The 101,978-nt window shown below is 35.8% G+C and overlaps 12 protein-coding genes, 1 non-coding gene and 2 pseudogenes across 23 annotated transcripts; 8 read left to right on the top strand and 7 right to left on the bottom strand.

Annotated features, from left to right (window-relative positions):
* Positions 1-1,938: 1,938 nt before the first annotated feature.
* On the bottom strand, positions 1,939-8,062 carry LOC132167384 (probable arabinosyltransferase ARAD1). The gene is made up of 9 exons (XM_059578344.1): positions 7,424-8,062; positions 7,162-7,335; positions 6,319-6,476; positions 6,081-6,228; positions 4,441-4,556; positions 4,215-4,353; positions 3,073-3,183; positions 2,638-2,706; positions 1,939-2,246 (listed from the first exon to the last, which is right to left on the bottom strand). The coding sequence occupies exons 1-9, from the start codon at positions 7,874-7,876 to the stop codon at positions 2,118-2,120; spliced, it is 1,497 nt and encodes a 498-aa protein (XP_059434327.1). The 5' UTR covers positions 7,877-8,062; the 3' UTR covers positions 1,939-2,117.
* Positions 8,063-9,459: 1,397 nt separating this feature from the next.
* LOC132191774 (TOM1-like protein 1) lies at positions 9,460-17,167 on the bottom strand. 3 transcript variants are annotated; one of them, XM_059606883.1, is made up of 4 exons: positions 17,031-17,167; positions 15,433-15,982; positions 14,615-14,860; positions 9,460-10,260 (listed from the first exon to the last, which is right to left on the bottom strand). In XM_059606883.1, exons 2-4 carry the CDS (start codon positions 15,949-15,951, stop codon positions 9,841-9,843), a joined length of 1,185 nt encoding a protein of 394 aa, XP_059462866.1. In that variant the 5' UTR covers positions 15,952-15,982; positions 17,031-17,167; the 3' UTR covers positions 9,460-9,840. The 3 variants fall into 3 exon arrangements, with proteins under 3 accessions (XP_059462866.1, XP_059462852.1, XP_059462860.1); XM_059606869.1 differs by having other exon boundaries at positions 15,433-15,971; XM_059606877.1 differs by having other exon boundaries at positions 15,433-15,961.
* A 2,280-nt stretch (positions 17,168-19,447) lies between these two features.
* On the top strand, positions 19,448-28,665 carry LOC132167835 (bark storage protein A-like). The gene is made up of 13 exons (XM_059578868.1): positions 19,448-19,606; positions 20,711-21,008; positions 21,130-21,188; positions 22,278-22,337; positions 22,413-22,482; positions 23,214-23,283; positions 24,871-24,897; positions 26,368-26,763; positions 27,291-27,358; positions 27,477-27,632; positions 27,799-27,990; positions 28,108-28,287; positions 28,400-28,665. The coding sequence occupies exons 2-13, from the start codon at positions 20,799-20,801 to the stop codon at positions 28,574-28,576; spliced, it is 1,665 nt and encodes a 554-aa protein (XP_059434851.1). The 5' UTR covers positions 19,448-19,606; positions 20,711-20,798; the 3' UTR covers positions 28,577-28,665.
* Positions 23,522-23,616, top strand: LOC132168332 (small nucleolar RNA snoR109). Its single transcript, XR_009438846.1, has one exon. It is a non-coding gene; the product is annotated as a small nucleolar RNA snoR109 (small nucleolar RNA).
* Positions 23,640-23,823, top strand: LOC132168252 (U1 spliceosomal RNA; annotated as a pseudogene).
* Positions 28,666-30,193: 1,528 nt separating the features above from the next.
* On the top strand, positions 30,194-32,422 carry LOC132181797 (inositol oxygenase 1-like). Its single transcript, XM_059595030.1, has 11 exons — positions 30,194-30,276; positions 30,423-30,522; positions 30,642-30,720; positions 30,815-31,019; positions 31,222-31,281; positions 31,372-31,424; positions 31,512-31,634; positions 31,759-31,828; positions 31,933-32,011; positions 32,150-32,231; positions 32,323-32,422. Exons 1-11 carry the CDS (start codon positions 30,246-30,248, stop codon positions 32,347-32,349), a joined length of 909 nt encoding a protein of 302 aa, XP_059451013.1. The 5' UTR covers positions 30,194-30,245; the 3' UTR covers positions 32,350-32,422.
* Positions 32,423-33,711: 1,289 nt separating this feature from the next.
* On the bottom strand, positions 33,712-34,335 carry LOC132167827 (uncharacterized mitochondrial protein AtMg00810-like). The gene has a single exon (XM_059578858.1). It carries the CDS (start codon positions 34,333-34,335, stop codon positions 33,712-33,714), a length of 624 nt encoding a protein of 207 aa, XP_059434841.1.
* Positions 34,336-35,541: 1,206 nt separating this feature from the next.
* Positions 35,542-39,195, top strand: LOC132167821 (inositol oxygenase 1-like; annotated as a pseudogene).
* A 514-nt stretch (positions 39,196-39,709) lies between these two features.
* On the bottom strand, positions 39,710-42,034 carry LOC132167812 (lysine-specific demethylase JMJ13-like). The gene is made up of 8 exons (XM_059578841.1): positions 41,737-42,034; positions 41,446-41,602; positions 41,111-41,327; positions 40,971-41,024; positions 40,804-40,883; positions 40,435-40,712; positions 39,966-40,355; positions 39,710-39,873 (listed from the first exon to the last, which is right to left on the bottom strand). The coding sequence occupies exons 1-8, from the start codon at positions 42,032-42,034 to the stop codon at positions 39,710-39,712; spliced, it is 1,638 nt and encodes a 545-aa protein (XP_059434824.1).
* A 4,613-nt stretch (positions 42,035-46,647) lies between these two features.
* Positions 46,648-50,983, top strand: LOC132163079 (probable calcium-binding protein CML18). 3 transcript variants are annotated; one of them, XM_059573280.1, is made up of 2 exons: positions 46,648-47,802; positions 50,505-50,983. In XM_059573280.1, exon 1 carries the CDS (start codon positions 47,309-47,311, stop codon positions 47,798-47,800), a length of 492 nt encoding a protein of 163 aa, XP_059429263.1. In that variant the 5' UTR covers positions 46,648-47,308; the 3' UTR covers positions 47,801-47,802; positions 50,505-50,983. The 3 variants fall into 3 exon arrangements, 2 of the variants coding, with proteins under 2 accessions (XP_059429263.1, XP_059429267.1); XM_059573284.1 differs by having other exon boundaries at positions 50,486-50,983; XR_009438273.1 differs by lacking the exon at positions 46,648-47,802 and adding an exon at positions 50,069-50,409.
* Positions 50,984-54,738: 3,755 nt separating this feature from the next.
* Positions 54,739-58,493, bottom strand: LOC132183929 (binding partner of ACD11 1). The gene is made up of 5 exons (XM_059597402.1): positions 58,216-58,493; positions 57,059-57,162; positions 56,721-56,796; positions 55,573-55,659; positions 54,739-55,491 (listed from the first exon to the last, which is right to left on the bottom strand). Exons 1-5 carry the CDS (start codon positions 58,219-58,221, stop codon positions 54,928-54,930), a joined length of 837 nt encoding a protein of 278 aa, XP_059453385.1. The 5' UTR covers positions 58,222-58,493; the 3' UTR covers positions 54,739-54,927.
* Positions 58,494-59,974: 1,481 nt separating this feature from the next.
* On the top strand, positions 59,975-65,410 carry LOC132184437 (syntaxin-22-like). 2 transcript variants are annotated; one of them, XM_059598082.1, is made up of 7 exons: positions 59,975-60,377; positions 61,613-61,706; positions 62,010-62,149; positions 62,779-62,853; positions 64,000-64,154; positions 64,281-64,381; positions 65,207-65,410. In XM_059598082.1, the coding sequence occupies exons 1-7, from the start codon at positions 60,187-60,189 to the stop codon at positions 65,231-65,233; spliced, it is 783 nt and encodes a 260-aa protein (XP_059454065.1). In that variant the 5' UTR covers positions 59,975-60,186; the 3' UTR covers positions 65,234-65,410. The 2 variants fall into 2 exon arrangements, with proteins under 2 accessions (XP_059454065.1, XP_059454057.1); XM_059598074.1 differs by having other exon boundaries at positions 65,100-65,410.
* An 802-nt stretch (positions 65,411-66,212) lies between these two features.
* On the top strand, positions 66,213-75,563 carry LOC132178590 (syntaxin-21-like). 6 transcript variants are annotated; one of them, XM_059591074.1, is made up of 7 exons: positions 67,592-67,724; positions 69,736-69,771; positions 72,270-72,358; positions 73,312-73,383; positions 74,247-74,299; positions 74,430-74,530; positions 75,254-75,563. In XM_059591074.1, the coding sequence occupies exons 1-7, from the start codon at positions 67,689-67,691 to the stop codon at positions 75,317-75,319; spliced, it is 453 nt and encodes a 150-aa protein (XP_059447057.1). In that variant the 5' UTR covers positions 67,592-67,688; the 3' UTR covers positions 75,320-75,563. The 6 variants fall into 6 exon arrangements, with proteins under 6 accessions (XP_059447027.1, XP_059447036.1, XP_059447057.1 ...); XM_059591069.1 differs by lacking the exon at positions 67,592-67,724 and adding an exon at positions 69,851-69,987 and having other exon boundaries at positions 69,747-69,771; XM_059591081.1 differs by lacking the exon at positions 69,736-69,771.
* A 553-nt stretch (positions 75,564-76,116) lies between these two features.
* On the bottom strand, positions 76,117-83,965 carry LOC132167696 (uncharacterized). The gene is made up of 2 exons (XM_059578706.1): positions 82,815-83,965; positions 76,117-77,101 (listed from the first exon to the last, which is right to left on the bottom strand). The coding sequence occupies exons 1-2, from the start codon at positions 83,904-83,906 to the stop codon at positions 76,265-76,267; spliced, it is 1,929 nt and encodes a 642-aa protein (XP_059434689.1). The 5' UTR covers positions 83,907-83,965; the 3' UTR covers positions 76,117-76,264.
* A 10,160-nt stretch (positions 83,966-94,125) lies between these two features.
* LOC132167900 (uncharacterized) lies at positions 94,126-96,709 on the bottom strand. The gene is made up of 2 exons (XM_059578941.1): positions 95,366-96,709; positions 94,126-95,181 (listed from the first exon to the last, which is right to left on the bottom strand). The coding sequence occupies exons 1-2, from the start codon at positions 96,596-96,598 to the stop codon at positions 94,291-94,293; spliced, it is 2,124 nt and encodes a 707-aa protein (XP_059434924.1). The 5' UTR covers positions 96,599-96,709; the 3' UTR covers positions 94,126-94,290.
* Between the last annotated feature and the right edge of the window lie 5,269 nt (positions 96,710-101,978).

Here is a 101,978-nt window from a genome sequence, read left to right as displayed (position 1 = left end):
GTTTTGTTCTCCATCTAAAATTCTGGTTCTGCTTCCTGCTCTCAGACCATGCAAAAATTTCATACCTTGAATAACCCGTAGCTTGGAAAATCTCTCTTACTCTCTCACTCTCTCTCGTCAAAGTTTGGGACCCTCCTCCTAGAAACTCCCTCAAATTCAATTTTGTTACTGTTATTAGACAGGGCTGTGCTTTTTTCGGTGGGGTATGCAAATATATATATATAAGCTATGTTTGCTAAAGGAAAGCCCCGCAGTGTAGCTGGAATGGAATGGCACTGTTCCAGCTACAGTGCGAACTGACATTTGGCCAGCTTTTTCAACTTAATTTTTTTTTTTATTTTTTTTAAAGCAAAATATTCAACAGAGGAGGAAGATGGGGTGGTTCAAACCCACCTGGCCAAAATGGGGTGGCGGACCACTACATTTTGGCAAGGGGTGGTGGAAACTCCCCTACAACTGACTCTGGTGTCAGAACCACCCCCGTGTGGCTTGAGGGTGATGGAAGCCACCTGGCAAAAAAAAAAAAAAAAGAGGGGTCGGTGCATTTTAGGGGGTGGCCAGGACCACTAGAAAGTGGGGTGGTTTCGGCCACCCATGCAGGCGGTTTGGGGTGGCCCACCCCAACCCACTTGGGGGTGAGAATTAAGAGCCCACCAGTCTGGATTCACTTTTTCTTTTTCTTTTTTGGCCAAGGGGGTGGTCACGGGGATGGTTCGACCACCCCCAGATCGGCCAGGGGGTGGCTGGAACCACCCCAGCGTTTTCCTGCTTCTTCTTCTTCTTTTTTTTCTTAAAAAAAAATATTTTGCTTAAAAAAAAAAAAAAAAATTAAGCTGAAAATGTCAGCCATGTGTCAGCCCCGCATTGTAGCTGAAACAGGAGGGGCTTTCCCGGGGCAAACACAGCTATAGATCTGTCCCCCCTGGGGCCTGGGCCTGGGCCCTGGCGAGATCCCATTATTGGCACTGCTCTTCTTGCAGCAAAAAATGGCGGCCTCTCCTGATTCTAGACTTGTAGTAGCTTTATCCCTTATCCTTGAGGGCAACTTCCCTTCAATCGAGAATTTCTCCGATCATTTCAGAAGCTCTCCATTATCCCCCTCCTTTCCTCTTCTCTAGTCATCCTCAAAAGTAAATCACATGGCAAGATGAAGATTTTTGTTGTTAGGTTGCTCACAGCAGCTTAAGATGTGAGATTCAGATTCATTTGTTGGGAGTAGGCGAGCGTTACGAAAAAAAGAAAAAGAAAAAAGGAAAGCCATTTTATGCTACTTAAAGGAGGTTTTTTTGGACAACAGAAAATGTTATTGGTTTGACTAAAATTTTCTGTAAAAAATTTAAATTTTATGTCGAAATAAACGGAGACTTCAACTTTTTCTAGAAATGATTATAACTCAATTCCCTATGTAATGTTTTGTACCGCGACTTTATTTATTTATTGTTTTATATTCTCAAGTCAAATACATTAACAAAATGCCCCAAAACATTTTCATAAAATAGAAATAAAAACATCTGAAACCAGTAGAAACACAATTTACAAGATTGATCCGTTCAATTTTGGTGTCAGGTTCCCAAGTCTAGGGATTATTTAGTCCTACGTCATACATTTGAAGACAAACTGTAATACCTCTGGCTCTCACACACATCTACTTCGATCCATCGTTTGGTGGCCAGGGAGCCAAAGGTCAACATGTTAAGTGGGGAAAGTGTAAAACTTTTAAAGTTTCAATCATGAAATTTCAACACGGTTAACGTGTACTTTACACTTTAAATTGAAAGATCAATGATCAAGACAACTAGTAATGTTGCAGCCTTAAATTAATTGCGAGTGTTTATCTCTTTATTACAAGCTATTCTTTATTCTATATTTGTCAATTCAAAATGACACCACTCCTATGACTCGGGGGTGATGAATTAGGTCGGGGGTTCGAAACAAATCTATTAAAAACAAATTTGCATTTCATAAAATCTTTGTCTACTGTAAGTTATAACTACAGCCAAAAAAATTAAAGAGATCAAGGGCAAGAAATTAACAGGCCATAGACCAAAAATTTGAAATATCACGGATATTACATTTGACCTAGAAGTATCACACCCATGAATGAAAGAATATTTTCATCAGAGAGAGAGACCTGGGCTAGTAAAGTTGGAAGTTCTGCAATCACAAGTGCACAGGCTTCTAGACTCTTTCACCACTCGCTGAGATCTCCGGGTGTGAAGCTTGATATTTACCAACTTACCAGCCATCTGTTACATGAAAAAATAATGGTAAATCGTCATCTCAAACTTGAAGTTTATAACAAACATTATATTATTGTTACATGGCTTCTACTGTCATCTTATATAAGAAGAGCGTCAAAGACGGGCAATAAAAGATCGTCTCCTAGAATGCCTAATCTGCACTGCATAAACCATTTCGAACACCAAGGATGTATAAAAAAAACTTTTTTCTACTATGTAAAAGATATATAGGTCTTCAGGAAAAAAAAATTAAGAAAAATAATATTTAGTGGTCACTCCTGGAGGCAGAATCATAATCAACACAATATTTCTTGAACATTATTTCCTCAAATCTATGTATAAGCAACAATTACAAACGTAGCGTAACTTTTTAATTGAGAAAGAGAAAATAACAAACCATTCTCCAAACCAAGTCTTCTGGACCCAAAGGTTGAGCAGGACTGGAATACAGAAAATGCCTCGAGTACTGCAAGAAATTAAGATATATAGTCAGTCCCCTCGAAGAAAAAGCTCAATTACTATCCTTATTTGAAAGATTCATGTTCAAGAGCGAATAATCTTCAAGCTAGTAGTAAATTATCAAATCAAATTACATGTGTGTGATTGTGTGTAACAATTTTCAATCCATTGCAACAGAATTTCACAATCACTAAGCCTTCATGTCAATCTTGGAAAGAGCAAGAGAAAAGGGAAAAAAATTCGAAAACATTATCCTTCCACGGGACAAATAGAACAGGAACAGTTAAAATGCAGACCTAGAAATACTTGTTCCTAATTCAATCATTAATGATATACAAATAGCAGTACAACAGTCAACTTTGCAGTCACAAACCTTGGCAAGATTTTGTTGCATTTCTTTGATATGAGCAGGACTAACACTTTTTAGAAATGTTAAAAGCCATCCTGGTTGAAGAGCATCACCGGATGAAACAAATAAAGCTATCTGCATATGAGGACGAAGGAATCAAAGCCTCAGTACTTGTACAGTCATATTAAAGATACAGCAATCCACACAACTTTTATTTCTCATCTGCCATGTAAAATGGACTAGGCAGAGCTACCAGATATGATTACATGTCTAGGTGTCTAGTCTATCTAATATCCAAATATTAAGACACGACATAACAACAACTTTCTCATCCCATTCTGTGGGTTGAAATGAAGCATCTCTACCGTGTCACATAATCTATACATGACAAAAAGAATTATATTATAAATTATTTCAGGAGACCAACTAAGACAGTGCTTACCTTTTGTTTGATAACCTATTGATTATCATTAGTGCCCAATAAAATATCCTATGCTTATGCTCACATTGTACCATTTCCAACATCACTTAAAGTAGAAATCTGAAATTGGCTTAGTTTTTGTTTTTTTAACAAATTCAATCAAAAAACTGAAATTAGTCTAACTATATGATTTTGTCCTTATCCCCAAATGCATAAAATTCAAACAAATTGCAAACATTCTTCCATTCATTTTATCAACTTATTAAACTTGAGCCGATGCCACCCCATCCTTTTATCAGCCGAGTCAAGGCCGAGAACATGAAATTTTATGTTATCATGATGCAGATTTTCAAAGCCATGACTGAAACAGATTTTTGCATCTCCTGTCTTACTAATAAAAACACAAACTTTAACCTTTCCACTTGAAACTACGAAAATTGAAAGAAAAATATTAAATCAGGAAGAGAATTTGTTCTAACATACGAATTTATTCCGACAGTTTTCAACTGGTCAATGATGCCTCCTTCAAAATCAACATGGACAACATATGGTGTAATCTTCGTATATGAAGACTAGTAAGCATTTTATCAATAAACAAGTCACCTATTTATTAAATTATATTGCAACTTTGTAATCATCCTTATTTTATATTCCCTCTTTTATCAACACCCGTTCCTTTTATGCTTTTAAGAGAAGCATCAAGGGAAGGAGAATAACCAAACAATCTTTAAGAGTACATGCATACCTTTCTGTAATCGAGTATTCCTTCAAAAGGAAGCTCCAATTCATCACTAACTATAACAGGAATGCAGCCACTAACAATAGCATCAAACAATCTAGCAGATGATGGAGTGTCACCAGCTGGACTTAGGCAAAAGATAGACCTGATTGCCAATGAAACAACTCAACTACTCAACAGAGTGAATAACAAAGTTATATCAAGAAACAAAATAAGCATCTAATTATATTACTTGCGCATGCCATTTTGAGCTGCTGCTTTGCCTCCCTCTCCAGCTGTTCCCTCCTCTATAACTACACCCTCAGCACCATTTAGCTCAGCTACTAGTTTAGCACGTATTTTTCCTCCCTAAAAGTATAATAAAATTAGCAGCATAGCCTTGAAACATATAAGATATGCACAAGAAAATGAATGTGGGAGACACGAGTAATAATTAGTACAGGTAAATGGAAAAGACTGTTCCCACACAATCATTTAGTGACATCGTAGGCCAGGAATTAAAAGGAAGAGATTAAACCATCTAAATTTTGTACCAATGAATATCATGTCCTCAGACATTTTAAAGCATTAATGTGCTTCCACACACGCACACAGTGTGTGTAGTTTTATCCATTGGACACTCCAAAATAGAATCAGATCAGTCATCTACAATAATATCGTATAAAGTAATTTTTTTTTTTGTCTGTCTAAAAAAAAAAAAAAAAAACATTATAGATATGAAAGTCACAACACCCACAAAATAATAAATCCACAGCCAATAATCCTTAATGAGGCGGAATAAGATAAGGCAATATCTCGTGCAAATGTATGCACAATGTATAAAATATAGTCGGAACAAAATACAAAAACCTAAACAATTACAAATTCTACAATCTCGATTTGTCAGATAAGGATAATTTTCACTCAGCGTTTTTGGAGGGATAATTTCCACTCAACATTTTAGGAGTATCCTAGTCTGAAAACTCCGATCATGTAACTTAAGAAGAATATAGTCTCATCGAAATGCAATTGGAAACAGGTAATATTATAGTCATACGCACTTCCACATGGGCCTAAGATGCCACGCATATCAAAAACCCAACTTGATAGACTAAATAGCCAAGCACAGTCAAAAGAGATGGTAAGGCATGTAAGTTATCTACACTCCCATAGTAACAAGGCTAGGCAAGACAATCTTCAAGGTAAAAACCTCAATCCAATAGACGTGATCATGCTTGAAGCCATCTAGTGACTATAACATGAATACAGAATATGCTCAATTTACATGAATTATACCATTTTTTCATTAAATAAACAACACCTACAGACACTTAAAATTACAGACGAGTTACAAAGACAGCATCAAAAGAAAGTTGACATGGAATGGTCCAATCCCTCAACCAATGACCAAAAAGAACTGAGTCAGACTTTGTGGTTTTGCTCCAGGCAACACATAAACCCGATAAAATACTACCACCCTAGCCCAGAGTCCCATCATTCCATCTCATGAAAAGCCATTCCCTTCAGTTAGTATGCAAGTAACCAGAGAGATTCCAACCATACCCACACAAGAAATATCTTCTTCTTTTTTTTTTTTTTGATAAGTACCCACACAAGAAATATCTTAAAACAATCATTTGTGCCATACTTTAGAATAATTGAATAACAGATCTCCGTTTCTTAAAAGAACAAATAAACGTAGCTTTTTTGTAAGTTCAGATCTCACATTCATTAGTCACCTCACGCCATGCACGTTCCAAAAGCCAGGTCCAAAGACTCACATAAATGACTAAAAGACTGGTGGACAAGAATTCTTATTTTCATATATTTTTATTTCCAAGAGTATTAACAAAATAATCTGAAAACTACTCATTGAAGAACCAAAATTCTTACCGCATTTCTTTTAAGGCGCCCTCGGAAAAAGAGTAGTGAGCTTCTCTTTGAATAACTTTCTGATGCGCATCTAGCATCACATAAATCAACATTGGGAACATAAGGGAGAATTAGGTCCTTCTCCAGAAAGACCTGTCCTGGCTTGTACCTAAAAGTTGAAAAAATAATAATAATAATTGCAGCTTTAATGAGTAATGGGCTTCTAAAATGCAGATTCATTTACAACTCAAATATTCACCAGTTCCCTGTGGAGTCCATATCTGGTAGCAGCCAAATTGCATTCTTCATGAATTTGCGAACAGATTTAAAAGACCAGGGATGATGAACAGGAAGTATATGATCCCTTCCTCCAGATCGCTTCCACGCAGGTTGATCCATCACCCACTTCAGAGCTTCCTATTCCACAAGTAAGTGTATGCAAGAGCTTTAAGAACATATAAGCAAATTATAAAATTTCACACACAGAATTCTCAAAAATTGAACCACTCAAGAAATACAAAATGGGGACAAAAACCTATAGAAAAAGAGTCAATAATGTGGTTTCATCTCCAAGAATTCCAACCGTGGACCTCTCTCTCTCTCTCTCTCTCTCTCTTAGCAAGAATCTGCAAGACAATCATAAGGAATATGATCGCTTGAACTCTCAAATAGTTTAAGACAATCTAATAACTACTAGCTATCACAGCATAGGGTCCCTTATTATTATGACGGGTTGGACATTAAAGCTAAAAAATGTGAATCTTGTACTCTTTCAATACAACAACTACATTTTGCTTCAACTAACAACTTGCAAACTACTTGAATGGACTCTGAAATGCCATCCAAATATCAACATTTTGGTCGGACAACAATAAAAGGTAAATGACATTTTAGGAGCTCATTATATTTCTACCTATTCGCTAGGAATCATGCCATTTTAACCCACAAGATCTATTTTGACAGAAAGGAGTAATAAGCTCCACTTACCCATATATAAGTTTATATTCTAAGTGAAATACCTTAGCATTGAAGTTTATATTGAAATACAAAGGGATACACAGCAATAACAAAGTAAAAGCAAAGCTTGGAGGACCACTCACACCCTGTAAAGCGCTTTGCATTGCTGTTTCTCCAACAAGAAGAAGCTTATGGTGGTGAAGAAGGGTATGTAGAAGAGGTCCGCCTCCTCCTGCCTCCCAACTCTCACCACACTCTTCAACAGCCTCTCTGACTCCGGCGCTATCAAGTCCGCCCACAGCCAGTAATCCATCGAGTGCTACAGCACACAATTTTACAAAACAAAAACAAATTACATTCATTTTCTCAGCAACCAAACACATAAATAAATAAAAAAATAGTAAAACCTGTTCGATCAAGCGGTGGACGGGGCTGCCATTGGAGGTGAGATTGGAGGTGTCTCGGTACGTGTTCCAGAACAGCCAGAGCAGATCGTCGGTGAACTTGCTCGGCATCTCGTACACGTAAACCCTAATCGGCGCTCCCAAGGGGTAGTACGGGTCTCCATGCACCCTCCCACTCTCTATCCTGTACATCGAGTCGTCGAGGTCTCGGACTGCGACCTCGTCTTCCGGTGCACGGACGGTATCGTCGGACTTAAATTTGGGGACCCGGTGGGCGAGGAAGTGCTCCAGCGAAGCCACGAAGGAGGTCTCGGAGCTCCGGGTCGAGTATAGGCCGTGAGGTCGGGTTCTCGAGGAGATAGAGAAGAGGAAGAAGAGGAAGCAGAGGGCGAGAAGAGAGAGGATTGTGAGGAGGAAGATTGGGGACCTGGATCTTGGGCTGTACTTTCCTGCCATTTTTTGGTTTTCGCTCGGGAATTTGATTCCTCGCACTCTTATATCATAGCGATCTGGTTCTCTTTCTCACTATCTATATAATTGGTGCTTTTGGCTACCGGCCATTTTACCGGTCAGGTATGAGCACCGACAATAAAGGAAAACTTTGTACGGGACGAGGTTCGGAGCAAGAGTAATGCTCATTTTCCCGTCCATTTATAAAATTCACTTTTTTTTTTTTTTAATGTGAATTATTTTTGAGAAAATAAGTCACTCACCATTGTTATTATTATTATTATTATTATTATTATGGGAATAGACCGAGTTGCAAGAATTCCAATGAATCCGACCTACTCGGACAGTGGCAAATACACGCAGGGGCGGGGCGCCCCTACCAAAATCCTGAAAAAAGAAGTTTACACCCCAAATTTTTGAGGTTTTTCAAGCCATCTTCCTCTTTTAGCCCCTACTATTTTTCTTTCTTCTTATTCTTCTTCTTCATTTACTTAGAAAAAATAAAAAGAAAAGAAATATATAGCAGATCTTGAATGAAAATTCTGATTTTGATTTTCTTTTATTCTCCTACTTCTTCTTTTGGTTGGCTTCTCTCTTATTCAATTGATTATTCTTATACATGCATTTGATTCACTCTCTCAATACCTTTTCTGGACATGAATTTGAGGAAGAAAGGTGAAAGGCTTTTATTTAAATATGAGAAATAGAAAGTAAGGAGAAGATGCTGATAGACGTGAGTCTCAAAGGTGCTAGTTGGCGCGTCAGTCCCAAAGCTATAAGTCTATAGCCACTAAATTTCACTCTCTCGAAGTCTTTCATCTCTCCAAGACCCGCTTTCCTTTTTCTCTTCTTTTCTTTTGTTTTTGTTTTTATTTTTTATTTTTTTATTTTTCAACCCACATAGGTGGCATTTCAACCACTTAAACTAATCTTCTTTTCTTATTAGGATGTTTTTGCTCTAGAAAAGATATTAGATGTTAGTGTGAAAGACAATATCTTTAAAAAAATTGCATATTATTTACAGATAATTAAATATTAGAAGTAATTAATTGAAATACAATATTGTGTTTTAAATAAATATTTATATATGTTGGTTTTTGGGTAAATCAGAGTAATGCTATAAGTAAAATTCATGTCGATCTCTTATTTTCAAAAGTATATAGATTTTTTTTTTTGACATGAAAAGTTCACTATTAAATTTGGAATGAATCACTATTAATTTTTGATATAATACATAATATTTGGGTATAAAATAGAGGTATAGTCTTACTGTAGTGTTACTTGATCAAATAAACAATATTAAAACATAACATTATATTATATTAATTAATTATTAATCACACTTTCTGCCCCTATAAAAAAAAATATCCCAACTCCGCCACTGTACTCAGACAAGTGCCTGAGTAACACGAAACCTACTCGGGCCTATAAATCCCATCAAAATCCCTCTCGATTAACGGCTTAAATTAAGACAAGCAGATTGTAGAAGATCCTGATCCCTTTTTTTAAGCCTTGCTAATGTACCTTTTGCCATGTCCAGTGCAAAAGATAAATTGTGGCTTATCAATTAAACAGGCAACAGACAGTCATACAAGTGAACTCTCGTGAAGTCATGGTCGCACCACCATCCAACAAAAGAGATAATTAGAGGAGGCGCCAACGAGACTATGAGCGGTATGGGGCAAACCATATCCAATATGAAAACCATACCACTCAATATGTTCATGACGTCTCCTATATATGATTACAAATCGAGCAATTAGGCATCCCAATATAAACATGAATTACTTACATAACATCCAGAAACAATTGAAGTTCTCAAAAGGAAGTCCACAACCATGTTTATGAAGCTCGTAAAGCTTTTAAACATCAAACTCAAATTGTCTTCGCCAACTAAAAAGCCCACTATCAACACCATTCAGGCATGCTCTCTCCAAATAAAACCATGGAATCAGCTATGTGAAACGGGCTCAAAGGGAGATGAGATCATCCTTTGGTGGTTGCTTCTTGGAATCATGCCCACTTTGAGACGTACCCCCACCTTTCTTACCAAATATCATCTCATCAAGATCGTCCATCATTTCATCGTTACTTCCTCCCAGGCCCCCACCTCGAGAACCGGCTGGTTTTCTAATTAGGGCATCTTCTTTTGCATGACGGGGTGACTCGTCTGGCTCAACGGCAACAGGTATCATAGCAGGTTCTGGCTCGGCTCCAACAACTGTAGGCTTATACATCTCTTCATACTTGGTGAGAGCTTTCTGAATCTCATCATTTACATTCAAGGCTTCAAAAAGCAGGGCCTCATTATCTCCAGCCGTCTCAATAATTCTCAGGACAGTAGATTGCGACTGACGACACTGCTGTACGAGTGTGATTGTCAAGTCATCCTGAAAATGGGAAGAAAAAGGTCCCATTCACGTTAGTGTGTTTCACCAGCATCAATACCTATGAACTGAATACTAAGTCAAGAAAATAAGTAGCCTGGTTAAAATTTACAAAATAACTCCTCTGATAACAGAAACTCTTCATCCAAGAAGGCGTCAAAAAAGAAAGTCTTGATCTTATCATCACTACATGTGTCAAACAACACTCTTATTACACACAAACAACATAACACAGCATCTGCATTGTATAAGGTCATCATTGTGCTAGGCTTTCTTTCTTTTTGTTACTTCAAACTCAAAGTGCACTAGGGTTTTTAGAACAACATTAAACTAAACTGTCCCCATTGCCAGATCTGCTCGGTTGATCAACTGCCAAGAATTAGATTTTCTTTTATCCTTTTTTTTAATGAAGACCAAGAATTAGAATGTCCAAGTGCACTACTTGAGAACATGGAGGCGGGTCACAATTTGTGACCTAGACAGATATGTGGCAACAGGTGACTTCTTGACCTAGAAGAAACTCACGCCAAAACAGGGACAATGGCATGCAAGACAATCTCACACCAAGTTCGTGGTCAACCCAATACTTAAACCACCAAAGGATCAAGATCAGATTTATTTTGCAGGAAAGAATTCCATTGTAGGTGTTCAACTATAATGCTAGAGAAAAGTGACATTTTCTGTTCAATAATTTTTTTTTATAAGCAATTGAGATGTCATTAAAAGCATAAGACGTCCGATGTACACAGTACAAGAGAAGCCACCTAAATAGTAGGAGCAAAAAGAGTAAGAAAATCATGATAACTAATCACTAAAGAAGAAACAAAAGCAGCTATCCAAAAATACAAGGTGTTGAAAAATAAAGATTTAATATCCTCCAAAGTCCTCTCACGGTCGTCAAAACTTATATCATTCATTTCCCTCTAAAGACACCACAAAAGACATGAAGGCACTATCTTTCACATAGCAGCAGTTAAATTGCTGCCAGCAGTGCACCAACAAGCATACAAGTTGACTACTTGTCTAAGCATAATCCAAGACAGCCCAAACCAACTAAAGAAAACATTCCACATAGCACAAGCAACCTCACAATGAAGAAGAAAATGGTCTACGAACTCTCCATTCCTTTAACACATAAAACACCTATTGACCACAATGACATGCCGCTTTTGGAGATTGTCCATGGTAAAGATCTTTCCTGGCACTATACAAGGGTCTAAGGATTACCCAACAGGGGTGGGTACACGAAGTCGCCCTGTCTTGAAGGGAGTTCCTCGTCAAAAAAAAATTTAACACCAAACAACCCTCTTTTAGAAGAGACCCACCACAGGTTATCCTCGCCTTCCCATCTCACTCTCCCTAAATACAACACCCTCAAGAATGAGGCAAAGTTATCCACCTTCCAATTATGAGCCACTCTAGCAAAACTCATGTTCCAATGAATGGATCCACGTGACCTGCAACATGCGCACACAATACCAAATAAACTAGGAAAGGCTATATCCTCGCACCATAGATCATGCCAGAATCTAACCTTGAGCCATCTCCCACTTCAAATCTAGTATGACTAGAAAACTTCCCCCAACCCCTCATAATATTCTTCCATAAACTCACCCCATACGCACCAACCGGCTCACTAGAGCACCACCCTCTCCATGAACTTCCATATTTAGCGTCCACCATCACTCTCCACCAAGCCTCTCTCCCAATCCCAGAGCGCCAAAGCCATTTACCTAAGAGAGCATGATTGGACTTCAATTCCCAACCCTCCCTACAAACCTTGGACCAACTCACCAAGTGATATTTGAACTCTAGCCTAGCTCAACCCATAAGAAATCGTGTTGGAACTTCTCAATACAGTTTGCAACACCCGTAGAAAGAGGAAAGAGGGACATGAAGTATGTAGGTAAATTAGAAAGGGTGCTCTTGAGAAGGGTAACCCTACCACCCTTAGACAAATACAACATTTTCCAACTAGCCAACCGAAGCAATATTTTTTAAAACATAGTAGCAAATTTAAACAATGTTAACAAGAAAAAAAAAAAAGTATAAACCAAAAATGACCACATTAATCCTTGTTGGGATGCTGATGGATATCACTCAAACCATGTTACTTGACCAAAATTGTAGGTGCAAGATAATTAATGTTACGTCACTATCTCGAAGAAAGTTATTGATAACCCAAACCTCAACGGTGTGACACTGTGATACAAAATAAAATTACCCAAATTTAAGGGATTTATTACTCTTGAACATTATGGGTGCATAGGGAAACTGCAATACATCATGCAATAGAGATACACCCGAATGTCACAGTAATAAGCCAGCTGAGCAAGTTTTCTTTCTTATTGATACTCATTGGACATTTCAATCAACATGCCAAAGATCCCACTGGAAATCATGTTATATCAAAATGACTTAAAGGCATTTCATTTTATATTAAATCTGATAAATTTATCATACTCGGCAAAAATAAAACTGATTCTACATTTTTTTTTTATAAGTAATTGAAATATTAATAAAAGCATAAGGCTTCCCTAGGTATACATATGAAGTATACAAGAGAAGCCTACACCTAATAGGAGCAAAAAGAACAAGGAAATCATGATAACTAATAAAATTGATTCTACATTTAAAATGTGTAACTTAAGAAGTTGCCACTGAGGTGAGTTTCATGTTAATATGTTTTTATTTCACACATTCGTTTTAATATGTTCTTGTCTGACAAATGGATCTTCAATCCAAGAGTCCTAGAAAAAGGTAAAACATTGGAAGAGTTGTAAAGGCCGCCAAAAATTTGCAGTTAGCAACCACTGGATTTGGTTTCAGTTACCATTAAATCTAACCTTGTGGTAGATAGCATTGGAAAGCCCTATGAGTCTACTCCCATCACGCATGCTTGTGCTAATTAATAACCAGTAGTAATTCTAATTTTCCTGATTGTCTTGATCTTTTATCTTCTCCTAGTTAAGTGTATCTCTTGTATACTTCCCGTGAAATTGGGTAGCGCCCTTTTGCTCTTAATAAACTTTGATTTACTTACAAAAAAGAAAAAAAGTAGTCATCAATCTCAAGACACTTCAACCTTTTTCTTTCTTTCTTTTTTGGGTGCGCAGGACTTGATCCCAGGTCTTCAATGCGATACCAAGACAAACATTGAGGCGGGAGAGGGGGTTTTTACATTGCCCAATTAAACTGAGAATTCATTTTTAGGAGGACATATAATTCTGAATTGCAGAATAATTTCCATATCCAAAATTTTAGCCAGTCTAATGCCAATGCCAATTAAAAATTCACCATAATCAATTAACAAGAATGCACTATTTCTGAGATCATGTAACAAGCAACGATATTAAAACATTATAGATAAGAAAGGTTGATATTGTACAGAAGTCATAACCATAACTTGTAGGAACTTAAAAGCATACTAAATATTATGATCTAGAATCACTACCAAAAAAAAAAAACTTAATAGCGATTAAAATGATCTTTTCTCTTTCATTCTAGTATCTAATCAGTTAGATATTACACTAGACCACAATACGCATGTTCAACAACAACAAAAAACCTCAAATCAGAATGTCAAAGTCACACAACTTCTATGTCATCATATCCAAGAGATGCCCAATCATATGTAGTATTGTCTAGAGCCTATTAAAATAAAATAAAATTCTCCATTAAGGTATACTCTGTTATGTATATCACACACACACACACACACTCATTCTACATCAATTGTCATACAAACAGCAGTTACGTTAGCCAATAATCAAATCAATTAGCAAAGCAAATATGAGCATTTTGCAAAGAAAAGTTCATAATGAGTTTATGCAACAAGAAGAGAAGTGTTTAATCATTCAAATGTAAATAAAATCAAAATATGAAAAAGCACTAGAAAGATCTACTCTAGATCTCAACAGGGCAAGAGAGTTAATGCTATTTTTGATACATCATTACCATGCAGTAGTGATGTAAACATATATTACCAAATGAATCATATAAAATTTTGCTAAAACCATTGAGGTCTAGTGTGCCAACATTGACTAGTTATAGAATTTAAAAACCTATCGGTCTATTAGTACTTATGTGCCTCACATATCACTCACAACACCATAAAATAACAAGCTTATATAATCTATGTTAAGTAAAAACTCTTGAAGTTGGACAAACATCAAGCTAGTAAAATCCAGGTGATTTTTTTTCAACAGTCAAAGACCATAGAGAATAAATAAAAATAACATATTTAATTAATATATCTCACACCTCACATAATGAAGGCACCAAAGTATCATATGTTCACTAGTAGAGAGACCCAAACTAGTAGATATAGACAACCAGCACAAGAAGAAAAAATCACCTTCAAAGCATCTTGTTGGGGTGAAGAGGATAAAACCGTTGTAAGAAGCTCAATGCTGTTTCTTGCAACATCAAATGCTTCCTTTGTTTGTTCAGCTGTAAAGCTTTGCACAGGAAAATCACGCTGAATCTGCTGGGGAAAATCAGTATTGTATTCTGAATCTGATACTGAACGAGGAGGAGTAAAGATGGGTGCCAAACTCTCATTGTCACGACCAGGGAACCGAATGCCCCTTGATTTTAAACTCTGAAATAGAAAGACACAAGCAGACAATTTTCTTTGTTTAAAAAAAAAAAAAAACCTTGCATGGAGAATTTTGTGTCGTAAACTAAAACATGGATTTTCTTGCCCACACATAAAATTTTTGTGTGATGTTATTCAAACATAAACTTCCTCTGCACCAAATCATTGGTCCACAGAAAATTCCTTAGTGGGATCACCGCTAGGGAGAAAGAGAACATTTTATCTATCCTTAAATACTTTATAAGATCCTTATTCCTTCTTCTTTATTTCAATTACTCAAATTATATAATTCTGCATTTCATAATTTATATACAAACTTATCTCCATAAGATGGACACTGGCCAAACAAAATCAGTCATCACTACTAACTTTTCATTGTACACCACCAAAGGTCGGTTAGAAACACCACTGGATTGAGCCAAATACAAATATTTAGACTGCAGTTGACACAATTTTTCATGTTTTGAAGAAAGAGGGTTGGGGCCGGGGGAGAGACTATGAAATAGAAGAGCTAATTAGCAAAATTTTGGCAACCGACAAAGATTAATACTAAAAGGCACCAGAACTTAAAATACCTTATATGTTTCTTCATAAACAGGCAAATAGCGGAGCTCGCTGGTCGATTCCCCCCATGCTTCAATTAGTATCAAAGCCTTATTACGATTATTAACTACAGTCTCAGGATCATCAATCAGCTTCACCATCTCATCAAGAACCCTCTCGGCTGCCACCTCCGAGAAAGCCTTTTCACAATTCTTAACCAATGTTTCAAGCAACACCAAAGCGAAGTACTGAACCCTCGCGCTCTTCAACATGATCCTCTTTTTAATTCCACGGATCAACTCAACACTGTTAATTTTTTCATTATTGATCATGTCACAAATATCAAGATTCAAAGCCCAATCAGGCTCATCAAGGTTCTCTGAGGTGGCATCTTCAACGATCTTATCTGCCTGGTTTGGGCCTTGGAAAAGTTCCTTCACCTTGAAGCTCATTGAGCTCATGCCTGCACTCATCTTTCGGCCCACCTCAGTGCCTCCAATCTTGAGGCGTTCACCGAGAGCACTAACTTTCTCCATCAAATTGTCACCCATATTTGCAACCCTTCAAAACCCTAAACAAGACCTTTAAAAATATTTCCAGAAAACTCACAAAACTTCAAAATGTTAGAAGAAAGAAAACTCCAATCCTAATGGTTGCTGGAAAAAAAAAGTTAAAAATTTAAAAAATAAGAAGGGATGGAAAACAAACTAATTCTGTTGGTGGCATTTTTCATGTACGGAAATTTTTTTCATTTCTTTAACAACAAAATAAAAATTACAAAATTACTCTTTCTTTCCTTTACTCCATTTTCCAGGCAAGCAAATAGAACACTTCGCAACCAAATTCCAAACAAAAACCCTCTGCCCTGAAAACCCATTCATTCCATAAAGAAAAAGAGAACCAATGTTCATTCGTTTCCATACTTTCTCCAGGAACCAAACAGCAAAAGTCAAGAGCCAGAGCTACATTTAAATTATATTCTCTTTCCTTTGCCCAATTTTTTTAAGCAACTCAACACACAAGCATGAATTTAAAATGCACGGGAACATATAAACATTAATTTTCATACATTCAACACCTTCAAAAATCAATTTTCCAAAAAAACTTAACTACCCTTAAAACCGTACAAATTTCGGTAAATCTGTCAGGAACCCTAATTTTTGTGATAATTGGCGAGTAAAGGCCACGATTAACAAAGCTGAACAACTAAATACCACTGTTAACTACACGAGTTTTGCAGTTATCAGAAAACAATAACACTTAAACCCTGAAAGTCAATATCTTATATTTATCACTTTTTCTCAACGTTCTCAACAACCAAACATATGTCATATATGCATTGCTAGGGAATAGGAATATGAAACCCTAACGGCAAACGAAAAAAGGCAACATCCAACACCTAGTCTTAGTTGAGCGATCCAAAAGAACAACATAAAAAATTAGAATTGTCATTAATCTATCGTTTTTCCTCGGCTTTCTCATAAACCAAACAGAGTCAACGCAATCGATCGGATTAGACATTAATCTAAAACCAAAAAACAAAATAACAAAATGAGAGTGTTTGTGTTTCTTACATAAAAAAATTTAAAAACAAACAAACAAAAAAAGAATAAGAAATTGGAGAGAGTACCCTTGAGAAATTGAGATTGAGAGGCAGGTTGGTTGAGACGACGACGCGCTACGACTCTGAGTTAAGTTTTGATCTTTCTAGGAGTCTCAGTCTCTCTCTCCCTCTCTTTCTATCTCTCTCCTCTCTCCCTCTCTTTCTTTCTCTCTCTTTATACGTTAGCTAGAAGCCTAGAATATTTATAATATTCCGATTTTTTGTTTTGTTTTTAATACTCGTACGAATATTTAAGAAAAAAAAATTGACAGAATATTATTTGCGTACATCTTGATTTTTTGAGTGTTTGACCGACATTGGTTAAAAGACGGTATAAAAAATATAAATTACCACGAGGTGTATATCTTATTGGACTAGGAATCTAGGAAGTACAAGGAGGCTACCATATATTGCATATGTAATAAGTATTTTCTAGGGGTGAAATTGGCATTTGGAGTTTAAGAGGAAAAAATTAAAAAACTTATGAGTACATGGAGTTTGGGGGAGCAAAATTAAAAAATTTATGAATAAAATTCTAATTTTCAAAAAATTTTAAGGAACTACACTGCGTAGTTCCGACCCTGGTATTTTTATATGAGAAATTGTTTGAGCTTCTAGTGGGTGTTCAAACAACTTGAGCCCTACTTACTCAAATTGTCCGAACAACTATCAAATTGTTTGAGCTTCTAGCGAGTATTCATGAGGTTGCAACGAACAAATTTATTGCACGTATTTATCATCATATATTATTGTTCAAAGTAATATGAAAAGTTAATTGCACCTTATATTAGTCTAATATGGCTGTCTTGCTCACATAAAATTGTTGATGGAAACTTGTAAGCCTTGTAACCTCGTATCTATAAAGTTGAATTATGTGCAATTCAAATTGCGGCTGAAAAAAAAAAAAAAAAATTGACATTGACAATAAATATTTATTTATATTGAAGTAGTGGGTAATATGTACCATATGTCATTGTAGTGGGTAATCCGTTATGTGTCAAGTTTTCTTCCTCTTTAAAGACAATGTCAAATATTGTCTACGTGGAAAACAATATCCTTAATGTCAACTATTTATAGAACATTCATTTCATATTTGGGGTTTAATTCCCTTTTTTTTCATTAAGAATTTGCATTTTTCTCGGTTTTAGATAATTTGTGGAGTTTTATTATTACAATTTGAGCTCGTCAAAGTCAGGTGATGGAATATGTTGCACACCGTAGATTTTCTCCACCTTTTTATAGAATTTGTCTTATTGTCAAAGTCAGAGTAGTTGGACGAGTGACTTCTTGCGATCGTCACCGTTCGATTTTGATTCCTTGCCCCTCCTGGCACGCATCCTTTCCCGCAGAAAAATATACGCTACTGGTCCTACCGACGTATTGAACGCACAAACAAAAAGAAAAGCCATGGACGGCAAAAACAAAGAAACAAACAAAAAAAGAGCAAAAAAATGGGGTATTATTTTATCTAATGTGACTCACGATCGACCTTTTTATAGCCTGCACCAAATCTGACCCGATCTAAAAAAAAATCATTTACCAAAAAATAATAATAATAATTAATTGATCTCATGTAGAGTTTTATGAAGACTAAACTTGGTTTCTAAAATCCAAATATTTTGTAGAGATCAGTATTATTTGAGAGTGGCGGAACCACCCATAATCTCAAATAATGGTTAGGGGTGGCTCATTAATTTCGGCAGTGGTTGATCAATTTTCTATGATGGCTCGGCCGGATTGAGATTCTCTCAAATTACTTAAAATTAGAGAATCTCATGTTACGAAATTGTAGCCATTTATTTTTAATTCAATGGTTTATAAAATCATTTAAACCTCGGTAAAATAAAAGTCAGCTTAAAATCAAAATTTAATACATTGATTATACAAAAGCAGCTGACATTTTATAAACATTGATTTTAAGATGAAAGGTCACGATTTCGTAACCTAAAATTTTTCAATTTTGAGTAATTGAAGGGGATCTCAATCCTGCTCGACCACCCCAAATGGTTTTCGTAGCCGTCTCATTAATGAAGGTGGCCGAGCTACCTTCTAACGGTGCTTAGGAGTGGCTCAACTACCCTCATTAATTTCGGAGGTGGCAAAGCCACCCTTTGCCGCCCTTAGGGGTAGTTGGAAAACCATCCCAATTTGAGTTTTAGTTTTTTTTTTTTTTAAAAAAAAAAAAAAATTTAGAGATTGATTTATTTATTTATATTATTTTTTAAATAATTCAATTTAATTTAGTTTCCTAAATATCTTTTCTAATTTTATTTTATATTCTCTAAATTATTCAAACATAATTTAAAAAAATGGCAACTTTTTGGGTATTTACAATTTTAAATACAATAAAAAATAGTAAAAAAAATTTACACACCCAAACACGCCATTAAAGAGTAAAATTGAGAAGTAAGACTGAGTCCACCAACCACACGGCTGAGATAGGTCGTCTTGTTTACAGAACCTGCCCGAGTTTCAGGTGAACGCAATCTCTCTCCTCTTTTTCTCTTCCCCCTATGGTCTCTCCAGTCCTTTAGCATCAGTGCTTTAGCATCTAGGGTTTTTGACACTTCGATCAATGCAGCTTCAGCAGCGTCACACTACAGGTATCTATTTTACCGAAATGCCCTTCTATTTTAGGAATAATTACTTCATTCAGCCATGGCTGTTGCTCTTCTCCTCTGTTTGCTTTGATGGAAAACTTAATCAATGGAGTGGAAAATTCTCTTTACTGAAGCAGAGTCTATGTTCTTGACCTAGAATTAAACTTCTGGAAGGCTTTTATTTGATCTATTTTCATTTTTGTAATTCCTCACTAGAATGTTGACATGATTGGAGCCTTATTCTTCTTAGAATACAGCGCGCGCACACACACACACACAAAGAAGAAAGAGAGAGAAATGAGAATGGGGTTACTTAGAATATCAAAAGGTGATTCTTAATATATTTTGTTATTTGTTTATTCCCATGGTTTTTGCAATGTGTTTAGGATGCTTGTTAATTTATGCAGGTCTATCGTTTGTTGGTCATGTTCAGAAACTTTGGTTTAAATCACTACTTTGGTGTCTATATTAAGGTTGTCTGTCTTGTATGCGAGAACCGTGTTCCTAGTTGGTTGAACGTTGTCCACAAATGACCATATATTGATTGTAATTAGGCGTGGCAATTGGTGTTCGCGTTTTAGGCTTGGGTCGTGTCAAGGGTATAAAATTATAAGTCAACTCTAATCCGACCTATTTAATTAAACATGTCGGCAACTCAAGCCCCGCAATCCTTACCTGCTAATTTCATGTTGGATTAGTGGGTCGTGTCAAAAATTGCTTGCCCTAATTGTAATTCACATGTGTGTGATCTGATGTTGAACTAATGGCTATGAATTTGACAGTATAAAAGTAGACAGCATTGAAAAAGACAATATTTCCATGTGTGTTTTGGTTTTCCTTTCAGAGATGATCAGAGTTCAGAGAAAGTGAAGCTCATGGTTATGGTATTGCAGTGTTTCAGAGTCTTTAATCTGAATCTAAATTACTCACCGAATTGAAAACAAAATAGGGGACCTCATACAGTTCTTTTGTATGTGTTGTGGAGTATGTACACTTTATTTATATTTTTTGTTCTATTTTTAAATATTAGATATTTATTTTATGGGTGCAAGTCTATTATTCATCCAATGACAAGGAGAGGTTCAATTATGATCTGCTTTTTTCTAGGTGGATTTTGGACTGTCTGCTCTCAAGATTTACTTTTCTCCCAGACTTGAGAAAAGATTGAGGGGCCATTGTTTGGGTGCAATATAGGATGGACCTGACGTTGCTGAGTGCCATTCTAGTTGGAGCAGGTTGCCTTGCTTTGGGATACTACATTGGTGCACGATGTCCTGCTCGCATTTTTATCTCAGCAAGATTACCTAAAGACATTGCAGTTGATGGTAATGGGAAGAAGAATGATAAGCCCAAAGAGGCCCTTGAGATTGAAAAGCTGGCTGACATTCTTGAAGATTTCAAAATGGTCTCTCTCTCTCTCTCTCTCACACACACACACACACACACACATGTACATACATGGAAAGAGAATTTAGTGGGGGGGAAAAGGAACTAAGATCTATTTGCTATTTTCTTGTTTTCTGCAGGTTTTGGTTGTGAGGAATGATCTAAAGATGGGTAAAGGGAAAATTGCTGCCCAATGCAGGTAGCCTGTAATTTTATATGTAACATAATCTGATATAATATAATTTTTTTATGAACACATATTCTCTAGCCTTAAAAAGTAGTTCTTCTCAGCTTGGCTTTCAGATATCTTCTTATATGTGCAAGTGGAATGCTTATAAGACATATCAGGCTGTTTGTGTAACGTTTAGTGCTAATGATGCTATAATATGTCATTAAGATCATTAATTGTTTAGTTTTGGAATGCTTATAAGGCATTTCAGTCTGTTTGTGTAACGTTTAGAGCTAGTGATGCTATAATATGTCATTAAGATCATTAATTTTTTAGTTTACTAACATAAAGCATATAAAGAATGGTGTTGAGTCTTGCATTACTGCATATGGAGGCTTAAAAGAGTCATTAGTGAGAATTTGGGGGTGATAAGCTGTTCATATTTGTAAGCGCAAAGGACGCCTAAGCTCCCTCACCCCCTCCCCTCTTCTCCCGAATGTGTTTGATGTTCCTTTTAGTTTCATTCTTGTGCTTGTGGTGGGACTTAAATATGCCAGGAGCTTCTTGAACTTTGATTCTTTATTTAAGAATGATAGGATGTTTCATCAAGCAAAGTTTATAGGGGTACATGGTGCTTATGAATTTAAGTTTGTGGACTGAAGGTCTGTGGCTGCATTAACAAGACATTGCTTGATACTAGTCTAGGGCATTACAAAAGACAGTGCAGTGTCAAAATAAGTGGGTGCTCTCGTGGACTTTAGCTGTTTTAACAACCATTGGCAAACTTTAGTCATCATAAAAACAATTTATCTACTTTTATTTTTAAGTCAACCATGTCTTTCTTCATATTATCTCTATGGAATGCTGATAACAATTGCGGGTTACTTATCGATTTAGTATCTTTAATGGTAAAGTGCTTGAGAGTTGCATTGACATGGTTGATGTTATAACCTCTTTACCCTCTGTTCTGTACAATTGTTGGTACACCTATTCAACAACACATTGACGTTGATGATCCATTGATCCTTGGTTAGTTTTTGAATGTTTGCTATTCTTTTTTCATTATTGAAATACATTTTGATCTAATTCATGAGCCAAATCTTTCCCTTATTTTGTTAGTCATGCAACTTTGGGTCTCTATAAAAAGCTTCTTCGTCGGGCACCAAAAGCTTTAAACAGGTAAGGCCACACACTAATATGCTAGTTTATTCCTTATTCACTCTGTTGCTTGCGACTAAGTTTGTCAGCATACAGGTGGGAGATGTGTGCGCAGCCTAAGGTGGTTGTAAAAATTGAAAGTGAGGAAGATATGCTAGTTTTGCAAGTAAGTTTTCTGTTTTTTTTTTTTGGGTGCCAAAATCTATATAGTGTAAACATAGGCTTATTCTTTTCTTGCTTACTTATTTTGTCATTAATGTAATAATATCTATATTGCCAGTCTGCTAAATTCATATTTATGATTGATTAGTTATGGATATAGCTATAGTAGAAGGGAAACTCTTAGTTTCTTTTTAAGGAAACAAGTCATTGGCTTAAAACGAAGTTGGTTAAAAGGGACCCTCCCTTGCCTTACCTGGTCTTCAAACTCGCTATTTCTATTAATTTAATAGTGGATAGTTGAGGGTAAATTTAATTGATTGACACTCTAATGAAGGTGGGATACCAATATCTAGATTCTTTATGTATTTTTTTTTTCTTTCAAATGTGACTTAGCAAACTGTAAAATTAGGACCCCAGTGGAGGTGCATGATGTTCCCTTTTTTATGACAGAATTGGGCTGCCAACTATCAACGGATGCAAATTATTTTATCATCTGCACATAATTCTATATTTTTCTTTCAAGTTATTATTAGAAGAACTATCAGATTCCATTCCCTAATCTGATGTTTTAATTTTCCTGCATCTGCCCTTCCCTCCAAAAGAAAAATGTGAAATGTGATGTTTTTACTTTATCCTCTTTCCCCACTATATTTTCCTGTTCCTCTTTGTTATATGGTGCATGTTTTGTTTCATGGATTTGTTAATTTTTCACTAAATCCTTATATACCTTAGCAGGAGCGGGCAAAATCGCTAAATATACCAACCCACATTACAATTGATGCAGGGAGAACGCAGATTGCACCAAGTGAGTTGCAAAATGAATTCCTTTTTGAAAATTGATCATGGTTACTGCCGTATTATGAATGAGAGTTCTTGGTATAAATATTTTGGTCAGCAGGCTGTACTCCCCTTGATGTTTTGAGGATGTTAATTGTGTTTGGTTAGTAATATAGATAATGTATCTTATCGAAGAGGGCACTTCTGCGTAATTTGGGATTTAAGTTTGTAGGGAAGAGCAGTAGTACTCCCCATGACTCAGATCCAGAGTGTAATCCTATACACTGAAGTTTACTGGCTGGTTGTCGTGAGATCTTTCCGATCTCCGTCGACTAATCTGCTTACCGAACTTCTTATATTCTTTGTATTAATTTTGTTGTTTTTTTACTTACCTGGACGGGGTCAATGGGTAATCAAGAAGGCCCATGGCCTAGGCTAGTGACCTCCATTGCACTCTGGAGGGGTGCTCGCTTAAGATCTGCCCAATTTTAATCTCCATTGCGAGATCGCAAGTGTTCTTTGGCATACTATTTTTGATCGGTTTGGGCTGCTTTGGGTCATGCCTTGCAAGGTGAGGGGCTTGTTCGATTGTTGGTGGTCGGGAGGAAGTTCTCGAAGCGCGGTAGTGTGGAAGATGATCCCGTTGTGTCTTATGTGGTGTATTTGGAATGAAAGGAATGCTAGATGTTTTGAGAACTCCATTAGGACTATAGAGTAATTGACTCATTTTTTCTTCTTTACTTTGTATTCCTGGACGGCCGCTTGGCTAGCTCCTATAGGGATTAGCTTCTCTGATTTTCTTTTTCATTTTTCTCCCTCTTAGGCGCTTTCTTTTATACTTCCCGTGTATGTGGGTTGCGCCCCTCTGTGCTCTTTTATATCATATTTACTTATAAAAAAAAAAAAAATTCCTATACACTGATTAAATATACTTTGTCTTTCATATGCAATATGTGTTCTTTTCATCAAATTGAAGCTATCCTCTGATAATCCACTGAATGAGGAAGGATGGGGATGTAGATGATCATAATGATAGGTCTGGCGGATACTGAGACGGAAAGAGGCAAATTGTGTGTGTGTAGGGGGGGTTTGATTGGGCCTAACTACTTGAAGCTGCCTTTTAGATCACTAATGTGTGCTTTTTATTACCAAGTGTGGACTCCTAAGTCAAGAAAAAAATTATGCAGCCAAAAAATTACTTAATATTTTTTTTTGAAGCCATGATGATACGCACTGAAATTGAGCCTCTGACGAGTCATGTAAACAATGCAATCCTAATGCACTGGAAGCATGTAAATTGTCTTAAGAACCATATTTGAGACGCGGAGGCGAGAACTTCTAGAGATAATAAGAAAGATTGAATGAAGTAGATAGTAATTTTATTTTATTTTTATCAAAATGCTATCCAATTTTGTGCTTGCCACCACATGGATATTTTAGTGATCTGAGTACTGCTTGAATTATTTTTCCTATTTTTGTAAACACCTTTCCATATGTTTCAGTTGGTTCTCCAAGTCTTATCTAGTTCACATTTGTGCAATAATTTCTCATGCTTCAGAAGCTGTTTAACCAGTTTATCCTAATCTCATAACTTATTCATTCTCCGATCTTCCAGATTCGAGGACAGTGATGGCTATTCTTGGTGAGTTTCTCCTCCCAATACCTGCATATCTTGCAAATCTTTTGTTTTGGAGGACCCCATAAGACACGTAGCAGTTTTGACATGGGGATTCAATATTATTATTCAATGAAAGAAATAAGATTAGTTTTAACCAATAGCAAGTTGGTATGATGGTAACCCTTTGGACTTCCCAACTTGACTTCTGTCTTTGGCTGAGAGTTCAAGTTCCTTTGTGCTATCTTTATCGGATATTAGGTGGAATTAATTGTGTTGCATTTTAGTAAATTCTTTCGAATGCGGAAGGATAGAATACAAACACAGACACACAAATACATATATACACTTCTCTCTTTCACAAAGCGTTTGACTCTTGCTTCTGACATCACACACACATGTATAATGTATGTATATACATCTAAAGTTTGTAAGTTGTCTTTCAATTGATTAATTCTGACACTCGAGCAGGGCCTGTTGAAGTAGTTGATGAAGTAACTGGTGGACTGAAACTCTTATAGTTGTTTCTTCATTCAAGTAGAAGATCATCATATGCCACAAAGCAGTAGAGTATTTACAGTCAGATCAAAAGTCTTGGTCAGAAAGTGGGTCCATTTACATATAATGAAGATCCATGTTATGCAGGGCCTCAACTAGAGTATTATCACATTGAACCTTCCTTATTTACCATTTATGATGACGACGAAAAATGAAGACGAAAATCTTTGTGATGGATTCATGACATTGAAGCTGTGGAGTAATTACTGAACGCATGTGAGCTGTTCAATTTTCATGAGATGTGGAAACAAGCAAGAGTTTTCAACTAGTTCTTAGACATTTGCCAATATTTTGACATTCTACTTTTATTCCTTGATCTATAAGAGAATAATTGAGTAACTTATAACAATTAAATTGATTATGATTATGAAATTTGTTTGATAGTTGACACGCCAACAATAGCTACCTCTAAACCGTATCCTATAAAGCGTTTACACTACGTTTATGAGTTGAAATGAATGCAAAAGAAAGAATAAATCAAGAAGGAACGTAAATTAAAAATATGTGATTTTAGATCATATCTCTTATTTTTCTTTTATATTCTTATTGAATGGGCAGAAAGAAAAAGTAATATATATATATATATATATATATATATATAATGCGGAAAAACACTTATTTATAAATTATTTATATCCGTGAACTGCTTCTTAAGTTTATAAGAAATTTATAATATAAAAGGTAATATACCCAACATTTTCCACGTAGATTCTAAACATTGGAACGACGGACAATGCCTTTTTCTCAGCTGTACCAAGAAGTAATCGTGTGCTCTTTGTGAACCACGCACGTGATGAGACGCTATCACAATAATTGGAGGGTCGATCCACGTGCGTTATAAGTCTTGGGTAGTTGTTGTACTCGTATTTCTTAATAGTGCTTGGTAGCTAGATGAGATATTCCAGTCACATGCTCACACCTAAATTATATCTTATGTTATATGCTCCCATGCTTCTGTCTGTCTCCTTGGTCTTCATTATTCCTGCAGCTCTCCAACTTTCCAGGGGAACCCACAACCACAGCCGTCCGATCATCTTTCATTCTCGACGGAAATGTGTAGCGGAGAGTGTTGGATGTCGGTGGTAGGAAGACGGCGAAGAATGTGGGACGTTGAGCTAGAAGTGATGTTGTTGTTGGGGTTATTGGTTATGGCACAAATACAAGAGTCTGTGCAGCTGAGGTGTAGTCATCCAATGCATGGGGTTGTGGACAGGATCAATGAGAATGCAGGGCCTTATATTGGGCTTGTCATGACTTTCCCTACCGAAGAACTCGTGCTTCAAACCTCTGGTTTCTTTGTTCCCAGCTCCTATATCCCCTGGGTTGACCTCGCTGGTACTCTCTCTCTCTCTCTCTCTCTCTCTCTCTCTCTCTCTCAATGCCATGGGTCTTGGATTGACTAGAAGTCTAGAATAGCTTTGGTTGAAAAGTTCTTTAGATGGGCTAGTTTCAAAATTCAAAGGTTCTGATTTTGGTGGGAGTGGCACAAGCTAGGCACATTTAGACTAAAAGTTAGGTGGGTTGACTGCATTGTTGGGCTAGCTCGGGTTAAGTGGGAAAATGGGGGAGGCAAAAAAAAAAATTGTTACTGAGAAGACCCTGTAATTACAGAAGGGCAAATACTTTCTCCATTTCACTTTCATTTCATCGTCAATATTTTACTTTATTGCATTTAACATTAAATGACATGACACCATATTGAAAATGTGACAAGATATATAGATGTAGAAATTTAATCTTGACCATAAAATGAGATCCTATTCCTTTGAAGGAAAGTAAAAGAACTTGTTATTATAGATTCTATTATGCGTGCACATAATGAACAGCTTGTTTTGAATATGTTTGACCTGTTGATTGCCTAGGAAGGAGGTTCAACATTGGGAAGATTAATGGTACAGATGTAATTTATGTGATGACTGGAGAGCAAACGGTAAGATTTCATCTTTCTTTCATTATTTCCCCAACACTACTGTATTACATACTACCTATAATTGCTATGAGAGATTTTTTTATGAGTTGCAGACTTGACGTTTTGGTGACACTCTTAGCTAAATGCAGGTATAGCTGTGCAAACCCTTCTTGATACATTTGATATTCAAGGAATTGTTCACTATGGAATAGCTGGAAGTACTAATGATTCATTGAACATTGGTGATGTTAGTGTCCCAAATTATGTTGCCTTCACAGGATCTTGGAAATGGAAGGTACAAGTTTAAACTTGTGTTGATTACTCTTTTCTTTGTTGGATTTTACTGCTACAAATTATTTAGTAGAAAGAATCCCCTCAACTTATGTGTTTAAGCAGCTAGATTTTGTAGTTTAGTGGGACTATGCTTAATTCATCTTTCATCCTCTATTTGCATTTTAAAGGAGTTCAAGTCAGCAGAAGGGGGACTCACAGAATTGAAGTTTGGGGCTTTCAATTTCCCGGAAAAGGGAGAGAATTTGTTGGCAAAGATAGACTTCACACCGCAGCAATTGTTCTCTGCAGCAAAACCAATGGAAGAGGTCTTTTGGCTTCCAATAGAACCAAAATTTTTCAACATTGCTACAACACTTCAGGTTCGTAGCATGGTTTTTCCCCACTCTGTTTTCATAGCTTATGCATGTTGATAATGCGTGTATCATTCATGGTTTGTTTTTCAGCTCATTATCTTGTAATTGTGTAATTGATTACAGGATTTAAAGCTACAACAGTGTCTCAATGAGACATATTGCCTTCCTGAAACACCAAAAGTTGTGTATGGATTGAGAGGTTCTACTGCTGATATATACCTTGACAATGCAGCTTATAGAAAATTTCTTTTCAAAGAATTTAATGTCTCCACTGCTGATGAAGAGAGTGCTGCTATTGTGATGGTTAGTTAAAAAAAAAAACGAAAGATTCATTTGATTATGATTCCAATATTTTTGGAAATACTGTTTATTTACAAATTAAAAATTGTGTTTGGCATTGTTGGTCTCTATGCAGACATCTCTATCAAATGGAGTGCCTTGTATTGTGTTTCGAGGTGTATCGGACTTGGCGGGTGGAGAGGAAAAATTGTCTGTAACAAGCCTGACTTCTTTGGCTGCTATGAATGCTCTCACTGTTGCGGTTGAGTTTATTGGATTATCTGGTAAGGAAGCTGTAATTCATGACCACTGAAAGTGGACAACCTTAGATGGTAGATGAAGGTTGCCATAATGTAAAAATTGAATTTTGTTAGAGAAAATTTCCTAAATAAGGATTCAACTTATGTTGAGCAGTTTGAACTGATTAATTCCTGCAAGAGCTTCTCAAGGCCTTATCCTGTCATGGAATGTGGACTGCAATTTGAGAGTTGGTGCAGTTTGTTTGTGTTCATTGTTAAATCATTTAAGCGGATAGAAAAGTAAATTTAATTATTTAATTAATATTTTAACACAGTGACACGTTGCATTTGTATTTTTCCAATGACAAATAATTGAAACCAGGTTGAGGAAAGAGTACAAGTGAGAAATTGAAGAATAAGATCATTATGATGTTCAAGTATGTCACAGGGTTTTCAGTAACAATAGTGTCAAATTCAAGCCAATGTTGGTTTGCTACAAAGAATTAGAAAGCAGTAACACAATCCACAAACTGTTGGGGATGTGGCTAGGAGAATTCATGATGCTTGCCGATATCATTTTGGTTCTTCTACGTATTGATCTTAATCAAAGAAGTAATACAAGCAACTTGTTTTTTAATAAAACGAAGGAAAAGAGGGCAAATATCAAGAAATCCATCGTGACAGAGAATGAAGATTGAGATCTGGTGGGATGGTAGCTCTTATCTGGACCGTTTAGTTTAAATGAACAGCCCAAATCACGACAGCAAATAAGAGAGAAAGAATGAGTGGTGTGTAAACCACTAGAATGACCATTAAGGATTACTAAACCAACCCAATAGCTAACCTAAGCGGCTAAGCCAACCTTCCATGGTGGCCGAATCATCATTTTGACCGTAGGGGTGGTTCGACTACCCCAACCCGACCATTGATAGATTTTTTCAGTTATCTTACGCTTTTTTTTTTAGCTATCTTACCATCATATAGCTGTTGTTTTTTGGGCCAAACATTGAAATTGTATGGAAGTTGGAAGCTGTTAGACATTCTCCATGCATGATTAGATCTGTCTCCTAGTATTTATGAAACCTCATTCACACGACACAATCACTAACGAAAATAAGTTAATACAAAATCCAAAATAAATAAATAAAACCAAGCACACAATAAATAACAAAGCATATGGGCAAAGCCATTGAGGTGAGAAAAACATATATGATAAAATATTAATTAAATAATTAAATTTATTATTTTTTTATCAACTTAAGTTTTTGGAACAATCAATGATTTAAAATAGAGAAAGTTTTAAACATCCTTTTCCTATCCTTCTTTCATTAAACTTAATTAAAAATCAACAGTTAATCAGTAAGTTCACATGGATAAAGGTGTACGTGGATCATACAAATCTAACGGTTGATTTTTAAAGAAGTTGAACAGAAAAGGATAAGGGAAGAACAAATAGCAATTCTCCGAAAAAATAGGATGTGATATCTTCAGAAAAGCTAATTCAAGCCATTGTCAAATATATCCTTCTACGGAATGTAGATGACAACCATGAATTTTTAGACAATCCAGCAACCAAACCGTTGGATATAGATAATGTAATAGAGATATTTTTAGCTATATATAAAGTTTGTGCATGTCACCATATATATTACGTACCCTCATTTTCTGCCAAGGCCTTCCAATAAGCCTTTCTTCTCTGCTTTGCTTCCCTATTTCGAGCTATTATCTTGTTTTAAGGTTAAGATGACGATTGCTGTCGAGAAACCGGAGCATGGTACGTACCGATTTGTTCATCACTTCCTTCTTCCTTTTGTCCATGGAATTTCAATTCTTTTTGTACAAGTGCATAAGCTTGAAATTTCTTCTGAAATATGACATAGTTGTGGTCTAACTTTTGTTTCTTGGGGTTTGAAATCAAAGGGTCACAGGTAGAGGATCAGAATCAAATTTCTGAGTCCAAGAAATTGCCGCAGAACGGATTTGCGGTGCCGGAGTCCAATGCATTTGGCCAATCATTTAGGTTCTAATATTTTCTTTCTCCACCACTGTCCATATAATTTGTTTATAAGGTCAGGTTTTGTTCATAAATGGGTAGCTTCTCATTCAAGGAATCGTGTTGAAATGGCTTTTGGCTGGCAGGGATTATGATGGAAGCGTAAGGCAAAACACTGTGGAGAGATGCTACCAGTTGAATCACATCAACCAAACATATGATTATGTAAGTACACTTTCATCAAGTTAATGCTTAAACGATTAACTGCACGGACTGCACGGATTCAATTTGATATATGAAAATTGGAATGCAAATGCAGGTAAAGAGGACTAGGGAAGAGTATGGGAAATTGAACAGAGAGGAGATGAGCATATGGGAATGCATTGAATTGCTTAACAGTTTTGTGGATGAAAGTGACCCTGACTTGGATGAACCTCAGATTGAGCACTTGCTGCAATCAGCTGAAGCCATAAGAAAAGATTATCCTGATGAAGATTGGCTTCACTTGACTGCCCTTATTCATGGTATGCATATTCCTAGTTTCTGTTCCAAGTCTAAAATGCAGAATATAAGTTCCTTGAGTTTATTTGTTTCTTTATTTTTTCGCCAATATGCGTAATATCAGATAATCACCATGCTTGTCAGCAGGCTCCATTATATATTCAAATTCAGATAAATTAAGCACCACTTTAACAACTTGACACCTTATTTTTGCATGGATTTCAGATCTTGGAAAGGTTCTTTTTCATTCTAAATTTGGAGAGCTGCCCCAGTGGGCTGTTGTTGGTGAGAAATGTGCTTTTACCAAATATATGGGAATGCATATATTTGTATTTTTAAATCATTTCAATCTGATGGCAAATTTTAATGTTATAGGAGATACATTTCCTGTTGGTTGTGCTTTCGATGAATCGATTGTTTATCACAAGGTATTTCTTCTCAAAAACGTTAGTTAATTAATTTTTGCCTTGTTTCTACATGTGGTCAGTCTAATGAAAGAAATGTCTGTGTTGCAGTATTTGAAGGACAATCCAGATTACAAGAACCCTGCTTATAACACTAAACTTGGAATCTACTCTGAAGGATGTGGACTAGAAAATGTGCTGATGTCGTGGGGGCATGATGATTACATGTACTTGGTATATCCTCTGAACATTCAAAGATTTTTTAGTAAATAAGCCTTGATATGGTTTCAATATTATAGTTTTCCACCATATATTATTCCACAAAGAGACTAGAATAAGGTTGGTTCCAAATCTCCAGGTTGCGAAGGAAAATGGAACAACTCTGCCTCCAGCCGCATTATTTGTCATCCGATATCACTCTTTTTACCGTAAGCATTTACTTTATCCTCTAAATTCTCATTTAAAATAGGATAAATATTCAACCATTTGAAATTTTAAATGAAGAAATGATTTTTATCTGTCCATCTTGCAGCATTGCACAAGGAAGATGCATATCACTACCTATTGAATGAAGAGGATCGACAGAATTTGAAGTGGGTTAAAATATTCAAGTAAGCTTCCATTTTCTGTTCACTTAATTTGCAGGTTCCTTTCTTCAAACCAGTTTTCTTTGAAACAAATGAGTAATTTCTTGTGGAGCTGATTGCAACAACCAAACTCATTTTCTTATTTCTACAAAATATGTACAGCCAATATGACCTCTACAGTAAGAGCAAGGTTCGAATTGACGTCGAAAAAGTTAAGCCATACTATCTATCCCTCATTGAAAAGGTGTGTGCCATTTCATAAGTATGTGCTTCGGTAATTTTCAGTACTCCTTTTCTCTATAATTGGATTTTTTTTTATTTTTTTTTTTTTGCAGTATTTTCCATCAAAACTCAGGTGGTGAACCCTTGGAGGTTGGAAGACACTGGAAAAGGCCAAAGGCTTAGGCTTTACTTCATGCTCTTTAATGCTGCCTTGTTGGCTGTGCTTCCATTCACTTGGGCAATTTTAATCATCTATATATGTACTAAGAAACTCTGTAATCAGTATAAGGAGTTCATGTATATTATTAATGTAATAAATAAAAGTGATCCTAAAGAAGTTCCAATCTTTCTCAAAATGTGATTAGTATCACAAAGCTTGACCTTCCTAACCACTCTGAGTATTACAAATCTTGTGCCTTCCTAACTACTCTGGAATAAAACAAAATTATGCCTGGCACCTTACAAACTACTATGTATACTTTACAAGATATTCAAAACTTTGTAATCAGAGTTCATGTATATTATTAATGTAATGAATAAAAGTGATCCTAAAACTCAAACAATATATGGTACTACCTGAAACACAAATTTGGAGAACAATCAAAACTAATATTCATTTGCCCCAAATGGTGAATATATGAATTCTCTTTAAGTTGCAGGCAAGAACTTCAGGACTTCACATAGCATACTGTTTCCATTAACAAAAGTAAAAGAGTTCTTAAAGAACTTGATTTTGCTGAATGAGTTGTACTGCTTTTTCATTAAGCTTAAATAGAACAGAAATCACAAATATAATCCATCACCAACTTTGATAATATAAGTAGATGTGAATTCAAAAACTAATAACTTAATCCTAATTTAAGAATAAGACTTAATACTAATATGAATTTAATAACAAGAGAACAAGAGAGGTAGAATGCAAACAGATGACTAAAGAGTTATCTGTTTGCATTAATGATTAGAAGAAAGAGATGCAGTAGGAATAGAAGTCTTCACATGATCGCGTGTGCGCTCGAGTGCAGGTAGTGAGTGTGCTCGATCGCACTACCAAAGACTTCAAGCTCATTTGCCGTTACATGTATGCTCGATTGCTTTAAGGGCTTATGCTCGATTGCACTACCAAAAACTTCAGGCTCATTAGCCATTACATGTGCACTCGATCGCTCTGTGGGCTTGCGCTAGATCGCACTACCAGAGACTTCAGGCTCATCATCAGTAGTATGCTTAACATGCCCCCTCAAGCTAAAAGGGGATGAAATCACTTGTAGCTTGGATTTTAGAAATAGAAATTGAGTTGAAGACAATCCTTTGGTGAACACATCTACAATTTGGTCTGTTGTGGAGATGAAGGATACTATGATGTCTCGGTTGAGCACTTTTTCTCTGATATAGTGATAATCAACTTCGATATGCTTTGTTCTAGCATCATAAATTGGATTGGCAGCCAAGGATAATGCACTTACATTGTCACACCAGGCAACTGGGGTCTTTGGAAGAGGAATCTAGATTTCTTGAAATAACATTCTTAACCAAAACAGCTCAGTAGCAGTAATTGCAAAGGATCGATACTCAGCCTCTGTGCTTGATCTAGAGACCACAGGTTGTTTCTTTGAACTCCAGGAGATTAAGCAATTACCAAGGAAGACTGCAAAGCCAGAAGTGGATCTCCTATCATCTGGACAGCCAGCCCAATCTGAATCACAAAAGTCATTCAGTTGAAGGTTTGTGTTGGAGTAAAACAAGCCATGGTTGAGGGTGTTCTTGAGATATCGGAGAATTCTCTTAACTGCTGACCAGTGAGTGACAGTTGGATGATGCATATGTTGACAAAGCTGATTCACAGAGAAGGCTATATCAGGTTGAGTTAGAGTGCAGTATTGGAGAGCTCCTACTACACTTCTATACTCAAAAGGATCAAGCAGGGACTCTCCATTCAATCTGGACAACTGAGAACCAGATGGGCATGGGGACTTTGCAGGCTTTGCTTCAATCATCTTGGTTCTGTGGAGGATGTCAATAACATATTTTGCTTGGCAGAGATGAAGCCCTGCAGAGCTTCGAGTAACCTGTATGCCAAGAAAGAAACTTAGAGAGCCTAAGTCTTTAACAGGAAATTCCTTATGCATTAGCCCAATAATCTTAGTAATCAACTGAAGATGTGTCCCTGTGATAATTATATCATCCACATATATCAACATAAAGACTTTAATGTTGCCAATGATAAAAAAATAAATAAAGAAGTGTCAACTAGAGATGCAGTGAAGCCTATATCAAGTACGTAGCAAGACAATCTATGAAACCAGGCTCTAGGGGCTTGTTTGAGACCATAGATTGCCTTTTGCAGTTTGCACACCATTTTAGGATTCTCCTTGTCAACAAAACCCTTTGGTCACTCCATATACACTTCCTCGTTGAGAGAGCCATGAAGGAATGCATTAGAGATGTCCAACTGTCTAGTAACCTAGTTGAAATGGACTGCCAGAGCTAGTATAATTCTGATGGTGGAGGGTTTTATGACTGGACTAAAAGTCTTAGTGTAATCAACTCCAGAGGCTTGTTCAAAAACCCTTTGCAACCAGTTTAGCTTTAAAACCATTGCTACATTCACATAGAGGTGCATTTACTTTCATATTAAGATTACACACAATAACATCAAGAGATTGTTCCCATTACCAATGGTTTCCCAAAAATACATTATGATAACAAAGATAATTTTTTTTTATTCCTTCTTGCTCTGACCCTGACCAGCACTGGATGTTCTTGAATGTTATACATTCAATAGCACACACAATTCATAATAATTTAAGCCACAGCCTAACAATGTACCCAAGGAAACCAGATAGGGCCTGGCACCATAACATAATGAGAATGTAGTATATTTAGTTCTGATAACATGAAATATATAGCAATGAAATCATCATCATCATAAAATTTAGCTCTAATTTACTGTTTGTTCACACTGAAAAAGGGGTTCCTAGGTGTGATCATAAACATTCATTCAACTGTATGGACTACAATATCATTCAATTAAAATCATACTTCCCTGCATGAGAAGGTCTACTCTAATTACACTAGTTTATGATCACATAAATTTGTTTTTCAAATAAAAAGGTGTAAATTTTTATAATTTAATCCCAAATAATATGAAAGAAAAATAAAATTTTGAAATCTCAAGAGGGACTCTCCTCTGATACCACATCACAATCTTGGTGCCCCTAAAACACACTCATCTATGATTTTCATACTTCGTAGAAATTAAAAAACAAAGGGTAGGTTTAGTTTGACCAAATGTTGTAAAAAAAAATAATGCTTTCCAATAACTTAGTGTGTATATGCGGAAGCGAAACAGCCAGTTGTACTTTGGCTCTAGCCGTTATTTTTCTAAGTCGGTTGGTTTATTAAATTTTGGGGATAAGGGATTGGTCTGGGTTTCCTTTTCTTTTTTGATTTTCCAACCAATAAAAGGAAAAAGATTTTTGAAAACAAAGAATTTGAATTTCCTTTTCCTTGTCGGTGTCCAACCAAGAAAAGGACTGCCTATGGCTATATATACTGCAGTAGTTTCACCGCCTTCACCCCATCGCTTCATTCGTGCAAGATTTGTGTGAGCCTCTTCAAGTTCACCGCCTTCACGCCATCCCTCAATTTTAGCAACAAGTTCTTGTGTGAGCAAAGATTTCAATGGAACAAATTTATTCCACCGACAAAACTCCGAGCCAGAGGGTGGGGTGGAAGCATTCCACCGAGTTGCATGGGGATTTCTCAACTCTGTCTCTGACTCCCAAAAGGGTGCCGGTTCTGTCTCCACCACCGACTCCCATGGTTCTCAAGAAGTGCCGCCGCCTCACATTCATGGGTACCACTGCCGGTAGTCCTGTTTGCAAGGCTTTATTTGCTTCATCTGCTGCTGTTGACGATGATGGGAGTAATACCGGCGAAAAAACTCCGACCCCCAAAAGCGTGCGGGAGCAACAAAATTCCCCCACTACGCCTCCTACTCCCATGGTTCACAAGAAGTGCCGCTGCCGTATACTCATGGGTACCACTGCCGGCGCCGTTAGTCCTGTTTGTGGGCCTTTATTTGCTTGATCATCTGCTGCTGTTGAAGATGATGAGATGAGATGAGACTTGCCTGTTGATTGGATTATCAGCAGCTTCTTTAGGAAATTTTTCTATATGAATGTATTCAGACAATGTGTTTGTATTTTTACAATTTGTTTGCACTCAATTTTTGTCATGAACAAGTTATGTATATCTACTATAAATGAAAAAAAAAAAACAAAAACTTTATTCTTTGAAATCAAATCAATACAATGAAGCGATTTATGTATGCCTGTCTATGCCTTTTGCTTAATAATTCTTCATTCCTCTCGATTAACAACAATATGCTCTTTAAATATTCTACAATAGAATGATAAACTGATAAGAACTCTAATTAATCATATTTCTAATATAATTCTAATTTTAAAGAATATAATCCTAATGAATTGGAATTTCAACTATTAACCCTTAAACCTATCTAATACTAATCTTATCTCTATGATGCAACAATACAGAATAGTGTATCTACAACACATATGAAGAGGACTAGAGGAAACCCAAAAAAGAAGAAAAGAATTTGCCTACTCATTGGATGTGTTTTAAATTGACATTCTCCCCAAAGCGAAACAGAATAATTTATAAGATATTCAGAACGCTTCTAATAGTACTTGCAGCATAATATGGAGTTTATTTAGAAGAAAAGAAAGAAATCAATCTCATGACAGGGAATGATGTCACAAGACAACCTCAAAACAGAGAGGCTGCAATTCTTTACACATGTTGTAGATGAAGAATATGCATACAATGGTAGAAACAGAGTGGCTACTTGATTTAGTGAAAGGTGCAGCTTCATGAATATTTATTAGTAGTAATGGCATGCATTATGGAATGTATGTTGTTGAATTTAAATTTTAGTAAAATAAAAATTTTGCAAATCAAAAATAAATAAATAAATAAAACAGGGGCCTACCGCCTACTAAAGCCTAGATGTGAAGAAGCTTTTTTGGAAGCTTCTTTCGATCCAATATGCGGGCTTTACCTACCTTATTGACAGCCTATCTGTCAAGCATTTATCAAGTAGCTCATTGGCTCTTTGATAATTCCAATCAACTAACTTAAGCATAGGAGATATTTCCGTCAAGACGACAAGTCTATGATCTTTTTACTCACTCTCTTTTACAGTCGTTCATTATTTGAAATCGACCGTGTGACCAATTGAATCATTAACAAAAAAAGTAGAGAGTACAAACCGTAAAAGAGAAAAGGAAAAAAGAAATTGCTTACTCAGTGTTGAACCACATCAACCAAACATATGACTATGTATGTACACCTTCATCAAGCTAATGCTTAAAGGATTAACTGCACGGACTGCACGGATTCAATTTGATATATGAAAATAGGAATGCAAGTAAAAAGGACGAGGGACGAGTATGGGAAATTGAACAGAGTGGAGATTAGCATATGGGAATGCATTGAATTGCTTAACAGTTTTGTGGATGAAAGTGACCCTGACTTGGACGAACCTCAGATTGAGCACTTGCTGCAGTCAGCTGAAGCCATAAGAAAAGATTACCCTGATGAAGATTGGCTTCACTTGACTGCCCTTATTCATGGTTTGCATATTCCTAGTGTCTGTTCCAAGGCTAAAATGCAGAATATCAGTTCCTTGAGTTTATTTGTTTCTTTATTTTTTCGCCAATATGCGTAATATCAGATAATCACCATGCTTGTCAGCAGGCTCCATTATATATTCAAGTTCAGATAAATTAAGATCCACTTTAACAACTTGACACCTTATTTTTGCATGGATTTCAGATCTCGGAAAGGTTCTTTTTATTCTAAATTTGAAGAGCTGCCTCAGTGGGCTGTTGTTGGCGAGAAATGTGCTTTTACCAAATATATGGGAATGCATATATTTGTATTTTTAAATCATTTCAATCTGATGGTAAATTTTAATGTTATAGGAGATACATTTCCTGTTGGTTGTACATTCGACGAATCGATTGTTCATCACAAGGTATTTCCTCAAAAACATTAATTAATTAATGCTTGACATGTTTATAAATATAGTCAGTCTAATGAAAGAAATGTTTGTGTTGCAGTATTTGAAGGACAATCCAGATTACAACAACCCTGCTTACGACACTAAACTTGGAATCTACTCTGAGGGATGTAAACTAGAAAATTTGCTGATGTCATGGGGGCATGATGATTACGTGTACTTGGTATATCCTCTGAAAATTCAAATATTTTTTAGTAAATAAGCCTTGATATGGTTTCAATATCATAGTTTTCCACGATATATTATTCCACAAAGAGACTAGAATAAGGTTGCTTCCAAATCTCCAGGTTGCAAAGGAAAATGGAACAACTCTGCCTCCAGCTGCATTATTTGTCTTTCTGATATCACTCTTTTTACCGTAAGCATTGACTTTATCCTCTAACTTATCATTTAAAATAGGAAAAATATTCAATAATTTGAAATTTTAAAGAAGAGATGATTTTTTTTTTCTGTCCATTTTGCAACATTGCACAAGGAAGATGCATATCACTACCTATTGAATGAAGAGGATCGACAGAATTTGAAGTGGGTTAAAATATTCAAGAAAGCTTCCATTTTCTGTTCACTTAATAATTTGCAGGTTCCTTTCTTCAAACCAGTTTTCTTTGAAACAAATGAGTCATTTCTTGTGGAGTTGATTGCAACAACAAAACTCATTTTCTTATTTCTACAAAATATGTACAGCCAATATGACCTCTACAGTAAGAGCAAGGTTGGAATTGACTTCGAAATGTTAAGCCATTATATCTATACCTCATTGAAAAGGTGTGCACCATTTCATAAGTCTGTGCTTTGGTAATTTTTAATACTCACATTTTTTCAATAATTGGATTTTTTATTTTTTTATTTTTTGCAGTATTTTCCATCAAAACTCAGATGGTGAACCCTTGGAGGTTGGAAGACACTGGAAAAAGCCAAAGGCTTAGTCTTTACTTCATGCTCTTTAATGCTGCCTTTTTGGATGTGCTTCCATTCACTTGGGCAATTTTAATCATAAGGAGAGCCAACACCTCAAATAAACTATTCTCTTCTTAGAGTTGGAAAAATACTTGCTTAAAATTGCTTCTCTGCATCATTCCTTGTTAGAAAGTCTTCTAAGGTAAGAAATTCAGTAATGTCAAACCCTTAAAGTTACATCAGAGGCAGAGCTAGTAGTTCCTTTGGAATTTCTTCCTTCTTGTTGATGCTTGTCCGGTTTTAAATTTCCCGAACATAAACAAATTAGACACACAAAAAATGAACAACAAAGGTTACTTAAATGAAATGACCATGAAAAGTGAATGGTTTTCTTTTTGTTCTAGAATATAGTTAAGAACAAATTCAGCATTGTAAATGGGATTTCCAATTATGGCAGCAGCAGATCTCTAAGAAATTGAAAGTCTTGAAACTCATTTACTTCATTGCAGTCGCATGTCATCACCAAAATTTGTTTCTTTCTGAAGCTTCAGCAATATTTCCTCTTTCTGCTCAAATTTTTGAGCTGCATCTTCCATTGCTGAAAAGTCCTCCCTCAGGAAAATCGTATGTTCATTCCCACACGAACAATGAAGTGAATTAATCCCTAGATTGTGTAAATAGAGTTAGTACAACCAATCTCAGGTGTTTAAAAACTACATGGAAACAAAACATTAAGATCTAGCAATACTCTCATACCATGAAAAAGGCAGATGGGATCAGAATAGCACCACTCGCACAAATTATATGCCAAGTAACAGTCTCTCTTGCAGAGGCTGCATACTAGAGTTCTTTGAGCATGTGGGTAAGTAGATGATACTTCTAAGCGCTCAAGAACCTGCTTATGCAGTTGTATGAGGCGTACAAAAGAAACCTTAACAGAACGTTGAGAGACAGAATCTTTGAATGTATCATCACCATAATTTTTTTGCATAGAATATTTGAATAGAAGCATTGCTTCGTTACAGAGAAGTTCCTCATAAGGTAGCATTGGGATCTTGTTAAGAAGAGCATAACGTTGCCTAGCCAGCTCCCCCATTGGGAACCAATCACCACTAGCAAAGTTAACTGCTTCACCACAGTTAAAACCTAAAATTGAACCCAGCAGGAAATAGTTAGAAGAGAGAGAGAGAGAGAGAGAGAGAGAGAGAGAGAGAGAGAGATTTACCATGGCTAAATCCTGCATGATATGCTCTTGGAAAGGTTATAACAAACTCCCCAGGCATCTGGACAGCCTTGTACACAGGTACATTGTGTTCTAGGAGAATGCTTGGAGGAAACATTGTTGTTTTTTCTGCAAGCAGTTCAAAAGCACCATCCTCTCCATTGGCCGAAAAGTTATCACAAGAATACACATGATCATGGGCTACCCTTTCAAACTGAAGAGCTGCATGACCAGGGACGCCATACCAAGTCTTTGGCGCACCAGAGTGATGATAATTAATGCTGGTAAGGAAAATTGTGAAGGACATCAATATATGAACACAGCTTTGAAGAATTAGACGATTTCTAAAGCAACAAATGTAGTAAGATGTACCTGTATAGATAGTGATCTTCCACATGCCATGCAAACATACCAAATAGCATTCCAATGTAAAGCATTGGATGGGTTACTCCCTGAAACCAACTCAATAAAGTTAAGACCAAAGCTCTAATAAGATAGACTGACAAATTTAGCCAAGAGTTGAACAATGGTCAGCATACCGGTATATCTCTTTCAATCAAACGCAAAATGGAATTTGGAAGCCTTGGCAGAATCTGCAATCAAAGAATTGAGTTGTATACGAATTATAATATAGACGATGGAATGATGAGAGACAGAAAGACAAAATTAGGATAAAAACCTTCAAGTTCCATTTGCTTTTCCCTAGCTGATCATTAGGATCACATGAAAAGGCACTGCCATCAACATTGACTCCATATTCAACTGTTCGTTTCTTTCCATGGGCCAATTCATGCCAGAACACCTTTTCCATGTACTCAGGAGGAATAAATGAAGAACAAGGAAATCGACGAGCCAACTTGTTTGCTATTCTCTCAAACTCACGGTAGGTATATTTCCTGAAAAAAAAAAAAAAAAAAAAAAAAAAAAGAAGAAAGAAAAAAGAAAGTTGTGCTCAGACAACTAAATCTCATCATGGAGTTAACTGGATAGTAGCTTAGATTATGAAAGAGTTACCTTCCTCTCCTATAGAACGAGACCTTGTCATTTACATCCCATTTAGCCAGACGAAGAGGTTGCAGAACAGTTTCAAACTTGAAGTTTCTGAGTTCTTTCATTAGTACCATGTCAGCTGGAACAGAAGCATTTATTGGAGGAATAATCTTGCAGATTCCTGAAATTTGGTAAAGGAACAAATTGATTCAGGGATATTTAAAGAATTTTCATTGAAGAAGTTGTTAACACACAAGAAAGCTTTAACTGCAAATAAGAAAATGTTAGCATAACCAATTATCAGTTATCATATACCATATTTGGAAGCTTCAGGAGCAATGTTTTGCAGATAAATTACAGGATCCTCGAACTCCATCTCTGATGGACGGTATACAGGACACGATGAAATTTTTTCTGTCCATTCTTGATCTCTAAGGTCAAACTTATCCACTTTGTACTTTGAAGATACCTCTTTTGCAGTGGACTGAGAGAAGCAATTCTTATCAGTAACAACTTTCACCCCACATGATGTGAAAGCTTTTGTGTCCTTCACTGGTATTTGCGTTCTCTTATTAGTTCGATGCTTAACTTTATGGATCATTCTGGATTCCATCTCATCGCTCTCACCAAACAAAACTCAAACAATATATGGTACTACCTGAAACACAAATTTGGAGAACAATCAAAACCAATATTCATTTGCCCCAAATGGTAAATATATGAATTCTCTTTAAGTTGCAGGCAAGAACTTCAGGACTTCACACTGTTTCCATTAACAAAAGAACCCTTGCTACATCAACAGAGAGGTGCATTTACTTTCATATTAAGATTACACACAATAACATCAACAGATTGTTCCCATTACCAATGGTTTCCCAGAATACATTATGATAAAAAAAGATACTTTTTTTTATTCCTTCTTGGTCTGACCCTGAGCTGCACTGGATTTTCTTGAATCTTATACATTCAATAGCACACACAATTCATAATAATTTAAGCCACAGCCTAACAATGTACCCAAGGACACCAGATAGGGCCTGGCACCATAGCATAATGAGAATGTTGTATATTTAGTTCTGATAACATGAAATATATAGCAATAAAATCATCATCATCATAAAATTTAGCTCTAATTTACTGTTTGTTCATACTGAAAAAGGGGTTCCTAGGTCTGTTCATAAACATTCATTCAACAGTATGGACTACAATATCTTTCAATTAAAATCATACTTCCCTGCATGAAGGTCAATAGAAAACAAGAACAAGACAGAATTTGTTACTGTACATAACCATACTAAGAACGGTTGGGTAAAAGAGAAGATGGTAGAAAGGGCCACAACTGTGTTTAATCAAGTTACTAAATCAAACAACATATATATAAAGGCTTGCGCATATCTTATAAAGTTTAATTCAAGTTTTCTCCTTATTCAACATAAGCAGAAAGTTGGAAGGCAATATTTTCCTAAATATCCAGTAATAGAAGAGGAGGCTCTTTAGTTATTCTAGATTAGATTTGGAAATTGGGGTGGAACTTGAGTTATTTAGTTCAAAACGCATGGTTCACAGAGAATTATATTCCAATATCTGATAAATGATAGAGAAAAAAAACCAGAAACAAAATAGCTATGAAAAATCAACAAATTTCTCTTAGATTCAGAACTTTACGCAGCATACAGGAATTACAGAGTGAAATAAAGAAACCCCAGAGAACCAAACGTATTAAAAACCAAAAATCTTGATACCCATATGTTCTGTTTGATTATCAAGAAAACTTAGAAAACAGAAAGAAAAAAAAGATTTCTATAGCTTCTGCTTTTTCTTTTTCAACAACCCCAAAGAACCAAATGTAGTAAACACCGCAGATATTGAAACCCACGTGTTCTGTTTGATTCTCAAGGAAACTGAGAAAAAACAAAGAAAAAGAAGATTTCTATAGTTTCTTCTTTTCTTTTTCAACAACCTCAGAGAACCGAACGTAGTATAACCCATCAATCTTGAAACCAACATGTTCTGCTTGATTCTCGAGAAAACTGAGGAAAAAGAAAGAAAAAGAAAGGCTTTTATAGTTTCTTCTTTTCTTTTTCTGGTTCTTTCTATCCCAGTTGTGAGGTTGATTTTCTTCTTCAAGTTCCGAAGTATGTTCTAATGATTTCAATTCTGACTAATCTTTTTCTTTCGGTTTCTTACCAACCAAACAAGGAAAAAGGTTACGACAGGGGAATAGAGAAGGGGAATACCGCGGAAACATAGGAGCCAGACAAAGAAGAGATTTTCTGGGAAACTTGAGAGAGACAAGATGCGGAAAATAAAACCCCACAGAAACCTCTCAAAGATCTCAACGGAAACCTCTCAAGAATTACAAAATTCAAAGGTTGCAGTTTCCTTTTATACTTGCTGGCAACCGTTGGTAGTTAAAAAATACCCCGTCTAAGGTGTACTGCTTTCAGTCCTCTATGACTGTGTGAGCGAGTTTCGTGTACGGCACCTCGTATCAAAAAAACTCTAATCGACAATCGTATCATTGAGTGATACGTGGAAATATCTTAGATAGGGTGTATATGCGGAAGCAAACAGCCAGCTGTACTTGGGCCCTAGCCGTTATGTTTCTAAGTCGGTTTATTAAATTTTGGGGATAAGGGATTGGTCTGGGTTTCCTTTTCTTTTTTGATTTTCCTACCAATAAAAGGGAAATATTTTAGAAAAAAAAAAAAAAAAAATCAATTTCCTCTTTTTTATTGGTCTCCCACCTTAAAAGAATTCCGTTTGCTTCCGGTTTTCCTTTTCTTTTTTCTTTTTTGATTTTCCAACCAATAAAGGGAAAAAGATTTTTGAAAAAAAATAATTTGAATTTCCTTTTTCTTGTCGGTGTCCAACCAAGAAAAGGATTGCCTGTGGCTATATATACCGTAGTAGTCTCACCGCCTTCACCCCATCCCTCCATTCGTCCAAGAAGCTCATTGTTTGTGTGAGCCTCTTCAAGTTCACCGCCTTCACGCCATCCCTCAATTTTTAGCAACAAGTTCTTGTGTTAGCAAAGATTTCAATGGAAGAAATTTATTCCACCGACAAAACTCCGACCCAGAGGGTGGGGTGGAAGCATTCCACCGAGTTGCATGGGGATTTCTCAACACTGTCTCCGACCTCCAAAAGGGTGCCGGAGCAATCAATTTTCCCGTCTCCGCCACCGACTCCCATGGTTCCCAAGAAGTGCCTTCGCCGCATATTCATGGGTACCACCGTCGGTAGTCCTGTTTTCAGGGCTTTATTTACTTCATCTGATGATGGGTGTCATGCCGGTGAGAAAACTCCAACAACCAAAAGGGTGCAGGAGCAACCAAGTTCCCCATCTATGCCTCCAACTCCCATGGTTCTCAACAAGTGCCGCCGCCGCTGCACATTCATGGATACCACTGCCGGTAGTCCTGTTTGCAAGGCTTTATTTGCTTCATCTGCTGCTATTGACGATGATGGGAGTAATGCCGGTGAGAAAACTCCGAGCCCCAAAAGGGTGATGGAGCAACAAAATTCCCCCACTACGCCTCCTACTCCCATGGTTGGCAAGAAGTGCCGCTGCCGCATACTCATGGGTACCACCGCCGGCGCTGTTAGTCCTGTTTGTGGGCCTTTATTTGCTTGATCATCTGCTGCTGTTGAAGATGATGAGATGAGATGAGACTTGCCTGTTGATTGGATTATCAGCAAGTTCTGTAGGAAAATTTTCTATATGAATGTATTCAGACAATGTGTTCGTATTTTTACAATTTGTTTGCACTCAAATTTTTGTCATGAACAAGTTATGTATATCTACTATAAATGAAAAAAACAAAAACATTATTCATTGAAATCAAGTCAATACAATGAAGCGATTTATGTATACCTATCTATGACTTTTGCTTAATAATTCTTCATTCTTCTTGATTAACAACAATATGCTCTTTAAATATTCTACAATAGATTGATAAACCGATAAGAATTCTAATTAATCATAATTTTAATATAATTCTAATTTTAAAGAATATAATCCTAATGAATTGGAATTTCAACTATTAACCCTTAAACCTATCTAATACTAATCTTATCTCTATGATGCAACAATACAGAATAGTGTATCTACAACACATATGAAGAGGACTAGAGGAAACCCAAAAAAGAAGAAAAGAATTTGCCTACTCATTGGATGTGTTTTAAATTGACATTCTCCCCAAAGCGAAACAGAATAATTTATAAGATATTCAGAACGCTTCTAATAGTACTTGCAGCATAATATGGAGTTTATTTAGAAGAAAAGAAAGAAATCAATCTCATGACAGGGAATGATGTCACAAGACAACCTCAAAACAGAGAGGCTGCAATTCTTTACACTTGTTGTAGATGAAGAATATGCATACAATGGTAGAAACAGAGTGGCTACTTGATTTAGTGAAAGGTGCAGCTTCATGAATATTTATTAGTAGTAATGGCATGCATTATGGAATGTATGTTGTTGAATTTAAATTTTAGTAAAATAAAAAATTTGCAAATCAAAAATAAATAAATAAAACAGGGGCCTACTAAAGCCTAGATGTGAAGAAGCTTTTTTGGAAGCTTCTTTCGATTCAACATGCGGCCTTTACCTACCTTATTGACGGCCTATCTGTCAAGCATTTTATCAAGTAGCTCGTTGGTTCTTTGATAATTCAAATTATCTAACTTTAAGCATAGGAGATATTTCCATCAAGACCTCTGACAAGTTTACGATCTTTTTACTCACTCTCTTTTACGATCGTTTATTATTTGAGATTGACCGTGTGACCAACTGCATCATTAAAGAAAATATTAGAAAGTACGACCTGAAACGAGAGAAAAAGAAAAAATAAATTGCACTAGTTTATGATCACATAAATTTGTTTTTCAAATAAAAAGGTGTAAATTTTTATAATTTTATCCCAAATAAAATGAATGAAAAATAAAATTTTGAAGTCAATAGTTGACCATCTCCAAAGAGACTCACCTCTCACAAGTCATAACACATCACAATCTTGGTGCCCCTAAAACACACTCATCTATGATTTCCATACTTCGTTGAAATTAAAAAACAAAGGGTAGGTTTAGTTTGACAAAAAATGTTATAAACAAATAATACTTTCCAATAACGAAGCGACACGTGTTAAAATGAAAAAAAAAATTATATATCTAACATTTTTGTTGAAAAAATACCTAATCTGATTATTTTAGCGAAGTGCCGGAGCCAAGTGAATTAATTCCAAGAGATTGAATTGTTGACGTTGTCTTTCATTTATCCAATTTTTATTTGTATATATAATTGGCAGGGGATTAGGGCTACGGGGTCTATCGATAACGACTTGCACGTCCTTCGCAGATCCGTAAATTCAGCTAAAGAACGAGTTCTTTGTATAATATATTTCACAGCCGGCGAAGTTTTGAACGAGTAGTTTTAAATTCTGGAGAAGTTTGAGATCTGATTGGTTCGGATGAAATTTTTGACTGGAAATTAAAGTTGTAATTGGGAGGATCAAGGTGAAATTCGGAGAATTTTCCTTATGGGTTCATAGATTTGCCAAGGTTAAGTAGAAAAGGAACAAAAAATCTCTTTTTTTCTTTTCCCGAATAGAGCTAAATTTTTATTGTGAAGAGTTGAAATTGGGGGGGATCGGAGTGAAATTGAGAGAATTTTTCCATCTGGGTTCGCATATTTTTCGAGGTTTTAGTCGAAAATTTTCAAGCTTTATGATTATTTGCACAATCAGAGTCATCGGAGTTCAAATTGGGCGAAGCGATTATTTCTCTGAATTATCATTTCAGGAACTTGGAAAGACTGTGCGAGGAAAGTGAGGAGAAGTCTGAAGATAAGAGAAAAGTGCGAATTTTGAGAGTAATTCAATACAAGATGAGCGGGAAACAGCCGGCGAAGCTCGACGACGAGCAGCTCGCCGAATTACGCGACATTTTCCGATCGTTTGATTGCAATAAGGACGGGAGCTTGACTCAACTAGAGCTCGGGTCGCTGCTCCGATCACTCGGCCTAAAACCAAGCCCGGAGCAGCTGGAGGCGTTGATACAAACGGCCGATAAGAACAGCAACGGGCTGATCGAGTTCTCGGAGTTTGTGACGCTCGTGGAGCCTGATCTTGTGCCGGCGAAGAGCCCCTACACAGAGGAGCAGCTGAGGCAGATATTTCGTATGTTTGATAGAGACGGAAATGGGTTTATCACGGCGGCGGAGCTGGCGCACTCGATGGCCAAGTTGGGCCACGCGCTTACGGCGGAGGAGCTGACGGGGATGATCAAGGAGGCGGACATGGATGGCGATGGGTGTATCAGTTTTCAGGAGTTTTCTCGGGCGATTTCCTCGGCTGCGTTTGACAATTCTTGGGCTTGAAGGTATCCAAATTGTGTATCTAGGCTAGCCTTTTCTGATTTTCCTTTTACTGGTAATGTTTGGATGCTGAGAAAATGGTGGAGTGAGAAATAATTGAAGGTTAAATTTTGAATCTTGTGGTTGATACCATGTTTGGCCGATTTGAGTTTGTGTTTCTTGATGTTTTGGGTTCCCAAGTATTGAGAAATTTGAGGTTCATAATTTCGTTTTCTTGTTCTTTTCATACATTCACACAAACAGAACTTTTCAGTCTCTAATTCCTTTTACACATCCTTCACTTTATCTTTTACTAACTCTTGTCGTGTTCTTCTTAAAATTCTTTGTATTTACACATTTGGGTATTACAATGAATTTGATTTTCAATCTTGTTTCAATGTTTCTTTTAATTTTGTTAAAATTATTGATTGTTGGTGTAGCTAGTAATTCTTCATTGAGTTTGATGTTATATATATATATATATATATATTTTTTATCTATTATGAAGAACAAATTTATCAAGAACTCCTTTTTAGATTGAATCAATTTGTTTAGAACAATAGAAGCTAGTATTTGGTGATCGAGATAAAATAGGAAAACAAGGGCTCATTGAATATGTGATCTTTGTGAGAGGGATAAATAATAGAAGGGGTAAAACTGGTCTCCATAGGAAGAAAGAGTTGCATATATAGGAGATTGAGAGTTATGAAAGAAAATATAATTTTTTAGGTTTTATTTTTTCTCCCTTTTTAGGGGGGCCTTTGAATGCTTTTTCTTAAAGTATTTTATTTATTATGGGGCTTTTAATGATATTTTTTTAGGAGACCTTAATTGCAATGCCCTCTGTAACTCTGTTTTTCTCTGTTTTTCTATTAGAAATAGCAATGAAAATGCTGATTACTTATATAATCAGGAACCTTGATGTAATGCACTTATCTTCTTCAAATTACGTGGTTGATTTTTTATTTTATTTTTATCACTTTTTTGGGAGCATGAAACTTGCTGTACGCGGTTTTGTTTTGAGTCCACCTCTCTTGTGACAAGGAAATTGTGAGGAAAGTAAACTGAAAGGGGTGGTCAAGTTCTTGGAGGCTGGCATCTATCATTCATGGGCTTGAAAATATACGAGTTATTGTTTATTGTTTATTTTTATTATTATTATTTATTTTTAAATTTAAAAAGACAAAGAAAAAAAGAAAAAATACACATACCCTTTCAAACTACCGCTCTATTGTCGATGTCCCCCCCAAAATACTAATTATGTCAATATCCTCCAAACTACAACCGAATAAATTAACACTAGACCCGACAAAAAATTTGTAATTTATATATATGTTTTAAACAATAATTAAATTTTGTTGAAATGTTTCTTTATTTCGTTATTTATACTTTTTTGTTTTAATTTTTTTAATTAATTTTTGTTGAACTTCATATTTTAATCTTGACCGCCTAAACGGAAATTATGGCTCCGCCGCTGAGTGGAAGACCTTAAAATAATAACTAAGGCATCAAAAAGTGGCCTAAACAATAACAAAACACACAAAGCAAACAATTAATGGAAGAACTTATGGTCTACCTGCACACTACTTGCATTTTATGAAAAATCCAAATACCTCATCAACCGCCGATTAATAAGTAATGGCTGAAAACCATGCAAGAGGCTAATCTTAGTTCTATCTCAAAGATAAATTTTAAGAGAGTTTTAGCAAATACATTAATATAGGTGGTGCATGGTTGTTGTTGGTTCATGCCGTAAGGTGCTAGGTTAAGTCCCACAATGAGTGCAACCTTTGTACGTATTTAGTTGCCACCGTTGAGTTTAGAACCCCTAACCCTTATTCGTCGTATTACAATAAAGGTTCTTTCCATTTGCTTTGAAATTCATAAAGATTAATTTACCGTAAAGAGTTAATATTTACAAGATTTTGAAATGACGGTTCTATTAGATATCTTACGACTAGAACCTCTCTTTTTGCCCATTAAGTCCGCATAAGGCAACAATATCTTAGATGGGCCCGCATAAGGCAACAATATCTTAAATTAGTTAGCATCAATTATCATCATTTAAATAATGTATTTGATGGGATAATATCTTAAATAACATGCATTTAGATTTGTCAAAATCATATCTAAACTATAATCTAATTATCTAAAATGATAAATGAAAAGTATCCTTATCTAAAATGCTAGCAAAACAATATTTGTCAGGTTGTGAAATAAAACGTATGCACATACATCATGCCTCCCCCTACCATTGAAATAAATTTGAAAAAAAGAAAAAGAAAAAACAGATCATGCTTTCTAGTGCAACTTGCCTCGTGATTTACACCCACACGGCTATAAATAGGCTCAAACATGGTGCAATCTTACTCCCTCTTCATAGAAATTAAACCTTCTTCAAATTTAGGGCTCTTATTCAAAGAGTTAGAGAGACTAGCAGAAGCTTAGTTTTTGTTTGTTTGATTTTCTTAGATGTTCATGTGAAAAAAAAAAAAATGGAAGAGAGTAGAGATATTCTCAGATTCTCAAACAAAAAGAGAATCACAAGGCAAGATTTGCATCCAAATCAGGCTTCATATATATCGATCGAATCAGTGAATTACCAGATTATCACATTATGTCTACCCAGAAATGTAATCTCTCTCTCTCTCTCAAACACATTTACATATATATATGCATGTTTCTATTAGCATTATTTTCTGACCGTAGGGAGCTTGGATGCATGCAGATCCCAAAGCTGTTGAAGGCTGCAGCCGGATAGGCATGGGAAATCACTGGAATAGGCATAGGAATCCTAGCAGTCCACTTCCCATTAAGTTCAAGTGGGCGGACAACTTGCTAGGATTCTCGGGAAATATGACGGGCTCTTGACTTTTCAAGTAAATGTCGGGACCTGTATAAAGTGTTTTCTCCACACAAATCGGGTAAAACTCTGTCTCAGTTGGTAGGCATAGCGCCCAAGAAATGCTTACACACAAAGGGATTCAAACCTTAAACCCGATGAAGATGTTCCTGAAACCAAAGTCCTTATCACTTGAGCCAACCTCTGGAGAGATCTTTGGGTCGTTGTCCCAACACTTTTAGCTCATAGGCTTCTAAATGTAATATTTCCTTTTCCTTTATGTGGTTGTTGTTGTTTCTTTTCATGCATGCGATGGCATGCCCCGGTGTCTTTGTATTTCTAGTGTATATTTTAATTTAATTCAATCTTAATTGCCAAAAACAAATAATCCTGATCTTGTTGATCTTACTTTATTCTGATTCCACTATTGTGAAGCTTACGATATGTTAATAATTAGAAATACTTTTTCATTGAAGATCTTTTATCAATAAGTAGATCCATGTCCTTCTTTAAATAAAAATGAAAAAGGGAAGAAAAAAAAAAGAAACAAAAAGCCATATTGTGCTTTCTTCCTCCTTATAAATTTGCAGTTATTGGTAGCATATCCACTAAAATATAACAATAAGGCATGCACTTATTGATATGTATTGATTTCACCGCTAGAAAAAAAAATAATAATGAAGTTTAATTTCCTTCTAAGTTTGCTTTAAGATGGTATATATATAATTCAACCACTTGAGTGTAAATAATTTTTTGAGGTTACGCTCACAGGCGAAAGCTCAAGCTTTACTCGATCTGTACAGAGTGAGTATTTTGCACGGTGTCTCGAAAATCTAATAGGAACAAAGCCTGAATACCCGAGTTATCAAAAATCCATATGTCATTTTATACTTTTTATTAGATCCGATTTCTTTTCTCTTTTTGTTTTGGTTATCAAACATTTTAGTACTCCTGTAACAGCAATTTTTTTTTTTTTTTCTCTGACCAATGCAAGGAAAGGGGATTGTAATAACAATTAATTAGTTGTATTAATAGTTGAAAGGAATCAAAGGATATGGTTCCTCCTTAAAAAAAAAGAGGATATGGTTCCACTAGATACTAATCTTAATTTAACAACTAATTGCTAGTCTATGTTTATATCCTCACACTTAAATTAATTAGTCACATTGTTGTTCGTTACTATTGAAACTTCACGCTTATATGAGAAAATTTTGTTTATTTATACAAATATTAGCAAAATTTAGTTGTTGTCTATATTTAGTTATTTATTATTTATATACTTTTATCTTTTTATAAGTTCTTTTTTAATTTTTATTTTGTAAATGTAGCCCTTACTCATCATATATAATGATATATATAGCACGTATGGACAGGTCTAGTACCATGACTTTATCATCATTTTTTTAGCCCAAGTATAATTATATAAATGGAAGGGAACTAAGCTGAACACCACCTTGCTATAAGGGATATATCAAAACCAACTAGAAAGGGTTAATTACCTCGTGCCCTTTCTATAAGTCGCACCAGTTGCCACAAGGGAGCGGCTCCCCTCCAATTGAGGTATTTGAATAATCTCTGGTTCAAATGAACTGGAGAGGGGCCGGTCCTTTTAAGTAGAATGACAGAATTGTCATTTTAAATTTTGCAATTCTTTTTAAAAGGACCGGCTTCTCGAGAGGATCCATTTCTCCAATTGAAAGCGTCATAATATATTCAAAAATACTCAGAATATATTCTAACAATAAAAAAATAAAAATAAAATAAAAATAAAATTAAAATTAAAATTAAAATTTAAAAAAAAAAAGAAATAAGAAGAAGGGAATTTGTGCTGGCAGCCCCATACTTCCATATTAGATTTAGAGCTTGTTAGGATCATAATTTAATTGAAATACACCATGTTAAATTGCAGAAATAAATTTTAAAAGAGTTCCAACAATACGTGAACATAGGTGGTGCATGGTTGTCGTCAACTCATGCTGAAAGGTGTTGGGTTTAAGTCCCGAAACAAGTGCAACCCTCATGATTAGTTGCAACCGTTGAGTTTAGAACCCTAACCCTTATTCATCATATTACAGCCTAAGTCTATTTCCATATCATTTTTTATCATTATTCTCCATATGATTAAAGGTTCTTTCCATTTGCTTTTGAAATTCATAGACACTAATTCATTGTAAAGAGTTAATATTCACAAGATTTTGAGATGATGGCTTCATTAAATATCTTACAACTAGAATCCCGCTTTTTTCTAATCCAGTTCCTTCACCACTGGTGCATCACGAACCCCAGTTAAATTCATGCCGCATATAAGGCAACGGTGTCGTCTTAAATTAGTCTTCATCAATTATCATGCTTTTAAATAATGTATTTGATGGGATAAGATCTTAAACAACATGACACCCTTTAGATTTGTCAAAAATTATATCTAAATTACAAACTAATTATATAAAATGATAATTAATGAAAAGTATATCCTTATCTTATCTAAAATGCTAGCTAGTAAAACAGTATTTGTCAGGTTGTGAAGTAAAACGTATGCTATGCACATACATCAAGCCTGCCGTTACCACAGAAATAAATTTGAAAATAATAATAATAATAATAATAATTGTTTCCGAGTGCAACTTGCCTTGTGATTTACACCCACGCGGCTATAAATAGGCTCAAACATGGGGCAATCTTACTCACTCTTCATAGAAAGCCTAGGGTCCTCAGTATAAATGATTTTTTTTTTTTTTTTTTTAGGGCTTTCATTCAAAGAGTTAGAAAGACCAGCAGAATTAGTTTAGTTTTTGTTTGATTTTCTTAGATGTTCTTGTGAAAAATATGGAAGAGAATAGAGATATTCTCAGATTCTCAAACAATAAGAGAATCAAAAGGCAAGATTTGCATCCAAATCCGGCTTCATATATATCGAATAAGTGAATTGCCAGATTATCACATTATGTCTACGCTGAAATGTTCTCTATCTCTAAAATATCCAATCAATCTAGACTTATGAGGAGGAAGAAAGCATAATTTTGAGTAATTCTAGGTGGCCTATTTGTGTCTTACTAAGAATGATGTGGCTATTAAAATGACTCTTTGATCAAAATTCAATAATAATTAATCATAAGTCTAATGATGATTTTAATAGCCACATCATTCTTAGTAGGACACAAATAGGTCATCTATACGGAAGGTGAATGAAACCACAAATTCAAAACATTTGTTATTTGAATTAAGATATTCAGTAATTTAGATAGTAATTATGATGATCTATAGCAATTAACAAGTGCTTTGAATCTGTCGGGGTTAGCATGTCGTTAAAGTCCATTCTCCTTCCGTAGTTTTTAGCGGTCAAAGAGAGCATTGAAAGCGACAAACACCTGTGATCACCAATAAATAGCAAATTACATCGTTTAGTCGTGAATAATATAACCGTTGCACACTTGATTTTCTGATTGTATTTGTGAGTGTTGTTTGAATGATGAGTGGAAGACAAACACTTATGATTACCTCACATTCCAAAATTGTGTTTTCTTCTTCCCCATAATTCTAGATTGATTGGATATTTTTCTTTCTTTATTTTTGCTTTGGCCTTTGGATTGTTGCTTGGATAGAGATCTGCCTAGTGATGGCACTTATTGGTAACATATCCCCTCAAATATGACAATCATGTATGCACTTATTGATATGTATTGATTTCACTGCTCGAAAAAGTAAGGAAGTTTAATTTCCTTCTAGGTTAATTTGTTTTAAGATGGTATAATCATTCTAAAACTACATATGAACTTTTGTTCAAATCCATATGTCATTTTGTACATTTTCGATCCGTTTTCTTTTTTCTTATTGTTTTGGTTATCTGACATTGTAGTACTCTTTGTAACAACAATTGATTAGTTGTATAGTTGAAAGGATATGGTTCCACTAACTACTAATCTTAATTTAACAACACAACATGATATTTTCAAACCCAGAACTGTAGATAAATTGCAACTGCCACAAAGCTACTAGAACTCTGTTCAGATACATATCCACCTGAAAAATAGACTTCTAATGATCTTTGAAAATCAATTCTTTTAAATAAGTACATACGAGGGAATGGACCTCGAAGGAAATTGGATCACAAGAGAGACACATAAGAAAGAACAATGAATGCTAAAGAAATAGTAACTGGTGTGTGTCTCTTTCATAAATACATTACATAACAGATCCAACATCTATCAGAGCAAATTCTACACTTAATAGAAACTAATACGAAACCACTGTTATTCTGTTACATGACCAGGACTACAGTTTCTGTGCAAATATTTACGCTACTTTCAGAGATTCAGAGGATCAATCCATGTGCTGGTGCAGGCTTGGAGGGTTGATCACTTGCAACAACATTTGGAGATTCAGACTCGAGGGTCTGAGTAGAGCCTTCCACTTTTTTCCCCTGAGCTTCCTCAGCTAAAACCTTTTCCTTTGTCATTTGTCCCACTTCCCCTGCTGCCTTGGTAACCCTACTGAATGCACCAGTGACCCAGGAAGCCCCAGTTAAAACATAACGATTCTTCATGATGGCAGATCCAGCAGTACTGACCGTCTGCTCAGCAGCTGAAATTGCAGTCTTGGTCTTCTCAGAAACCTGGAACTTCTCATCCATTTCCCTCACTTTGTCGCTCACCAATGTCGTGCCAGCGCTAACTTTCTCGCTGAGACCAATCTTTTGGTCCAGAGAAGCAACTTTGGCCGTCGCAGTCGAAGTGAACTGGTGCTTCTCATCAAAGGTCTTTGCTTTGTTAAGTGCATCCTTTCCCAAATTGAAGCCCCTGCCTAGCATGCTGCTGACAACATCCTCTGCCTTTCGAATAGCGGACTCAGGACCACCTGCAACTTTTTCCTCTGTTTCCTGAAGCGATTGAAACAATTTATAATGTTAGGAAAGATCATTGTCAATAATATTAATTATGGCCTTAGAAGACAATATTACAGTTGGTAGTGCGGAAGCAGCAGCTGCTGGTAGCTCATACTCTGGAGCCAGAGCTATGGTAACGGGCTGATCAACAATTGTGGCCCCCTGAAAAAGCCCATATAGGCTCATTATATGAGAAAAGATTAAAATATAAAGAATATAAACTTTGGCTTATAAACGACCGGGCATAATTAAGATTAGCAAGAAAGTATACTCTCTTCAACAGCCGAAAGAAACTAAATATATATAAAGAAGAAAACTATTGCTACTTGAGATTCCAAGAGCCAAGAGACTATGATATTGCCAGCAAGAGATCTAGATTTATTTAGACTAGATAAATAAATGAAGTATGCTTGAAAATAGAAGTCACATCAATCTAGATGGGGGTGCGTGTGAGATTAACTACAATCACCATCAGCGCAGTATTAATTATAAAGACAGCAGGAATAAAGAAATGATTGTTTTAGTGAAGGAAAAAAATCATTATTATTTGTATAACAATAGAGAACCCAACTGTCTTTACCACCATCAATCTACAAAAGGCAGGCATTCTAAAAATTCAGCTACTCATGACAACTTCTACTCGGACTAAATAGAGATGTAGCGGATTAAATCTTGTGTGTCTCCATTTTTCAGAGGGATAATTCTTGAGACAAACAAAATAAAAATCAAAAGAAAATAGTAGAAATGGTTGGACCACTGGAGGAAGTGGAACACATAGAATATGGATCAAATTTAGATTTCTACCTTCTGTTTTTTCTTCAATCATAGGTACAATTCATTTCAAAAAGCAAAGGATCGTCCTTCAGACTGTGTGCTAAAGAAAGGTGAAGTTTTGTGAAAAATTCAAAAAAACATAGAATACTTCAAAGCAAAAACTCCTTGTGCCTAGTAATCATGTTTGACAACCTTAAAGCATGGTAGTTCCATTAGTGAACTTATGCACCACAAAGTGGCCATAAGTTATGTTGTAATGCTTTAGTGAACTTAAATAATGAACCGTCATCAAAAACATAAAAGACCTTAATAGTCCAAGAAATTAGATGTAGAAAGTTCAGACACATAGAAATTCATATTTGCCATCAAATGATGTACAGATGAGAATCAGCAAACATTTAAGAAAAACAAGAAAGATAACTCAAAAGGCACTTAAGAAGTGATAGTACCGAAAGCAGAACAGCAGTGTCCGCTCCTTGGGGATCACTGAAGGTGACATATGCAGCTTGAGACCTCTCATCCTCACTAGAAAGAAATACATATATATACAAATAAATAAGCTACATCAGAACCTTCATTTCCATAAACACAATAAATTCTTTGTTAGATCACCAGGAGGGAAAGAAAAAGGAAATTGAGAAAAAAAACAAAAACCCAAGGTCATACTACGATTTGCAATCTGAAAGCTTGTTAATTGATTTCTTTCTCTCCATCTTTTAGGCAGCCATGTAATAACATATATAGGAGAAATGTAGATATTTAATCTATGTTATTTATACAAACTAACCTTCGCATTTCAACATATTGAATTTTGCCAGAAAATGAAAAGAACTCCTTTAAATCTCGCTCAGATGCACCTAAGGAGACATTGCTGACTTTCACTGTCCTTATCTGAAATAACAAGAACCAGAAAAGCAAGGAATAAAATTACCAATTAGACACTTGTAGAACACATTTTCCACTCCTGGAGAATGCATTATGCATATCACCATAATAATTTAGCGGTTAGAGAATAGTGTGGCAGAAGAATGTAATCATGCTTTTAAGAGGACAAAAAATTAAATATTAACAGTCATTTTATAAACAGAAGCTCGAACAACAAAATTTTCATGGCTAGGTATAAAATCTACAAAGCTTGAGGATTTTGCAGGCTACAAAGTGGAGGACCTAACGCCACATCAAGCTGATTCACAATTCTGATACTAGAAATATCCCAACAGAAACAATAAATTTGAAAATGAACATGCAGCATGTTCAATTGACCCAAAAAGAACATCCTATCATATTCAAGAACAATGTCTACGGTAAAGGTTCGACAACGTGTGTCTGATTGGGTGTGCGTATAATGATGTAATAAACACCTAATATAAGCAAATGTTTGAGTTAATATAACCTAATGACATCAAACACGCTCTGTCGGCTAGATCGATAAGTACTCCCATTACCTAATATAATCCCAATTCACAAACAAAAACAAAGAAATTGTGCCAGATAAATCGATATCAAGGTGGAGAATTATATGTTATTACGAAGCCTTAGGTTAATTCAATGGCTTGCAATGAGCATTAGAAGGTAACAACACTATTATTATCAATAACCAAGAGATCACAGATTCAACGTAGCCACAAATCAAAAAAGGGAAAAAAATATTGCCACAAAAAGTCCTAGGTGTTTGGTCATCCAGAAAACAGGGGAAAAGAAACCAATGGCAAACAGAATAATTTCTGAACGATCTTCCGTCCCAAGAAAATTTATACAAAGAAATGAAAAAAATAAAATAAAAATTTGAAAACAGCAAACCGAATCTATATCATCATATCAAATTACCTCAAGAAATAAGAATCATTTTAAAAGCTTTGATTTCGATTCATTTCCTAAATTTTCTTAGCAACCAAACAGATAGCTTAAAAAGATCGAGAAAGTAATGAATAGTTCACAACTCACCGTCATGAGATGTTTTGGTTAAAGTAACAACCGGAGATCAATATCTTCAAAGAGAAACAAACTTTTGCACACGGAGTTTCGTGAGAGAGAGGGGTGGCATGCGATAGACGGTTATATATATAGGATTCGTGGCAAGAATCAAGGGCTGTTGAGGGGAATAGGATCCTCTGCGGATGATTTCTCTGTCATCGCGGAAAATCCACTGCTTAATAACCCGAGTTGTACCTTGAACCAACCTTACGGCCGTTTGATTTAGTAGAAGGGCGGAAGTAGGCTATAAAGAACAATTGGCGGAAAAGTTTTTGAAGAGGTGTAGCAATAAACGATTTTAGCTGATTTTGTTGTTGCTGCTATCGTTAGCTTCCACCTCGACACGTGTGGGCCAGTCCACGTGTAAGGTTAGCTAGCGTCAGTTAATGCATGATCAAGCCCATACTTTCTCATTTTCAAAAAACAAAAAAAAAAACAAAAGCCCATACTTTCTTTTATTGATTCTCTTAGCCCAAATACTTGATTCAGCCCACAACGCCATTACTTACAATTGCTGTTTCAAGGTTCTTATACAAACTGACTCACATATATTATTAACTAAATAAATATGCCACTACACCTAACTTTTGTCTAATTTTTTTTACAGAAACTGTCAAATGCCACATCAATTCCAATCAGATTATGACATGTGTAATTCATAAAATGTATTTTGTTATTTTATGGTTTATGTCAAAAAATTAGACGAAAGTTGGCTGCATGGACTTATTTTTTATTTTTAAATACCACAATGAGCTCTCATAACATTTTTATACCACACGAAGCTTATTACAAATTAGTGTAACAACAATGACTGATTTTACATCCGTCCCATTTACCTTCGCATTATATAAGAGATTTAAAACCAAATTCTACTCTTATTATTGGAGATAGCGTGAATCAAGGAAATAAGGGAGAAGATTAACAATTTTTGTTAAAATTTTTGTTGTCTGTTTTAAAACAAAAACATTAACAAACAATCAAAATACAAAACATTCAAACCAATAAACACGCTTTAAATTTGTTTAAATTTGTTGTTTTTATTCTCAAAATAAAAATATTAACAAACAAAAACATAAAAATTCATTAAAATGCAAAAAAAAAAAAAAAAAAAAATCACAGAAAACCTTTTCAAATAATAATAATAATAAAAAACAGAATCAAATTTTATTTTGATAATATTGATAAAAACCTCAAATAAGCCTGAGAAAGAAAAAATATATATATATAGGAGTAATTTCAGTTTAAACTTTTGAATTACCACCCGATTTGAAAAACTTCTTAAACTTCAAAATCTCTAACTTTGGACGTCTAAACTTTTAATTACAATCAATTTGAGTCCCTCCGTCAATTTTTGCCGTTAAAACCCTTAAAAAGAAAAAAAATTATTGACAAAAATTGAAAAAAAGGTCACAAGGTTTAAAGTTTTTTTTTTTTTAATAATTTATAATTTGAAATAAAGGGTAAATTGAAAATTTTATAAAAAAGTTAGTGGTATAAATGTTATTGCCTCACTTTTAATGTTTAAAATCTGACAAAGGGGTTAAATTGACTGCTATCGAAAATTTAAGGGCTCAAGTTAAAGATGTTTTAAAGTTTAGAGGAAATTTTTTAAATCGGATGATAATATAAGGGTGAAGTTGCCTAAAAAAAAAATTATTATTGTATAAAAAAATAAAAGTACAAATAGAAAAGAGTGTCTGTTAGCACCGTCGTCCGGCCCCAGGGAAGTTTCTTCATTGTTTGACTTTGAAAGTACAAAGACGTTTGAGACCCAACACTCCAAGGAAACACTTCGAAGAGATTTTACGCCTTCTCTTCTTCTTCCTTGACACAGCACCTTCTCTACCAAACCGACACGTCACACGACGAGAACAACTTCCATCTTCTTCGAATTCTTGGGTTATTTTTTGGATAAAGAAATCTCAATTGTTGTGGTTCAGAATGAGCTTCCAAGATCTTGAGGCTGGGAGGCTCCGACCACCGCAGCAGCAGCGACTACAACGACAACAGCAAGACCCTTCTCAGGCTGTGGCTTCTGGGATTTTTCAAGTCAACACGGCCGTGTATTCCTTCTCTCGCCTTGTCAATTCATTAGGCACTCCCAAGGACACGCTCCAACTCCGTGACAAGCTGTGAGTGTTTTTTCTTTCTTGTTTTTGGAAATTTTTGTTGTTCTTTTTCTTGAACTGGTTTCTTGTATGATTGTTTTATTGGGACAATGATTCTACTTCTGGGTTTTGTTTTGGTTTCTTGGATCTTGTTAAATCATACTGAGAACCCTTTGAATTGCTTACAATTTGTGCTATAAGTGATTGCACATTGTGCTATGATTGCTTGAACATTTGTTTCCTCTTTTTAATCCTAACTCCCCAAGAACACCCACAAACAATTGCCTTGCTAGGTGTGATTGTTTTGTAGTATTGTTATTGTTTTCTTTCTTTCTCTTTCTCTTTTTCTTTTTCTTTTTCCTGTTCTTTTTCTTTTTGGTTTTATCGTTTAATGTTGGATAAAAGTAAGTCAATGATTTCTCTGGTTTTTATGTTTTTTTTTATAGCAAAAGTTTGAGTGCGGGCAGAAAATGTATAGTTTGGAGGTGTGTTTTTTAAAAATTGCAGGCAAAGGGTGCATTTTTAAAAACTTGTGATTTTAAAGGATAAACTGCTATTTACCAAATACTTAAATCGTGCATTTTGAAATAGCAAACCAAACAATCTATGTTGTCTAAATAAAAGTGGTTTGTTTAGAATTGAAGGTAAATTAAACAGGCTTGTGAGAAGTACTTGTACATTGTTCTGTTAATCCATGCACCTTAATATAGCCTTGTTAATTTCCTTGAAAACTTTAAAGGACACCATTGAAGTACGTACATGACAAGCTATGAGAGTTTTTACTTTTTAACATATGCTTTTCTTTTTTCAGAATTATTTTCTGTTGCCAAAATCCATCTTTCCTATTGCATGATATATTATGATTTTGTTCCGTCAAATTAAAGATATAGATAATATGTTAACATAAATAGAATAAGTGAAAAAAGAGGAGTATATGAGAGAAAGAGTGTATATGATGTCTTGCCAATACGCCTTGGACACTCAGGAAAAAATAATAATTCTACGCTTTGTATCAATGCCTCCTGGTATAATTGAAGCCTTCTTCAATTCTTATAAACTTTGGACCCATGAACATGTTATTTACTCACATCTTATATGTTGCTCTGTTTTTGGAATAGTTCACTGTAAAATATTTTTATTTCTTGACATCTTAGATATTTGATTTGGTTTTTCTTAAGGTGCCATGTAGGGAAAGATTTTTTCCCTTCAAATAAATCTTGTTCTTCATTGATATTTACATTGGATGGCTTAACTTGTAGGCACAAGTCAAGGTTACACATTGGGCAGTTGGTGAAAGATACTTCAGCTAAACTTAAGGAGGCTAGTGAAACTGATCATCATTTGCAAGTTAGTGTAAGTGCATATTCAATATAATTTTCAAAGTTAACACTTCATAATTGGATAACTTTCTCTCTAATTGTTCTCTTGGTTCACCTACACATGCTGCTCCTTCCATCATTTTCTACTGTATTTTTTAAAAAACAGATCTTTTAATGTTTCTAGAATTTTCTGTACCTTTCCTCCAATATGCTTTTCTGGTTAGTTCGGAGGGAGTCATATATTAGTTATCTATTTTTTGTTTCCTTGGTTTTGCGGTGGGATCGTTGGAGTTGGGTTTTATTTCTTATGCCTTGACATGTATTCATTAAACTGCAGGCTGCCAAGAAGATCGCTGATGCTAAGCATGCAAAAGATTTCCAGGCAGTTCTTAGGGAGTTTCAGAAGGCTCAAAAGCTTGCAGCTGAGAGGGAAACAACGTATGCTCCTTTTGTTCCCAAAGAAGTTCTTCCATCCAGGTAGTTGTCTCTTGACAACTTGATTAGTTCTACATTTTTATATTTCTATGTTTGTAAGTGGTCTTTGTCTGTTTGGTTTAAAGTCTCAAGATGCTGAATGAAGGTGCATTGAAGGTAGCTATATTTTTCTGATAAGAAGAGAAACCTGTTGAATTTTGTAAAAATAAAAAATGGAAGTGCATAAGATTTCAGGACATATGAAGTTGAAAGAAGTTATTGCATCGAAAAATTTGACTGGATTGGCAGAACTCGAAATTTTAATGTTTTCCTTTTCAAATGTGAACCCATATTTCTTAACCTATGTAAGGTCATCGTTTAAAGTTCATCTGCTATAGGATGAAACGAGTATTGATGATATTACACATGGCCAGCCTTAATGCCAATATCATCAATTATGTAACTATTTCACCTAATATTTTGCTATAATTGGTTGCAAAATGCATTGTTCAAACTCCGCAGATATCCACGAGAATATCAATTGATTCCCAGGCTACAGAGATAAATTATGTAATATTTACTGGTGTCAGTGAAGCTTGACCAATTACTTGGTTGCACACACTCACAAACAGGCATTATCTTTGATCAAATATTTAACTTGCACCCCTTGTCTTTGAAAAATCATTTTGCAGTTATGATGCCCATGCGCTGGAGATAAGTTCATCTAGGACTCCTGAACAGCAAACTCTTCTTCTGGAATCCAAAAGGTCAGCATCGCTTCTCATAATATTAACAAAATACTATTCTATGTTCATAAATTGGTTGGTTCTTTGCTTTCAGGATTGTAATTTTATTTTATTGTTATGGCATAATGTGAGGCAAACAAAAAGTTTTCAGTTACTAATCTTTCCTTTGTGATTTTTATCCTTTGGTTAATTGAATTTCTAGCAAGGAAAATGTTTTCTCCCCCATATCCTCTTCTCCTTCGGGTGGGGGCCAAGCAAGTGGTCTATCCTAAAAACTCAAAACTCCAACTTAGATTAAGAAAATGGGACATATGAAATGGTTACTCTAACCTCCAATATATATATATATATATAAAGAGCTTGCCTGGCATATAATGGAAAAATCTAGCTTAGTCTTCAATGCTGCCAGCATCAATCTCTAAATGTGGGTCTCTAAAGGAAGGAGGCCCTGGGGCAGCTTGTTGAGACATGGATACCAGGAACCTGGATGCTTCATCCTGTGTGACCGAAGATGCTCTCTTAATCAATTTTGTGATTTCTCTATAGAATACACAACTAAGGACAGACATATAGGCCTGTCTAGGATAGCTTCATTGGTGGGCTAGTGTTGGGACAAGCTACAATTTCAGGATTTGGAATGGTGCAGGAAAAGTTTGGGGTTTGTAGACTGATTAGATATTGAAATGGATTAAAATTCAAAGGCAAGAAGTGGCTGATCTTGAAGAAAACAGGTTTCTGGAATTTTCTGGCAGTAACCTTTGAACTGAGTGGATTCAGCCTCTCAACCTGCAGTTTATAGCTAACATCATATAATTAATATCCGGGCTTGTCTTAATAACTGAGAAAACCTTGTTTTGTAGGCTGTGCTAACCTTATTGTAGAAGTTATGCATGAATGTAATGCTCATAACTTGATAGTAAGTGAGCAATACCCAATATCTTGTTTGAGCAAGTGTTAGATATGCTCCTTATAATAGAAGGGCCTTCACTTGTGTGTATGGACAAGTACTCTTACTAATCGAATAAAAATAAGTATTCTTATATCTTGTGGACCAAAAGTAAGGACAAGTATTCTTACATGTTCTTTCTGATTATAATGTACAAAAATTCCCTTCCTTCTTGGAGATGTAAAATAGTGCAACCTCAGTTTCTATTACATTGCGTGCAGACAAGAGATCACACTGTTGGATGAGATTGTATTCAATGAAGCCATTATTGAGGAAAGAGAGCAGGGGATCCAAGAAATTCAGCAACAAATAATTGAGGTAAATGAGATTTTTAAGGATCTTGCTGTGCTGGTTCATGGTCAAGGTGCAATGATTGGTAAGCCCTGTGTTCTCAATAGTCATATATGTACTAATTTTTCCAAGTTTTCACTCTTGGTTTCTTGAGTGCTTTGCATACTCTATAATGACAATATGCTCCTGTGTGTTCCTTTTATCCTCTCAGATGACATTAGTTCTAACATTGAAAGCTCCCATGCTGCAACTACACAAGCTACTTCACAACTTGGGAAAGCATCCAAGGCCCAAAAATCTGGTTCATCTCTGGTAAACTTTGATTAAAGTTATTTTCTTTTGTTTCGTTTTTTCTATGTTCTTTGATTATAATGTAGAGAAAATATGTAGATGCCTAGATCATTAACTGCTAGGCTTTTCCTTTTCTGGGACTGGGATGGTGCTAAATTTAGTCCATATCTGACTGGCATCATCAAGTTTATGAATGTTACTTTTGGTAGATATGATCCCTGGCTCTTGTAAAAGTGAGGGTATATGCTCTCTTCCTGTTGTATTGACAGCTAGAACTTGAAGGTGGTCACAGAAATGCTCGTCAACAGTTATGTTGCTTACGACCGTTTCTTTTTCTTCATTGTTTTCTTCTTTTTTGAAATTTTTTTGGTCATTGTCTAATTGGACAGCATGTATTGACATACCTGTTTCAATTCATGTTGTTTTTGGGCCAAGATGGTGCCTTGAGATCATTGTCACATTCAAGTTTGTGCAACTTGAATCTCAGTTGGAAGCAACCGATCTAAATACTGTATTTTCATATTTGGTTAAAAGGGTTTGAAACTGACTGCTTACTGTTTAACAGTTCTTGGAGCAAAGTTATAACTTATGATAATTGTTCTTCTTAGACATTTACTCTTAAATTTTTTGGTAATTGTAATATCACTAGTTTCACAAGATTAGTTGAGTTGCTTAAATGAATTTGCTCCCGAATTATTCAAATTGCGTATGATATTATTTTCTCATTGTGTGTTTGCAGATGTGTTTGCTGTTGTTGATCTTTGGAATTGTTCTGCTCATTGTCATCATAGTCATTGTTGCTTGAGTAACAAATCAATTGGTCTCAATTCGAGTTCAACTTTTCAGGCTTGGCCTCCTAGTGGTGTTCCTTAGCAAGTGGTCCTGCCCAACTTGTGCTGCTCTTATCAACTCTAATTACACAGCATATGAGAGATAGTTGACACCTTCTCAATATGGTAAAGAAGATCTATAATGTACAGTCCAAGTATTGTGAAGCATGTAATGTAAATGATTAACCCTGTTATTACTAATAAAGTTGGAATTCTTCCACCTCCTTCTCATGTTGGAATTCGCAAGGCTCTATTTTATGTCAGCCACTCATTCATCATGTCAAGTGGCTGACATAAAAAAACACTTAAAATACGTTACACTATTCATTATAAAATTAGGTATAATAAATTCATGTGGAGTAATGCTAAAAATTATATTTTTATCTCACAGTGTTGACGTGATAGTCTCAATTAACTTTTGGATCAGTCTTTGTTAAAAAAAAAATAGTTAATTGAAACAGTTGCATCAACATTATAAAATAATTGTAAGATAAAAATATCTTATTAAGTGGCATTTAGTCTATCAAGTAGTATCAATAAAAACCATAATAAATCATGTAATATATGAAGGATTCCTCCAGTAAACTTCTTATATTTTGTATCAAATTTAGAGAAATAATAGAATTCATTATATTTTTAACCATATTTATAGTGAATAGATGAATCCACCGTATTGACGGAATAATTTGTCTTATGATAAACCTGAACATTGAGTCAGCTACGCATATTTTATTGAATTAACACATTTCAATCTTGTCCCTTGATTCTCTTAGGGCTGATGTAGCCCTCCTCTCCCAGTGCACGCATCGATGACTTTACTCGCTTGAACAAGCCACCCACTCAAGGCCCTTGGATCCTTCCGATTTTAATCTCAACCATTGAAAATCCATTCACTGCAATTCCCTCGTCTGCCTTCTCGAAACACTCCCTTCTAATTCCCCCTTTAGATCTCCTGCATTGAATCTCGGCCCTTCATTCATTATCGAAAACTCCACGTTTCACCTTATCTTCGTAATTCCCCTTCTTTCTTTCACACTATCAACTTTTCCTTCATAACCCTAGATTTTCTCCAATGAACGGAGAGCCGAGGCCCGATTGGTATTTTGGCTCAATGGACTGATTACCTCTTTTTCTTGCTCCAATGAACGGAGCGCCGAATGGTATTTGCTCAATGGTCTTGCGTTTGTAGCCGGCAGCTTTGAGAAATAGGTAATTACCAATCTTTGTTTCTTGCAAGTGTTTGCTCGGCACGATTCTATTTCAAATTTGATTTTCAAGTTTTTGGATACTTTGCCTGAAATATATATATTTATACAATTATCTTGATTTGTTGTATTTTAAATTCTTTTAATGTTGCTTAGAAGAAATTGCTTCGGCAAGAGAATTTCTTATGAGTCTTCGTTGTTTGGAACTATTTTTTTCAGTGACAGCGGAAGCGAGATTCGATCTTGGCTAGAGTTGGATTTGTTGTTAGTATCTTTTGGATCTTGAAAACGAAGTTTATCACTGGCGCCAACTTTCCTCCCAATCCATCCAGCAAATGTCAGTTGGGCTAATCTCCCACCAAACCCAACTATTAATCCACTACCCAAATCAGATCTCCCATCATCCTCCCCAACTCACCCTTCCAAACCTCGTTCTCTCCCACAGACCAATCCACCACCACCCATTAATAGCCAAGTCCCAACAGATCCACCACTCCTCCCCCACAACCAAGACCCAAGACGACGGGATTCCTATCGAGGACGTCAAAATCCTCGCCAGGTTCAAGTCCAGACATAATTACATTCGCGTCCTTGAAGTCTCCAGAAAAGCCGACCACCCTTTCGCAGGCTCGAGGCTGCTGCTCCTGGACGGCCCTGGAAATATCCACAGCATCTCTTTTTTGTTCAAGAAATCTCTCACAAGCACTTACTTCGATGTGTTTGCCACCTTGCCGCCCATCTTGCCGCCCGGACCCGTGGGAATTCTCGGGTTCGGAGCAGGTTCATCCGCGCGTTTGTGCCTAGAGTTGTACCCAGAATTGGTTGTTCATGGATGGGAGCTTGACCCTTCTGTGATTGCGGTGGGGAGAGAGTTTTTTGGGCTTGCGGAGCTTGAGAAACAACACCCAAATAGGCTTTTCGTTTACGTTGGCAATGCGCTGAAAGCCAGTGTTCGAGATGGGTTATCGGGGATCTTTGTGGATTTGTTTAGCAAAGGTAGTCTGATTCCGGAGCTTCAGGATCCGAACACTTGGGAGAAGCTTTCCAAATGTTTGAGGAAAGGTGGGAGAGTGATGGTTAATGTTGGGGGTAGTTGTGTGGAGGCCGAGGACTCGCGGATAGATGGGAAGGTTACTATGCAGGAGTCTTTGAAGGCGATGCAAAGGGTTTTCGGCAACAAGCTTTTCGTTTTGAGCCTCGGGAATAGGAAGGATGATAGCTCCATTGCTCTTACTGGTGATTTGCCGAATCTTGACTCGTGGAAGAAGGCACTTCCTCGTTCTTTGAGGTGTTATGTTGATATGTGGACACCCTTTCGCGATTAATATGGTATGGTGTTGTATGTGTTTTATTTGTACGTTGATAGCACAATGCAACATTATGGTGTCACTTGATTATGAGTAGAAACATTTTTAAGATAGTTGTCATACGTCGCCATGCTAAAATTTTTAGCCTATATACAAGCTTGATGCAAAGGATATGCAATAACTACTAAGGGATTTTAGCAACTGCTACTCAATCTGATGGTATTACGGGTGTAAAGTATTGTTTCCATCGAAATCTAAGTAGTACATGTTGTTATTAATATCTACAAAAAAGAATATTAATAACAACATGCACTACTTATGGTATCGATGAAAAAAATATATTAGACCCGTAATTCTATCAAATTGAGTAGAAGTTAGTAAAAGCTCTAAGTAGCTATTAGCATATCTTTCGCATCAAGCCCGTATATAAGGCTAAAAATTTTAGCTTGACGATGTATGACAACTATCATAAAAATGTTTCTACTCATGTTCGTGCGAGATGGTTTCCATAACGTGTGATAGTGATTGTTTCAAGATTATATGTATAAGCCCGCCGGATTTGAGCAACTTCATTTCTTTTCATATATTTGCACAAATTTTCTTTCAATTTGCTATATATCCCTATAAACGGGGCTGAACTATCCCTAGCTTTGGGACACTAGCTCTTGGTTTGCAAGTAAAATGTATAGCTCCCCCATTGTCCGAACACCATTAAATATTCTCCTCACAAATTATTTTTTACCACACATACTGCACAATTGTTTAGTAACTCATAAACAAAAGTAGTCTTAGAGAGAGGGGGAAATCAAATAGCCCATATGCATGATTTGGCTTCAGTGCGACCAAAAGAGCATAAGATCATACTTATCCTATTTCGTCAACAAGTAAATACATCAAACCAATTTTCACAACAAATAACATTGTATGGCTTAAGCTCAATAACACTATCAAACAATGTCAAACGAAAACCAAATTTCATTTTTTTTTTAATTTTTTTTTCTTTGGTTTGTGTCATGTTGATGTGACAATTTTTTATTGGATTATAAAAATACTTGGTTTGAATTTGCAATTTCAAAAAGTTTGATTTTAAAATGTGTTTTTTAACATTGTATGGCTTATGCTCAATAACACTATCAAACAATGTCAAACGAAAACCAAATTTCATTTTTTTTTTAATTTTTTTTTCTTTGGTTTGTGTCATGTTGATGTGACAATTTTTTATTGGATTATAAAAATACTTGGTTTGAATTTGCAATTTCAAAAAGTTTGATTTTAAAATTTGTTTTTTAAAAACGTAGTTAAGTGTTTGGTAAAATCGCAGTTTGACCTTTAAAATCGTAGTTTAGCTTTTTAAAAATTTTGTGTTTTCAAAAAAGCAAAGTCTTACCTTTTTGCATTTTCAAGTTGCAATTTTTTTAAAAACGATTTAATTTAAGTTTGCATTTTTTGCCTATGAAATTACAATGTCAAACACATTCTTACTTTTGCATAAGAATGGTTAATCATATCATCATTTTTTTTAAAAAAACTTGGTACGTTAGAATTGAAATACACATATCTAAAACTATTTAATGATTTCTCTATCTCACATGAAAGATTTGGTAAATTGCATGTATTATATGCAAATAATTTTCGTCGTCCAATTTTAAAGAAATTTAGATTGAAAAAGGTTGATTATAATTTATAAAGTAAATTATTATTTTTTTAATTTTTCTCTAAATTAAAATCTGAAAATTAAAAAAAAAAAAAAAAAAAAGAAGAAGAAGAAAACTTTTAAAAACAACCCGTGCATTGCATTTGTACGAGTTAAAACTAGTATATTATAAAATAGCAATAAATACTATAGTCCCATAATCTGTTTTAAATTAATAAAACTACTTAAGAAAAGTCCACTTTTTTTCCGAGGATTCATATTCCACTTCGAACAGCCCAGATATTTTCGCCCATTTCCCAACTCCCTCCACGCGTTTGGCCACGTTGAGAGTCATGTTTCCAATTCTCTACGCTACATCTCATTATTCTCAACGGTGCAGGCATTTCTTCGTTACTCCATGGATCGACTGGCTCCGGTAAATGATTTCTCTCTCTCTCTCTCTCTCTTTCAATCTCCGACACCAAGTTATTTTGTTCTTTCTCTTCGTCTTTTAGTCAGGAGAATGGTGGTGCAAAAGGTGCTAAAGGTTTGGTTGGAGTGAAGGTATTAGGAGATGGAGAGGCGTGGAGAGGAAAGGAGAGAGGGAGAAGAAGTTCTTGAGAGTATGAGAATTGGGGGAACTGCAAGAAAGGTGAACTAGTGTTTTCGTGATATCCTTCTGAGTAAAACCCTACATTTTCCCTCCCGATGATGGTTTTGGGAAATAGGTTAATTATTATATTATTTTCATTAGTCTATTCAATTGTTGGGTACGGCGTCGTTTGGTATAATCAAGGATAGTAGCGGTGTTCGTTTGCGCTGTACTGTTTGAGCTATGAAGATGAAGGTGTGGAGGAGGACTTACGATATGTGAGTCTGGATGAGGAGACGGGGTATTGGACCAATGCGGATGATTTCTGGTGGCTGTGCGCGGTGCAGTCACCAAATTGGTTGCTTTTGCTGGGACAAGGGAATATAAAATGTTTTCTCAGATTTGAGTCTCCCTGGCAGTCCCTTGTGATATACCATAACTAAAACTTATTGGTTCTGCTTTCATTGTTGGCTGCTGGATTGGTTCTCTTAGTAGTCTAAGGAGTGATATACCTCCTGAATTGATTTGATCATTTCTTGTGTTGAACCCATAAAAAGATGTTTTCTGCCGAGAAAGCAACATAAAGTGCGAGGTTTTTAGTGTTGGCAAACCAGTGTCAAAATATGTTTGGTTGTAAGTTTTTAAGTCTAGGGTTAAGTCGGTACAAAAGTTGATCCAAAACATGAGAGTTCAAGTTTGTGTAGTCTACGGAGTGATCTACCCTCCTGAACTGATTTGATCATTTTTCTTGTGCTGAAGCCGTAAAAAGATGTTTTCTGCCGAGAAAGCAACATAAAGTGCAAGGTTTTTAGTGTTGGCAAATTCAATGTTAAAATATGTTTGGTTGTAAGTTTTAAGTCTAGCGTTAAGTTGGTACAAAAGTTGATCCAAAACATGAGAGTTCAAGTTTGTGTATGCTATCCAATGTAGATCTACTTGGATTAAAACGACCATATCTTTTGATTCCGACATTAGATGAAGGAAAATTTAATGGTGTTGGAAAGCTGACGCAAAATGCTACAACTTTGTATTTCACAGCTTTTTCAATTCCGATGTTTACTGGGTCAAAACGGGTTGTCAATAATAGTCTAAAAATCTGGACATAATAGCATGGTGGGTCCCTTGGTCAATCGAGGGAATGCATTGATACTTCATATAAAAATCCATGGCATTGGGTTGACCAAGGTAGTTTAGGGCAGTTTTTATACTCGAAACGCTAGTGCTTGATTGACCAAGATTGAACCCAGTCGCCAGTGTTTTAAAGATAGTCGACTTTGAGCTAAAAAGCCTATTTTCCCTCCTCTCTGTATAAGGATCATAAGACACGTCTTTTCAGAAGGGAGAAATATAGTTACTTGAGTGTAAACAGATCAAAGCCTTCTCCTACTTTATTTTTAGCCTTTCAAACCACATAATAGCCTGCAGTCACCGAAGTTCTGGTTTATGAAGTGGACAAGGTTCGTTCGTGAAGGTGATCCATATAGAAGAAGGCCAGAGGTGTTGGAGCCACTACGATGGAAGGTTACGAGATTGGATCTTCAAGTTACTAAGATTTTGTAAGTAGAACAATCTGTAACATTAAGTGTTCTGTAGTGGATGCTTTTAGAGTTAGTTGGCTCTCGGAGTAGTTTCCTTATTTGAAGAGTTTTTCGAATAGGTTTCCACTTTGTTACCAAAACCTCTGTGTTGATTTGTTTTATGCTTGCTTTGATTTTGGTATTGATATCTGTGGTGTTTGGCTTTTAAAGTTTATAACTTTATTAATCTTGATTGTTAAGATTAAGATATTCATTGTTTCTTACAACTTGGGGTCTAAACTAGAATTTTCATAAAGGATCTTTGCAACAACAGTTGTCTAAAATAACTAGGACAGTGGATAGTTCTTCTGATATTGGGTATCTCTGGTGAACTTTCTTAAGGTATTCAGATTCTTCTCTGCAAAAGTAGAGGAGATAGCGTGCTGAATTTGATTTCTTGCATCCTTGTAGTCACACCTGTGGTCGTGTTACGATAAAAAAACAATTAATAGGATCTTATTAATAGGAAGTTAGTGTAAGTGCATATTTAATATAATTTTAGAAGTTAACACTTCATCGTTGGATAACCCTCTTTCTCTGTGTTGTTCTCTTGGTTCACCTACACATGCTTCTCCTTCCATCCTATTCTACTGTATTAAAAAAAAAATGGATCGTTTAATGTTTATGTACCTTTCCTTCAATATGAAAGTCTGTTTAGTTAGGAGGGAATCATTTATTAGTTATCCATTTCCTTTGTTTTGGTGGTGGGATGGACGGAGTTGGGTTTCATTTCTTATGCCTTGACATGCATTCATTAAACTGCAGGCTGCCAAGAAGATCGCTGATAAGCTCGCAAAAGATTTCCAGTCTGTTCTTAAAGAATTTCAGAAGGCTGCGACTGAGAGGGAAACAAAGTATACTTCTTTTGTTCCTTATGAAGTTCTTCCATCCAGATAGTTGTCTCTTGACAACTTGGCTAGTTCTGCATCTTCATATTTCTATGTTTGTATCTGGTCTTCGCCTTGTTTGGTTTAAAGTCTCAAGATACTGAATAAGGGTTCGTTTGGGTTTATGATTTTAGAAAGTGCGATTTAAAAATGAGCGATATTTGAAAATGTGATTTTTAAAAATGCAGTTAAGCATTTGGCAAAATTGCAGTTTGGCTTTTAAAGTTGTAGTTTAACCTTTAAAATTGTGTATTTTCAAAAAAGCACTTTCTTACCTGTGATTTGAAAACGTAGATTTTTGCAATTTGATTTAAAATTGTACTTTTTGTCTATATGAAATTGCAATGCCAAACACACCCTAAAGGTGCATTGAAGCCCGAAGGTAACTATATTTTTCTGATAAACTTGTTGAATTTTGTAAAAATAAAAAATGGAAGTGCATAAGATTTCACAACCTATGAAGTTGGAAGAAGTTATTACATAGAAAAATTTGACTGGTATGGCAGAACCCAAAATTGTCAATGTTTTCCATTCCAAATTTGAACCCATATTTCTTGACCCAAGTAAATTTATGTAAGTTCATTTTTTTAAGTTCATCTGTTATGGGATGAAGCAAGTATTGATGATGTTACACATGGCCAGCGTCACTGCCGGTATCATCAATTATGTAACTATTTCACCTAATATTTTGCTATAATTGGGCTGCACAATGCAATGTTAAAACTCCACAGATATCCATGAGAATGTCAATTTATTTCTAGGATAGATCGATTAGGCAATATTTAACGGTGTCAGCGAAGCTTGAGCAATTATTTGATCGCGCACGCTCACACACAGGCATAAAGACTACATATTTTCAGCAGTCATCTTTGATCAAATATTTGACTTCCACCCTTTAACTTTCACAAATCATTATGCAGTTATGATGCCCACGAGCTGGAGATGAGTTCATCTAGGACTCCTGAACAGCAAGTTCTTCTGGAATTTAAAAGGTCAGCACCGCTTCTCATAATATTAACAAAATACTATTCTATGTTCATAAACTTGTAAGTTCTTTGCCTTGAGAGATTATAATTATATTTTATTGTTATGGCACAATGTGAGAACCAAAAAAAAAAAATGGTTTTCAATTATTAAATTTTCATTTGTGATTTTATAGCCTTTGGTTAATTAAATTTCTAGCTAGGAAAATGTGTTCTCCTACATATCCTCTTCCCCCACCATACCCTCTTCTCCTCCTGGTGGGGGCCACACAAGTGATCTATCGTAAAAACTCAAAACTCCAGCTTACATAAAGAAAATGGGACATATAAAATGGTTACTTTCTCTGAACTGCAGACGTTTTCTTGAGGATTATTGTCAAAGGAGACCAATTGATGTTATGTACCTAGGAGATACTTAAAAATATTTATTTTCTTGTTAACGCACCTACACAAATGAAGTAGACTTCCTCTTTCTAAGACTTGATTTTTTTATTATTATTAATTTTCTTCCCGTCAAACCAAATGCCTCTCAACTCTTTGGTCGCTGGTTAGAATATCCCAGGTGATTCCAGAAACAATATAAATTTCATGAATTACAGGGATTGCCTGGCATATAACGGAAAAATGTAGGTTAAGTCTTCAATGCTGCCTGCATCAGTCTCTAAATGTGGGTCTCTAAAGGAAGGAGGCCATTGGGCTTCCAGCTTATCAATACGTATATACTGGCTGAGCTTAACTGTACATACTGCCTGAACATTGCCAGTCAAGACCCTAAAGGTCTTTGAGTCAAGACCTGGTTAGCCAACCAGAAACCTAGATGCTTGCGTGAATGTAGAATAGTGCAACCTCAGTTTCTATTACTTTTTTGGCAGACAAGAGAGCACACTGTTGGACGCACTGGTTCATGATCAAGGTGCAATGATTGGTAAGCCCTGTGTTCTTAATAGTCATATATCTACTAAATTTTCCAAGTTTTCACTCTTGGTTTCTTGAAAGCTTGGCATACTCTCAAATGATTATGCTAATTAATTAATTTGTGCTCTTTATCCTCTCAGATGACGTTAGTTCTAACATTGAAAGCTCCCATGCAGCAACTACGCAAGCTAATTCACAACTTGTGAAAGCATCCAATATCCAAAAATCTGGTTCATCTCTGGTAAAATTTGATTAAAGTGATTTTCTTTTGTTTCATTTTTTCTATGTTCTTCGAGTCTTAGTCACAGAAAATATGTAGATGCCAAGATCATTAACAACTAGGTTTTTCCTTTTGCTGGGACTGGGATGTTGGTCGTAGTTGAAAAATAACCCTTAACCACTCTTTACCTTAAATTCAAGTGACAATACTAAATTTTTTCAGTATCTGGGTACTGGCATCAAGTTTATAAATTTTACTTTTGGTAGACATGATCCCTAGGCTCTTGTAAAAGTGGGGGCATATACTCTCCTGTTGTATTGACTACAACTTGATGATGGTAACAAGAATGCTCTTATCTACTGTTATGTTGCATATGACCTTTTCTTCTTTTTTGAAAATTTTTTGGTCATTGTCTTATTAGACAGCCTGTACAGATCTACCTGTTTCCATTCATGTTGTCTTTGGGCCAAGATGGTGGCCTTGAGATCTGGCCTAGGACATGTCGTTTAACAATGAATATATATTTGGTACCATTAATGTCACATTCAATTTTAGCTAATTGTTGTTCTTCTTAGACATTTACTTCGAATATTTCCGGTAATTGTAATATCACTAGTTGACAAGATCAGTCGAGTTGCTTAAATAAATTTGCTCCTGAATTATCCAAATTGTTGTTCAGACACTATGGAGTCAACTTCTGTTTATTAACACGTCTGATATTAATTTCTCATTACCCTTTTGTAGGCGTGTTTTCTGCTGTTGATCTTTGGAATCGTTCTGATTATTGTCATTATAGTCGTTGCAGCTTGAGCAACAAATCAATTGTCTCAATTCGAGTTCAATTTTGTGGCATGGCTTCCTAGTGGTGTTCCTTAGCTGCTCTTATCAAAGTCTAATTGCACAGCAGACCAATTATTTGGAGCTTATAATATATCCTCTTTGCAAGGCTATTTATTGCAAATCATGTAAAGTAAATGATTACCCTGTTATTACTAATAGAAGTTGGAATTTCTAACATCTCCTTCTCATGTAAGTGATTGTTTTTACATTTTCATTGTTGTATCCAAAGTCTCATCATGTTTTTTCTGTCTTAACTTTAGTGTTGGGGAGAAGCGGAAATGTAGAAATTGAAGAGAAAAAAATATAACGACTTCATAGAAACTATGTTTTTCAAAAAAACTTCATAGAAACTATGCATGTATGTAAATATTTTTCTTAATATGTTTATTGAATGGTGGTGGTGGTGAGAGTAATGCCATTCTTCACATTCTTTCACTATAGTAATTTACTATTATATCTTTTATTACAAATTCCTTATAAATTGATATGGGATAATATAATTCATGAAATAATTTATAGCGTATGGCAGACAAGTCAGCCTCTAATTAACTAATTACATTGACAAGTAAGATTTTTTGCTTTACTTTTTTTGAAATAAAATTCACTTCTTCATAAATCAAAATCAAAGCTGAAACAATTATGGACTAGCACATCAAGTTTGTAAAGAGTTTATATTACAATTGTAGTACCATAGCGTAATGAGATAAAAATACTTGAACACAAACAATTTGCTATATTGAATGTCATGACTTCATACATATCATCTATGATGAATTTTATTGCAATTCATGTTGTAAACATATAAGTAGCACAATGAGTACCCACAACTAACTTCCTAACACATTAAATAAGACAAACTAACACAAAAGAAATAAACATACATGCATGGAAATAAACGTTTAACACAGTTGACGTCTATAGTAGTCTTGATGGAACTGCTTTTTCTTTTTTTAGTATCAAAGCCTCTCTCAAGCATTCCTCGATTAAGTTGGATTTTGCAGATTTTATGTACTCGAGTTTTCTTGTACATTTCTCAATTTGATCAACAGTATTGTCTACTTGCTTTTCAACATAAAGACCAAAATGAGCATGTGTAACTCTCTTCAATCTATCAAAGGCAAACTCAATTTTAAATCCTGCAAATTGCAAGATTTTCAAGCATCTCCACCAACTGAGAAGTATACCAATTGTGATATCCACAACCTTGGTGTTTCTCATACGATCTATGCACTCACATAACATGCAAAAGTAGAGCGATCTCCCCTTAGGACTTGATGTGGATTCGGCACCAATATTCCCATAGTTAGAAAGCAGGTGGTTTAAAATAGGGGCTAACCTCCGAGTAGTCATGTAATCCCCAACATTGACAACCTCTTCTTTCGTAATAGAAGAAAGAATATACCAATCATAAGGAAACTTGTAACTCCAATACTTATCATCATCGCCAAACTCCATGAAATCTGGACAAGCTTTGTCACAAAACATTTTAATTTCCTCACGGTCATATGGCTCTATCCATCTAGCAGTAGTTATTTCCTTTATTCTAGCCTCTAAAAGAACCACTTCATTTTCATTCTCGTCTTCTCTCAAAGTTTTTAAAACATCTTCCCAGGTTAAAGTTAGCTCGAGTTGTTTTTTATCTTTTGTTTGCACCATCTCTTTTGCTGCGTCTTTGGTAATAACCTTACCAAACTGTCCTAGAGGATTTATCAACTCTACATCTCCATATTCTCCATTTAGCAATGATATTACCTACAAATCAAACCATAGACTATGAGTTAAGAGCATGAACTAATTGTACTTGATATATGAATTAAAGTGCTAGTATTTGTATTAAAAAAGAAAATTAAAGTGCTACTCATATATATGAATCATACAATTTTTTCATGAGTAATGCTAGAAGTCCTTTCATGTCTCTCTTGTGTCACTCCAAAATTGATGTGGCTTTAAACTTACTATTAAATTTTGATTTAACGATGATTTTAATAGCTATGTCAGTTTTAGAAGGACACAAGATGGACATGAGAAAAACTTCGAGCATCACTCATGAAAGAATTATATGACTCATCTATATGATTAGTAGCACTTTAATTTTCACCATCTACGCACACACTTCCTAGGCTTGGTCCACAATATCACATATCACATTATATTTCACATACATACAGTCATACACGGTCAAAACGACGCCGTTTTGGATGTTATATTATAATTATTATTAATATAAAATATATAATATACATTTATATTATTACATATAAGGGTACAACCGCCCTAGGCGGTTAGCCGGTTTTTTATAACCGCCTACCAAAGCGGTTAACGGGTTTTGGTTGGCGGGGCAGTTGAACACCCCTAGTTCCCAATCTAGCCTATAAATACAAAACATTTGTATTCCATATTATTGGTGTTACAAATTAATGTGCTTTGACTTGTCAATTTTTACCTTTGGTTGTGCTTATTAAACTCTAGTTGTAGTCGGTGAAAATGTGTGTTTGTTGTGAAGCCACGTGTGGTTCTAGAACTTACTTTTGTAAAAGGTTTCTCTTGTCTTTTGTATGGAGTAGCTGCAGAAAAATGAGATTGTAAGAAGAAGAAGAAAAATAGAAGAAAGAGCCGAGTCCCTTGCAGAAAATTGTTCTTCCTCTCCCTATTTTTTTCTCCTGTTTTTTCCCCTGTTTTTCTCTTGCCTCTTACTCATTTTCTGCAGAATTTCTGCGGCAAGTTGTTCTTCTTATTCTCTTGTGTTTCCTTTGTTTAATCTACTGCCCTTGGAGTGTGTCTTGCTGGAAAATCCAGCCAACAGAATTTGGTATCAGAGATTGGTTCTAAGAAGAGCTTTGGGCAGAAATTTGAAGAGAAAGAAGAGGATAAGTTGAAGGAGAATCCATGGCCAGCACAAGCATGAATTGGAGCAATGTCCAGGTACCAATTTTCTCTGGTGAAAATTATGATTTCTAGTCTATAAAGATGAAGACCTTGTTTGTCTCCATAGATTTATGGGAGATGATAGAATCAGGATATGAAGTACTTGAATCTACATCAACCTTGACCGAAGCTCAAAAAAAGGAATTGAAGGAAAACAAAAGCAAAGATGCTGGAGCTCTTGGGATGATTCAAAGGGGAGTTTCAGAAACTATTTTTCCAAGAATTATAGGAGCAACAAGAGCTAAGGAGGCTTGGGACATTCTCCAAGAAGAATTTCAAGGAGATAAAAAGGTAAGAGCCATCAAACTCCAAACTCTTAGAAGAGATTTTGAAAATATGAGAATGAAAGAAAATGAAAGTGTGAAAGATTATTCCACTAGATTTTTTGAGTTGGTAAATCAAATGAAAGCTTATGGTGAAAATATGATTGATCGTAGAATTGTGGAAAAAATATTGATAAGCTTGCATGAAAAATTTGATCCTATGGTGGCTGTAATTGAAGAAACAAAAGACCTCTCTAGTTTAGGTGTCAAAGAATTGTTGGGTTCATTGAAATCTCATGAGCAAAGGTTGGAACGACACTCCGAAATGTTAATAGATAGTACATTTCAATCTAAGCTCACTGTTAATTCAAAAAATTATGAAAAGAGAGCATTAAGTCATGAACAAGGTGAAAGGGACTTAACTAGAGGAGGTAGAGTTTTAGAGCAAGAGGAAGAGGTATAGGTAGCTATGAAAGAAAACCAAGTGTGGAAGGCTCTTCACAAAGATGTAATATTTGCAAGAAGAGTAGTTATGTTGAAAAAGATTGTTGGTTCAAAGGAAAGCCTCAATGTTTTAATTGCAAAAAGTTTGGCCACTTGCAAAAGGATTGTAGATTCTTGAAGAACAATCAACAATCTAATTTCACCGAGGAGAAAGAAAGTGAAGGGAACTTGTTCTATGCTTGTTAACATGTTTCCGAGAAGAAAAATGATACATGGTTCTTAGATAGTGGTTGTAGCAATCACATGACACTGGAGAAGGAAATTTTCCTTGACATAGACACTTCATTCCATTCTAAAGTGAAGATGGGAAATGGTGTTGTGGTAGATGTTAAAGGGAAATGCAATGTTGAAGTTGAAACCAAGAGAGGGCTGAAGAAAATTCGTGAAGTTTTATTTGTTCTGGAGCTTGATCAAAACTTGCTTATCATTGGACAACTTATGGAGCATGATTATGTTCTTCATTTTGAAGGTCGTACTTGTACAGTTTATGATGAAGGAAGAGAAAAATTGGTTGTGACTGAAGTTAAAATGGCTCCAAATAGAAGCTTTCCACTCACTTTCAAATATGCAAAAGACATGGCTTTAAAAGCTAGTGTAATTGATGAATCATGGTTGTGGCATAAAAAATTTGGTCATCTAAATTTTCAAAGTCTCAAGCTACTACATCAGAAAAATATGGTGCAAGGGCATTAATGAAAAGAATGAAGTTTGTGAAGGTTGTGCTCTGGGGAAGCATCAACGACAACCATTTTCCAAAGGAGTAGCATAGAGGGCTAAGAAGATGCTAGAGTTGGTGCATACTGACGTTTGTGGGCCTATGCAAACTCCTTCTCATTCTCAAAACAGGTATTTCATTCTCTTTATTGATGATTATAGTCGCATGACTTGGGTTTATTTCATGAGACAAAAATTTAAAGTGTTTAATATCTTTAAAAAGTTTAAATGTCTTGTTGAAAAGCAAAGTGGTTGTTTTATTAAAGTCTTGAGAAGTGATAGAGGGAAAGAGTATACCTCAAATCAATTCTGTAAATTTTGTGAAGATGAAGGTGTGGAGAGGTAGTTGACAGTCTCTTATACTCCACAACAAAATGGGGTATCCGAGAGGAAGAATCAAACTGTCATGGAGATGGCCAAGTCTATGTTGCATGAAAAAGGCTTACCAAAAGCATTTTGGGCTGAAGCTGTATACACAACTATTTATTTGATGAATAGATGTCCAACCAAGGCCGTGTGGGATAAAACACCATTTGAAGCTTGGAGTGGAAGAAAGCCATCAATCAAGCATCTCAAAGTGTTTGGTTGTATTTGCTATGCTCAAATTCCAAAGGAGAAAAGATACAAGCTGGATGAGACAAGTGAGAAATGTATATTTGTTGGCTATAGCTCAATGTCAAAGGGCTATAGGCTGTACAACTTGAAAACCAACAAAGTAATTATCAGCCGAGATGTCTTATTTGATGAGAAAGCTAAATGGAATTGGGAGCAAGGCCAAGTTGAAGAACAATTGGTTCCGGTGACTGTTTTACAGCAAAGTCTAGCCCAAGCAAGTGCAAGCAATGATGATAGCACTCACCCATCATCAAGTTCAACTCCATCACCAAGCTCAAGCTCAACTTCTCCAAGCTCAAGTCCAATTAGATTGAGGAACTTGGATGATATTTATGCAAGGTGCAACTTTTGTGTTGTTGAACCTGAAAACTTTGAAGAAGCAATGAAAGAAGATAGTTGGAGAAAAGCTATGGAAGATGAAATTGAAGTTATTGAAAAAAACAGAACATGGAAGTTGGTTGATAGGCCACAAGACAAAGAAATCATTGGTGTGAAATGGATTTACAAAGTGAAGTATAATGTAGATGGGTCGGTTCAAAGAAACAAAGCAAGGCTAGTTGCAAAAGTATACTCACAGCAGCCCGGAGTTGATTTTCATGAAACTTTTGCCCCAGTAGCTCGCTTGGATACAGTGAGAGCTTTAATTTCTTTAGTAGCTCAAAAGGGTTGGTTATTGTACCAACTTGATGTAAAATCAGCCTTCTTGAATGGAAAGTTGAAAGAAGAGGTGTATGTTGAACAACCTCAAGGATTTGTCATCCAAGGTGAAGAAGAGAAAGTGTATAAGTTAAGAAAAGCTTTGTATGGGCTAAAACAAGCTCCTAGAGCATGGTATAGCTACATTGACAATTACTTCCATGAAAGTGGTTTCAAAAAGAGCTAGAGTGAGCAACCTTGTATGTAAAGCATCAAGGTAATGTTGATTTGTTTATTGTTGCATTATATGTTGATTATTTGATATTAACCGGAAGCAATGCTAAAATGATTGAAGAATTCAAGAAAGATATGGTGAACAAATATGGGATGAGTGATATGGGGCTGCTACATTACTTTCTTGGTATTGAAGTTTATCAAGACAAAGAAGAGGTGTTCATTTCACAAAGAATGTATGCTGAAAAAATTCTGAGAAAATTCAGAATGGTTGGTTGCAAACCAATGGCTACACCACTTGCATTAAATGAAAAATTAAAGAAGGAAGATGGATGAAAAAAGGTGGATGCTACTTTCTATAGAAGTTTGGTTGGAAACTTGCTATATCTCACTGCTACAAGGCCTGATGTTATGTTTGCGGCAAGTTTGCTATCAAGGTTCATGCATTCTCCAAGCCATTTTCATTTTGCAGCAGCAAAAAGGGTGCTTAGATACATTCAAGGCACCACAAGTTATGGAATAAGGTATTGTAGAAATTCCATAGTAAAGTTGCTTGGCTTTTGTGATAGTGATTGGGGTGGCTATGTTGATGATATGAAAAGCACCTCAGGTTATGCCTTTTCACTTGGATCATGTGTGTTTTCTTGGTCCTCAAAGAAGTAACAATCAGTTGCTCAATCTTCAGCAAAAGCTGGATATGTTTCAGCAGCATTAGCCACATCTCAAGCAATTTGGTTGAGAAGAATACTTGAAGATATTGGTGAGAGGCAAGAAGAGGCAATACACTTGCATTGTGACAACAAATCAGCCATAGCAATGGCAATGAATCCAGTATACCATAGCAGGACCAGACATATTGCAATCAAACATCATTTCATTAGAGAAGCTATTGAAGAAGGTGAAGTGGAGCGGAAATTTTGCAAGTCAGAGGAGCAAGTAGCTGACATTTTCACCAAAGCATTGCCAAAGGAGAAATTCCAGCAACTGAGAGAAGCATTGGGAGTTCAAGAACAGCACATTAAGGGAGAATGTTACAAATTAATGTGCTTTAACTTGTCAATTCTAACCTTTGGTTGTGCTTATTAAACTCTAGTTTGTAGTAGGTGAAAATGTGTGTTTGTTGGGAAGCCACGTGTGGTTCTAGAACTTACTTTTGTAAAAGATTTCTCTTGTCTTTTGTATGGAGTAGCTGCAGAAAAATGAGATTGTAAGAAGAAGAAGAAAAATAGAAGAAAGAGCCGAGTCCTTTGCAGAAAATTGTTCTTCCTCTCCCTATTTTTTTCCCCTATTTTTCTCTTGCCTTTTACTCATTTTTAGCAGAATTTCTACTGGAAGTTGTACTTCTTATTCTCTTGTGTTTCCCTTGTTTAATCTACTGCCCTTGGAGTGTGTCTTGCTAGAAAATCCAGCCAACAATTGGGCATATATATTGCATAGATTAAAAGGACTCCACTCATATTTTTAGAGAGTAAAGATCCTTAGAACGTTATTATTATTTTTTTTAACTTTTAAATCTTGAAATATTTAAAAAAAAAAAAAAATTGAAATATAAGATTCCATGTGCATCAGCTTACCTCAGAGGTTAGGCATTTAATATCAGCAGCAAAGTGACATTGTATGCACTGATAAATGGGTAATATTAGTGGATCCAGCCTTTCTTCCTCACAAGCATCGCAATAGAATTCATCGTCTGTCTCATCTTCATGTTGGGCAGGAGAATTGGTAAGAATGAGGGGATGTATGTGGGATTTGTGTTTAATGGTAGATGGTAATGGACCACACGTATGATGGAGATTGAAATCACAATACAGACATCTGAAACCATATGATTCACAACTGGATTTGCAAGCGCTGCACTTGATCAGTTCGTCATCTATATTCTTCATACTGTCATTGAATTGTAGAAGGTGATCGTGGCCTTGGTATGTTATGGCAGGCATTATCACACTAGTGCATTCTATGTCCAAGCAAAAGCTGCAATTCTTATACTCACAAAAGTAGGCGAGGTTGTCCCGGATATCCTGGCGACAGGCATTGCATCGTCGACTACCTTTATCCTTGATGCGTTTTAGGGTGAGAGGGCCGTGGTATGGATGAAAGGGATGGAAAATCTCTTCCGGCAAGTTAAAACACGAGGGATGGAGAAAGAAGCCACATGGAAGGCAACCATAGGTCATCGGGTCCGAGCAGTATGTTTCACAAAGGCGGCAGCGAATGCGATCGGCAACAATCTTGTGGAAGAGTAGCAATGGATGCTGGCCGTGGCTACAATGTGTACCAACAACAACTGCCTCCTCCCCTTCTTCTTCTTCTTCTATGGCTGGCCTTATAAAAGCGCAATTAACATCAAAGTCGACGTCGCACTTTTCGCAGCAGAAGGTGAAGCCCATGCAAAAGTTACCACAAGCTTTACAATAAACACTGCGGTACTTTGGGTCTGGGAGTAGTAGGGAAAGAGGGTGTGGGTGAAGAAGGGGATTGTGCAACTCCTGCGGTAGCTTTGCACATGATTCGTGCAGGTTGAACCTACAGAAATATGTCCTGCAACTGTAGATCAGACCTTCATCGCAGTATTCTTCGCATGCGATGCATAAAACCAAATCTTCTCTCTTCTTTCCAGTCAGCGATAACACATGCTCGTGACAGGAATGCTTAATAATCTCCATCTCGATCTCTGTCTTTCTCTCTAGGTATGTTTTAACCCAAATCAATCAGAGATTTTTAATTTTTCTCATCATCTTAGAATTAATAGAGAGTGATCTTCAACATTGTTCTTACAATTATAATGTCAGACTGAAGAATTAGAGAAATCAAAAAGAAAAAAGATAGCGCAGAAGCTTTACGTGCATGGGTCCCACTATTGAAGCACAAGATAAGGAGAACAATAAGATTTCGGATAAGGATTTCGGATAAGGATTAATCTCAAAGAGTTTTAAACCCACCATGATCGTATTCTCAAGTAGTTTGATATCATCAGTATTCTCTCAACAACAATTGTATTTGTTGTGATACTAGCGTAGCTTAAATTTAAATGTAGATAAGTTATTTCATTTAAATTGTTTCAAATTCAAATTGTATCTATCTTATCTTTGTAATGTTTCCTATAAATAGTAAGCACACCCAAACGTTGAAGTTGGGATTAAGTGTTAACAGTAAATTTATTTGTTCTTATACCCACCACGGTCACCCTTTGGCTACAATTAGGGAGAAACGGACAAGTGACGATGATTTCACAGGGATGGTACCCCATTGGCCCCCTCAGGAAAAAAAAGGGGAGGTAAACAAAACAGGAAATTAAAAGGATCTTAAAAAATAAAATCCTCAAAATCACTCAATTAAATTAACATTTATCCTTCCAACGTACGTAGAAATATATGTGTTTATTGCGAGCTTTCAATGCAAATGTTAGTTCAAAATAGATGGGAAAGGAAAAATCTGTCTCAGTTTAGAAGAAAATTGTCCCAGCTAAAATTGTTAGTTCAATATTATCTAATTTCTTTTGACATATTGTGATTTTAATTTCAAACAATGAAAATCATTCTACCAAACGCAACCTTCTGCGACTATAAAAATATTATGCTAACGCTACACTGATCAGCAATTCAATACCAGTTGTGGGAACAAGCTTTATAAACAAAATATGCAGAATTCCAGCAATTCCGTAGTAGTTTAATTAAGACATTTTTCCACTAGTAGCTGAAATGAACATTTTGGATTTTTAATGCATTTTTCAGTACTTTGCACAGCTTTAAAACCCTAAACCACAGCAATTGCTTGCTTTTCATGTCCTCTTTCCTCCATCTCTATCCCTTACCATCTGTGCTCACAATTGAATGACATAAATAAGAACAAGGCCACAAATATTCCAAGGTTTCAAGACTATTACACCTGCATGTTTACATCTGTGCTCCCAATGTAAACATGCAGGTGACGTGTGAAAATGGTTTTTTATTTGATGACTTTGATTTTTATGAGAGATTATTTTCAGATTATTTGATTGGGTGATTTAAGAGAGAGAATGATTTAATAAGGCAAAATAAAATTTTTAATTATTAAAATTGAGTATGATTGAAATAGTGGAGGAATTATTAGTAGAAAGAATTAGATGGTGAAGTGATGTAAGAGATATTATTCGAGAGTGTTGATATTGGTGAATTATTATCCGCAAACAGCTCAACCACCCACTTTCCTATTTTTTTCTTTCTTTCTTTTCTTCTCTTTCCCCATTTTTCCACGCGACGGTCCACCCTTCTTCTTTTATTCCTCCATTTACGCTGTTGTCTTGTCCCCCACTCCTTTCTTCTTTTCTTTATTCTTTTCTCCTGCATCCTCTCCCACATGCACATACAGCTCCCGACCCACTTTCAATTTTTTTTTTCCTCTCTCTTTGTATCTTCCTCCTTGTCTCACACATGACACACCTCCCACTCAAGAGCACTCACTGATTGCTGTGGATAGGAGTGTTAAGTGAGTGAAGCCCTCGCGATCGAGTTCGTGTATGTTTGACTCGATTATTAAATGAGGTGTTTCGTGATCGAACATAGATAATTGTTCGAATATTAAACGAAGTAAACTCAGCTCGTCCTCAAGAAGTAGTTCAATCGGCTAAGACCACGCTTAATGAAATGGAGGTCACTAGTTTGAATTATCCTTCCTCCTCTTGTGTAGACATGTAAAAAAAAAAAAAGTAAACTCAGCTCGACTCAGTTAGGTTCGTTAGCATCTCGTATAAGGTTCGAATTGGTAGTTATTCAAATTTGCTCATATTAATATTAAAAATTGATAATTTTTTTTTTTATCCGCATACAGCTCAACCACCCACTTTCCTATGTTTTTTTTTTGGGTTAAATACTAAATTAGTCCCTAGGGTTTCACAACTTTATTTTTTCCCCTCTGGGTTTTCATTTTTATCACAGGAGGTCCCTGTGGTTTTGATAAGTGACCAAATTAGTCCATCCGTTAGTTGACCGTTAAACTGGACACGTGGACCAATCAGACGTCGACACGTGGCACATATATTAATTTTTTTTTAATTAAAAAAAATGTTTTTTTTTAAAAAAAAAATTAAAAAAAATATATTAAAAAAAAAAAAAAAAAGAAAAAAGAAAAATCGGAAAAAACTGGGGGTGGCCGACATTTTTTTTAATTAAAAAAAATTTTAAAAAAAAAATTAATATATGTGCCACGTGTCGACGTCTGATTGGTCCACGTGTCCAGTTTAACGGTCAACTAACGGTCAACTAACGGATGGACTAATTTGGTCACTTATCAAAACCACAGGGACCTCCTGTGATAAAAATGAAAACCCAGGGGGGAAAAAATAAAGTTGTGAAACCCTAGAATTTAGTATTTAACCCTTTTTTTTTTCTTTCTTTTCTTCTCTTTCCCATTTTTCCACGCGACGGTCCACCCTTCTTCTTTTATTCCTCCATTTACGCTGCTGTCTTGTCCCCCACTCCTTTCTTCTTTTCTTTATTCTTTTCTTTCTTTTCTCCTTCATCCTCTCCCACACGTACCGGTACAGCTCCCGACCCACTTTCAAATTTTTTTTATTTTCCTTTGTCTCTACCTCCTTGACTCACACATGACACACCTCCCACTCAAGAGCACTCACCGATTGCTGTGGATAGGAGTGTTAAGTGAGTGAAGTCCTCGTGAGCTTGTGTTTGATTCGATTATTAAATGAGGTGTTTCATGATCGAACACAGATAATGACTCGAATATTAAACAAAGTAAACTCAGCTCATCTCTAAGATGTAGCTCAATCGACTAGAACCACGCTTAATGAAGTGGATGCCACTAGTTCGAATCCCCCTCCCCCCTCTTGTGTGGACATGTCAAAAAAAAAGAAAAAAGTAAACTCAGCTCGACTCAGTTAGGCTCGTAAGCATCTCGTATAAGGTTCGAATTGATAGTTATTCAAATAGTTGCTCATATTAATATTAAAAATTGATGATTTTTTTTTTTTCCCTAATAGCATCATTTTATTATAAAATGATGCATATCATCCATCTTCAAAGCCAAGTGCCTTGTTATTTAAGAGTATTTGAAATTTAAATTTATAATAAAAAAAATTAAATTAAATTAAATATAAGAGCCAACTTATCAATACGTTGAGCTACTTCTTGGAGACGCTAACATATCAAGTTTGTAAAGAGTTTATATTAAAATTGTAGTACCATAGCATATGATAAAAATACTTGAATACAAACAGTTTGCTATATTAATTGTATGTCATAACTTCATACATATCATCTATGATGAATTTTATTGCAATTCATGTTGTAAACATATAAGTTGCACAATGAGTACCCACAACCAACTTCCTAACACATTAAATAAGACAAACTAATACAAAAGAAATAAACATACATGCATGGAAATAAACGTTTAACACAGTTGATATCTATAGTAGTCTTGATGGAACTGCTTTTTCTTTTTTCAGTATCAAAGCCTCTCTCAAGCATTCCTCGATTAAGTTGGATTTTGCAGATTTTATGTACTCGAGTTTTCTTGTGAATTTCTCAATTTGATCAACGGCATTGTCTACTTGGTTTTCAACATAAAGAACAAAATGAGCATGTGTTACTCTCTTCAATCTATCAAAGGCAAAGTCAATTTTAAATCCTGCAAATTGCAAGATTTTCAAGCATCTCCACCAACCGAGAAGTATATCAATTGTGATGTCCACAACCTTGGTGTTTCTCATACGATCTTTGCACTCACATAACATGCAAAAGTAGAGCGATCTCAGCTTAGGACTTAATGTGGATTCGGCACCAATATCCCCATAATTAGAAAGCAGGTGGTTTAAGATAGGGGCTAACCTCCGAGTAGTCTTGTAATCCCCAACATTCACAACCTCTTCTTTCTTAATAGAAAAAAGATCCCAATCATAAGGAAACTTGTAACTCCAATCCTCATCATGTTCGACAAACTCCATGAAATCTGTACAAGCCTAGTCACAAAACATTATAATTTCCTGATGGTCATATGGCTCTATCCATCTAGCAGTAGTTATTTCCTTTATTCTATCCTCTAAAAGAACCACTTCATTTCATCTTCCCAGGTTAAAGTTAGCTCGAGTTGTTTTTTATCTTTCGTTTGCGCCATCTCTTTTGCTGCTTCTTTGGTAATAACCTTACCAAACTGTCCTAGAGGATTTATCAATTCTACATCTCCATATTCTCCATTTAGCAATGATATTACCTACAAATCAAACCATAGACTATGAGTTAAAAGCATGAACTAATTGTACTTGATATATGAATTAAAGTGCTAGTATTTGTATTAAAAAAGAAAATTAAAGTGCTACTCATATATTTGAATCATACAATTTTTTCATGAGTAATGCTAAAAGTCCTTCAATGTCTCTCTTGTGTCACTTCAAAACTGACGTGGCTTTAAAATTATTATTAGATTTATAATAAATTACTATTAAATTTTGATCCAATGATGATTTTAAAAGTTATATCAATTTTGGAGGGACACACGAACATGAGAAGAACTTCTCAAATTACTTATGAAAGAATTATATGACTCATCTCTATATATATGATCAGTAGCACTTTAATTTTCACAATCTACACCTACACTTCGTAGTGTTGAAAATGGTTAAGATTAGTTTTTTGAAAGCAAAATTTTAATTGAGTGTTCCCAATATAGCCTATAAATACAAAACATGTGTATTCCATATTATTGGGCATATATATTGCATAGATTAAAAGGACTCCAGTCATATTTTCAGAGAGTAAATATCCTAGAAAGTTATTTTAATTTTATTTTTTGTTTATTATTATTATTTTTTTTAATTTTTAATTATTTTTTTTTTACTTTTAAAACTTGAAATATTAAAAAAAAAAAAAAAAGTTGAAATAAAAGATTCCACGTGCATCAGCTTACCTCAAAGATGAGGCATTTAATATCAGCAGCAAAGTGACATTGTATGCACTGATAAATGGGCAATAGTGGATCCGGCCTTTCTTCCTCACAAGCATCGCAATAGAATTCATCGTGTGTCTCATCTTCATGTTGAGCAGGAGAATTGGTAAGAATGAGGGGATGTATGTGGGATTTGTGTTTAATGGTACATGGTAATGGACCACACGTATGATGGAGATTGAAATCACAATACAGACAACTGAAACCATATGATTCACAAGTGGATTTGCAAGCGCTGCAGTACTTGATCAGTAGTTCTTCATCACCTCTATAATTCTTTCTAATAATATTGTGGTTGAATTGAAGAAGGTGATCGTGGCCTTCGTATGTTATGGCAGGCATTATGACCCTAGTGCATTCTCTGTGCAGCCGAAATCTGCAATTCGTATACTCACAAACATAGGCGACTTGGTGCAGGTACCGGATATCATTGCGACAGGCATTGCATCGAACAACAACATCCTCCAGGGGATTTCGGGATTTTAGGGTGAGAGGGTGGTATGGATGAAAGGGATGGAAAATCTCTTGCGGCAACTTAAAACACGATCGATGGAGAAAGTAGCGACATGGGAAGCAACCATAGGTCGGGTCGGAGCAGCATGTTCCACACACGCGGCACCTAATGCGATCGCCAGGCATGTTCTCCAAGGGTACCAATGGATGCTCATGGTGGGTAAAATGTACAGGAACTGGCTCGCCCGTTCTTCTATCGCTGGCCTTATAAAAGCGCACTTAACATCAAAGACGACGTTGCAGTCCTTTTCGCAGCTGAAGGTGAAGCCCAAGCAAATTTTGCGAGAAGCTTTACACCGAAACATGCCGTTCTTTAGGTATACTAGGGAAAGAGGGTGTGGGTGCTTTAGGTATACTAGGGAAAGAGGGTGTGGGTGCTTTAGGTATACTAGGGAAAGAGGGTGTGGGTGAGGGTGAAGAAGTGGGTTGTGCAACTCCTGCGGTAGCTTTGCACATGATTCGTGCAGGTTGAAGTCGCAATCAGATTCCCTGCAACTGTAGATCATCACACCTTCATCGCAGTGTTCACAGCATGCTTTGCATATATAAAACCTTATCTTCTCCCTTCCTTTCACTCAGCGATAACACATGATGGTGACTGAAATGCTTAATAATCTCCATCTCTCTGCCTTTCTCTCCAGGTATGTTTTGACCCCAAATCAATCAGAGATTTTTATTTTTTTTCTCACGATCTTAGAAATAGAGAGTGATCTTCAACATTTTTCTTACAATTATATATAATGTCAGACTGAAGAATTAGATAAATCAAAAAGAAAAAAGATAGCGCAAAAGCTGTGCGCGGCCCACCACGGTCACCCTTTGGCTACTTAATTTACTCCTTTTTCTTTTCTGGAGAGAGGGAGAAACGGGCAAGTTACGATGATTTCACATGGATGGTCATTGGTCATGGTACCCCATAAATAAGAACAAAGCCACAATTCTAAGGTTTCAAGACTATAACACCTGCATGTTTACATCTGTGCTCACAATGTAAACATGCGTGCAGGTGATGCATGTGTGAAAATGGTTTTTTATTTGATGACTTTTTTTTTTTTTATCCGTTTTATATGATGACTTTGGGAGTCAAAAAGCTTCTCTCAACTTGACTTTACTCGACACGGTTTGTTGAAAACTAGGGAAACAAAACTGGATTTTCAACACGGGTTGTTGAAAATTATTTTTATAAATAATTGTACCTCATTGGAAAACTATAGTATAATTAATGATATTCTTATAACTTTTTTATAATTATTATTATTATTTTTTTTGACATGTCCACACAAGAGGGAAGGAACTAGTGACGTTCGCTTCATAAGGCGTGGTCCATAATCGATTGAGCTACCCCTTGAGGATAATTATTTTATAATTTATTGGCACATGTCAGCATATGATTAGAACTATATTGCTCACTAGCTAATTTATTTTTTTATTTTTTAATATCCTCCAATTACATGTTGACACAAGCCAACAAGTTGTAAAATAGTTATATTCCGATTGTAGACATTTTTTCTACTCAAAGACTAGTATTATTTTCCAACATTTTCAAGCTGTGTTTTGGTTTTATTAGGATATTCTAGAAAGTTATTAAATTTAGAGTAACATTATATATATCACAACAATATCTTATTATGTTGATATGGTAGGATTTAGTAGTTATTGAACATTATTTTCTGAATTTCCTATAAAAAAAGTGGACGGGGATCACTCCATATAGCATCACTCTATATGAATCTTGTCCCAATCATTCTTAATTTCCTATCGGTTCATGATCCTTAGTCACCGGAACGAGCTAAAAATTACTATGATCGAGAAGGAGTCGGGGGCAAAATATTTTACTACTAGGAACTAATACCTTTTAATTTTTTATTTTTTTATACCTTAAAAATCGTTTGTTTTTAGGAATTGAGGGGGCGCGCATGGCCTATGCTACGAGCTAGTCCCCCCTTCCCTTCGTCCGTGCTCAGTCACTCCATCTAATGAACTGGAATGAATTTCATCTGTGTCCCCGTCAGCGGGCTGCTTGCTGTAAGGAATTGTTCCCAAAAAATATCATTAATGCCTGGAAGTACAGGGATGTCATCAAGCCAGGCTTCCACATTACTTTCTGGAGAGATAGCATCACTTTCTATGGGCCTCGTCTCATCCAAAACAGCAGACATCGGATCCACACTACTTCGGTTCTCATGAGTCTCAGACCCCACAAGGTTCATGTCAGGGAATTCTGCATTGTTTTCTGGTATGATTCCTTGCATTTCAGTGAAGTCAGGCAAAATAGTCTCTTCTTGCATTTCAATGAATTTTGCTTTCACAATATAACATACAGTCAATTTTTCTACCAGTCTCGATCCAGCACAGGCATCCATCATTTTTTTTTGTAGGGTGGTAATAAAAAAGGCACACATCATAGTCCTTATTTGACTTTGATTTAATTTTGACCAATTTCCTTCACCCTTTTAAGAGCCAACGTAAGTACAATTTAACATACCCAGTATTTAAATTGCAACCAATTACAAACAACTATCAAACAAAGAATTGCATTCTAAAGCTCCATTTGTTTCACAGGAAATTAATCACCTTCTGGAAAATATTTTCCATAACTTCAATGTTTGATGATCAAGGGAAAATTAATATTTGGGTCAGCAGAAATAACCCCTGGGCTCTTGTAAAAATGGGGGTATATACTCTTCTGTTGTATTGACTACATGCACCTTTATGATGGTAATTAACAGGAATGCTCTTATCTAACTGTTAACCATGTTGCTTATGACCTTAATTTTCTTCTTTTTTAAAATTTGTTTGATCATTGTCTAATTATTAGACAGCCTGTACAGATCTACCTGTTTCCATTAATCATGTTGTCTTTGGGCCAAGATGGTGGTGGCCTTGAGATCTGGCCTAGGACATGTCGTTTAACAATGAATATATATTTGGTATCATTGTCACATTAAATTTTAGCTAATTGTTGTTCTTCGTAGACATTTACTTTTAATATTTCCGGTAATTGTAATATCACTAGTTGACAACATGAGTGAAGTTGCTTAAATAAATTTGCTCCTGAATGATCCAAATTGTTGTTCAGACACTATGGAGTCGACTTCTGTTTACTAACACGTCTGATATTAATTTCTCATTACCTGTTTGCAAGCATGCTTTCTGCTGTTGATCTTTGGAATCGTTGTGATTATTATCATCATAATCCTTGTAAATTGAGCAACAAATCAGTTGTCTCAATTCAAATTCAATTTTGAGGCATGGCCTCCTAGTAGTGTTCCTTAGCTGCTGCTCTCTTATCAAACTCAATGGGTAGTTGACACCTTCTCAATACTATACAGAAGACCAATTATTTGGAGCTTATATCCTCTTTGCAAGGCTATTTATTGCAAATCATGTAAAGTAAATTGATTACCCAGTTATTACTAATAAAAGTTCCTTCTCATGTGTGTGTAAATGATTGTTTTTACATTTTCATTGTTGTATCCAAAGTCTCATCATGTTTTTTCTGTCTCAACAAAGTCATTAACTCGGTCTTGAACATTGTAATAAAAACAAGTGATCTCATCTTCATTGTAAAAGGAAATGAAATTTAACTTTGGAGGCAAACAGATACTCAAAATGCTGATAGCAAGTTAACAAGTTTTAATTATTGGGGAATAATCATGGACTACTTCAAACTAGAAACCACCCAGTGGAGGCTCATAATTCTCAGGAAATGCAGCAGCAAAATCTGCACTATTTAAGAAGAAAGCTAACAGAAATTCAGCAATAATGCAAAGGCAACAAAGAAACAAGACTAAAATCACGTAATTTTTGTAAGAGTTGTCACTGCAGCATTAATCATATATTTTTAAGCCAATATGAAGTGTACGTGTTTCAAGTAAATAAGCGATGAACAATTTTTTTTTAGTTAGGTTGGAGAATTTTTTTTGAACTTAATTTATTAAATATAGCATGCAATTTTCACATAAATGTATGTGAAAATCATTTAAAAATGCTACAATAAAATATGCCTTTGCGAAAAAGAGGGGCTAGGATCACTTCACTTGCAGTGGAGATAAGTCATTTTATAGTCAAGATTTTATTTTGGGACATTTAATGGTGTATATAATGTCACGTGTTGAATATGTTACCAAGTCATTCAAAAATTTTAAATGACGTTAAATTCAAGAAAATAAAATGAAATGGCTAACGAAATGAAGAGGATCGTATTCCTGCACGCTTTCAAATGCGATGGGTTCGAATAAACACTCCTGCCCATTTTACAAAGAGGTCTCTCGAGCCCTAAAGCAGTTCCTAACTAATCGTTGTGCATATCCAACATATGTGCATACTTATCTACATGTATTGAGTTGAAACAAGCAATCAAGATAAATAATAACTTATGAACCTCAGCATGAGAATATCTTATATTGTAAACTGCTATGTTTAAATTTTAAATTGTAAAAGTTAAGATAAATGAACTTTGAGAAGAGCTGCGCCTGAAACGACAAATGAAGGTGATAAAAGAAACCTATGAAACTATGAATAAGAGGACAATAAAATCTTGATTTATCAGCCATTCTGAGAATAAAGAAAGAGGATATAATTAACCAAAAACACTTATAGTAGTCCAACACCTGCTTTCAGTAGTCGAACACCCGCTTTCCATCCCTTCAGCATCGTAGTCTCTGCGCATTTCTCGATTAAGCTGGATTGTATAGATGGTAAGCTCTCGCGTTTCTTTTTTAACGCCTCGATATCTCTATCGAGTTTATCAAGAGCCTTGCTTCCTTGCTTTTCAGCATAAAGACCAAAATGAACATGTGCAACTCTCTTCAAATGATCAAAGACAAATTGAATTCTAAATCCCGCTAACTTTGAGATTTCCAAGATTGTCCACCAGTTGAGAAGATCATTTGTGGTGACATCCACAACTTTGGTATTTATCATGCAATATATGCAGTCACATAACATGTGGAAATAATAAACTTTCACCCTTGGACTTAACTTGGACTCAGCACTAACATCCCCGTATTTGAAAAGCAAGTCCTTCAAGATAGGGGCCAACTTTCGAGTAATCTTGTAATCCTCAAGATCGACAACCTCTTCTTCTGGAAGCAGCTCATAGCGAAACTCGAAATTTGAAATCTGAGCATGTTGTAATTCTATAGGAATCTCTATGCCAATATCAACAAATTTCATGAATTGTGTGTAAGCCTTCTCACCCTTGAAACTAATTGCTGTCAATTTCCAATCTTTTGAAGTAACTACTGTTTTACTTCCCGAAGCCGTAGCCCCTAGAGAAGCCGAAGCCCCTACAAAAGTCCTAGCAATTAGAAGAGCACCAGCCAATTCCTTTTCCTCTGCTTCACTCAAAGAATTAGAAATATCAAACAAGGTTAAAGCCGGCTTGGTCAGGAGTTGTTGTTTCTCGCGAATCAGATTTCCAAACTGTCCAAAAGGATTCCTCAGCTCCACATCTCCATGTTCTCCCTTCAGCAATGATACTACCTGAGAACCAACCAAATATTTGAGTCACCAACATGAACCCATTGTAAAAATTTTGTTAAGAGGAAATCATAGTGGTGCCAAATTATTTATTTATTTCCCTAGCGCGCTGTAAGTTATTATTTTAACTTTGAAATCAATCTTCAACAATATATAAGATTTGATATATGAGCAATTGCTTAAGTACCTCTGAGACGACGCAAGAAATTCCGGCAAAAAAAGGACATTCCTTGCAATAATAAATGGGCAAGAATGGGTCTCTTTCTTTCTCACAAACATTACAATAGAATTCGTCCGGCTCGCAATCCTTTTCATCTTCAATGGGACAAATTGTAAGGATAAGGGGATGAATGTGGGATTTGTGTTGAATGGTATATGGTAATGGACCACACGTAAGATGGAGATTGATATCACATGCCAGATCTAGACATCTGAAAGCGTATGATTCACAAGTGGATTTGCAAGCGCTGCACGGGCTGCACAGCCTGCGCTTGATCAGTTCACCTTTAATGTCGTTGAAATGCAGATCTAGACATCTGAAACCATATGATTCACAACTGGATTTGCAAGCGCTGCAGTTCTTGGTCCGTTCAACATTATTGATGTCCACGAATCGTAGAAGGTGATCGTGGCCTTCGTATGTTATGGCAGGCCTTATCACACTAGCGCATTCGGCGTCCAAGCAAAAGCTAGTCTTCGTATTGTTACAGTACTCACAAAAGTAGGCGAAGCAGCCGAAGTACTGTTTCCCGTAGATATGCCTGCGACAGGCATTGCATTTAACATCAGCATCAGCATCATCCTTCGAGATGCGTTTTGGCTTCTTGATGCGTTTTCGGGTGAGAGGGTGGTATGGATGAAAGGGATGTAAAATCTCTTCCGGCAAGTTCAAACACGAGGGATGGAGAAAGAAGCCACATGGGAGGCAACCATAGGTCTTCGGGTCCGAGCAGTATGCTCCACACAAGCGGCACCTAATGTGATGGGCAGGTATGTTCTCGAAGAGTAGAAATGGATGCTCATGGTGGCTAAAATGTAGTGTAGGAACAGGGTGGTCCCTTTCTTCTTTCGCAAGCCTTATAAAAGCGCACTTAACATCAACCACGATGGACTCGCACTTGTCGCAGCTGAAGGCGAAGCTCCTGAAACTCTTGGCACAAACATAACAGTCAGAGCACAATTCTTGGTGTACTAGCAGGGAAAGAGGGTGTGGGTGAAGAAGGGGGTTGTGCAACTCCTGCGGTAGATTTGCACATGATTCGTGCAGGGAGAACCCACAATAAAATTCCCTGCAACTGTAGATCATCACACCTCCATCGCAGTGTTCACTGCATCCACTGCAAATAAAATGATCTTCTTTCTTTTCACTCAGCGATAACACATGCTTGTGAAGGAAAGGCCTAAAAATCTCCATCTCCATCTCTCTCTGTATTTCTCTCTAGGTATATATGTTTTAACCCAAATCAATCAGAGAATTTTATTTTTTTCTCATCATCTTAGAATTAATAGAGAGTGATCTTCAACATTGTTCTTTTACAATTATAATGTCAGACTGAAGAATTAGAGAAATCAAAAAGAAAAAAAGATATATTGCGCAAAAGCTGTGTATGGCCCACCACGGTCACCCTTTGGCTAGCTACTTAATTTACTCCGTTTCTCCCTTTCGCTCTCTCAATTATAGATGAGAGAGGGAGAAACGGACAAGCTTTATATATATATATACAGAATTCCAGCACTCCCCTAGTAGTTTAATTAAGACATTTTTCAGTACTTTGCAACGCTTTAAAACTCTAAACCACAACAATTGCTTGCTTGCTTTTCATGTCCTCTTTCCTTGATCTCTATCCCTTACCATCAGTGATTTGAATGGTTGTCTTTTGTAACCATTCAAATCACTAAAATAAACTGAATTAAAATGAAGTCTTTAGTTTACATTCGTGTTTTCTTCTTCTCTTTACAAAATATATATTCATCCCATCCTCCATATTCTAACAAAAATTTATCTTGTACCGAGATTATACTTGTCCTCTTATTCAAGGAGGTTTGGAATTGGATACCAGATTTGTAAAAAGAAAAAATATTTGAGTCGGTTATGAAATGGCCCTATTTGAGTCAGATTCTCATGAAATTCCTACTCGAATTGACCCTCTATTCGAGTAGGAGAGTCTCTTATACATTTGATTCAAAGAAGAGAGCAGGGGATCAAATAAAGATGTCCTACTCGAATTTACCAGCAAGAAAGGAGTTGAAATGAACATTTTGGATTTTTATAACATTTTTTCAGTACTTTTCCACAACTTTAAAACCCTAAACCACAACAATTGCTTGCTTTTCATGTCCTCTTTCTTACCATATGTGCTCACAATTTAATGACATAAATAAGAATAACTAAGCAACAATTCCAAGATTTCACATGTATTATCCATTGGGATAAATAAAGTTAGACGACTTATTGGAAGTTATTCATAAAAAATTATACCATATAAAGATTTTATTAAGAAAGACTAATACATTGTAATACGTGGAAGGAAATGTTAACATAATAATATAACCGCCATGATTCGTGTATTGTATCTCTCTAAATAAAACTAAAGCTTAAATAGTTTTTAATTATGGCCATATTCAATATTAGTTACCCAAATTATTTTAAAGATGTGTCATGTGTGTCAAGTGGGAGAATGTTAGAATAAATCTTATAAGGTGTCACACATGTCACATATTATATATATATATATATATATAATGGAGTTTTTATTAAACTAAAACTCTTGGGTAATTAATGTACATTTAACTACTAAAGGTGAAAAATGTGTTTTATTTTTCACAAAATGTTGTATTCCTTGATGGAAGGAAGCAACGTAAGATAAATGGATAGGGATCTTGGCCTATATAAAAATAAATATGTGATTCTCTATCAGTCACAACTATGAACGTAAGAAACATATAGGCCAAAAACTCGATCTTATTTATCACTCTCCAACATATTGTGAGGGTTATACGATTGGTTCTATAATTGCAAATTAAGGGTTTAAGATTGTAAGTTCAACAAATGTTCAAGTTTGGATTTCTAGATTACTTAATTAAAGTACTTAAACAACCATTAGTATTTTTGTTTGATGTTTATATGTTTATATGTTAAATATTCTCCCAAATTCTATACCTTTTACGTATTTGTAAGCAAAAATTTAAAAATCAATTGTTTTTTTGGCACAAATCGAATTAAGGCAGCATGAGCACATCTTCCACAATCTTTCTTTTCTTTTTTTACTAATGGTTCACACATCACGGGGCACATCTTTTTTGTTTTTTTAATGGTTTGTTGGAGAACACCCACTAATAATGGTTCACGCATCACGTGGGCACATATTCCTCAACCTTTATGATGGTTCACGCATCACTTCTGGCTCTCTCAATTATAGATGAGAGAGGGAGAAACGGACAAGTGATGATGACTCCACAAGGACGAGACCATTGGCCCCTGCGGAAAATGATTAGGAGGGAAAATATATGTTTACTCTCCTGTTTGTTACATCTCATTTGCATTTATCTCCTAAATTATTATTTCCAATACTTATCCTCCTTTCAACTATTCTTTTCTTTTTAATAGACACCCTACGATGATCCATAAATCTACCCAACTAACCAATCATAGGCAGCCGGCCAGGGATACTTTCAAGGATCGATCCGGCTTACCTACTTTTATTATAATATATAACAGCAAACTGCTTTAAAAGAGATGGACGGTGACCAAACTTTAGACAAGTGGAAGAAGTAAAGTTTCACTCTTGGACTTAACTTGGACTCGGCACTAACATCCCCATGTTTGGAAAGCAACCCCTTTAGGATTAGAAAAATGTTAAAGGCACAACACAAACCCAACTCAATACCAACTTCTCTCCTACATGTCATTTTTTTTAAAAAAAAATAAAAGTTTGAATTTTAAACCATACACATCGTCTTTTCCCCTTTCGCAATCCAAAAATCCTTGGTCTCTCGCTCTCCCTCCCGCGCTCATCCTCTTTCTCCTCCGGCGAGTTCTTCGGCCACCGGCGAAGCTGTCCGTACGTCGCTCCTGTCTCTCTCACTCCGGCGAAGCCGAAGGCTCTCTCTCTCCTCCACCGGCGGTAAGTAATCCCTTTCTCTCCTCCATGTGCAAAATCTAGGGCTTTTTGAACACTATTGCCTGCTAGAATAGTGTATTAGATTTCTGTGTGTTCAGATTTTTGAACACTATTGGCTCCTGTTTTTTGAACATTATTGGGTAAGGGTTTTTATTTCTTTTTTTGTTGGTTGAGGCTGTGTTTGTTCATGCCCTAGAAAAATAGTTTTTGGTTTGAATTTCATGGTGAAATTTCAAAGCATTGAAGAATAGAGCTTTGAAGAATTTCGAACATAATAGGGCTTTAGTGTATTTAGAGTTTAGATTTAGGGTTTAGATTTTTGTGTATTTAGGGTTTAGATTTCTGTTCTTGCACTGCCATCTTCTTGTAAATGAAACTGTTTATTTCATATTACTTGCTTGGATTTTTCATATGAATGGTAATGGGATTGATCATTTTGCATGCAATTGGTGTCCAAATGGCCATTTAGTATCTGCACTAGAAGATGTAGGAGGTCGAATTTAACATCCAAAGCCCTCATTGCTCTGTTCAAATCAAATTTTTAGACTTATGGCACTGTTCATTGTTCCAAGGATAAACCTGTTTTATCATTTAAATTGATCAACTTACTAAAGAATTTCACAATATGTCCTTCAGGTACACCAATAATGGTATACTTTTGTAGTGAGTTATCCTAGTTTTTCTATTTATCAACAACCAGTAATGGTTATATGTACAAAACACTTGATTAGTAGTAATAGTTGCATCAACACTGTACTGCTGTATAAATAATCTCATTAAGAGCTTGTTATGGTTATATTTCAGATTTGCTACATATATAGTGCTTGATGATAGTATTGATGAAGTTGGATTCTCTGCTTTTACATCTTTCTATATCATCTGAAGTAAATAGTTCACTCTCTAAATTTTTTGCAACTCTTGATAGTTAAACTTAATTATGTACGGGGACTTCTCTACTTTTGCCTGAACTCATTTTTCTCTCCCCGATAACCGTTCCCCAGCGCCGGCTTTGTTTCTCTAAGCATTCTTTGTGTAGAAGTCGGAGGCACAGTCTTGCTGTTTGGACTCGAATTAGGGCTGTGAATGAGGAAGGTGTGGCAGTGGGAGGGAAAGGCGAGTGATCAAGGAATTGAATGGGAATGGAGCTGCTGGTGGTTTGAGTTCGAGGTATGGCGTGTACTCGAATGGCGGTGTGGGTGTGTCTGAGAGTGAGAATGGGAGCTTGGTGAAGTATGTGAACAGGAATGGTGTGGCGGCGGCGGAGGTGGTGGCGGAAGTTGAAGATCCTGTGGCGAAGGAGGTGGGGAGGAAGAGAAGGGTAGAGGCGATTGGGAAAGAAGACGCCTGGTTCAAGCGAGCTGAGGGAGAATCCGTTGAGGTGAAATGGGTGTTGATTTGAGTTTTCAATTATAGGGAATTTGAAAGAAAATTTTTGCTTGGCTGTTTTGTTATTGTTTTGGATTTGGGGTTTAGTGAATTTGAATTCAGTTAAGAAAAGTACAGATTTGGAATTGGGGTTTGGGATTCAATTATGAAGGACCCAACTCTGTGCGAAGCAAGGCAGCTTGAGTGTGTCCCAAATTTATTGTTGTTGGTGGTGGTAGTGTTGTTGTTTAGGCGGGTTACACATCTTATGTGAGATTTTGAGAGAAATATGAAAATCAAGGATATTTTGGTCTTTTTGGTATTTCTAACGGTTAAAATTGATGGAGGGGTCCAAATTAATTGCAATTGAAAGTTCGAGAGACTAAATTGTGAGATTTTAAAGTTTAGGGGGAGTTTGTCAAATCGGGTGGAAGTTTAAGGGTTTTCAGTGAAGTTACCCTCTTTTTTTAAGTGTATTGAACATGTTAAATTTAAATTTGGTCACCCCTTGATTTTTTATTTTTTTTTTTTGGTATTCTTAGGTTTTTTATAGAAGTTTTAGTATTTTTGTTTTTATTTTACTAATGGTAGTTTCGTCATTAGGGGAACATTGACAAAGTTTTGGTAATTTGGAAAGGATATTGTCACAATTGAAAGTTTGAAAGGACATTGTCAATTGGATGGTAGTTTGAGAGGGGTACTTTTCCCTATATGTTTACTCTCCCATAACAGATCATTTCCATTTATCTCATAAATTATTATTTCTGATACTTATAACTTTTCTAACTATTATTATTTTTTAAATTGACACCCTCTAATGATCCAGAAATTTAAGCAACCAAATTCACAGCAAGGAATACCTGAAATCAGATCGAGCTATAGCTCATATTCAGCACCTCCATATCCAATATCTAAGTCAGGGAGGTGAGATATTCTGTGAAGAATTGGGCCTCAAATAATAGTACAATAGGTGGGCCTAAAAGCAAGAAGGGCCTACAGAAATAAGCACAAAGCAAAAATAAATAAATAAATAAATAAAAGTTACGTCAAAAAAAATTCATCTGTGCTTATAATAACTTCGGAATTTATTGTTCGTGGGATCTCGTGTAGGTTCAGAAAATTCACCTGGGTTTTATCATTGTTTTTATTCTGTTCATACGCATTGGGATTATATATAATGACATTCAACATGAACACAAAGTGGGGAAAACAAAACGGGAAAATGATCTACAATCGTGTCCCCCCGGTATAAATAGGCAGAGCCACAGTAAAAAAGGATAAAATTTCTTTCAAATTGGGTTGAAAAAAAAAATT

The sequence above is a fragment of the Corylus avellana genome, chromosome ca1 (genome assembly GCF_901000735.1).
Source record: "Corylus avellana chromosome ca1, CavTom2PMs-1.0".
NCBI classification, from domain to species: domain Eukaryota; kingdom Viridiplantae; phylum Streptophyta; class Magnoliopsida; order Fagales; family Betulaceae; genus Corylus; species Corylus avellana.
Note: the sequence above shows the minus strand (reverse complement) of the source record. Positions and strands in the feature narration are given on the sequence as shown.

Coding starts and splice junctions, on each gene's coding strand:
- LOC132167835 (XM_059578868.1), top strand. CDS start 20,799: ATGGACCTGACGTTGCTGAGTGCCATTCTAGTTGGAGCAGGTTGCCTT. Junction 24,898..26,367: donor GACAGTGATGGCTATTCTTG/GTGAGTTTCTCC, acceptor TATCTTATGTTA/TATGCTCCCATGCTTCTGTC. Junction 28,288..28,399: donor AGAGTGCTGCTATTGTGATG/GTTAGTTAAAAA, acceptor GTCTCTATGCAG/ACATCTCTATCAAATGGAGT.
- LOC132183929 (XM_059597402.1), bottom strand. Junction 56,797..57,058: donor CAATATGTTGAAATGCGAAG/GTTAGTTTGTAT, acceptor ATTTCTTTCTAG/TGAGGATGAGAGGTCTCAAG. Junction 55,660..56,720: donor ACACTGCTGTTCTGCTTTCG/GTACTATCACTT, acceptor GGGCTTTTTCAG/GGGGCCACAATTGTTGATCA.
- LOC132184437 (XM_059598074.1), top strand. CDS start 60,187: ATGAGCTTCCAAGATCTTGAGGCTGGGAGGCTCCGACCACCGCAGCAG. Junction 61,707..62,009: donor ATCATCATTTGCAAGTTAGT/GTAAGTGCATAT, acceptor ATTAAACTGCAG/GCTGCCAAGAAGATCGCTGA. Junction 62,150..62,778: donor AAAGAAGTTCTTCCATCCAG/GTAGTTGTCTCT, acceptor ATCATTTTGCAG/TTATGATGCCCATGCGCTGG.
- LOC132167812 (XM_059578841.1), bottom strand. CDS start 42,034: ATGGAATCCAGAATGATCCATAAAGTTAAGCATCGAACTAATAAGAGA. Junction 40,884..40,970: donor TGATTGAAAGAGATATACCG/GTATGCTGACCA, acceptor AGTTGGTTTCAG/GGAGTAACCCATCCAATGCT. Junction 39,874..39,965: donor TCCCATCTGCCTTTTTCATG/GTATGAGAGTAT, acceptor TACACAATCTAG/GGATTAATTCACTTCATTGT.
- LOC132167900 (XM_059578941.1), bottom strand. CDS start 96,598: ATGGAGATGGAGATTTTTAGGCCTTTCCTTCACAAGCATGTGTTATCG. Junction 95,182..95,365: donor TTTCTTGCGTCGTCTCAGAG/GTACTTAAGCAA, acceptor GTTGGTTCTCAG/GTAGTATCATTGCTGAAGGG.
- LOC132167384 (XM_059578344.1), bottom strand. CDS start 7,876: ATGGCAGGAAAGTACAGCCCAAGATCCAGGTCCCCAATCTTCCTCCTC. Junction 6,229..6,318: donor ATGGACTCCACAGGGAACTG/GTGAATATTTGA, acceptor TTCAACTTTTAG/GTACAAGCCAGGACAGGTCT. Junction 4,354..4,440: donor GCTCAAAATGGCATGCGCAA/GTAATATAATTA, acceptor ATTGGCAATCAG/GTCTATCTTTTGCCTAAGTC.
- LOC132181797 (XM_059595030.1), top strand. CDS start 30,246: ATGACGATTGCTGTCGAGAAACCGGAGCATG. Junction 30,277..30,422: donor TGTCGAGAAACCGGAGCATG/GTACGTACCGAT, acceptor TTGAAATCAAAG/GGTCACAGGTAGAGGATCAG. Junction 30,523..30,641: donor GCATTTGGCCAATCATTTAG/GTTCTAATATTT, acceptor TTTGGCTGGCAG/GGATTATGATGGAAGCGTAA.
- LOC132167827 (XM_059578858.1), bottom strand. CDS start 34,335: ATGCATAAGGAATTTCCTGTTAAAGACTTAGGCTCTCTAAGTTTCTTT.
- LOC132167696 (XM_059578706.1), bottom strand. CDS start 83,906: ATGGAGATTATTAAGCATTCCTGTCACGAGCATGTGTTATCGCTGACT. Junction 77,102..82,814: donor TTAAATGCCTAACCTCTGAG/GTAAGCTGATGC, acceptor TTTGATTTGTAG/GTAATATCATTGCTAAATGG.
- LOC132191774 (XM_059606883.1), bottom strand. CDS start 15,951: ATGGGTGACAATTTGATGGAGAAAGTTAGTGCTCTCGGTGAACGCCTC. Junction 14,861..15,432: donor TTTATGAAGAAACATATAAG/GTATTTTAAGTT, acceptor TTTCTATTTCAG/AGTTTAAAATCAAGGGGCAT. Junction 10,261..14,614: donor CCCAACAAGATGCTTTGAAG/GTGATTTTTTCT, acceptor TCCCATTTTCAG/GATGACTTGACAATCACACT.
- LOC132178590 (XM_059591044.1), top strand. CDS start 66,731: ATGTCAGTTGGGCTAATCTCCCACCAAACCCAACTATTAATCCACTAC.
- LOC132163079 (XM_059573280.1), top strand. CDS start 47,309: ATGAGCGGGAAACAGCCGGCGAAGCTCGACGACGAGCAGCTCGCCGAA.